This window comes from Gobius niger, assembly GCF_951799975.1.
Source record: "Gobius niger genome assembly, chromosome: 1".
NCBI classification, from domain to species: Eukaryota; Metazoa; Chordata; class Actinopteri; order Gobiiformes; family Gobiidae; genus Gobius; species Gobius niger.
In genome coordinates, this window is record NC_136852.1 from 48,287,728 (window position 1) to 48,409,623 (window position 121,896).

General features: G+C 41.2%; 6 protein-coding genes across 9 annotated transcripts in view; 2 read left to right on the top strand and 4 right to left on the bottom strand.

Annotated features, from left to right (window-relative positions):
- The window catches only part of LOC306962728 (uncharacterized protein), a 9,692-nt gene extending 2,446 nt beyond the window's left edge, over positions 1-7,246 (top strand). The window contains exons 2-5 of the mRNA XM_079555980.1: positions 1,488-1,652; positions 3,169-3,408; positions 3,876-4,002; positions 7,088-7,246. Of these exons, the coding sequence (XP_079412106.1) occupies positions 1,502-1,652; positions 3,169-3,408; positions 3,876-4,002; positions 7,088-7,148 (579 nt within the window). The 5' untranslated portion in view covers positions 1,488-1,501 and the 3' untranslated portion in view covers positions 7,149-7,246. The remainder of the gene's footprint in view (positions 1-1,487; positions 1,653-3,168; positions 3,409-3,875; positions 4,003-7,087) is intronic.
- A 983-nt stretch (positions 7,247-8,229) lies between these two features.
- LOC306972179 (uncharacterized protein) lies at positions 8,230-15,794 on the bottom strand. Its single transcript, XM_079568698.1, has 5 exons — positions 15,297-15,794; positions 11,566-11,663; positions 10,424-10,642; positions 8,861-9,001; positions 8,230-8,546 (listed from the first exon to the last, which is right to left on the bottom strand). Exons 1-4 carry the CDS (start codon positions 15,743-15,745, stop codon positions 8,865-8,867), a joined length of 903 nt encoding a protein of 300 aa, XP_079424824.1. The 5' UTR covers positions 15,746-15,794; the 3' UTR covers positions 8,230-8,546; positions 8,861-8,864.
- A 6,066-nt stretch (positions 15,795-21,860) lies between these two features.
- On the bottom strand, positions 21,861-23,872 carry rpl35 (ribosomal protein L35). Its single transcript, XM_079562718.1, has 4 exons — positions 23,767-23,872; positions 23,173-23,309; positions 22,593-22,674; positions 21,861-22,049 (listed from the first exon to the last, which is right to left on the bottom strand). The coding sequence occupies exons 1-4, from the start codon at positions 23,767-23,769 to the stop codon at positions 21,900-21,902; spliced, it is 372 nt and encodes a 123-aa protein (XP_079418844.1). The 5' UTR covers positions 23,770-23,872; the 3' UTR covers positions 21,861-21,899.
- A 1,984-nt stretch (positions 23,873-25,856) lies between these two features.
- golga1 (golgin A1) lies at positions 25,857-46,692 on the bottom strand. 4 transcript variants are annotated; one of them, XM_079567429.1, is made up of 24 exons: positions 46,550-46,692; positions 45,371-45,681; positions 40,658-40,748; positions 38,774-38,848; positions 37,580-37,677; positions 37,466-37,498; positions 36,545-36,610; positions 36,196-36,365; positions 35,461-35,572; positions 35,296-35,379; positions 35,012-35,137; positions 33,768-33,863; positions 32,290-32,385; positions 31,904-31,999; positions 31,569-31,709; positions 29,950-30,024; positions 29,756-29,845; positions 29,575-29,677; positions 29,325-29,485; positions 29,066-29,221; positions 28,911-28,970; positions 27,692-27,916; positions 27,456-27,542; positions 25,857-27,256 (listed from the first exon to the last, which is right to left on the bottom strand). In XM_079567429.1, exons 2-24 carry the CDS (start codon positions 45,497-45,499, stop codon positions 27,176-27,178), a joined length of 2,451 nt encoding a protein of 816 aa, XP_079423555.1. In that variant the 5' UTR covers positions 45,500-45,681; positions 46,550-46,692; the 3' UTR covers positions 25,857-27,175. The 4 variants fall into 4 exon arrangements, with proteins under 4 accessions (XP_079423555.1, XP_079423554.1, XP_079423556.1 ...); XM_079567428.1 differs by having other exon boundaries at positions 36,545-36,673; XM_079567430.1 differs by lacking the exon at positions 38,774-38,848 and having other exon boundaries at positions 36,545-36,673.
- Positions 46,693-47,427: 735 nt separating this feature from the next.
- Positions 47,428-51,611, bottom strand: LOC306975201 (serine/threonine-protein phosphatase 6 catalytic subunit-like). Its single transcript, XM_079572654.1, has 7 exons — positions 51,463-51,611; positions 50,041-50,136; positions 49,899-49,964; positions 49,677-49,818; positions 49,519-49,598; positions 48,980-49,189; positions 47,428-48,210 (listed from the first exon to the last, which is right to left on the bottom strand). Exons 1-7 carry the CDS (start codon positions 51,535-51,537, stop codon positions 47,962-47,964), a joined length of 918 nt encoding a protein of 305 aa, XP_079428780.1. The 5' UTR covers positions 51,538-51,611; the 3' UTR covers positions 47,428-47,961.
- A 1,704-nt stretch (positions 51,612-53,315) lies between these two features.
- Positions 53,316-109,187, top strand: LOC306959343 (multiple epidermal growth factor-like domains protein 9). The gene is made up of 6 exons (XM_079551431.1): positions 53,316-53,811; positions 62,642-62,846; positions 86,721-86,860; positions 95,594-95,743; positions 104,237-104,506; positions 107,198-109,187. Exons 1-6 carry the CDS (start codon positions 53,469-53,471, stop codon positions 107,722-107,724), a joined length of 1,635 nt encoding a protein of 544 aa, XP_079407557.1. The 5' UTR covers positions 53,316-53,468; the 3' UTR covers positions 107,725-109,187.
- Positions 109,188-121,896: the final 12,709 nt, after the last annotated feature.

The following is a 121,896-nucleotide window of genomic DNA, read 5'->3' on the forward strand; positions in this document are numbered from 1 at the left end:
GGGAAAGTCTTATTTTTTTATGAAAACATAAAATGGCAAAAAAAAAAAAAAAAATCTTATATCCTTAACAAAGTGTGTTTTAGGCGGCAAACTTAAAGGTCAATGAGGCAGGGGTAAATGTTATTGTAATTTGAAAAAAATATATCATGAGAGTTATGACTATTCGAACAAAATAAAGGGGATGAAGCTTAAAAAATAATCATTTGAAAATTTACATGGGATTAAGGACCACTGTTTTTCATTTACATTGTAGATTCTCACTGAAGGCATTTACTTATGAATGAGCACATTTGGAATTATGTTTTAAACACAAAAAGGTGATTCTTCTAAACAGCCACCTTTTGCTTCAATTACTCATTTGCACTTTTTGACATTTTCTCAACGGGCTTCGCGATGTTGTCACCAGAAATGGTGACAATATATATAAATATATAAAATATATAAAACATATTTGGAGTTGTTTCACCCTTTTTTGTTTCCTTCAGAATCTCCATAGTTTGTTCATCCATAGTTTAATGTTTTCCTTGAGATTCACACAATGCAAATAATGTGTAAAATTAAGAAATGCCAAAACATAAAAAAGTTTTTTCAAAAAACACTTCACAGTGTTTTCGGTACTGGGAATTATTAATCCATATAATGCTTAAAAACGAAAACAAATAACAGGAGGGGTTCTTCAACATTTCAGCTCAGACAATATTTCACCACCAGACGTAGCTCAAGATCAAATCATGAGTAAACGTTGTCAGAAGGGGGCTAAAATTTTGTCAAAACAGGGCTTGTCACATCCAAACAAAAACAATAAAACAAAAGCCTTAAACCAAATGACAGCTGATTAAAATGAATAAAATAAAAAAAACGGGTCCCTATGTAACACCAGTGCAGTAAAAACCACTGCAGTAGATGAAATGCCTGTGCTATTCTTCCCCACATTATGAACTGTATTGTGTCACTCATAAGTCCCAATAAATCACTGTATTTCACAAGTCAAATCTCTCCCACTGTGGTATATTTCCCCCCAACCATTATCAGGAAGTCACTCTAGTTCACTCAATATTTTCGTCTCCGGTCCTCTCTCTGCAAAAGTACATTTCTCACAAAGCCGTGGCCCTCCTAATTGCTGTGACCACAGTGTCAAAACAACAGCCAGTTTGAGGTTTCCCTGTTTTTACATGACGTATTTGTGCTTATTGGCTTCGAAAACGGGAGGAATTTATAGAGCTGTAAAATGTGGGAACAACATAATGACTAAATTAACAATATGTCGAGTCACAGGGTATTTGATTGGCACATTGTGAGCTCTGGTGTAAATAATGGTTTGGATTCAAGTGATTAAAGTATTTTTCTTCATTGAACAAATAATAATCACTGCATTACTATAGGGCACACCCTTTATAATGAAATATCCAGCATGCCTTTGATTGTTTTCGTTTTGAGTGAATGAAAAGTTGTGTGCTAGCTAATATCCTCAACTGTTTATTTTGTAGTGCGCCGCATAACAATGAATGACAGGAGCAAGGTGCAGGCCGCAGTGTTCATCCACAGGCCCACCAGCAGGGGTCGCCTGTCCAACCCATTAAACAGACAAAAATCGCAAAGGCATTATGAAGACTTGAGACCAGTTTCTGCATTCTGGGGACCCAACTTACAAGGTGATTATTTTATTTTACTCACAAGGCTGAGTCTGGAGCTTAAAGTAACAGGCCACCATTTTTACATACTGAGATATGTTCTTGCCTGAGCTTAGACGAGTTGATGCGTACCTGTCTGGTCTTTATGCGTGCCCTCAGTCACGCAAAACAACCAAAGATGTTGTTAGCATTTGGCCTCTCCCAATGTATTCCTATAGCTCCAAACTTGTCAGGGTGAAGTTGGAAGCTACCATGCTCTTCCACGGGCACAAAGACCAAACAGGTACGTATCAACTCGTCTAAGTTCAGGTAAGAACATATCTCAGTATGGAAAACCAGTGAGCGTCAGTACTATTGTAACGACCCTTATTTTACATCATGAAAAACATCACATGAGTGGATAAATCCTGACCAATGGGTGAGGAAAGTGTTTCTCTCTTTGGTCCTCATGCCAAGAGCGGACATTGCTGCAATACCACCCCCTGGAAGCCAGGGGTGAATCCAAAATATATTTTTTTCAAACAAACTGATTCCAATGGAGACTTTGCACTTCCCAAACACAAGTTTTATTTTTCCTAAAAATCACAGTGAACCATGTGACAAAGCTGGGCATGGTATGATATTTTTAATCACGCTGGTTTTTGTTCTGTGGAATTATAAAGTTTAAGCCTGGGGCTTTCATTGACAGGCCCTGGAGCATCGTGGAGGCTCGTGGTCCGCCCGACCATCTTTGCCCTTTTAGGAACATGCTCTGTAGGAGGAGTGAAGGGCGCCATGTTAATTTCACAGACCACATGGCCCCATTACTTAGCCTGGCTATCGCCAGACAAAATATCACAAGTGATATTTAGTCTGGGGACCACCAATTAATTTTCTCGTAGGAGAGGTGTGGCTTACAATTGTCATAGCCGTATACTGGGCACTACAAATGTCATCATATCTATCATGCGTCTGCACGTAGCCACAGCCAATTATATCATCGTATCAGATGATGTATGACGTACCCGCTGTAAACATTCGAGCTAAACTATTTAGAACATGGTCTAAAGCTTGAGAGTGGCTGTTCTATCTGTCTCCTAATGATTTGCACTCTCATGTTCACATTAATGATATGAATTTTATGTTGTGAGCATGCAATTGGAAACTTTATACATTTATGTAATTGAACAACAGGATGAAGCTCATGGTTAAAGGGGGAGCCATAGATTACGTGTTTCTACTAACAACTCTGCTATGTGCATCTTGACAAATTACCACACCCAAAAAATATATACTTTTGAATTGTATCAATAAAATCAGCACCGAATTTTGTCAAGACCTTCCTATTGGAGGACGTGCAGGGTTGCTCTCTCTCATCAAGTTTGTGAATTTTGTCTGGCTTCACAGGCAGACGGTCTGAATGTCTGACGGTTTGATTTCCAGACTGGTAGGTCCTTGAAGTCTGCAAAACCAATAAAATGCACCTTAAACTGAACCCCCAACAGTAAATGACGCTCTCTGCAGGGCTCCTAACTGATAAAATAACTCTCCTCCTCAGTGCAGGGCTTTGGTTGTCCTCTCCAGCAGAGACCAAGCACTGGACAGCCTTCACCTCATCGACCTGCAACCCAACCCATACCCAAACAGGACCAACCAAACCCCCCCAATCTGCTGCTCCAGACTACTCTGAAGGGCAAACTGGCGTCCCGAGTTCTCCCTGCACTGAGATCAAGAGCAGTGACTAAATCAGGGCTTTCCAAGATGCCTACGCCATGTGTCTCCAATATCGCTCCAACAGGTGCATTTTTTTTTTTTCTTTTTACAGTCAGTGCTTCTATCAGAACTTTGGGGTGGAGATTTTTTTGGCTGTCGTCCCTTATTTCTGCCTACTATTATAGACTGTACACTCCCCTCCCATCCCATGCATTTGCAGATGTGGCTCTAACCATATCCAGACTACATGCATTTCTCTGGGCCACATGTGCTTACTTGCGCTGACTCTTACAAATAATCAAATTTTATTGTCAATTGACATGAAAGCCGCTCCGCTGTGCATTCTTCTTGTATTATTTGGATTGAAAGCAGCATGTGTTATAGCTACAGCGTGGGTAATTGTCCCGCGGCCTGTGTTTTTAGTGATAACCAGCCTTTGTGGTTCGCATGTGGTTACGCGGCAAAGATTCAAACACTGTCCAAGATACACAATGGTGTTTGCGTTGTAGATGTGCTGTGAATGACATCTATACACTTGTGCATGTCGTGCAGGAACGGCTCCCACGAATCCGCGCAAAAGTCGGGTTCAGGTCGGGTCAGTCCCAGAGCTGCATTTGTACTTGCCTTCGTCAAAATGTAAGGAGGAGGAAGAAGAGGCTGACGATTCTCAGGAGATAAGGTGACGTTGCTCGTTACAGGTCAATAAGTTGGTAACTTTTTTCATGTACCGTATTTTCTGGAGGATAAGTCGCTCCGGAGCATAAGATGCACCAGCCAAAAAATGCCTAATGAAGAAAAAAACAACAGGCTCAATAGGCGTACGATATGCAAACGCAACACATTGATGGTTAGCTACATGAAGCATAAACAACGGACTAAATAGGTGTCTGGTATGTTAACGTCACATAAATATTTCAGATAACTATAGCATAAAAAAACATACCAAACTCTCGATCTCACTCCAAATCACTAAATCCATTGAAATTTTCATCCTCTGTGTCACTTCAGAACAATCACCTGGGCACGGAGGCTAAACTGCACTGTTGACAAGCCTCTCCCGGCAGCACGTTTTGTCAAGCTCTCATTTGTGAACTCGTTCCTCTCGCTGTGGCCATCTAGCTTTTAGCCCCTGATTAGCTTTGTTTTCTTTTCTTCTCTAAGAGTAACCTCCGCTTTCTCGCTCACTCCAAACTTTCTGCTCGATTAGCCTGCAGTGCCCTCTAGCGGCATGTGAAATTAGATTTTGAATTTCAAAAAAGGAAAAAAAAAAACACACATAACAAGTCGCTCCGGAATATAAGATGCACCCCCTACCAAACTATGAAAAAAGTGCGACTTATAGTCTTGAAAATACGGTGGGTTATGTGTTATTCCACAATGTATAAAACCTCACTTACACTCAAAACGCATACAGATACGCATGTCTGTCCGTTCCCTTTGTTGTTCTGTCCGTGCGCTCCATCAGATGCTTTCTTTATCCAGAGTCATAGCAACGGAGCAGTACACGAGCTAACCGCTTGGGACACTACTGCACACAGCTCCACAGCTGACGCAGAACAAACGGTGAAACTTCTAAAGAGTGACGTAAACCATTTGCAAACAAACCACCACTGTGTTACCTCTGTTTCCTGACTATACCTCAGTAAGTGTGGCATTAAAAAACAAATGGAGGCGCCATATTACTAATTTGTGAATGAACATTGTTCCCCGATTCTTTGCTTGTGCTTTGGCGAGAGTGTAATACTTTTACAAGCCTGCCTTTCTCTGACACTCAACACTTATCTCAAACCTCGGGGATATTATTAGGTTATTTGAGGTTTTAGAGTGTGCAGTGCAGTACCTGCCTGTCCAGCGATTATGATAAAATCCCATTCAAAGCCTGTTTGTAATCCAGTGTGTTCATTGTTGCGTCCTTGTCTGTGTTTTTATGAGTTTATTGAAGCACCTACTTAAAACCTACTTATTTCCAGATTTTTGTCTTTCGGTTATAGTCCATAGATGAGATATGAATGTATGAATGTAGATCAATCAATCAAGAGCTTCATTGTATTTTGTGCAGATTTACTGCTTCTGTTTTTGTCAGGGGTTTCCACGGTCGTATGGTGATTTGGAGGATTTGTGTTATTGTTTGAGCCAATGCTTTTTGGAGTCTGACACTGCTTCATCAACAGAAAGACCGCTGTAGACTGTCCTTGTTTCAGAGGCGGCTGCATCTTTTTTTTCTGGATTGCTCTGGGTCACAGCCCTTATGTCATATCTGCGGCTTTCACCCAAAAAACACAAGTCCACAAGTCAACACGCGTCGCGTCCAAAACCATGTTCCAGCTGTGAAGTCAAATAAAGGGTGTGGAGGCGCAAACTATTTTCTCAACCAATTAGAGCCGCGGTGCCCAGTGGTGAAGTGGGATTGTTATGCTCATGGAGAAGTTGTGTTACTAAACAGCAAAAGCCTTGAAGAGGATGAAGTTACAGGATTTTTCTGTGACACCGGGACTCTGTAAGACATCAATACAGAGCAGAGAGACAGGAATAACAAGGTTTACACGGGCCAAAGAGGCTCAGAGACAGATGACAGGATCTGGTGTTGAGAATCTGGTATGAAGTAATGGGAAGGATTTACGTAGTTTTGCACACAACAACTGCACTTGTAAACCAACTGTTCAGAAACACAACATCAGGGGAGCATGTGGGTATTCTCCTTGCGACTTTATTAATCAAAATGAATGACAGAAAACCACGATGTGTTATAATTTGAAGTACTCTGCGTATGTGATCATACGGTTTAGGTTTCTGTTTGCACATATAGACTGTACTTTAAGTTTACATACTATCCTACCCAATAAGAGCAGATGTACCAGTGATGCCACAGTTCAGACTGGTATCGTGTGGCACTGAATTTGAAGTTGGTCAAGCTCGTAATGCTCATATTTTCACCGTTGTTAAGCCGAGAAATATATCTGGACATCATTCCAAAGCGATGAGGATCACGACCATAGCAAGTCATTTGAATGGACAAAGTTCCTCGAAATGGGAAAACAGAAATAAGTCATGTCAATTACTCAGTCATTCACAACCTCAGACATAACATGCCGAAGGTTTATTGACGAAGTAGAATTATTACGATCAAATATGCAGTTATGGGGCTTCATAGAGGGGAAGCTGCGTCCCACGAAACAAAAATAACGACGAGAATAAGGGAAGGAGGGTGGGTGGTGCCAGAAAAGCAGGACTGCTCCCAAATATAAAATAACAATCGTAACTAGATTTAAGTTACTCTTGTCCAAACCCAGCGAAGGGTCAGTTGTTGGGTCCAAGTGCACTGAAAAGAATCGTTTCTATAACTAGTCAGGCTCAAGCGTTAACATTTCTTGTTTATAATATTATCATAGTAATAATAATCTAAAAAAAAATCTAAACATCTCTGCCTCTCTCTTCTTTGATGGTTTATTATGTCCAAAAATTAGCTATCAACATTAACAGTTATTTATTGACAAAGCTACAAGCGCTAAACATTTAACTGACTGACGGTAACTTTACTGGAGCGGTGATGGCTTTGTCTCGTCTCCATGGAGATGTTGACTAAAGGCAGTCAAATATGAGACTTAAATAAGTTCGAGTCCTCATCCAAATCCATTCTTTGATTACCCACCGCAAAAATACCCATCCTCTCTGGGAGCATGTTTTGTATAGTCGACATTATAATCCGAAATGTTACGCAGTGCGCCTTTAAATATTTGATGGCTTCACCTTTGTGCACTTTACAGGACGTGTGCAGAGGCTCTAGACCCACAGGAATCTGAGCTTAAGTCAGACAGGCCTGACTGATTAAATTCTCCTCTGTCAAACTCTTCACGCACCAGCTCGGACCAGGCCATCCCCGGACCCTCCACCACCACCTCAGTCACTCCCCCCACCCCGCACCCGCTGATGACATCACACTGGACATGGGCCCGCGTGACCTCACCCAACCCCAGATGGACCAATGAGAGCTGCAAAATAGCAACCCGGGGAACACAGGAAGTGCAACGGCATGTCCCGCTACGTTTGGTCTAAATATGTGCCCCTTCAACCCATCATCTCTCTAAATTCGAAACTATAAAAGAGGTCACTGCGGGGAATTAAGACCGAGCAGGGCCAAACCATGTGCTAAACAGGCGTCTGCGTGTGGGAAGACGGACGCGGCGTCCAAGTATCCAAATAACTGCGATGATTATAGAGAATGGACGTTACATAAACGACAGCGTGATGCCAATTCTCCCAGTGGTTACTCACAGACTGTAATGCACCACGGCCTGTGACGGAGTTCACTCAGACAGTTTCTGAAGTGGTTGAACACTGATGGGTCGAATCAAACTGGGGCAGTGGTTTTTCTACAGCGGGTGTGGATTCAAAAACGGGCCACGGAGAGATGTTTTTTTTTTCAAACTTAAATAAAGGTGGGCTATATATCGTCTACAAGCTGAAAAGGGGGAAAAATTGAAAAAACAAAAATCCAGAAAAATGTGGTAAAATTAGGTGAAACATTGAGGGAAAATTGTGGGGGGGAGGGGGGAAAAACATTTAAAAAGTGGGAAAAGTGGATACAAATTTGGGATAAAAATTGGGAAAAATGAAAAAAAAAAAAAAGTAGAAAAATGGGGAAATAAAGTGCGGAGTAATGGGGGGAAAATTGGAGAGCGGATAAGGAAAATGGAAACAAATGTGAAAAATGTTGTTTCTGCTCTTTTGTAATATGTTCAGGATAATCATCTTTTTAAGCAACAAAGTAATGTATATTAGGATGTTTGCACCACATTTCTCCATGTTATTGATAAAGTCCCCCAAAATATTGAGATACTAATTTTTGTCAACATCACCCAGTCCTATATGTAATTTTGTATTAGCCAAACTGGTTTAGGTGAAATAATTGTATTTCAGGACTTTTCGAGATAAGTGACTGATTAGTAGATGATGATTAGCAATAACTAAACAAAGCTCTTGAAAATAGACAAACCACGAATTACTTTCCATAATAATATAATTTGTTCGGATGTATTCCCATGCACAAATCCCTGTGTAATCACCAATTAAAGAGTGTTACTGTCTGATATTGTGTTGTGTCCAGTTGAACAGCCTCCACAGAACATCCCACCTCCGGGTCATTGTACTTGACACAGTGGGCGTCCAGCGGGGCCCTTGTTTCAGTTCACCCTCTCGTTGGCTCCGTCTGTGCAGTTTAAGGGCCTGTTTAGACAACAACGCTGAACAGAAAAATGTGATTCACACTGAACAAGGAAGAAAACGAGACAAAAACATGAGATAATGAGCGTGCGTTTTGTTACACACACACCCAGAGTGCAAAGATTTACACCGCACCACGATGGAAGCACTGTTCATGTACAACTATAATGCCAAATTAGACACATATCAATGTAAAAAGGGCATACGCTTTATTCTTAATAGAAAGATTTGTAATGAAAGTTATACACAGGGCATCACTTGTTAATCGATAAGTAGAAAACAGATCACTGCTCAACAAACATAAATTCCACTATCACCCCGTCACTGTCCCAGGTCGGAGTCGTGTTGCGTCTTGGGTCGGTTCTCGCTGCAGTGGTAGCAGATCATGCACCACACACTGGGCTCTGGGCTGATCTGGACTCCGCTGCTGCTGCGGAAAGGTCTGAGCGCACAGGAACCTGCCACAGAGAAACACAGAGGCCAGAGCTGTTATTTGTAAAGCTTAGTTTCAGATGACATTACATCACGCTCTTGGCCTGTAATGTTTAACAGAGAAATATCCTTTGTTGATTCAACCGACTGATGGTGTGTTGTTAATATGGCTACAGCTGCCCGCAAAAACATTTATTTAAAGCCGAACTATCTGAGTTACTAGCTTTCACAGACACTCTTTCACAGCCCCGGTTGTTCACTGGAGTTAATTAAGAGCTCGTCTTAGCCGGAGTTCAGCGTGAGTCAGAGTTGAGACGTGAACAAGTTGCACCAAGCTAACACTGTGCTAATTTAGCCTCTGACTTCCTGGTTCGCGCAGGAGGAAAATGCATTGTTTTGACCATTGAGAGAGGAAAGGTCTTCTCTTTGGTCCTCATGGCGGGGAGTTGATATTGCTGTCATACTACCCCCTGGTGGCCAAGGGTGACTCCAAAAGACACTTGGTAAACAGGATTCTTATGTGGCTTTTGGCCTCGTTTGTGCGGCTTAAAAGTCTTCTTCCAAAGAGTTTTTTCTTTTTCTAAAAATTGCTATGACCCATGTGACAACGCTGGGGTCATATTTTTTATCATCCTGGTTTTTGTATATTAGAAATAAAAAGTGGAAGCCTAAATCTATGACAGGCTCTGGAGCTCTGTAGAGGCTCGTAGCCAGACTTTTTGCCCTTTTAAGGAACAGGATTCGTAGGAGGACATTGAGCAGCCATGTTAATTTCACTGACCACATGGGATCATTAATATGAATGGGGCTGAATAGGACCCGCTGATCTCTATTATTTAGATCTATGGTTTTGACACATAGACAATGTGCGCTGTCATGGTCTGCTTTTCTTTCACAAATGCTGCGTCTACAATGTAGGTCTGTAGCAGCTTTAACCAAGAAAGTCCTTGAGCCACTAAAATCCAGAATTTCTATTTCAGGGGAATAGTGGCCCTTTCAAGATACATATTCGAGCAGACACAAGCAGAACATTGGAACTCCACAAAGGAAGGCCCCACCCAGTTCAGGAATCGAATCCGATAACCTCTTTGCTGTGAGGCGAGAGCTATTTAGTTTGACGTGAGAAATATTTTGAATGTTTATGTGTATTTGAACTTCACGGAGAGTTAGTAGTGCCTGTTCACTGAGAAACACCCAGCCAGGATGCGGGCAACAGATGGGGCCGACTTGTCGGGAGGGTCGGCGGTTCGAATCCCGCAAGTGCTCACTGTCGTGGGCCAGACACTTCACCCACCTTGCCTAATCCAGAAAGTACTTTCAATTACTTAAAGATTTCCCCATTAGGTCATATACAATGGACAACACTGGCATTTGTAGAAAGTGTCGCTTTACTTCGGGACGACTGGCCATTGGTGTTTTGACAAAGAAAAATCGGCCCTTGTTTTTACCCAGGACGAAGTATGCCACGGCGCTGACGCAGAGGATGATGAGGTAGATGGTGCCCAGGCCCAGGTCTCCGAAGGCGCAGGCGTTGGGACATGCACATGGGCTCTCCACCCAGATGTGCAGAGGCCCCTCCGTGGACAGCTGGGTGCTCTGGATGAAGGAGTCCGACTGGTTTGGACTGCAGTGATAATGGACGACTGTCAGGGGCTGCTCCTGCTCAGCTGAGAGACGAAACAAAAACATCACGATGTTTTGGAGTGTAACACCGGTCGACATAGGCCAGGAGTTGTCGGCAAATAACGTGTTACTGCTTAGCTTTATCAGTTTCATTATGCACAGTTAGTATGGGCAGTCTGAATATGTAAGTAGGTTAAAAAAAGAAATACGCGGCTCTAGTACTGCCAGCTATTAAATCCAAGGGTTCACTTACTTATTCCACGCTGTCCTGTGAATGTTTACATGTTATGGCCAATAAAAATATGACATGTAATTGTTTGGGTGGTATTAGTTCAAGCAGACACTGTTTGCTCATTCTTGTGATTTAAATAAAGCTCTGATCAGAGATTGTATGAACAATTTAGGTAGAAATGTGAAAAAATCCAAAGGGTTCTCATACTTTTATCTCCCACCGTAAACCATTTTAACACCTTTTCGTCCAATACATTGAAATAAACTTTGCAACTGCGTCAGAAGAAATACTAAATCAAGACCAAAACAAAGCGAAAATGAAACAAAATTAGGAAAATCAAGAGAAAAACTGAACCTTTGCACATTTGCCGCCGCCCACTGCTCCTTACGGATCGTCCCAGCGGCGTCGACGGATGGGTCAAATGCAGAGGACAGATTTCGTTGTACAGCTTTTGTATAGTAACAAAAAAAGCATCTTATTTGCCAGTGTAAATCTCAGTCAAATGGAAGATCCAATAAGGGATAAGATTTGACTTTATTGCTCATACAGTGGACAAATCCAACTAACATTATGATTTTTTTCTAAGAACGTCCAGCCAATTTCTCCCCAAATATTAGTGGTTAATAAATGTGTAACAATAGCACAGGGAGCAGAAAAGTGTGCGTCAGTCTCTAGAGCAGAAATACTGTGTGGACTGTTGTGCTGTAACGTGCATCTGTGCTGCTCTGGACTCACTGAAGTAGGAGACGGACAGCACTTTGAGGGTATCGTTATAGTGGAATTCGTTCCCGTCATGTCGGCCGTAATTCAAGAATCTGCTCACATCTGGAGACCTGCACACAGGGATGACAGAAAGTGCATACGTAAATACGGAATACTTTATCGGCAAAGATCAGTGTCACTATGTAATCTGTTATTATGTTGCAGATAAAATTACATAAAAAGCAACAGCTAGAAATGACTGTAGGCGAAATACTGGTCTAAAGTAATACATTTTAGCAAATAAACATGTCATATTTTATTTTTCAGTGTACGTGCCTCTGAAGCCCAGACCTTAGGAATGTATTATATACTGTAATTCAAATTGTAACAGTTAGTTACTTTAGTTTTCTGTCCCTTCTGGTCGAGATACTTACTGTAACAATGATAATTTACCAACTGGAGACAAATAAATCGGAAAAGCCTTTGCTCTTTTCTGTCACAACTGTAATTTTGCAAAATGTTTTATAAACTTGAGAGAAATCGTGAAGATGTTTGGTGTTTTGGCGCACCCTGGTGGATACTGTGACACAGATGAAACATTCACCCTGAAGTACTTTCAAAGCAATTCCATGACATTTGTTTTGCTGTTTGATACGCAAGGAAAATCTAATTAGTAAAATTTCCCTCAATTTGCATAGAAGCAATAATGTCCCTATTGTGAGTATTTCAATTATTACTACTTCTGCTACAACAGCAATTCAATATCCAAACAACATCCAAATCAAATGACTGTATTTAAATATATATACCGTGTAACTGCTTTCAGTGCATTTTCTCCATCATCCTTTTATCATGCAAGACGTTAACATATAAATGTGTTAATTTTAAGTACGGGGCATGAGAGACTGATTGTAAGTGAAGCTGTGACCTATCTATTGGTCTCGAGTGATAAAAACTGGTACTGTTGCCGTAGTCACTAAAGGCCCTGCTGTACCCAATTCTTCTCAAGTACAGAAATAAAATTAGTTTTGTCCATTTGTCTATTGTAAAAGCAGACATTTGAGGAAAAAAGACTGAGCCTCTAATCATAGAGTATTTTTGTCTATCCTATTGCAGGCTATTTGTTAGCATTGTTAGCATCCATAATAGAAGTGGATATTTAGCCAGGACAGGCTTTTAGTTTGCTTATGTGCCGTAACTTGCTCCTAAGTCATCAACTCGTATGACGTGGTGAAATCTTCTTGTTTTTGACATGATTAGTTTGCTCAGGAGGGACTGTCTGCTGTGAAAACTTCAGATTTCATGATACAAATTTGGGTTAAGGCCAGGGATATGGTTAGGGTTAGGATTAGGCTATAGTTAAACATTATTTATATTCTCTGACAAACCAGCTAGCACTAACCATAGTGGAGCATTTCAACATTGTGGGGAAGTAAAGTGATTGCTACCACATGATATGAATTGATGAACTTGGAGCAAGTCATGGCAAACTAGCATAAACCAGGGGGTACTTGAAACTGTTTCAGATTGAAGAAGGTGACACTGAACATTATTTTGAAAAGAAAAGCTATATTTTTGCAGTAGAATGTAGTTTTCGAATTATTTTAGGTTTATTTTACAAATTCAATTGTCTGTTGTCATATAAAATAACGCTTTTAAGTGATTGCTTTTTCTATTCTTATCATCTGTTCGATCATAAACGATAAAATAGGTGGACCTGAGGACTAAGAAAATGCTTGTAAATGTTTTTGTATTTCTTTCAACTTTTGTAATGTAAAATGTGTACGTTCATACACCAGGTAACAGTAATCAACTTTTGTTAAGTGAAAATGTATGTCACTGCAGCTTCATGTATGATAAGCCAGGGGTAGGTTTTACATAAGTTCTGTGAACTTCAGCCAACTCCTTTTGAGAGTGCAAATTCTCTCCTTTTCCTGTGAAAACATCTGTTGTCTGCCACCTTTGTTTGCTGCTCAAATAAACTAATAATAATATACACTGTGACAACTCCTGAATCAGGATGATATACAGTGCCTCTCGAAAGTATTCATACACCTTGAACTTTTGCACATTTTGTCATGTTTACAACCCTAAACATAAAGATTTTATTTGTATTTTTTTTACTGAACATTCACACACAAGTAACAGACAACTGTGAAGTGAAAGCAAAATGATACATGATTCTGTTATTTTTCAAAAAATAGAAAAGTGAAAAGTGGGACTTGCATAAGTATTCATACAGCATGCATGAATACTTTGTGGAACCCCCTTTTGCTCTAATAACAGCACAAGTCTTTTGGGGTTTGACTCTACAAGATTTGCACATGTAGAGACTGACATTTTCGCCCATTCATCTTTACAAAACAACTCAAGCTCTGTCACATTAGAATGAGAGCGTTTGTAAACAGCAGTTTTCAGACCTTTCCACAGATTTTCAATAGGATTTAGGTCAGGGCCATTCTAACACATTAATATGTTTTTATTGAACCATTCCATTGAAGATTTAGCTTTGTGTTTAGGGTCATTGTCCTGCTGAAGGTGAATCTCCGCCCCAGCCTCAGTTCTCTTGCTGACTCCAGCAGGTTTTCCTCCAAAATGTCTCTGTATTTGGCTCCATCCATCTTCAAAACTATTCTTACAATCTCCCCAGTCCCCGCTGAGGAAAAGCAGCCCCACAGCATGATGCTTCCCCCCCGTATATTTGACATTGGGGATGGTGCACTCAGGACGATGAGCAGTGTCAGATTTGCTCCATACATAACGTTTTGCATTTGGGCCAAAAAGTTCAATTTTTGTCTCATCTGACCAAAGCTCCTTCCTCCACATGGAGCTGTGTCCTCCATATGACTTCTAGCAAACTTCAAACAGGATTTTTTATGGCCTCCTTTCAATAATGACTTTCTTCTTCCACTCGTCCATGAAGGCCAGATTTGTGAAGAGTACGACTTATAGTTGTCCCATGTACAGATTCCCCCAGCTCAGCGGCAGGACTTCACAGCTCCTCCACAGTTATCTTGGGGCACTTGGTTGCATTTCTCACCAGTGTTCTCCTTGTTCAGTTTGTTAGTTTACGTGAACGGCCGTGTCTTGGTAAGTTGGCAGTGGTGCTTTACTCTTTCCATTTCTGAATGATGGATTGAACAGTGCCCCGTGAGATGTTTAAATCTTGGGAAATCTTTGTATAACTTAACGCTGCTTTAAACTTCTCCACAGCTTTATCCCTGACCTCTCTGGTGAGCTCCTTTACCTTCATGATGTTGTTTAGTGACCGATACACTCCGACCACAGCTCTGAGGGCCTAAAAGAACAGCTGAAATTATACTGAGAGTAGATTACACACAGGTGGCCTCTATTTAATGGTTAGGCCAAGGAGTGAACATTCTGACGTCATTAGGAATGTTATAAAGGCAATTTAATGCACTCAGAAAATGCTGTATGAATACTTATGCACGCCCCACTTTTCACTTTTCTATTTTTTGAAAAATAACGGAATTATGTATAATTTTGCTTTCACTTCACAGTTGTCTGTTACTTGTGTGTGAACATTCAGTAAAAAAATCAAAATAAAATCTTTATGTTTAGGGTTGTAAACATGACAAAATGTGCAAAAGTTCAAGGTGTATGAATACTTACGAGAGGCACTGTATGTGTTTGGACCACATCTAACAGTTTAAACTTTACACACTTGTTAAAGTAAAAAAGTTAGGTAGGCTTACAGGGACTCATAATTCAATAGAAAACACTATTTGAATTGTCCACAATACCTGACGTAGAGACACGCTGCTACGTTGATGCACTCGTTCCTCTCCACGATCTCTGGCTGACTGAAGGGTTGACACGGGCTGAACGACAGAAGCCTCTCCTCGTCCTCCTCCTCTTCCTCCTCTACTGCTGCTGCTTTCTGCTCCACGTGCAGCGGCACGAGGCGGCCCAGGAACCCCTCCGCATCCGCCATGGCTCTCAGACTGATCACCCCGCTCCCATCCTTCATGATGCACTTGCAGTTGTTGACTTTGAAACAGCCCGGTTTGCGCTGCGGGGTCGAGAGACAGCAGGCGGCTAGAAAAGTAAAATAAACTACAGCAGAGAGGAGAGCCTGGAGGCCCATAGTGACTGCGCCGACACGCTTGTGGACGACACATGGACGCAGCAGATGACAGCACGGTGCGGACAGGGAAGCAATTAGAAGAAAGGTGATTGGCATTCTCCACATTCCTCCTTTGGGACAGTGCACGCCTGTAAAGATACAAAACACTGCACAAGAAGATGACGTTTGTGTCATAGCTACACTGTATGAACAAATATTCAACAAATATGAATAAATGATCAAAAGGTAGAATAGAAAAGAAACTATTGAAACGCGCTATTCATTTCCACTCTATATTTGCATAAAGGTAATAAATGAACAGACAGAATGAAAAGTATATCAACAATTTATAAATTCTCTTGATGTTATAACTTCTTCTTCTTTTGAGGCGCATAACTCTCCAGAATGTCATGCAGCCGCCTCAGCTTCTGGAGATCCATGTTTGGCTCCTGAACACAGAGAAACAAAACCAACTTTAAAGAAAAGCCTTTCTGATTACTGCAATAAATTAGTTGATGATGTTGTATTTGTCAGGAAAGTTGGAACTTCAAGCTTTATGGAAAATCAAAAAGCAAGCTTATTGTTTTTAGATCCGAGAGACATTGGTAATGTTTTTGTTGGGGTTTGAATTCAGAAATACTGAATACTGTTCAACACTGTTCACACCAAAAAATATAATAAATTCAACCATTTATTTCAATGTGGGTGTTTTTGTTATAGAAAGAAGTATACTGAGAGCAGGCTCGCCTTTCCTCAGACATGAGGATACTGCCTGAGTAAATTTAATTTTCTGTGTCATGCTAGGCATTAAAAGCAAAAAATAAAATAAAACAAGTCGATGTATTTCTGTAAGGTGGCGTTACTTTGTGAAACGACTTGAGCGATCAATTAAAACAGTCAATTATTTCAAAAAGATGTATAGATCTACTAAAATTCAAAAAGATTTTTACTATATTATAAATATATATTATTCATTATTGAGACTCTGAGAGTCTCAATAAACAAGTTTCATTATGCTTGTGTGTAATGAAAAATAAAGCATTCTATTCTATTCTATTCTATTCTATTCTATTCTATAAGATCAGGATAAATAAAGTAAGCAAAAAATGAAAAGACTTTATGGTGTTTAGGAATTAAATAACATACAGCATAATGTAAATATTCATATATATTGGAATATTTAAATTCTTCTGTTGGACACTTGAAATTGTTTATCATAAATGTTTGTGTTTTTTTCTCGTGGAAGTAAACTGGGATAGGGTGTAATACGGGTGCTCGTCATATAATTAGAATATCATGAAAAAGTCAATTTATTTCTGTAATTCAACTTAAAATGTGAAACTTAACCTAACCAAAAACAGAAGAAAAAATATATATATATATATATATATATAATAATTATATCAAAACATCACCTTTGTAAATAGGATTGTATCGGTGTCCATATTTGCCAAAACATATCTTGTTTCTCATTCAACTCAAAAGTTAACTTTTCTAAAGGGATAATCGAGAATATCTGAGCCAACCACATGTCCATTGTAGGTATTTGAGATGATGACCAATTTAGAAGAACACATTTTCTTGCCAGTGACAAGATAATTATTAACAGAGATTCGGTAGCCCTATCAAAGAGATGATCGGTGTTCAAATTTAACAAATATAATGATGGTGACATGGCAAATGAGATTCTTGTGATTTCCTGGATTACATGGTGTACATCTTTCCAAAATCGGTTGATATGTTCGCATTCCCAGAACAGATGCAATAAAGTGCCTTTTTGTTTTTTACATTTATAGCAAAGGTCAGAATAATCGGGATACAAGGTTAGGTTTTCTGCTAATTATTATTTATTTATTTATTTATTCTTCTGTTTTTTTTTCTATTATTTTTTTTTTGTTCTTTTTGTTTCCCTTGACCTCTTGGCCCCCACCTTGGGCTAGTAACCCCCCCTTTTTTATTTTTATTTTTTGACATTTTTTTTATTGTCTATTTTTTCATCTTTTTCATCAAGAGAAAAAAAACCAAAACAAAAACCAAAACAAAAAACAAATAATAATATAAATTATATATATATATATATATTTTTTTCCCCGCACATTCTTTTTGACACGTGCTGTCGTTTTGTGGCCTTTTTTTTTTTTTTTTTGCCACTTAAAGAGGAAAAAGGGAAGGGAAAGAAAGGGAAAAAAGAAAAAAAAAAGAGAAAAGATGGAAACGAACTGGGGATGTTGCGCCTGCCTAAGGGGGAGGTTGAGAGGTTAATGTTCTGGTTTCCGTTTTTTTAATTTTTTAATTTTTTATTTTTTTTTATTTACCTTTTTTTATTCTTTTATTTTATTTATTTATTTTTTCCTTTTTGTATTGTTTCATCTTATTTATTTCATCTATCTCTGTTTTTTATCTTTGCAGCATCAATTGTATGAATGGGGGGAGGGAGGGGAGGGGGGAGGTTTGTTTTCGTTTTGTTTTTGTGTTCTGAACTTCAATTTGTGACTTGTATGACTTATGTGACGCCTCGATTGAATTTTGACCTCACGGTCATATTGGTATAAAGAAAAAATCAATAAAAATATAAATTACAAAATAAAATGTGAAACTAATATATGATATAGACTCATGACATGCAAAGTGAGTGAAGATATGTCAAGCATTTATTTCTTGTAATTCTGATGATTATGGCTCACAGTCCATTTTCAAAATATTTTAATAAGATTTAGATAAGATAAGATTATAAGATTTTTAATTTGGGGTTTTCACAAGCTGAGCCACAACAATCAAAATGATAACAAATAAAGTCTATACATATCTCCCCTTGCACGTAATGAATCTATATCATATACTATTAGTTTCACAGTTTAAGTTGAATCACAGAAGTGAATGCACTTTTTCATGATATTCTAATTATATGACGAGCACCTGTAAGTTTTCACTTCAGCCTAAACCCTTTTGGTTGTGTTGTACATGAAATAATGGAAATGTTTGTTTAATGTTTAAAGAAATTAAAGGACCGAATAAACTACTACTACTACTACTACTACATCAGGACCTTGAGTTTTACAACAGTTTAGTTTCTTTTGTAAGTTATTCAAGTCCCATTATTCAGTAAGTTAATAAAGTTCATCCATCATTTACACAAAATGTTGATCATATAGAGATACAGAAACATTACTTATTTTAATACCTCAATGATGTGTCTAAACATGATGTCCGCCTCCTTCATGGCCATCTTGAGCTCCGTGGTCCTGCTGCGTTCTGCCTCGACCGCTGCTTCCAGACGATCGATCTCCGCATTTTGTTTTTCACACGATGCAGTGATCTTGGCTATTCTCTGACTAAAGAGGCCATGACACAGTTACATCACAACATTCCTAAATTCCTATCTTATCACAAGACAGTAAAATCCTTTGAGTGTGCGGTACCGGAGACGCTTCTGCTCAATCTTCACGCGGGGCTTTGAGTCATCGAGAGAAACTGTTAAGTCTTGCACATCTTCCTCCAGCTCCTCCGTCCACTCCTGCAGCTGCTTGACTTTCTGCAAACACATACCGATTATAAGTTAAGTAATAGGCCTACTTATCTGAGATTATACATTGCAGTCTGTAGTGTCTTACGTGTTTGTACAGGGCTTTCCTGGATTTTGCCATCTCCAGCTTCGTCTCCATCTCCAGCAGGCTCTGCTTGTTGTTGTACAGCTGCCTGCTCAGGAGGTCCCTGTCTTGGCTAATTTGGGGCGCATTGCCTTTCAGAAACTTCAGTTTTTCCCTCCACATATGGTGGGACTCCCTGCCCCAGCTCACAAAGCTGACAAAGTCCTCCCTGACGCTCTTCTCCACCTTCTCCACTGTCTCCTCCAGGACGCTGCGATGGGAAGAAGAAGAATACTCTTGCTCAAGTTCAAGGCCATACAGATTTCACCCAATAAACGAAATAAAACACTGGCATTTATTTAATTCTGTCTTCAGATTATGACATTTCGTCTCTTGCAGCTGAATCAGATTTATGTAAACTATATGTCTAAAGTCAGCACTATGTCACCGGGGCGGACAGGGACTGAAAAACAGCCCTGGACTCTGACCGGCCTGGCCCAAATTAGCGTAATTGTGCACTTCCACAAATACATATTTTAACCTCTTACCACCCGCCTAAACCAAATGCATTCTGTCCTCTTTTGGCTGTGTAACACCTCATTTGAAAGCTAAGACCCACAAAACTGACCTTTTTCCTCGTGCTGTTGCTGTGTTGTGTCACCTTTTGTATGTTTATTTTTTTTCTTCTTTTTTGTCACATTTTTGTTGAGTTTTTGTTACATTTTTGTCGCATTTTTGTTGAATTTTTTGTCACATTTTTGTTGAATTTTTGTCACTCTTTGGTTGAGTTTTTGTCACATTTTTGTTTTTTCTATCATTTTTTGTTGTGTTTTTTTGTCCGTGTTTTTCCTCATGTTTTCATCCTCTTTTTCTCGCTATTTTGATGCTTTTCTTTTTAGCTTTTAGATATGGGTAAAGCTCAGTTGAGGCGGGACCGGTGGCCCTAGAGCCAGTGGCCCTTCTGTGCTCTTCCAGAATGGACATATGGCCAGTCCGCCCCTGCTATGTCAGAACAGGGCAAACTCAGGAAAACTAGGGCATGATTAGGTCCTATCAGGTCTAAACCAGGCTGATTTAGCTCAGTGTGTGAATACCGGGCCACCATCTCTGGATCCAGCTCCTCTTCCTGCATCTCTTTGATTTTGGCGTCATAGTCCTTCTTATTCTGGGCCAGTTGATGTTTGCGAGACTGGACTTGCTTTTGCAGGTCCTCCAGTATCTCTGCATGCTCCGCTTCTGATGTTAAGCGACAACATTACAGGCATGCCACATTAATTGCAGTTTGAATAGCGGTAAATTACCAAAACGGAAAGGCTGTTTCTCATTGTGTGTGCTGTACCGAGTTTGGGCAGGTTTGCGGTCAGTTCCTCCAGTTCGTCTTGAGGTTTCTGCAGACTTTGCACGTTTTTCTCATCGATCTCCTGCAGCTCTTGCCTGGACTCCTCTTTTTGCCGCTCATGTAGACCGTGGACCTCCTCCAGGCGCAGCTGCTTTTTGGATAATTCAAACTCCAGGTACTCAATGATGGCTTTGGTGTCTTGCTCAACGGCAGCACATTTGGCCCTGTTGAGTTTGATGGCTTTCTCTCTCTGCTGGATGGACTCCTCACACCTGTATTTGGAAATATAATAGGGTGCAAAAAATATTGTGTTTCACTGGAATCTGTCTGTGTTCAGATGTTTTGGGTTATAAGTCAAAAGCAGACAACAAATTGCTCTCGTCTACAAACAGTTGAACTCACCTCTTAACTTTGTCCAGCAGGTGGCGCATTTGTTTCTCGTACAGTTGCTCCTCTTTATTTGTAGACATGTTGTTTTCTGAATACTCAAATATTAGCCAAAGTAACGATAAATATCAAGATAGCAGGGCTGAATCGCTGGTGGCAAAAATTAAAAATGCCTCTGGAACATGTTGCCATGGTGATGGTTAGTTACAGCTGTAGCATCCACTAACATAATGTAGAGGTCTCTGTGCATATAAAAATGGTATCAAACCTTGTCTGCAAGCGATTTGTGTATTTGCTAAAAAATATACCGACAAAAACATCGCCCAACATTGTAATCAAGATCCTAGTCTTGTTAGAATTCCATCTTAAAATGTTGCCACAAAATCAATTTTGGCTTATTACTGTAGTGTTACTATACCACAGCAATCACACATTTAATACTTTTAAAGGCCAAATAATTTAACTCTAGAAAGGCAGAAAAAGTGCCGCAAATTAGTTCCAGATTTGCAAACATTTCAGAGGAAATAACTGGGGCACGATGAGCAAAAGTCAATTTCAGCCAAAAATCTGTTTCAATTATTTTAGATTTAATGCAAGTTTGAATCCAAATCGAATGCTTATGACACGGAAGGCATTGATTTTGTGCACAATTCATTGTTTTCCCTACAAATTGAGTTTATTCCATATTAGAGTAATATTACATGATGGAAGACGTAACTTCATGGCCTTTTACAAAAGTCATAACTGGCACAGGTCAATGGCTCGTCTCCTTTTTAACTTCCAACCCCTGTAAACTGGATAAAATACAGTTGTTCCCTAGACCAAGTAATTGGTTTAACTTATATGAATGAGGTCCTGAAAAATCTGAACACATTAATTCTTTATCAATGCTTCTTGCAACCACATAAAATATAATACAGAGTCAATGGTCTTTTCCAGAGTTTTATTTTAACATTACAAAAAGCCTCTAAGCTTTGACTGCAAATTTGCGTGTGGAGTAGAGGAGGTCTTTCCTCTGCTGCTTCTTGGTGCGCAGACTCTCCTCATGTTTGTTGAGCCGGCGACGCAGCGCTCTGGTCTTCTTCGGCCTCAGGTCCAGGGGCTTGTACTTCTTTCCCTGAAACATTATATGGGGGTTCAGTCACATTTTCATATATTGTAACAGGAAAATATCTCTAGCACCATGGAGATCGTTTAAGCCAAAAAGACCAAATTGAAAAACCAATAAAATTTCAGTTTTTGTAGCACAAAGCACTAGAATGTCAGCTATGTTTACTTTGACTGCCTTTTATCACTTCCATGTTCAATTTAAAAAAACATGCAACCTGCTCAGTTTTCCCGACACATGCAGGATAATCATGCCTTAAGTATCAACCCCGAACACCAAATTTTCACAAACCCCATAAGCTAAATGTTCAAGAGCAATCAGCATTTTCCACACCGATTTATATTCAAAGATTAGTTTGCAACTAGTGCAGTCAAGTAAACATGGCATCACCGAGGTCATCTCAAGTCTCAGTCTTTTGGTAAGCATTGTGAAAGCGTCAGTAACATCTGCCACAGAAGAATCATCCCCGACCAGAGACAGCCACGAGCAAGTGTTGAGTGCACGGAAAACTCCAGGGTTAGTAACAACACAAGTTTTTCACAAAGGGCTTACCTTGTAAAACTTCCTCAGATTCTCCTTCTGTGTCTGGTTGATTACAGTCAGCACTCTAGCGATGGATTTGCGCACGACACGGCTGAAGAGGACAAAAAGAAATGACGGTTATGCTGAAATTCCCTTGAACATCCATCACGCAGCCAAGTTCACAAATAAAATGGGAGCAAACAATGGCACTTGGCCAAACACTAATATTTAATAGACCAGGTCAAATATTTTGAAACCATTAACACTTGACAATGTATTGTATAGATGTACAAGTTAAACTTAAAAATCAAAATGAGTTATTCCAACAGTAGTGCTCCAAGATTAACTCAAGTATATGTGTGTGTAACTTATCAAATTGCTTTTTAATTGCAGTACTGTACAGTGTGGCTCATTAATGTTTTGCTTCTACTCAGATTAAGATGTTTCACAGCCATCCTCGGCCACAACTGGCACACAATAAGCTGCATTTGGAGATTAAGTCACACATAATACACATAATTAGAAAATATTTTAAACTCCAACATGTGTATAGGACGCCAAGCCCCCACAGTGAAGACTTTTATCGTTGGTCATAATTTCTCCAACTCACATCTTTGAGAGCTTGGAAGCAGCTCCTCCAGTCACTTTGGCCACACGGAGCTGGGACAGTTCATTTTTCAGATCGTCCAGCTGCTTGAGCAGTTCCTCCTTTTTCTTGCCCCGCAGATCTCTCGCCTTGATCTTGGCCTGAAAAAACAAGCAAATAAATTGAGATTTCCTTTCATTCCTCAGTTTATTAGCTAGGCTACGTGTCCGCCTGTTAGCCAAATGTCATACTACAACGTGTAGGCTACATATGCCAACGCATTACGCATCCATACATGGAGCTCTGGAAATATGAAATAACACGCAGCAGGTGTAGAGCATTTGCCATTTAGTTGTCTAGCACTGGCATAAAGCTATAAGAACGAACTAGCCGGACTGTTCACGCGTTCAGCTAGCCGATGCTAAGTGGCTAACCCCGGCTGTAAACGGGAGTAAATAATAATGCATTTTTCATGGCTTATATGGCACTTCACTCGACGGCAGACATATTGACGAGTAGCTAAATATCTTATATGCGTGTATTGGACAAGCTACGTGACCTAAAACAGGTTAAAACACGAAAATCGTAACATTTATGAAGCGCCCATCCGATCCTCACCATGTTCCTGTCACTGCGCTCGCGGAAAGGCCGAACGCACCGCGTGCTCACAGGAAGTACCTTCGGGAGAAACTCTTCCTCGAGACGATCTATGCAAACTATAACACAGAGCACCTCTAGTGGACAAATGAGGGACTCAAATATACTGCAGTGGAAAAATATATAAAAAATAATATATAAATATATATTGTCTAATCGACAGACTTCAGATATATAAAACCATGGATTGTAAACCTTTTATTCACATTATTTAGTTTGGACAGGCCTTTTATTTATAGAAATGCTACTATAATTTCTGCATCATTTTATTCTGGCGCTGTAAATACATTATAGAGATAACATACCGTAAGTTTGTACCTATAACCATGTAGTTGTAACAGTTTTAGAGTAGTGTAAGCTTCTTTATTTAATAGGTTTACTGATATGGGCTTTTATCATTGTAAAATGAAGATGAACAGACAATTTTATCTGCATATTATGAAGAATCCCAAAGGTGCAGTCAAACAGAATTTGGTTTATCTAGAAAGACTGAGGAAATAAAGCTATGGAAGTGGCATCATTTTGAAATCATGAAAAGGCAGGAAGTGATTGTTCTGTCGCTTAGAAGAGATAGTGAGGACCTAAATTAATTTACACTATAGAAAGAAAAAGTGCCTTGTTCCTTTACTCTGACACCATAGATATGATCGCTCATAAAAAAACACCAGGTTAGTAGTATTAATAGTGCTTTCAAACATCTATACAAGGAATTTTGTGCAACTAAAGGCAGATTTTTGGGAAAGAGTCAACAAGATCCTCATCATGTAAAGGAGAGGTTCAACATGCTCGCCACTCACTAGGTTCAGTGAGTGGCCTGTACCCAAAATGACTGCAGATAAATGATTTTTGATGATTGAAAACAAAACTTTATGAAGGAATGAAATTGTAAGTTGTTGTGACATAAACCGCAAAATGTTTTTTTATTATAAGTTAAATTTGAGCTGCACCTTGTCTTCATTGGTCCTGAAGCTGTACGAGTTTAGAACTACTGATGTTAAGACATGCAAATATAGAAAACAGACAAATATGTTTATGAGAAGTTCACAGTAGGTGTCCCATCAAAAAGTGAAATGCAGTATGCTCTAGATTTATTCATGAGTGAAAAAATAAATATACAGTGAAAACAGATGTTGTAAAATCTACTTCAAATAATAGCTCACCCAAACTCCCTAAATAATATCAAGATATGTAAACACAAAATAATCCCCCAAACATGTGCCAAGACTCTCACTCTTAAAGAACTGAAACACATCTGAAGAAACTGCAATTTAATTTGCTGGAAAAGGTTAAGGTTCCATGATTATTAAATACTGCAACCACTTTTGTCCAAAAATTAGTTACATCCTCCACACGCTTATAAAGATCTCAATGCATACAGTATGTACACTTTAGATTTATACATGGAATGTACATTTGCAGGTAAAGGTAGTTCCCAAGTCATTTACAAAGCATTCATATTCTACTCACAAAGTTGCCTTCATTCGGATTTGTGTTAAAAAAACATCGCCTACATTGAAAAGACTGTGCATATGTGTAGGTTAACGCTAAAACAACCATATTGCAGCAAACCAGTTCTGCTTCTTGGTACATGCACCAATCAGTCGCACTTGCAGCTCATTCCAGTTCCCAAATATCTACGGTAAACACCTTGCTGAGACAAAAGTCAGCTGGATGCAGCACTGACGCAGCGGTGACAGAAATACACTCACTTTAATCCATAAGCACCAGGTCCGACACTAGGGCTGGGTACCGTGAAACGATATCTCTGAAGTATCAAACAAGTGGCTAATGCTACTGATAGTACAGATGATGTTTTGGGTCAGATGGTAGAGCGGGTCATCTTATAACAAGATACTGATATGTGAACGTGCACTGTTCATTTATTTATTTTCATTTTCTGGTTTCTACCATTTAACTATAATTTGGTTTAGTCGCGCATCTCTGTTTCTGTCATTCCTTAATTAAGATTAAAATCAATAAGAAAAGGAAAATTGGCTGTTCAAATCCTACAGGTGCAAACTGTCATTTACTCCTAGGGCAAACAGAGTCTGTGCACACTGGTTCATGAGTGACATTGTTAAAGGGGAAATGGCCACTTGATGGAACGCGCTTTGAGTGGCCAACAGAGGGAGCCAAGCCCTATATAAAAGTATCCATTTCACAAGGTGAGAGCTTATGGTAAACAAGGCTGAACTAACTTTAGAAAGGAGGACACTAAGTGTTGATCTGAGGAAGCTCCTTAGAATAGTTTAAAAAACAGCCAAGTACAGTTGACATAAAACATTTTCTGCTTTTGATACCAACTTTCAACACCACATTTGTGGGTCCATATAAAAGGCCACTGGTGTCCAAACTTTTTTACTCGGCAAGCTACTTCTACGAAATAAAAGAGCTGCTTATGCTTCGATGCCATGTTGTAAATATGTGACTTAAGTGGAGTTCAGAGGATATTTCAACACATTTGAAGATAATAACTTGAGCTGATAGCTTTTTTGCAGTCTGTGTTCAGTATGTTCGAAACAAAAGAAAATTATTATTCATTATTATAATGGGTCTCCTGCAGCAAAAGTAGCTTTGGCGAACTACTGGTTGGAGATCTCTCGACTATGCACTAAAGAAAGTTACTAGAAGTCCCATCACAGATAAATTATCAACATTTCAACTTGACACGGCATTGTATTAGAAAAAGATATTAACTGGTATGGAATCGACTGGAATTAACTAATCTCTTAAATTATGGTTCTGAGATTGAAGCAGCTGAGAAGTGTAAAAAAAAGATCCCCATAAAATGAACGATACCCAGCCCTACCTACCAACACATGCATGGCAATAGTGTCTGAGAAGAAGAGGCCACATTAATATGGAGAAGACATGTGCAATTTTGTAATCTGTTGTCTCACCCTCAACCTACTTACAGGAGGGCTAACACCTCTGCCACCTCAATTAGAAATATTTGTCCCCATAATCGCTTAATTAAAACCATTTTACCTAGCGTCCCATTCACGAGATGTTTGACATATCCAAGGTCCTTTGCAAACCCAAGTCTGAGCCATTGTTCCAGGAATTAAAATGAATTGTCAACAGAAGCAGCACATCATTGACCGTCATTCCAAGGCAACAATCTTGCACGTTAATTTATGATTGGCCAAAAACACTGAGCCCATGCCACCACGGCGATTTAGCGCATCCATACCTAAAATCCTCTCACCAGACAATTAAAACATCATCTGAAACTAAGATTAGAAAACGTTTACAGAGTCCGTACAGCCCTTGTGCCTCCACTGCGGTGCCGGGGAGCGGAGCAGGAGGCTGTGGAGGCAGTAAGCGCTTGATAAAGCTACAGTCCGCTTCAGTGTTATGTGCGCCCTCATCAGCTCCAGTTCGTCGAGCTGCCTGAGATAGAAGGTCGAATGATGCCCTTGGGAGAAGGCTTGGATCCGAACCAGGACATCTAACAGGGAAAAACAGGTTGTATTGTGAGTATTATCCCAGGCGAGGGCTTCAAAAATGAGAAACTATGTCAAAACAAGATATAAAAAGACCAAATACAGGCTGAAATAAAATGAAATAAAGTCAATCATAACTACCAAACGAACTTGCTGAAATTATCTGATGCTAATGTATTTGAAAAGGTATTTGAGGCCCCTAACCTTGTATTCCAAAGTTTGCTTTAACAAATCCTCTTCTTCACGGGTAAAATTCAGCAGAACAGACACCGCTCGTATCAAGTGGAAGGCCTACAATGAGAAAACAATAATGCACAAGTTACACAAATCCTACAGTATAATGAATTAAAAAAGAGCTCCATGAACTCAATTCGGGAACTAAATCTGGCAAATAATAATCCTGGCCCTATCGATTTAAGCTGAACAGTAGGTCTTCTCACCTCTGCCTCCCTGCAGGACATGAACTTGAGTATGACGTGTTTAAGATACTCAAAGTTGATTTCTCGCGAGTCGTTGAGGTCGGATGTGTTGGTGACGGTGGTGTTGGAGCTCGGGGGACTCGGCCTCGAGGCGGGGGCTGGATCAGGGGCGATCCGCTCTGTTCTTTCTGCTCGAGTCTCCGTCGTCTTCTCCTTCACTTCAGGCTCTCCTTCTGGCTTCAGTTTCTAAACGAGTCAATAAAGATATGTCGGTATTTTAGACACAAGGGCTTAAAATTTGACTTTTAATTACAATCCAGGCGATTCAAACATTTTAAACAATCCAAAGGTGTGTACCAAGAGCAGAAAACTATTTTGTCTGTTTAACTTCTTATAAATTTAAACGTTGCAGAAAGGAGCAAACATTGTCTATTGAGCCATAACAAATTAAGTACCTGTGGGGTTATTATTATTATTAATGGGGCAGTAATCCCACAAATCTTAGCTGATGACAGAATCTAAAGTTCTATTGATAATTGATGCATGGGATTTTATCCGTAACCAAAAGGCCATGACATACAGATTGCATGAACAGTTGTTTTGCTGAATGAATGCTGGGCAACTTTTACATGATCTGAAATAGAAATACTTAAAGCGGACAAATCCTGCTTATGGGGCTGAAAAAAAGACGGAAAAAACATTGTTTCTGGAGAACTGAACTAATGCTGAGACCAAGTAAACACTAATTAATTATAAATGTATAAACTAGTACTGGAATAATTCTCTTCCTCCTGAGAGAGGAGGTTTGAAGCAGTTGGACCGCTTATCTCTCCTACGCAGTCAACACTTTCCCTTCAAGGCCAAGCCACGAAGCTAAACCAGGTAAGGACTGAGCTCTCTGGTCTCTCTCGTCCTTCCTGTCCCCAAGAAAAAATCTGCACGTGACCTTGTGTACTGTGTATTTCCAACGTCTTGCTGTTTTTATTTATGTGCTCGGAACTGATATAATGTTGGATTATGGGCGTTCAAAATGTGGAGGACAGTTTGGGGTTTTAACAATGTCACAATTGTATCAAAGAAGTACAGAACAAAGTGCTGACAAGGTAGAAGAAACTGCTAAATTTAACAGCTCTGCTATTCAAAACTGCGTGAAATTAGTGAAACACAACTCAAAGTCTGTCAGGGAACTGGTAACTCTTTAGATACTTTTCATCAACAATAAACTTGTACGAAGCCTCACCAGCTCTTTCTGCAGCGTCCTCTTCAGTTCTGCTAATCGTTGCTGCAACTGCTTTATCGTCTGCAAACAAACAGCAATACGGTCAGTGGACAATTTATGAGAACAGGAGGCAAAGTGAACCCCCGTTTTTTTTAGGTGAGTTAAAGGAGTCTGACCCTGTTTTTCTCAGACAGCTGCTGCTCCAGATCTTTGTTGACCTTCTGAAGGTGGTCAAGGTCGTCCACTGTGACCGAGCCGTTCTGTTCCTCCTCACAGACCTCCGGCTGCTGCTGCTCCGTCAGAGTCTCCACCTCCACCTCCAGGTACGACATCTAGACACAAGACAAGAAATTGTGAATGTATTGCTATATATTGTGCATACAGGATGACGCACATGGAGGAAGAGGAGGGCGTTGTTGAATGGGGAAACCGTACCCGTGCCTGACAGCTGTCTAACTGTCGAGTCTGACTGAGCAGCTCCTCCTTCAGAGACTCCAGCTTATTGTCTTTCTCCGCTTGTTTTTGTTGAAACTCTGCTCGATGCTTCTCTGACTCTTCTCTGAGCTGCTGTAGAGACTCCTGTCCAGCCTGTACCTCTGAAACAAGAATCCAAATCCAAATGAGTAAACCGTGGACGTTCCTTAACATTAAGGATGACGCTGATACAGACAATAAATGTGTTTACCTGTGTGAAGTGTTTTAATGCACTCTTCTTTCTGCTGTAGTGTCTCTGTGACTGTGGTGAGCTCATGCTGGTTTGTTACTAAGGATGCTGTCAGCTCGGCAACCTGGGAAAAAAAATAATTAAATGCACTTGTTGTTTGTTTTGAGTTGTTGAACAAAAATCACAAAGATAAGTTACTGACCCGTATCTGTAGCTCCTCTTTCTGTCGTCGAGTGTCCTCCAAAGCTTTTGTGATTTCTGTGCAAATTTTATGTTGGCTGCTCACATCGGCCTGAAGGCAAAAAAGTAGTTTAATGATATGATATCTAATGCAGTTTAATGATAATTATTATAAATAGTTTGAGAAGTTTCTCAGTAAATATAATCTTTTCTGACCTTGGACTTTTCAAGATCCTCTGTCGTTTGTTTCAAAGTGCATTCAGCTTCCTCGCTCTTCTTCTCTAAATCAACCTAGCAGAAAAAAAGTCGCAGATCTTAAGATAATGTAAGCACAATGTCAAAAAGTAGACAAGGATTTATATGAAAAACAGCACCATTTATTGGAGTCAGCCAGCATGAAAACAGAATAAATAATATTGTCTAACAGCAGCATTAGTGTTGTATCGACACACATGACAAAACAAAGTCACTAACTATGGGTAAACCATCTTGTAATTGTGTTAATGTAATTTGCCGTTTTCTTATGTTGGGCAGAAAAATTAATCGCAATTAAATCAAAAATGTACAATTTCAATTGTCATTTACCACATTGCAAAGGTTGTAACAATTCTTGTAGTATAATTCAAGATCACCTAAAGTTCTGTCTCCATATACACCTGTCACGATAATGACTATATCGACTTATAGTTCAATAAAAAAACAGATAAACAAATATAATTTTGGGCTTGATATTTATCCTCTGTACATTTATAAGCATTTCCCCCCTATTTCATCTTTGTAAAACTTTTTTTTAACTGAAGCAAATTGAGTTACATTATATTTCATGTTTATTGCAGCTTGTGTGGTATTTTTGGATATGATGATGCACTTTTAGAACAAAGGTTTATTGTCATATTTATGCCTGAGAGTTGACAGTATCCAGTATCGTTGGAGTCAATAATATTGTTTATCTTGATGCTTTCTTACCTCAATATATCCAACTTCAAATTTGTTATCGTGACAGGCCTGTCTCCTTAAGGCCGGAGTAGACAAGGTTGTTTGAAAGTGGGCATATATTTTACCCCCAAAAAACCTGCAGCTCCCTACTCAATTTGCTACAAATCCTGGGGTCGTACAGCATATATTTATGAAAGTTATTTCCACAGGATCATTGACAAACAAAATACCATATTTGCACTATTTTCGAGTTCTTAAATCCGTCTTCTCTGTTATGTGCAATGTATGTATGTCAAAGAAAAGAGGAAAACATCAGGGGTGCCTGAAGACAGACGCTGGCAATCCAGATTTGGCACAGGGGCCTGACGTTGCTTACCCCTGCAATAATAATTGACCAAACATACAAGCTCCTGCAAAACATGTTCTGGAAGAAATGTGATTGTTGTATTGTTTAGGAGTTCATCTTTAAGTTTGAAATGTTTATTTGTGTGAACCAGGCCTGTCACGATAACAAATGTGAAGTTTGATATATTGAGGCAGGAAAGTATCGCGATAAACAATATTATTGACTCTTATGATACTAGATACTGTCAACACTCAGGCATATAAATGAAAGAAAACCTTTGTTCTAAAAGTGCATGATCATACCCCAAAATACCACACAAGCTGCAATAAACATGAAATATAATGTAACTCAATTTGCTTCAGTTAAAAATGATATTGTTTATCTGTTATTTCTTGAATGATAAGTCGATACAGTAATTATTGTGACAGCCTGAACTGTGAAGAAACTCTTTTGCATCGAAAGAGAAATGGCAAATCTCGTCACAAAAATATTTGCAAATTGTTATTTTTATTCCAATATGGCGCGGCCCTATGTTGTCAAATTGTGGGCGTACCACCGTCTGCTGCAGTCTCTGGTTGTCCATCTCCAAAGCGCTGACGTTTTCCTCCAGTCGTCTGCATTTGTCCTGACTCTGCTGCTCCAACAAACGCAGCTGTTGGTCCAAAAAGGCTTTCTCTGCCACCCACTCTCCCCTCTGGAACACAAGTCACAAAACACTGATCATTTGGCAGCTCAAATGACACAAGACACTCTCATTTATTTCAGCCACAGTTAGCGCTAAATGTCCAGAGCCAAGTGGGTTTTTTATCATCATCATCATCAAAAACAATTCACAATTGGCCGAAGCAGCGTTTGTTATCAGGAACGATTTTTCAGGGTAAGAATCACCAGCTTTTCTGTGCACTGCTCCCTCTCTGTGATCTGTTGTTGAGCGCTCTTCAACCTCTCGTTGCCGTCCGACAACTGCAGCTCAAGACTCGAAATCTGGAAAGAAATGTACACAATAAGCACAACTTGAGAGTGCCATTATCACTGTAATATCTCCAAAAGCAATACATGTTCATCCATACATTTTCTTTTGTGTGGAAACAGAAAGATGTGAGTGGCAGTGGGTGCATTTAGAACAAAAGCCTACTCTTCATAGTATCATCATTTTAATGAGTAAAACCTGGTGTCGGCAGCTTGTCCGTTCCCATCCCATCTCCTCCCGAATCCCAGATCTAACTCGTGCTCTTAATAATCCCTGTCACTTCTGTTGCGTGAGCGTTTTTCACCTGCGCGTCTGTCCGCTCTCTGTAGGCCCTGGAGGAGTCGTCTTTGTGTCGGAGCAGAGTCTGCAGCTCGGTGATGGTGCTGCTCAGTCTAGACACCTGGAATTAAAATGGAAAACATGCTGCTGAAATGTGCACAGATTTATGAAATGTGTAAAAATGTTCACAATTAGCAAATCGCAAAGGTTGCTCTGATTTATGATACAGAAATGATGTGACTCTGGGACCAGGTGTGATTTCTTCAAGTTCACAATGGCCGTGATTGATGGGCAAATTAAAGACAAAGGACGGGAAATTCCATTACTCATTATGTTTTTGAACCATAAAACATGCATTTGAGTGATGTCACACCCCAGACCTGTACGAGTGTGCGGCTCCGCATTGTCAAAACATAAAACAACTTTCCTAAACCTAAATTCTGCTTAACCTCTTAACCCCGACCTGAACCACATTTTCTATGGTTTTGCTTTACTCAAATTTAAAAGCTTCTTGAAAAAAGTGTCAAAATAGCAAGAAAAATTACGAACGAAAACAAGGATGAAAATGCAACAAAAGAGTGAAAAAAGTGATTAAAAAGTGACAAAAATGTGTGACGAAAAGGCAACATTAAAACCTACAAAAGGGCAACAGAAAGATGACAAAAAGGAAACAAAGAAGCGATGAAAAGTGACAAAAAAGCAACAAGAGTAACAGAAAAGTGAGAAAAAACGGACAAAAATGCAACCAAAAAAGCCAAAACAAAGCAACGAAAAAGTGACAAAAATGTGACAAAAACGCAACTGTTAAGATGAGTTTTGTAGGTCTTGGCTTTCAAATGAGGCGTTGTACTGGCCTACAGGCTGTAAAATGTTATGCACTTGGTTAGGGTGGGGGTTAAGAGATTAGTTCTTCTTACTTAATTACAGTAAATCAATGTTTTGCTTCAGTTTATATCTGACTGTTAAGAAGCAACCTTCATTTGTGTTAATTCCCATTAATTCCCTTGAAAAATGTCCGACGTTGAAAATTCCCGGAATTTTGCTACCCAAACATCTGTTTCTTTTACATGTTTTTATGGACCTCTTGAGTCTGAAATATAGATTGATTTATTGAATAAAGCTGCCGGGAGAGCAGTGATGAAAGTGAATGATTTATCCTTGTCATTTTTGCCACAAAAATCTAATGACAAAACAACTTGGTTGAGATTTTTAATTGTAGGAGAATCCCAAAAGGTCAACACGACTGCGGTTGTTTCAATGTTTGCATGGTTGGAACGGGACAATAACAAAATATTCTTAGAGAAGATGAAGCATCAATAATAACGACCTGTTACGCAGGTGCATACTCGCGGTATATTTAAGAAAATGTTGGATTCATAAAAAAACTTTGAGGTATAATTGTTTCAGACAGTCACACAGAGGTCACCCTAAATCCAGCGCTATAGACACACTATTAAAACGTGAGAAAAACCAAAGCCCAGTGTTAAGTGGCAGTGGTGTTACCTGGGTCTCCAGAGAGCTCACTGTGTCGGCGTGGTCGGTCCGAGCTGTGACCAGCTCTGCTCTCGTGTCCTCCAGACTTTGCTCGAGACTCGATTTCTGAGGATTAAAAAGAAAATAAAGATAAGAAAGAAATAGATAAGAAAATATAAGAATTATGACTTCCTTTGTAATTCCAATAATTATGTATTACACAGTGGGTTAGGCTAACACAGAGCTTGGAAGTTAATATAAACTTGAGAATTATTGAGGCAAATAAGTCTTGTCTTAGTAGAAGAGGAAGAAGAAGAAGAAGAAGAAGAAGAAGTAGAAGAAGAAGTAGAAGAAGAAGTAGAAGTAGAAGTAGAAGAAAAAGTAGAAGTAGAAGAAAAAGTAGAAGTAGAAGAAGAAGTAGAAGAAGTAGAAGTAGAAGAAGTAGAAGAAGAAGAAGTAGAAGAAGTAGAAGTAGAAGAAGAAGTAGAAGAAGAAGTAGAAGAAGTAGAAGAAGTAGAAGTAGAAGAAGAAGAAGTAGAAGAAGTAGAAGAAGTAGTAGTAGAAGAGGTAGAAGTAGAAGAAAAAGAGGAAGAAGAAGAAGTAGAAGAAGTAGTAGTAGAAGAAGTAGAAGTAGAAGAAGAAGTAGAAGAAGAAGTAGAAGAAGAAGTAGCAGAAGTAGAAGAAGAAGTAGAAGTAGAAGAAGTAGAAGAAGCAGAAGAAGAAGTAGCAGAAGTAGAAGAAGAAGTAGAAGAAGAAGTAGAAGAAGAAGAAGTAGGAGAAGTAGAAGAAGAAGTAGAAGAAGAAGTAGAAGAAGAAGAGGTAGAAGAAGAAGTAGAAGTAGAAGAAGAAGAAGTAGCAGAAGTAGAAGAAGAAGTAGAAGACGAAGTAGAAGAAGTAGAAGAAGCAGAAGAAGAAGTAGCAGAAGTAGAAGAAGAAGTAGAAGAAGAAGAGGTAGAAGAAGCAGAAGAAGAAGAAGTGGCAGAAGTAGAAGTAGAAGAAGTAGAAGAAGAAGTAGAAGAAGAAGTAGAAGAATTAGCAGAAGAAGTAAAAGTAAAAGTATAAGAAAAAGAAGAAACTTTATACTTTACACTTAGATAAAGTGTGTGGTTTTGAATGGGTTTATAAATACTTTTAGTACAGCACCATGTCTTAGAGTCCCTGGTGAGTTTGTAAAAGTCAAATGGCCACAGAGCAAGACCACAAATTAAATAGAGTACAGTATAAAACAGTGAAAGTGAATGGGCGTGAATAATTGAACAAAGCCCAGTGCTGACCTCCTGAAGCAGCTCCTGCAGGTGCTCGTCCTGACTCAGGTTTCCTTGAAGTCTTCTTTCCAAAGACGCCACTTTCTTTTGCAACTCCAGCAACGTCCTCTCCTTCTCCTCGTCCGTTAAAGCCGCCTGTCGATAAGTCAGTAACATTTTAGCTCTTTACGAACGAACCAGTTATGAATATAAATGACAAGAGGCTTATATTAGGAAGCAGCAATCATATGCGGAAATATAAAAGTATGTGGTAAACTTCTGAGTTCTTGGAAAGCTCTGTTTATGTCAAAGACCTTTTGTTGTTGTAGCTTCACAGCGTTATGTTGAGCTTGTAGTTCTTCTAATGATTTCTCCAAAGATAAAGTTGTGTTCTGAGACTGAAAAACACAAACAGGTTTCACTTTTGACATGTACAAATACGGGGTGGGTTTAAAGGTAAAAATGTATTATGGTCCAACCTGCTGAAAGTCCTCGGACACCTGCTTGATAATGGCTTGAAGCTCCTCGCATCGAGACTCGAAATCCATGATCTTCTTATCAGACTCTTCTCTGAACAACAGCAGCTCCTCCCTGAAACAGAGGTGCAGTACACGGAAATAAAAAATATATACAAAATACTAACAACGACAGAAAGGCTCTTGTGGATGAACCAGCAGAGGCGTTGGACAGAACTCAAATGTGCAAATTTAACAAATAAAAAGGGTTTAATTGATCAGAAACTGTGACTTTGCCTGTGAAGAAGTAGCAGAGTTATGCTGTAGTTACAGGGAAACTGTATTGGAACAGTTGAACTACACTTGCAGGACTCTTGAAGGGGCTGAATGAATGAAAGATTGCTTTGCACCTCGTTTGTGAAATGTGCTTCAATCTTGGATTTTGGACTGAGCTGTACATGAGGATCAGCAATGCAACAAGGAAACATAAGACTTATTACGATGACTGCCGCTTCTGCTCTCTTCATTCATCAGGAGGAAGACGCAGCACAGTGGCACTGACACTAATACAGCCTTTTCTCACTTTTATACCGCAGCCTAACAAATGCAGCCGAAGCAACAGGCTACAAGGTTGCTACAAGGAGCTCAAGGTTGTGTTTGCACAGGATCGCAGCTGCGGCAACGACCAATCGGGCCCGTATTGTGTAACGAGTAATACAGAGCATCATTATCCCCACAGTCCTTGGTTTCTCCTCTAACCTCTCGATCTCCAGCTCTGCGTTGAGGCGGCAGCTCTCCTCGTGCTGCTGCTCCAGTCGCTGCAGTCGTCCTCGGGCTTCGCTCAGACCTCGCGTCATGGACTGGACCTCGGACTCTTTCAGCTGTAGCTCACGCTCCTGTTGGCCCAACTTCTCCTCTTTCTTCAGCAGCTGATCGGACATTGGAGAAATTTAGATACTGTAGTTACCTAAAGCAATGACTTGAAAGGCAAAATGATGTGCTCCTACATTTAAAAAGACCTACTGTGTGACATTCGAGATGTTTGTAAATGTGCTATATATAAACGCATCTGAATCAAACCGGCTGACGCTCTGTGTCTGTTCTGTACCATGTGTTTGACTTTGGCGAGCTCCTGCTGCTGGAATCCCTCCAGTTCATCGCGATCGTCTCGTTTCTGAAAAAGAGCCAGACTCTGCTCACTCATTTCATTGAGCTGAGCAGACAGCGAGGCCTTCTCCTGAAAGGGACAGACAAAATATACATCTAATGTATATCTAATATATATCTATATATATTTTTTACATGAAAGACGTCATTTCTGTGACATGGACATGTTTTCCAACTTCTGACCTTATTTATTCAGATTATTTTGGCTTTGCTGTAAACCAGACATTCCCAAACTCTGGGACATCACGGCCCCTTATCATTCCAAAAACTCTCATGGGGCCCCCAATAATAATTATTTACTCCATTCAAAGGAATTTGATATTCTTTTACAGCTAAAACTACATATAAAACAACATGAACCAATTAAACAAGAGTTTAAAGTGGTACATTTCAGCTAATAAATGTACATTTCATTTTAAAATACAGTTTTCTTCCATGTACTTGTTTTGTAGACAAGCTTTGGGGGCCAACCTGTAGTGCCTCTTATTGACAAGCTCCCCCTAAAGTACCTTCTAAATATGACAGTCCTGAATAAATCAACCCTATACCCTTCATACAGCGCCTAATGACACGTTTAGAAGCATCATACACGGGATTATAGGACACATCGGCACACTGGCATTGGCCTCTATTTGATGTATTTCTATACATTTTTATGATTGAACTGGTGGATAATTTGTCATTCTTCTTCTATGTAAATCTAACTTTATTGAAAAAGTGACCCATTATCAAAATATGGGATCGGGACAAAGGAAGAAATGGCTGTGTAGTGCAAACAAAAGAAGGAACGGTTGATTGATTGATTATACCTGACAAGATTTTATTATTTCAGCTAAAAAGGACTATATGTGATGGCACTTACCGTTTCTACTGCTTCCAACTTCTCCATCCATTCCTGTAAAGCAATCATATCATATATGACATATTTAGACACAACCACCTGATATTTGTTTCTGCACGTTCTGTAGTGGTTTACCTGGTCCTTCTTCTCCAGAGCCAGAGCCATGCCTTCCGCCATTTTGACTCGACTGGCAACATGGGTCTCATTCTGGTCCTGCAGTTTCTTAATCGAAGCTGCGAAAGTGGCAGAGGAGGGACAGACGGGAAGACAAAAAAACGAGAGGGGCAAGTTTTTATGCAGCCAAGAGGTGGATTTTATCAAATGAAATTATGCAAAGACATTCAGCCAGTGTTAGTAGCTGTAAAGTTAGAAAAGTCAGGATTTGTGAGCCGCTTATTAAAAGCAAAGAAGTGACGCATGAACTCAAACTGTGCGCAAATATATAGCTAATCACGTCATTTTAAAAGGAAAATATTACGTAATATTCAATAAATAACAGTCGAAAGAAAGAGGTCAAAAAGATACTGGCAAAAGCGCATGAAGTGTGAATTATAACAAGCCACTGGTTCAACCTGCGACTAACACGATATACTCTGTACATTCGACACTTTGCTGCTGTGGAATCAGGAGGAAAACGGTGGTACGGTGGTACAGCGGTTAGTGCTCGTGACTCACAGCTAGAACTTCCTCCGGGTACTCCAGTTTCCCCTACCACTAAAACATCTATAATGGGCCAAAATGAATGTAAGTCATCTACAGTACATCCTGAACGCTGCTGCTCAAGTCCTGACAAGAACCAGTAAATACGACCATATTAGTCTAGTGCTCAGGTCTCTGCACTGGCTTCCTGTCACTCAGAGGATAGACTTGCTCTGCTTGTGTACAAGTCACATGGTCAAGCACCAAAGTATGAACCATCTCATAAACCGTCTCCTGCTGGTCCCAGAGCATGGACTAAACACGGTGTGATTTTGTCTGCCTTCTTGTAATTTTATGTAACTGCGAACCACTTTGAATTGCTTTGTGTACTAATTGAGCTCTACAAATAAACTTGCCTTGGCTGCACTAGGTTCAACATTACGAAGGAGCATCTGCACAACTACAAACCCTGATGAAATTTTAACTTCACACAGGGTCGCATCAGCAATGCTGATGCACAAACGCTTTGATCGAAGGAGGAGGAAGCAAACAGGAAATGCCTACAATGCTTTGATGAAAGAGAAAGCCTCAAACTTCAGGAAAAGCCTTTGATGCAAAAGAAAAGTTTATTGTAAAGAGTGAAGCAACAATGAGCGGCCGATAGGAAGCGAGGAGGAGGGAGGTACGTACAATCCTGATGCTTTTCTAATGCAATTTCAAGCTTGTCCTTGGTCTTCTGCATAAGCCTCAGCTGCTCAGCGTAGTCTAGTGTCGGGAGGAGGAGGATGGAGGGATGGAGAGCACAGACACAAACGAGAGGAACCACCACGAGGAGCGAACGAGGACAGGGAGAAAACAAAAGGGAAAATATGGGTGAGAAATAATGAAATAGGTTCAAAACTAACAATGAACTTTCGACAGCAGAAGACTGTGGGAAAAGGCTTTATTATTAACAGAGCACACCCAAATCAAACAACAGTCAGAATAATGAATAAGACACAGTGTTTCCCACAAATTTCACGGTGGCACACACATTTATTTGAATCATTAAAAAAATAAACAGGAAGCTCTTTAAATGAAACATCAGTTTCAATTCATGCAAGTCCAGTTGTTTCGTTTTAGTGTTAGAAGGTTGAATTCAATTCAACATTTTTAGAATCGCAATGTCACTTATACAATCTTTTTATTACAATAGTATAGTTGATATGCATTTGTGAGACCAAAACAAAATGTATAAATTGTACTGCTTGTTTTTAGACTATAGAGGGCCACCACCATTGCACACAGTCTATTCGATTAATGGGAAACACTGAGCCAGGTTTACCCACATATAAATTAGTTCCCGTCAAAAGTTTGGAAATGCTTTTATGATGTATGTATTGTTTTTCACTTTATTTTCAATCAAGACTATTTACATTGTAGATTCTCAGTGAAGTCATTCATTTATGAATGAACACATATGGAATTATGTTTTCAACAACAAAAGTTTGTTTCATTACTGCTGTGACGGCCCTGGTGTTAAAAGCCTGAATACCTAGTGGGAAGGGGGGTAAGTTTGTCCCCACAGTAGCTCCTCCTTCTCCCTTTTTTGTCCAGGTGCTGACGGGTTCCATCTCCGATTGGCTTCTCGTTGGGCATTTGTGTGCGCCTGTGCGGGTGCTGCTCTGTGCCATTCCGTCTGCGACGTGCCACCCTGTTGGACTCTCCCTCACAAAACTGTTCTACATTTGTAAATAAACGGCGTATGTGCGGCCTTTAACCTTCCTGTGCCTTGCGTCCTTGTCACTTCGTTGAGCCGGTCGTGACAGATTGGGGAGACATTTTCTAAACGGGCCTCATGATGTCGTCAACAGAAATGGCTTTCTCTTCACAGACTGTTGAAAACCATTTCAGGTGACAACTTTATGAAGCTCATTGAGAAAATGAAGGGTGGTAATTTTGAACAATTTAAAATATATATATTTCTAGTTATTTGATCCTTTGTTTTTTCCAACATAATTCCAAGTGTTCATTCATCGTTTAATGCCTTCAATGAGAGCCACACAAAGTAAAGAGTGTTGAAAATATAGAAAATCCAATACATAAGAAGCGTTTCCAAACGTAAGCAACATGCACTTGAAGTATATACTTGTTATTTAATCACTTTCAGATGTATGGGGAAAAACTAGTAACACAAACGATGCATAACGCACTAAACTAACAATTTCATGCAATGAGTTTGCTATTTTTGGCGTAACTCCTCATCCAATGTATGTTTCTAATTCGATAAAACCAAAGTCATCCTAAACTGGCAAAAGTCCTGATTTAATTACTTTGAAATATAGTGGAGCGGCAAAAGCCATTTCAAGGACCGGCTTTGAACCGCCTGCAGTGAATTAATGCACTGAACGATTACAAAGCCGTTTTTGATGACTCACACACTTTGGCTGTGGGTATTGGGCTTTTAACATTAATTTTACGTCAAGCAGCTTACCCATTTATGAACTGCCGGTCTCAAATAAATGTTTGCTAAAATTCTGTGGGTGGCACAAAGACTGCATCCATCATGTAAAATCCAGTTTGGTGGAGACTCACCTGAAAGCTTGGCCTCGAGTCTTCGGATCTGGTCGTTTCTTCGAAGGAGTTGAGCGGGAAGATCGTCTCTGGAGCTGCTGCCGTCAGACGCCTAGAAAACATGAAAGACTTCAGTTTACAAAAGACACAGTTTCAACCAGAGATATCCTTCCACAGACAAAATCGACAGCAAAATTGGGATCATGTAAAATTCTGCTTGTCACAGAATCCACATTGTCAGTGATGCGGTCACTGTATTGGACTATTGTCGTAAAGAGAGAGTTGTCAAATCTCTCGATTTACCGGTCAATCTACAGCACGTTCCCACCCTCACATATGGTCATGAGATCTGGGTAGTGATCGGAGGGACAAGATCGTCGATACCAGCGGCCGAAATTAGTTTCCTTCGCAGAGTCACTGGGCGCACCCTTAGAGATCGGGTGAGGAGCTCAGTCACCCGGGAGGTAGCCTGGCATCCAGACTAATCTCCGATGTTTATTAATTAATAAACAGGAGACTAGTCTGGCGACCCTGTCGTAGAAAAGCTACTGCTTGAGGCGGGACTAATGTGGGACAACCGAAGCGCATAGCAGCCAATGAGAACATAGCGGATGTGACGACAGAAACAGAGACAAGAAAGTTGTAGTAATTCGGACATTAACAATGGCGCTCCTGCCACACGGAGTTCAGTAAATGACTTCTGTCGTTTATGTCAGAAAAACTTAAGAATACAAGCATACCGGAGCATTACATGAAGTGGTTGCTTGTGTTGAAAAACTACAAAACAAAGGTGCAACAATGTGACGCCCGTTCAGGGAGCTGCTCTGATTGGTCGGTAGGCTCCATATCGCTGCGTCACTTTCTTTGAAAGCGCGCAATGGAGTGTTGCCAGACCCTCTTCTGTAAAGAAGCGGAGTCTGGTTGACGAGACTACCCGGGAGGAGCTCGGAGTAGAGCTGCTGCCTTCCCAGAACATATGATAGATAAGCCTGGGCATCTCTGCTCAAACTGCTGCCTGTCCCGACCCCGGATACTGCGGAAGAAAATGGATGGACAAGATCGTGGATTCAAGCGGTCAAAATGAGTTTCCTTAACATCGAAAGGGCATCTGATTCGGATGCCTCCTGTTCGCCTCCCTCAGGAAGCTGCGTTTTGTCTCGTACGGCAACGAAACGCATATGATGCACCTCCTTCCAAATGTGACTTCACGTCCATGTGCTTTATCAATACGCAACGCAAGGAAAGAGACAAACACCTTCAGTCTCCAAGGTATTTTCAATTAATCTATTGTTCCAATGTTTTAGTGCTTTTGTCTGTTTCACTTGTTATGTTCTTACATTTAAAAAAAAAGACAATATATCACAACATGAATGCAGAGGAGCAACACAGAGGTTTTGAGGGATTTTCCTTGCGTCAGAGAGACGGCCTAAAGGTGGGCGGGGCTGGGCACTGGACTTTCAGACTTAAAGCAGAAGAAAATGAATGGATGGATGGCTATTCCTTTTTGTGGACATATGTATAACCACCGATCGCACCAATCGCATGCTATGGATGGATGCGTGATTAAGCCAATAAACCATCACTTTATTGGCTTTAAAAAATGCAGAGGACACATTTGGACACACATGCAAAATAATCCAGGGAACAGATTACAGCACTTCATTAGTGACCAGAAAGAACAGGACTACTCAAAACTATGTGAAATACTACAATTCTGATTCTGAAGATATTGTGCACAAACAAAACCCCACACAAACCTGATAATGTAAACACAATATGAATTTATTACGGCAAACCATTTACAATTCCCCTCTCAGCCTCCTAAAGGGCCTGCACTCGGCAAAACACTCCTCCATTGCAGCAGCATTATCAGCATATCGTCTGACAGCACTGATTCTCCAAGAGTCAACGCTCACTAAATAATTTAGACAAGTGCAACTGAGACTCTGGAGCGCGGCTGTTCCTGAGGGGCATCCAAATGAGCTGCTCCAGTGAGATTATGTATTTACTCAGGGATGATGGATCAGACCAGATCAGATCAATGAGCACAACTTCAAATTGTTTACAAAACAGTGTTGACGCCGGGACACAAGCACTTCAGCTGAATGGTTCTGGACAAACAGGTAATCCTGTGAAGGAGTGGGAAATGTTGACCATAAAAAATATATATATATTTTTTGTGGTTTGTCTGGATAAATGGATTCTTTTGCAAACGATCAGAAATGTAAAAAAAAATATTAAAAGTGACGTTCGAAGGGCTGAACAATATATCTTAAAAATATTGTATTGCGATATTAGATATTGCAAAATCTGTATATCGCAACATCACTAAAGTCTTCATCTGACTGAGATTGGCAATATTTTTGCAAACTCTGCCAAAAACAAACAATGTATTGACCTTATAAATGTGTAAAAGCTCAGTTTTAGTTAAACATTTACTAACTTATAGGGCTGCTTGATTATTGAAAAAATAATAATCACAATTATTTTAGTCATAACTGAAATCACAATTATTCCGGAGGAACGATTTATTTGTTGCCTTTAAAAAATAAATAAATAAATAAATAAATAAATAAATAAATAAATAAATAAATAAATAAATAAATAAATAAATAAATAAATATATATAATATATATATATATATATATATATAATATATTTGTTAATCAAAAAACTATGCTGAATATGTTCTGTTTTCTGAATAGTCTTAAAAGTACAAATGATTTAAAGTTTGCCTCGATTGAGGAGAGGTCTCCATTTCACACCTGCCCCCTGCTGGCCAGCCCTCACACCTGCACAAGTAAACTGAGCAGTGCGGCCTGATGACATCATCACACAACGCAGTTTGTGTTCATGTCAGGCAAAAGCATGAGCCATGGCACGTGAAATGCGAAGGGAAAATATTCCCAGAGGCATGAAATAATGCAAGTTTGCTTTGCTTTGTGAGATCACTTAGGATGGACAAGCGGGAGGGCATCCTTAATAATTGTTTTTTTCTATAATAAGTTAAAAAGATGAACATCCTCATCATCATCAACCAAACATTCAGTAAGTACAACTTTTTTTGTTTTCCCTTTTTGGAATGCATTGTGCTGAAGTGCTGTCTAGTCAAGACTTGTCTACTGTATTGCGATTCTGTCTTGGTGTTACCTATGGTTTGTTCGTCTTTATTTGGGTTTTTTAATAACTACATTAAAAAAAAAGTCAAAAAACATTTTTTCTAAAAAAATAGATTTATCGATTATGCTGATTTTACACGAATTGCACAGCCCTACTAACTTAATTCAAATGTAGTCTTGCATCCCGATCTAGTGTTTTTTAAAGTCTTCTTTTGACAAAATGTTTACTGAAAAACTAGTTACTTATGATCTGTGTTTAATTTGGATGGAACATATCACGTTGAAATGGTTTACTGAAATATCGCAATAATATCGTTATCGCAATATTGCACAGTCGCACACTGCATGGTACTTTACTTTCAGCCTTGATTCGTGTACATATTCTTTATATATTTATATATTTTTTTGCTACTTTTTTTGTTCAGGGTTTCTGCACGTAAAGTTTAAGGCATTAACTGCTTAAACCCCCCTGAACCGAGCACATTTTTTCCTGGAGAACTCGGGTTAAGGTTAAGGTGGGGTTTAAGAGGTTAAAAATCACTGAAAAGCATTAAATCAATTTGACACAATATTTGGCTCATCTCCAGATGACGCTGATGGCCATAATCAAATTTACCTATGTGCATGTTTTCGGTTAATGGGGGAAACACGGTACACCTTCTTGCTGTGAGGCAAAGCGCTAACCACTCAGAATTTTGTTTGTTGATTCCACTGAAATATAACTTCTAAAAATAGGAATCAATGCAAGTTTGTAGAGTTCAACACTACACTATCCTACTAGCACGGAGACAAGTGGTATTTGTACTACGTTACTTCATTTTTGAATGACGTGTTGCAAAAGCTGCGCAATTTATTATCCTTTATAAACAAAGCCACGTCACACCCTGCCCCAGAGACCTGAAGGACCTGAAATGTGACACCATTTCCTCTCGCATTAGCTCTCCATAAAATCATTATGCAATCGTAATCTGATGAAGACGGTCATGAACGAGAAAGTATACAACAAGCAGGACATTTCTGAATCAGGGCAGAAACAAAATAAGGCTACAACAGCGCACTATGAATGCTGCTAATTCTCCTCCAAGCAGGCACACACAACTACAGTCCACTTTACATAACCTATTTCAATCTACAATATAAGACTTGAGTAGCACTTATGCTTTCAAAACTGACATGAAGTGAGTTGGATTTGATTAATAAAACAGGATCATCGTTTGCTACTTCACTCGAAGCATAATCTTGAATCAGGTGAGAGTTCACATTCATTATCTCCTCCTGGTGTCATTTATTATGCTCGGAGCATCACGGGGAGGACACACGATCCCATTCATCGATGCATTTAGGGCCACGCGGCAGTTTGGGACGGTCCTGGGGGCGCAATTACCAAGGACGTAAAAGCCTGTTGGCGGGACGTGAGAGGGGGGTTGGGGGGGGGGGGGGCACTAATGCAGCTGGACCGGAGCCGGCATCAGGGGCTGCAGGAGGAGAGCCAGCTGAGTGGGTTCAATCATTCCATAGAGCAAAAAAAACGACTTTAGATTGAAATACATACAGAAAAGCCAAAATGTACTTGGATCATGCGCTGTAGTAATTATTGATGCAGCAGCTACTCACAAAGTCATCCCCAGAGTCGGCGCCGACCGACGTGATGGACTCCTTGCTGATGGTGCGGGGGATCCTCACCCCCGTCCGAGGAGCAGTGGCCGCCTCCTCCGCGATCTTCTTCTTGAGTTTAGCAAACATCTCCGAGCCCTTTCACCGTCCCTCCGTCTGTAAGTGCTGTGAGCGGCTTCTGGCGAGTTCGTTTTTGCCACAGAATTCATGGAGCGCACTGCCCCTCCGTCCAAGAGCCGAGGAGACAGAGGAGTAGATTTCTGTCGTGTAGGTCCAATGGAACTGCAAGCGTGGCATCCATGTTGTTACAACTGTAAAAGAGAGGCATGGCGAGTACTTTGTATTAAAAGTAAAACCACATGAAATTGGTTACAGCGGAGTGGTAATACTGAGCATCTGGAGTCCAGCAACATTTTTAAAAATGTTCTTTTAAATTAGTGTTATTTGGTGACAAGACTAGAGGCACTGAATATTACTACTTTTTGATTAGGCCATTTTTTGGAGTACAGTGTCCCTACCTGGTCCCTCATATAAAGCTCTACATAGTTGTTTTGATCAATATAGTACAGTAGCCTATAGATGTCACCGTTTGTGATGAATAAAGATATAAAGAAATCATAATTTGTCAGGCCAATTCTTAGTTTAAGTCAATGGGAGGTCACCATAGTCTTCTCTATTAACCCATTAGACATTGTATATAGAAATCACTCAGTCTGGCAGAGAATCAGTAATGCACCAATGCACACAAGACTTTTTCCTGCATTTGCAATACACCTTGCAACTCAAATTGCTAAATGCTTGTTTATGAGTTAACAACATATAATTTAACATTGACTAGTCATAAGGTTTTTTGTAGCAGAGGAGCCTTTTCTACAAGTGGCTTGCTGCTTCTCAGGCTTGAACATCTGAAAGTGAAGGCATTTTATTGGCAGCTTGTTGATAGATCTTGGCATTTGACACAAGATAAACGCGCACCTGTGAGGCTAAATTGCAATCGTTGCCTGTTCGCATACATATCACCCTTTCTGTCAACACAAACCTTGGTCATAACACGTAGAAAACCAGCTTTACGGAGCCTGTTAGCCCCTCTGGCCACAACAATAAGCGACAACGATACCATTTCAACCGGGGTAACATTAGCTTCATGCAGCTAGTTCACCAAAATCGCTTTCCTCTTACCATTTTAGACGTGAATAAACACTCGTCCGTTGTGTTTCTAGGTGATGATAATCCGTTTGATCGCTGTTAAATCAAAAGGGAGCAATCGTGTTGACAGTTCTCCGACTGACAAGCTGCTGCTGTTAGCCGCTGATGCTACTGAGCTACACGTAATCAGAAAGAGGCACGTGACCGCGTACGTCAGGGAGAGGGCGGGGCTGGCAGGCTATTTTATTTACATTTTATTTAATGCGTAATTACTATTATTTTAATGTATACTGTGGTTGCCAGGGAGGCTACGCAATAAGAAAGAAAAGCTTTGTAGTGGAGGCAATTTGAGTGTGTGAAAGGATCAGATATGCCTCACAGTAAGAAGGTCAAGAGTTCGATCCCCACCTATGCTGGGCTTTATGTTCTCCCTTTGTCTGCCTAGGTTTCCTCCAGTTTCCCATTCCACTAAAAATATGTACAAAAGGTTCTCCTCTGGGACCAGGACTCCCCTGGAAAAAACCCTAATCTCACTGGAACTTTCCTGGTTTAATAAACGCCAAATAAAGTTTAAAATATCAAATGAGTGAAATGATCCAACAGAGTCCTAAAGCAAGGACTTCATAATAAGTCAAATTAAATATGAAAAATATATTTTTCCTGTCACTGAGGCCTAGTCCAAGTCAAGTCTCCGACCTGCACATCCAAGTCTAATCCCAAATCTTGAGTGTGAGTCAAAGTCAAGTCATAAAATGTACTCAATAGTTTATCCACTAACTTGAAATTAAAGTGTAAGAAAACTTGATGAGTTGACAACTACACCTAGAATTTAAGAATCAAAAAGCCTAAAATAAAGTATGAAATGGGAATGTTCACACTGCTGTAATAACCACCTAATTCAAGAACCATTCACACAGTTGTTTATTGATAGGATTGCATTATAACACTGTTTACTCCACCGGATCAGCAGTTGTGTCAAAACCCACATTTTTGGTGCAGTGCTTTACACAGGATATAATACATTGAAATGGCAAAAATAAAAAATATTCCATTTTACACAACATTCTTTGTGGAATGTTTTTTTTTTTTTTTTTTCATTTAGTTGTTTTTTGGGGGAGCAAAAATAAAAACAATATCTACAATTATTTTAACTTTTTACAACAGAACGACAGCTTCATTTATGAACCCTTCTTTTATAAAACAACTTAACAATAGATGGCGCTTTGGAGCGAAATAACCATGTTTGATGTGTCAGTGGGTAATATTGTGCAGAGCTATGGCATATATCAGCAGACAGTTGGCACCGAGAAGAGCATTGAATATACATACTATACAGAATTCATACCTTTTCACAAGTGCTAGTGAAATTCAAAGACTATTTCATCCCATCATAGAGTTCGAATGGCTGTTGTGCTTTAAGGAACACAGCAGTCTCTCTCCTCTGTCTAAAGGAAGTACGGGGTCGTCGTTCTTGGCGGGATGACCCTCTCCGAATCGGGCACGGCTCTGAACAGTTTGGGTTCCCGGGTGTCGGCGTTTTTGAACACCATGATGGAGGCGATGTTGCCGCAGCGGTAGCAGTAGTTCGGCGCCGACCAAACCGTGACAAGCTTCTCGTCGAACATGAACTTGTATCCCTCGTGCACGAGCTGGTGAGCGCGGCAGATCAGCTTCAGGTTGTTGATGTGGACAAACTGGGGACAGAGGGTTTTATGTTTTAATCAACTACAACGTTACTATAAGGCTGATTAATGAACATGGAGAGAAGAGAGAAGATGATGACATTCCCCAGCATGATTTAGAAAAAATTACAAATATGAACAAATGTATAAAATAAAATAATTTCCTTAAAAGGCACGATACCTATTTTTTAACCCTTTTAGTCAAAATGTGACGAAATTGGTATTTTTTCCAATCACAGCCGTCCTTTGGAGTCAATATGTGACGACAAAGGCAAAATCCCTTTAAGCTACATATTGACTATTTGAGTTGAGCATGCACAACATCAATAACTCATAATATAATGCACACTTCACATATCAGGGTTATTTTTTCACAAATCACAACTTTTAAAACATACTTTTATGGGGCAAAAATAATGTCTCCCTACAATAGGGAAAAAATATCAGGTATAGGTTCATTTAAGTTGTTCCAGTACTACAACAACCTAAACAGAAACCTAGGTGAAATACTAGTAGTATATGTATGGTTGTTAATATACCAGTATCTGATTAGTCAATATCGACTTATTGCATAAAAAAACTACACTATTTCCAATACCCTTTACATTTCACCGGTACAGCTTTCAGTCTCATTATATTCCTATGGGGGATTAGCAGAGTCTTGCTATTAAATAAATATTCCAAAATGACAGTGTGGTGGACAGTCACTTATGTCAAGAACGACACAAACAGGGGTCAAAGTTACTGGAAGTAGCGGAGCACTTTTATGAGCCTGCTGTACCTCATTTGTGACTTTGGCTCCGAACAGCCAGCCTGCTCCTCTGGGACTGATGGCCCAAGTGTCCACGTCTTCAGGGTCGGACCAGACCAGGTCACAGAACGCGCCTTTGTGGGGGATCTCCTGGTTCCGCTCAATCGTCCGAATCTGATCCAAGGTTTTGATGTCGGGGGACAGGCCTCCGTGGACGCACAGGATCTGCTCATCCATCAGCTGATAAGAAAGTATTATATTAAATAATGTTACAGGAGCTTATATTAGAGCTGCTCCACAAACTACAAGTAACCAAGACTAATTTGTCAAAACGTGCCAATCTGAACATTTATAAAGCAATGCAACACCTATATAGCTATGCTAAGAATTGTTTTTATCATTAGCCAAAGACTGCACTGTAACAAATAAGAATAAATGCTCTAAGGGCAAAACACATTAAGAGGTTAATATGTTTTCAACTTCATATCGCTGAATAATGATCATATTAACAAATAAACATATTATTAAATTGCTGCAGTTATGGTAAACATAATGGCTCCATTACTTACAGCTGCGACTGTTAACATATCAAACACTTTGGTGCAATAACGCCAGGCATTTGCATTTCCATATTTAGTCTGACATTCATCTGAAAAACATAGAGAAAAGTTGAGTTATTTTAAATAGACTTTAATAGCAATGATTAACTGAAGTCAGTGAGCCCCACCGTAAAACCCATAAACTTGTGTGATTTGTCTGCTCTCGTGGTTTCCTCTCAGGAGTGTGATGCGGTCGGGCCACTTGGCTTTGAGCACGAGCAGATACGTGAAAGTTTCCAAACTGTAATAGCCACGATCCACAAAGTCGCCCTGGATACAAAAACATTTATGGTTGATGAAAAGACATCATAAATAATTCATAAATGTTTGCGCTCTAAATATTTCCACACCATGAAGATGTAGTTTGTGTCAGGAACTTGGCCGCCAGTCCGAAAGAGTTCACACAGATCATAAAACTAGGACAGAGATATAAACACATTGTTGATTAGATGTGCATGTTTTGATGATATTTCTCTCTAGACATTATTCTACCTGTCCATGTATGTCTCCACAGACTGTCACAGGGGTCGAAACAGGCTGAACATTGGACTCCTCCAAAAGAAGATCGCACACGTAGTCACATAATCTCTGTGTAGGGATACAAAGAACAAAGCAAACGTTTATCATAGTGTCAACACACAACATTTCATTAAGGTACTTGAGTGGTCAATAGAGTTCGGGACTGTGACGTCATATCCCTAAGCATTATGGGATTAGCAGCCATTGTAAACTTATGGAGATTTTAAAAGCTAAAATACTGGAGTTATTGTTCACATTAAAACACTTGGAGACCACAGTGTGTTAGATGTATTTACCAGCAGTAACTCAGCAATTAACGGAGTCGCTCCACTGCTTTTTTCTCCACTTTTTATAGTACTGTTTTTAGCTAATGTTAGTCTATGGAAATGTATGCTAACAGCTGCAAAGATGGCGGATCTCCATGGTAACTGTGGACATTCCCGAACTCTATACTTTTAAAGCAGGGGTACCTGATTTTTCCTGTTCAGACTGTGAAATGTTTAGTTTTGGCCCATACTCGTTTCTAGCTGTCACAATCCCTCATGCACAGCCGAATCGTTCAGGCAAATTAATTATATTTCAATCACGCCTGTGTGCAGCTTTGAGCAGTGTCAAAATGAAGCACCCCCATATATCGTGAAAAAAGTGCAACCAAGTCTGTTAAGCGCACACGCTGAGGCGGCGAAAATAAAATTACTCTTTGAACAAAAAGGCAGGAACCTCAGTTTTAACCGGAAGAAAAAACAAACAAAAAACAAAAGAGTAAATGAATAAATGGGAAGAAGAGGAAACATCATTTATTTATAAATGAATAAAAATAAATAGAAACCATCGTAAGCCTTTATCAACTAAAAACTGCACCAGTATAACGCGGATGCTGGTTGATATGATTTATTTATTTATTTATTTTTTCATTTATTTACTGCTGACTTAGCTTTAACATTGCAGAAGACTTCGAGAAAAAAAGGGAATAATTATTAATTATTTATTAAATATGTGGTAAGCAACTTCATTAAATTCTGCTAGGCTAAAGAAACAGGAGTATGTCTTATGACAGTCACCAATCACAAACTGTGCCATGACAGCATCCTCCATCTGTCAAAACATCCTCCCTCTTGTCTCACAACAACACTGCCCGAAGATCGACGTTTACAACATTGCCCACAGAACTGCAGACACACGCGAAATAACGAAGCACAAAATAATCCATGTCAAGTGCTTCCTAAATTTAGCCTTTAATGACTTCCTTGGCAAAGATGTGAAGTCAGCATGCTATGTTGCTAACTACGGCTAGCTAATTACGCCATAACAACACAACCAGCTCCGGCCACACAACTGCCGCTAAATCGCAACTATTCACGCAAAGTGGGGTTTGATTCAAAGATGAAATATTACCTTGAGGTCATTTTCTGGGAGATATTTACACTGCTTTGCTATCTCCGCGTATTTATCCAGATCTAAAGGCGCCATGGTGTGTTTTTCTGCCGCTAGCACAACTTCCTGAAAGTCCACACAGCGGTTTCACTTTACCGCCCCCTGCTGCCCCTTTTTGGCATTTTGCACCACGATGCATCCCGTGGAACTATTATTAATTGCATTTAGTAAGTATGTTGTTAAGTGATACTGTAGCTATTGTCAAAAATAAAATACAATAAAATAAATAAGTATATATTCCCCCATGCAAGTGAAAAAAAGTTTTGATTAACTGAGAAGGATAGAAAATTAATGAAAAAAGGCTACCACCAGGTGTCAGTCCTCACTCACATGGCACAGGGTCTGTGAATGGGTATGGGCTCCTCTACTTTTAATTTGTGATCTTTTAATCTTGTTACTGTTGGGTGTCTTCACTTAGGTTATGTATTTGCAGAGATAAAAATACATGATGTTTATGTAGGTTGTCCCTTATACATTATTGGGGCTCCAGCATAACGTCAATTAGACTTGTATATTTTCCACTTTTCAGATGTGGCATTTTGTTTACAAGCATTGACCAACGATGTCATTTATTATTATTATTATTATTATTATTATTATTATTATTATTATTATTTGTAATCTATTTCAGGCTATAGGCTATTATACCTAACTCATGATGGGTATCTAAGCTATTGAGAGATGGAGAACAAATCTTCAATTCAGTCAGTCAGTCAGTTAATGAATCAATCAATCAATCAATCAAATCAATCAATCAATTAGTTGTTTTGTATTGCCCAATATCACAACAGGAGTTGCCTCACAGTAGTGCACAAACATTAAGACAATGAAACAAAACAATAAACAAGGCAATCTAAAGTCCAGGCAAATGTGGTGTCCAGGCAAACATAATGTCCAAATAACTCAGTGGGAGAAAAGAGAAACCTCAGGGAGAACCACAGAAGGAGAGATTCACTCCCATGGACAGACAAGACAGTCCCTCCAGGTCTTTGCATTCATATGTTTCTATAGGCTAAATGTATGCCGAGAGAGAGATCTGTTTCAAATTATAAACAGTACAAATAAAAATACAAAAGCTTCACAAATAACATGGCTTAAAGTGTCTCATTAAAGCCACAGTCATTTCTTATAGACACATTTTCCAGACTTTCTAATAAAACTTCTCCAAAGCATAAACATAGACCTATACAAATAGGTTCATAATTCCATTTAAAAAAACGGTTATATTATAGAGCATAACAGGTAGTGGTTACTTTTAGGCGTCATTTTATGATTGATAAGCTTTATTATTGTCTGAGGGGAACCCAGTTATGGAAGCAGTGACAAATCAAATCTTAAAACAGAAAGCATGCGGTTCCCGTTTCTGTTTACACTGTTTTACATTTGTAGGCTGGACAGGCACGTAAATAACCCTAGGGCATTTCTCTGCGTGCCTATACACAGAAATACCCACAACCAGCTTAGAACGCCCTTATGTTGCCTATTCATAATTTATAGACGGTTTATAGCCTGCTTAAAAATCAGCCATCCAGTTCCCTAATTTCAACCGATTGCCACACAACAGAAAGTAATACTGCCTTTAAATCACACATCCTGATCATATTTTGTGGCCAAAATTATGAATGAAATACATTACGTGCCCCCCATTTTCTTCACTGCCTGATCATTTGGCCTACAATGTAATATATAGGCTAGTGGAGCTGTAGCATGATTAACGACTGTGCGCGCAGCCAATCGGGGCGCGCCTTGGGAATCCCTCGCGCGGCTCCGATTGGCTCTCCCCCGCGCAGGGCGCCTCCCCTCCTCTGCACAGGTTCGGTTGTGCAGCAGGTGAAGTGTTGCTTGCGGTTCATAGGGCAACAAACGGCAGCCAGAGCCACCGGGGGGACATCGATGGTGGCGCAAATTCAGGGACAGGTCTGAGAGGGACCGCTGCTACGGCGTTCATGGAGAGCTGAGGGCCCACCATGAGGCGAACCTCCTTAATGATGTACATATCTGCCGCTCTGCTGGTTATTTTACACGTCTATAGCGGATTTTCCGAAGCAGCGCCTCCTCGCATCAATCAATACGATGCGTCGCCGTCTACTACTATCGCCTCTTCCCCCCCGGCATCTCCACCTCCGCAGACTGGGATTATTTCCTCCGGCGCCGGCGTCCAAAAGCGATCCACGGATGCACAAAGCACTCTTTTCGCCCCGGAGAAAACGCTGCAGACCATGGTGTCGCCTATGGTCTCCCAGCGCTCCGCCAACGATGCCTGGTCTGCGTATAGCACGGGCTCCGCCGCCGCTATAGACACTAACCAAGGTGAGTGTGCGCGAAATGGAGAAAGTGCTTTCGATCTATGGTATATTCCTGTGACAAATGCATTGATTCCCGACGTCTATTAGGTTGCGCTGCACAAAAGGGGCTCGTCTGTGAGGTTGTCCTGGCTTGATTTTATTGAAGTGGTTGTGCATTTTTGACGCAGAATTAACCACTGTGCAACAATGGACAGGCACTTGACGTTTGCCTTTTACGCACACACACACAAGCGCGCACACAAAACCCCTGATGCAATTTTAGGCAAATCACGCGGCGATGTGTCCCCTGCGGTTCCGTGAAGTGTGGCCTATATATTGCGCTCCACACTAGCCTCTTTATTAGATTGGAGGATGCCACATTATATTGCATTGGGCTGACGAGAAGGGGAGGGGGAGGATGAGGAGGGGGGGCTTGTGCTATGGGGGTGTAAGATTGATCCTGTTTTTGTTTGAAGGAGCCTCCTTTCACGCGGACGCACCATCGCGTTATTATTGCTTGCACGTTATCAGGGGAGAGGGGGGGGGGGGGGGGGGGGGAAAGAGAGCAATGTCCTTATCCTTGGTGGAGCAGCCTCCCTTGTTGTTGTTGTTGTGGTGTGCAAGGCATCAATAAAGACACAAGGCCATCCCGAGCAAAAAATGGCCAAGGAACGCAAAGGAGCGCGACCATGAATGAGAAATGACACGGTAAAGCCCCTCCTCTTTACACCTCTCGCATCCTGGCAGCCTCCATGTGCGAGTGTTGTTCTCCAGAGAGCATCCTCAATCACCTTGGCTAGAAATCATATTTGCTAATTACTTTCAATTTTAATTAAACAGGAGGAAATATAGTCACGATTTATCTAAAAAAAGAGTATGTTGTAGTCTTTAAGAATCAACATTACAAATTGGCAGTGATCAGGCGTAATTACACGCTTATAATCACACCTTTTGTTATTGTTTTTTAATGTCGAAACTATAATGGCCATCCTGTAGTTTGTGATGATTCCAAAACATCTTACAGCCAACTCTAAGATTCAATAGCCATGCCCTCCTTACATGGAACTAGGCTATTCCGCTATACACTTTGATATTATGGCTCCTCACAACAGGAGGCCCAAGCCTGTAACCATCATCTTGCACATGCTTTGTTCGCCTATCTTCCAGTCAGCACTAATAGCAGCCAAGACCATTGAAATGTAAACCAAAATGGCTGATTTCGGGTTCCGCTGTCGCCCGAGAAAGAACGGTTACGCCTCACAAAACTGGTGGAAGTGGGTATTAGGGTTAAAATAAACACACAAAAAAACAAAAAGAAACAAGATGCAGGACTAGGGTTGTTGTGTTTGGGGCAGGTAGAGACAGAACATTTGCTTACTGTCTGCTTCGTATTGGAAAGACTGATTTGTTTTGCCGCCAGAACGATAGAAGTGGATTAAGTGAGCAGTTTTGTTCACTTCTCAAACACATCTACTTTATTAGTTGTTGAAATGAATTGTCCATTTAAAGAAGTATTTAAGTAGCTCGTGAAATATTTTTGCTAGAGGCTTAGGTGCGCTTCAGACATCCGCCGTTACTACATGTGCCAATACAAACGTTTAAATATTCATGTGCACGTTTATTTTTGTGGAGAGACGTTTCGACCGGTAGGCCGTCCATTGTCCATGTGCCGGGGGGGGAAAACATTCTTGTTGATACTAAATATTTCAGGGTGGGTCCCGCTACACAATGGTCCAGCTTTGATAATTATCCATCCACACATGAAGCAAAATGGCGCCTTCAGTTTTTTTTCGTCTCCCAAAGCAAGATGTTGGTTGACACTTTCATGCAACTTAAATTCCTTAAAACGTGCACTATGGTTTTGGAATTTCACACATGCAATGGTGCAATTTTGACGATCTTTTGTTGCCCTAAAGGGAAATCCAAAAGTCTTTCAGAAACCATCATGGAGAGACATTCAGATCTCCCAATGTCCCTGAATGCACTTTTTTCTTTCGCCTACTCCTTCATGCAATTAAATTCTCAACATCTCCCCCGTGCTTTGTGTCTCTCAAACAAACTGAGGTACGAGCAAAAGCCTCACTAACTGTACGTTCTCTTTTTTTTGTGTTAGCATTTTACAAATCAGTTTTTGCATGGTTAATTGTGCCCTTTAGCTTCCCTCTTGCGGGTGAAAAAGACAAATGTATCTTATGCTTAAACAGGACTTGACATCTGTATCGCTCAAAACCGCTGTAACGTGTTGTGCTGTGGCAATAATTCAACAACAACTTCATAGTTTCTTTTGCGGTTTGAGTGAAAAACGCGAGTGGTTGTTAAACTGTGGGGGTGCATCTGAAAAAGTTGGAGAACCTTTTCTCTATAGGGCAGCGGTTCCAAACCTTTTTTGTCTCACGTACCCCTTGAGTCCTTCATTTCTACTCAAACTCTAAACTCTATGCTGCGGCCAATTATTTAGAAAATGATCATTATAAACTCAAATGTATAGGTATTTAGTTGTGTATTGTGTTCAAATTAAAGTGAAAAACACCATCAACTTCAAACCTTTTACCACTTACTTGACCTGCTTTTGTCCCATTAGTTCTGCTTTAGTCTTGGATTTGACCAATTCTATCAAATTAAAGATATATCACGTGGAACAGCCATTTCTCTATCCCGGCAGTGGCTCAATGACGGAGTGTTTGGCTGTTCAGTCCCAGCTCACACTAGTGTTGTGTCCTAAGACAAGACCGTTCAGCTGCCTTTACTCCACCGCTTGTGTACACTTGCGCATTTGTGATTGCGAATGCCAGACAACATGCAAATTAGCCAACGGCCAGAACAATATAAAGAACAATATACCTGTGCTTTATTTGACTGACTCCACAAAGCTTTTCCCGCCGACTACATCGATGTGTCAGATTGCAGCTTGCCCCGGGGGCTCTATGGGGATGCGCTCTCTCCAAACCAGAGCAGCACCTCTCTTTGTTGCTCCACAATGGCCACTCACCTGATAATATCACGTCAACAGAGGCGTGACCCAGCCCCGCCCTGGTCCAAATATACACGCTCTGATTGATACAGGGCAGGTTCTGGCACATAGCTCTGAGCTACAATGATGTCAATGATAAGATACTGACGTCTGCTGGCTCTGTCTATTCTGGGAAGTGAATTTCTGATGCTGTATGTGATTCACGTGATTCTATTTGAGGAACTAAAGTGAAGTGATATTCTGGAGTTATTGAAGAGAAACTATAATGTGGAAGTTTTTTTGCTCTAAATGTTTTGCTTTACAATAATTCTAAACAATAAGAGATTTTTCCTGTTTATTCTAGTTAATGGGAAAACTCCCAGCTGGTAGGTTAACAACTGACTGCAACAGATTTGACTTGTATCAACATCACCATTGCACTGGGAAATGTGAAAAATATTATTAAGGTAGGAGGTATTACCAGTCTAATATCAGTCTATTACCAAACACGATGAAGGAAATACTGTTATATTATATTATATTATGATATATTTTTCTTATTATATGCCTGATGAGCCAGAACTGAGGGAAGGTTAAAGATCAGGTCAAAAGAAAATGTATTTTATTATATTGATGAACATTGTTTTATTGCTAATGAATAATGTAATGCACTGCTTGACCCAAAATAAAGTTGCCACCTGAATTCAACTCCCTGCAGTTGGTCAGGTTTAGGTTCAGTAACACTATGTGCTCAAAGAAAGACATCAGCTCATCCTGAATGACCAGGTTATTTCATGAATGGATTCCTTCTTCCCTGACGGCACAGGCATATTCCAAGATGACAAAGCCAGGATTCATTGGGCTCACATTGTGAACGGTGGTTCAGGGAGCACCACACATCATTTTCACACATGGATCAGCCGCCACAGAGTCCAGATCTTAACCCTATTGACAATCTTTGGGATGTGCTGCAGAAGGCTTTGCACAGTGGTCACACTCTCCCATCATCAATAGAAGATTTTGGTGAAAGTTAACGCAACACTGGATCTTCTGACAATGCAGAAGCTTATTGAAACAATGCTACGAATGTGAGATGTAATCAAATTTAAAGACGTGTGATCTTTTTTCAGCAACTTTTTTTTTTTTTTTTGGTCAAGCAATGTTTAAGGTATAAGTATCTTTCAAATACTAGAACCGTTAAAGTACTTGACTGGTACCAAACAATTGAGTACTTTAAAGGCCTAATCTGTTACAGTTTAAGAACAGCTTTACTCTGCTTTGTAGATGATACAAGACATTCAACTTCATATGTGCCTCTTATGTAACTCTTTTTCATGAGAGAACAACAACAAAGTTCTTGACATATTTTACTGATATGATGGCCAAAGATAGAAGTGTTGTCAAGAATACTTGTTATGAGATATGATACACCTTCTTAAATCAGTTCAGTTTGTGTGCATGTCTATGGACCTTTAACCTAGGCCTGAATTCTGACAAAGCATTTTTAGCCCACACAATCCTCCGGTGGTGGCCTCTACTTCCTCTCTCTCCCTCTGCCCTAATCTCTAGTCCTCTCCAATCAGCATCAACCCTGTCCCGCACAAAAACACTTCAGTGCCCCGTCCCAAACCTGCGCTTGCGAGATACCGATGCCACTGTAAGCGACACACTCTCGACTCTCCTGTATTTTCCGTTCGAGTTGTGGAGGACACTGATCGGAGCAGAAAGCATGACCGAGCAGCAGTGCGCACCGCCTTGCATAACCCACACAACCCCTTTTCTTTCGTTACATAAAGGGAAACGACAAGCCCATTCGAATCCAAACGTCCGGTCCGCTTAAGGCGCAGCACACCTCGGCCACATTAATAATGCATGTCCCTCTCTGCTGCAGGTCTCTGTCATTGTAACCCACCGTTTCACTGCTCTCAGAGTCCCCAGTGGCAAATCTGTTTGTGTCGAAAATTACGATGTTTTTCAAATTCTTGGGGCGGGTGATAAGGTATAAAAAACTAAAATAGATTCCACTCGTTTTTTATTGCTTCGCACTCAGTCGCCCCCAAAGGACATTTTCCAAGCCAGCTGTGAATGGTTGGAAAGTTAAAGCTTACTGAGCAAGTTTTAGGAGGAAAATGAATTGAACATATTACAGTATAGGATGTAATGGACTGGCTTTCACCAATGATGTATAGGCAAGTTGTCAACAAGCATGTGACGAAGACGCGCAGAGAAAACAAAAAGCTCTGTCCAGACCTCTTTTTTTGAGTCTTAAAGGAACAGGACACCATATATATTCCATATATGTTCTTACCTGAGCTTACACAAGTTGATACCTACCTGTTTGGTCTTTGTGCGCGCCTGTGGAAGAGCAACATTTTTGGTCATTTTGCAAGACTGAGAGCACGCACAAAGACCAGACAGGTGCGCATCAACTCGTCTAAGCTTAGGTAAGAACATATCTCAATATGAAAAAACGGTGGCCTGTTCCTTTAAAGCCCTATATCTGTTTTTTCAATAACAAACAATGACGGAGGAGGCTAATATAATAAAATGTTAGTTGCGGCCCAAACAAATTCCTAACTTTCTTAAGAACTGTGATGATACAAATATGTTAAAGAGGGGGTATTATGTGTTTTTCAATCACATAGCACCAGTCTATAGCACACTACAATGATGACGAAACCTTCTGTTGGTCTGTAAATGCAGTAAATTAGAATAGCTGCCTTGTATAAAATTGCTCTCTCAAAATGGCTGTAGCGAATGTCTTGAAATAGGCCTCTGTCTCTTTAAGAACCTCTGACCCTTTCCGACACGCCCCCTCCACACGCTGTCTGTGGCATCAGTGGGGAGGGGGTTCTGCTGAGGAGCAGTGATTGGTTACTCGGCTGGTGACGAAAGGTCGGAGGTGTCTCCAGGAGGTGGGGGCGTTCCTAGGAGGACTCAGGCAAACTTATCTCTAAAATGGCTGCCATCAGAGTTTTTACAGATTACTCAAAAATACGTGAACGTGCCAAGGCAACACTTCAGGCATGTTTTTAATGAGGGAATGACATAATAACATGTTGTAAAGCTTGAAAAAGTCGATTTTGCATAATACCCCCCCTTTAACAGTTACAAGTTTACCTGAAACTTCATGAAATTGATACATATGCTTTATGATTAGATGGACAGTGATTTTTCCACAAATGTCTGAGTTTACAATATACTAAACTAGGACAAAACAAATTGCCCCCCAAGAAATACATTTGGTATCGTGCCTTTTAACTCTAGTGGTGTCACAAAAAATACAAATGTAAAACTCGATACAAAGGAAAACCCTTGATACCAACTTCAGTGAGCGCACCAGATGAAGTAAAAACAAATATATCAAGTGCTCTTTGAGAACAAAACCTGCGAAAACAAATACGATATTGATAATTTGGTTGACCCTACTTCCCTTCAAAATATATTGCAATGACAGTGAAACACCCAGGAGGAAATGATACCAACCACTTTTACTAGACATTAGGATCTGAGCGTCACCAAACCGTCCGACTTTTTTTAGAAAGGTGTTGAAGTACACTCTCCACCTGCGTATATGGGACTGCCTGAGCCGCATGTCTGTTATTGGGGTTTTCTTCCAGAACATGAAAGAATCTAAGGTTAATAAAAGTGGCTTACTCTGAGGCAGTCATTGAAGATGCAATGACGGACCTTTGAATCACATTGTCCCATATGTGTGTCCTCACCTCAGTATGACGGACAGGGTGTAGGATGAGCCTGTCCATAATGTTCTCTGTTTATGGACAAATCAATTGCAATTTACAGGTAGTGGCAGAGTGGCATTAATCAGTGGTGATCTCAACACTATATGAACGACACTGTGAGTCACACTTGGTCCAACGGTTGGGCGCCCTTCCTAACGGAAACCCATAACTCAAAGCATCATGGGAGATGGACCAATACGGAGGCTCGCCCATGAGCTCTTCCATAATGTGAACAATAAGGAAATGAAGCGTCAATCTGGCAATAGGAAAACGGATGACTGTGATTCTCAAAGCCGCTCAACAAAAACAGGCATTTCTCAAGCGACTTTACAAGCATTAGGGATATTGTGTTGTTCAAGCTGGGAAATGTAGAAGAGATGTCTGTGGTTTCAAAATAGTAAAAAATACACTGATAATTTTCCCCCATGACATTGTTATGTAAACTATGCATTTTGTTATTCCATAATTTACCAAAAAAAAGCCTCTTTTCATCCTCTTTTCCACTACAACTAATGTTGTAGAAATTCTTTTGATTCTTGGGATTTGCATACATCTCATCATCAGAAGGTCTACGGTCAACAAAGAAATGCTTGTAATTTCAGCCAAAACCGCAACTGTACATGTTTTAGACCACAATGTTTTGTATTTGTTGTTAACTTTCACAGTAAAAACCTTTGAGCAATTATGTCATAATTTTCCAATAAATTTAGATATAATGCCAGGCCTTAATTTTAGCACAATTAATTGCTCCACGGAAACCCTGGGAAATGATCTTAATTTGATCTTTTATTGCCAAGTCAGAGCACAAACTTCAATTTTAGGTTTTGATTCAGAATAAGTAAAAAAAATCTAAATAATGATAATAATAATATATCTTTGATTCACATCTGACTAACGGAAGCAAACATAGTTATCAACTAACATAATGATTGTTGCAGTCCCATAAAGATACTATCATATGTACATTTCCTCCTGATTTGATTACCTGATTTCAAGAAATCTGTTCATGAGGCAAGTTTTTCACACTCTCATTAAGAAAAAATATCGCATACCCCTCAAAATTAGATACAAAAATCTTAGTTTACTTGAAATAAGATTGTTGTTGATGCCTCAAATGTAAAAATCTACTTTTTGCAGTGCCCTCAGTGACACACTTTATACAGTATCAAACGTATTTCCCGGTGCACAACATTTGTTATTGAGCCAAGAGGGAAAACTGTGTTGTGCTTATCTCGCCTCCACGTCACTTCTCTGTTGTCGGCTCAGACAGGAGCAGATATTTCAGAGGTTTGACTTATGTAACAGGACGCTCTTCAGACAAGTACACAGCTGCAGAAACATGAGGTCAGGTACAGACAGGTCAGCCACACAGCAGGGAGACGGGGCTTAAACTTGATTTCAAAATTGTATAAAGTAAAAGAAAAGCTGCTTTTTTGCTCCTCTTTTGTTGTTTTTGCAATGAGCTTTAGGCATTTTTCCGACTTGATAAAGAGTCATGGAATGGGATTAGCTCTGTTTGGTAACTCATGATGGTAATAACATTTTGATTGGAGATAATTTGATCTGTATCTAGGTCTGGTAGTACTTGGATGATCAAACATTATATGAGCTTGTACTTTGTGCGAAAAATTTGAGAACCACAGTTAAAGAGTAAGGGCTAGAACAGCATTGGTCCAAACAAAATTGTCATCTTGCATATGCGCAACTGTTGAACTATGGTAGCGCCTTGTGACTGCGGCCAGTGGCCAAAGGGCGTCGCTTATGAAAGAAAGAGGTCGGCTGAGGTGTTTTTTTCTGCTTTCCCTTCGCAGCTTTATCATCTTTTCCTTCCTTAAGCATTTAGGCTCCATCCCTTTTCAGCTCTCACAGGACAAAACATAACATAAACGTTATTTATCCCACTGTGAGTTAAACACTGCCCGTGTCCCGAGAGAGAGAGAATATATAAATTTGAAGTTATTGAAGTTAACATTTCTTTAATCTGCCTCAAATGCTGTTGTTTCGTAAATGAAAGTCCATTGGTGCCGGCGTTCAACATGAAAGAGTTGTATTTTGAATTGCAAGTTAAGCTTCTTGTTAGATGTGCTTCATATGGAGAACATGTCAAATACAGCACTAACATTGTTTTGTAAAATAACCTATGCTGGTCTTTCTCTCTTCAGAGCTGGTGTGTAACTGCAGCACGGGGGCGGAGGGCATCCTGTACCCGGACGACTGCGATCCTAAAACAGGACAGTGCACGTGTGACATGGGCTACACCGGCCTGCAGTGCGACGACTGCGAGGAGAGCTACTTCACCAACGGGACGAGCGGCTGCCTGCCTTGTGCCTGCGACTCGTACGGGGCAATCAGCCAGCTCTGTGACAGGTCAGGACACTCGGGCTGTATATTTACTGAGGCAATAAGATGGGAATGTGTGGAGCTATTGAAGTGGGGTGGTTAAAATGGGAGTGGAATCATACAACGTTTTTGGCTTAATCCGCCATGTTTGTTGACAGCAGATAGCAACCAAGAGTGTCATTAGCAAAAATAGGTGAATAAAAGGTGAAGGTAAAAGATAAGAGTGAGAGTGAGAGTGTCGCTACTTGTATATAACACTAACATTTAGTTGAATTAAGAGTTAAAATCTGAAGTATCTGCTGATATCGCATGAAATACAAACACGCCCTCTCAAAGTAGTGGCTGTTTTATTTAATTAGGTGATTTATTTCATTAGCTGACATTAGCATTAGCTTGCTGCCGCTAGCATTAGCATATTGTTGCTAGCCGCAGCATTTTACACGCCGATCAAAAATACGTGTGTGGAGGTTAAAACTAACTCAGCGATTGAATCCTCCAGGTTGTGCCCTTCAAAATTAGGTTACATGCCCATATTCACTGAGGTTCAGGTGAAAGTTGGGTTTTAAAACGGTGAGAATCAAAACGGGTGTCGGTTCAGCATTGGATATTTGTAGCCGATACCCAATATTGTATTTTTCCAGTATCGGCTCCGATAACAGTATTATCGGATCGGTGCATCCCTAGTCTTAGATAATATAAAAATCTCGTATTGCCAATCACTTTCTTTATCATGTGGATCGAGTGCTGCAGCTCTATCCACTGATAAGCCTCTCTGTTATTCTGCGTGTTCACTGCATTGTATTAAACCAAGTAACAATCGTCATAACAGAACACAAAGAAACTGATTTACTGTTAGGGCTTTTGCAACAAAGAAATTCTTGTTTGGGTCAGTTTTTCAGCTGAGAAAGGAGGGGAAAATTTTAGTCTTTCGCCACCAAAATTCCCAGATATTCCCGGACAAAAGAGTTGATTATACTGTGCTGGAGCCTTGGCATCTCTACTTTGAGAAATGGCCAAAGCTGAATTATAATTACGTACATTTCAATGCAATTGTCTGGACAAAGATCAGGCAAACGTACTGCAATAAAAAAGTACTTATGCCAAGTTGCTTTAGGCCGTTCCTGTTGTGTAAATAGTGTTCTGAATGGGATATTTATCGTAGTAGTTCAGAGGGCTACAACGAATAAGCAACAAGACGTTTCAGGAATATTGGTGCTTGAGCTCAGCATTATAAACATTTCGCCTCGACTCAACACGGTCTGTTTGATTTGAGTGCAAACTCTTGGTCTTATTGCCGGTTCAAGCATCCCCCAACTAAATTATTTACCAGTGCTTACAGTATTTATATCGAGCTAGACGCACTATGTAGACTGCTCAATTAAGCCGTTTAAGTGAAACTGTGGTTTGATGAGGTAATAGCATATAGTAATTACCGACTGAAAGAAAAAATAAGAAGAGATCTGATTACATTGTGGTGCTAGATGCGAACGCAGTACAGTCAGATAAATCAAACTATAGTTTTTTCGCCTTTTCCAGTGTGGGATCTTCTAAGAAAATCATCTGCAACCCATCCAGCTAGAACTTTGAGTACATTGGCTAATGACCCTGGCTATGTGGTTGCATTGAAGCGCAAAATCCAAACAATTTCAGATATAATGTGGAAACACGATAAGCTCGTTTTAACACAACAAAGAAAGAACAGGAAGTATGAAGCTTGTTCTATTGCCTGCAGATATTGAATCAACTTCAATTTTCTAAACATATAGCACCCAAATCAAAGTAATTTCAGCCCTCATTGAGTTTGTATTAGTCTGTTAGTGTATTCAGCCTGGCTTGAAACAGCGTTGTATGAGCGTGACAAAGTGGACTCTGGGAATGTACCTTTTTAAAGAGCTCTATCTTTAGCCGCAGCACAGCGTCGCTCTGTTGAGCTGATAGGAGGCGCGTGCTGTGAATTAATGTCTTTTATCTCATGTTATTGAGACGGAGACAGGATCAACCTGATTATGCTCTGGACATTGTAAAACACTGCATCCAGAACTAGTAGCCTCATAGTAGAGATTCAAATATCCTTGAGTGGCCTTATTGAGTTGACGACTTCTATCCCTTCAGTAGCTTCTTCTCGCTTATAGTCAAATAGTCAAATGTAAGACACAAGGTGAACAGAATCCAGCTCTAAAATCCATAAGTCGGCACCAATCTTTTAAAGAGGGAGTGTTCTGCTTTTTGCTGGTAGTTGGTAATAATGTGAAATACAGAGGTTAGAAATTGCAATATTGATCTAAAACAGAAATATCCAGTAATTTCACTTACTGGTTTTCACACAATCTCCCCATAAGCCACTCCCACCCTCTCCTTGTGCTTCCTATTGCCGTGCAGCTTCAGTTTCAATAAAGAGAAGAAAAGAAGGAAAATATAGGCCGCTCTGTGGCTGTAGTGAAGCTATGGTGAGTGTTTTCAGATAGCAATGAGAGGATTAAGCTTAACAAGAAATTGAGAGGTGAGGAAAGCATTCTCTGGATACCTAGGACCTCAGGAGGAGCTTTTTGGGAAGTGTCACCGGAGTGTCACTGGAGTTGTGTCGAAACACAACTCCAGGTAACATGGCAAATAGTTTCTTCTTGTCTCTACTTTTTTGTGCTGATTAAAACTTCAGTCACAAGACATCCACATAAAAGGTCTAGCACAGCCTATAGCCTAGAGCAAAGTGGGGGTCTGGACCCCCTGGGGAGTCGCTGGACACTGAAATGGGGGTTCGCAAGATGATTTTGAGACAATATTTCTGACATTTTTGAGGTACATGCCCATATTCACTGAGATTCAGGTGAAGGTTGGGTTTTAAAACAGTGAGAACCAAAACGGGTGTCGGTTCAGTATTTCATATTTGTAGCCGAGACCCGGTATTGTATTTTTCCAGTATCGGTTCCGATATCGGATACCAGTATTATCGGATCGGTGCATCCCTAGTCTTAGATAATATAAAAACCTCGTATTGCCAATTTCTAAATTCAGTCATTTTGTATCATTTCAAGAAATTGCTGCAGGCTCCTTTGTTACTTTCTTTATCATGTGGATCGAGTGTTGCAGCTTTATCCACTCATAAGCCTCTCTGCATTGTATGAAACCAAGTAACAATCGTCTTAACAGAACACAAAGAAACTGATTTACTGCTAGGGCTTTTGCAACAAAGAAATTCTTGTTCGGGTCAGTTTTGTAGCTGAGAAATGTGGGAATTATAATAGTCTTTCTGACACTGAATTTGATGTTGTTGTTTTTTATTTGAAAACATGATATTTTAGTGAAATTAAGCCAAATATCAAAATACAGTATCCAAACCAACATAATGCATAATTACGTTTTACAAAAGGGGGTCCCGAGTTGTTGGTTGCCTTTGGGGTTCGCAGCCTGTAAAGTTCGCCTCAGGTCTAGAAAGGGGAACTCTGTATCCCCTACCTTTTCACCCCCTGCTGTCCAATCCAGTAAAGCTTGGATAAGATAAGAAAGAAATAAGATGTAATTGAAATGGTGTTGGCAATGCATGCATCTGTTACCCTGTGTGTGTGTTCGTACCTATTGTCCTTGACCCATACGTGGCTCTCATTTTAAAGTTCCATAGTTTGTTTATTGTTGCAGCCTGTTAACTCTTTTTTTTTCTTAGCCCGGTTAAAATATTAATAAGCAATGTGTGTCTCACTCAAGATACCGGCTATAATCCTGTATTACTAGAAAATGCTGTCTTCCACAAGCTTTTTGAATTCATAAATAACCTGCCGTCATGTTTAATCAGGCGTTAAATTGCGGTATAATATGGCTTTCATGGCTCTAGGCAGTTGTTTTAATTATTTAGTATAAGCAATCATAAGTGTGGAAGTCTTTCAAATTGTGCAAAAACAAAGTAGGAGAAGTATTTGTAACTGAGATACTAAGCCTGTTGGTTCCTGGTTCTTTTCTTTTCGTTCTTTAGCGTCAAATTGTGGCAAAACAACTTAAAAATACTAAATCGGGACCCCGTGCACATTCTTTAAGTTTTGTTTTAGGTTTTGTTTGCAAAAAAGTGTGTAAGACCTCAGTCATCTCGCAAAATATTGTCTCCGAATATTGTCAAAACCTTTATCTAGCTTGACTCTAGCTTGGATCTACATGTCATGTACTCCGGGTCTATAGCTGCAGCCGTAGCTGGAGAAACTGCGTGGGTTTTTGAGCCTTTTTAAAAATAGCGTCTGCACTTTCTGTCCCTAAATGAGGAGAGAGGGAGCTCACTGCAGAGGATTGTGGCGAATTCTGGCTTTACGTAACCATCTGCAGTCGGCGTCTCGACAGTAATGGGCTCTTCAAAGGAGACGTGTCCGGAGTGCGGTCCACGGGCCAGATGTGGCACGGGCCGGGATTTTGTGTGGTCTTCAAATTTATTATCTTTAATGTATTATCTGCGTCCCACAACTATCAAATCCTGACCTCAATCGCCTTGACTTCATCCCAGCATATGTGAACGTCCCATACATCATTTTAATATTTATGTATTACTTCAGTACTGGTGTCAGCCATAGCGTCTGGTTTTAATTTGATCACTTTTAATTACCCTTGCTCTCTGTTCGGGCTGAACGATATGGACAAAATTTAATATCTCGATATTCATGCCGGATACCTCGATATTGATACGATATACGATATAAGGACAGGTTGGGTGAAAACCGAGCATTTTTCAGAAAAATAAAAACATCATACAATAGAGTGCAGTTTTATTGATGAAAATGTATATAGTTTACATCTCGCTTTTTCGATATTAATATCTTGAATGTTCGTATCTCAATATTGATAGCGATATATCTTTCAGCCCTTACTCTCTGTTACCACTGTCCTTAATGCTACTTAGCTTGACAAATGGATGGCTGCAGTGTCTTGCTTGTTATCGAGTTTTTTTAAAATACTTTTATGCTGTGTTTTCCTCCTCAGTATGAGAGCAAGTAGTCTGAACCATAGAAATAAAAAAGAGAAGAGGCGGCAAGTAGGCTAGTCTGGGAGACGGTGTCCGTTAGCCTTCTTAATGTATTTATCCCATAGCCGTTAGCATTAGCCATCAATCATCGCAAAATTATGAGTGATCCAGATGTTTTTGTGGGGTTGGATCTTATATTTCTATGGGTTGGACACACATCCCGTGGCTACTAAAGATCACCTTATGAGATGTTAAAGAAATCTTAGAAATTATATAAATGCCATAAAAAGGACAAAACATGCGCCTGTCTTTCCGTTTCATTTGTATGGGGATAGAACGTTCAATGTGTGCTTTTGTAGCAACAGTCTCAGATAGCTAAAGGCATTTCTGTGATTTCATGGTCTGAACCCTTTTGGTATGTGTAATAAAAAAAACATTCTCAACTCTTTGCACTACCTACTGTATATAGAACTAAAAGCTAAGCAAGCAATTTTCTTTCTACTTTCCTCATGTTTGCAGTCATACTAAGGGTCTGTCCGGGGCTAAAGCGTTTTCACACATAATTCTCAGACCGTCTGGACCATGCTAACCCCACTAACCTTGCTAACCTCGCTAATGTTGCTAACACCCGGCTATGGCTTGAGCCGGCAGCCCCCCTGAGGAGCTGATTACTATGAGTTACACAGATTACCAGTGTCTCCCCCTGAACTTAGCCCACTCATTAAGGAAAAAGCCGTTTGACCGACTCTGTGAATTAGAGCCTCTTTATACCCCGTTACAGACCTCGGCTCGTCGCTGCGTGGCAACTCCCTACCAATGACATTGAGACCACCTTGAAAATGAACATAAATGTGATTGATAGGTTTTTTATGAAGAATTTACAGGCTTTTTTATGCGCGGATGACACATTTACATTTGGCAAAGCGAGAAATTTAGCATCGTTCAATATGAGAAATATTAGGCAATTAATTAGTCCTATGTGTATTGATTGTAAATCTGTCTTGAAAATGTTTAACCTTGGTTGCAGTAATATTTAAGTGGGTTTAGCTTTCAACTAATTCAGTTATTGATTATTAATCTGTCAAGCCAGTAAAAAACAATAGTTGGTTGCAGTCTGATGATAATGATGATGCTGCTGCTGCATTAACTATTAATTCGTTCAACAGAACATTTAAATTGAATGACATTCAAGTCTTTGGAAAATCGTGGACATTATAGAAAAAAGACCATTGTGTGCTGTGCATCAAATTATACAAGATTGTTGTTGTTATTATTATTATTAGTAGTAGTAGTAGCAGGGATTTCAGTAATTCATTTGAAGAGAGTAAAAATATACACAAAGCCAACATTCTCCACAACAAGTACAATCATCACACGTCTATATCTTAATTGTAAAACTTGTGGCACAAATGATTGCCTGGTGCTGTTTTTTGGACAGGGCTGGGCACCTGTAACTCCGACCTGAAGGGAACAGCTCAGACTCTCTAAACAGAGGATGTTTTCTTCTCTTGCAATATAGGTTCTGTGTTTGCACAATAAATGTTGGCTACATTGTTGTGAAATGTGCCAGCTCCAGTCGACTGAAGAACAGTTTCATACACCAGGCCATCAGAAAGCTGAACTACCTACCCTCCCTGTGCTCCCAACCTCCACCACCCGCTCCACAATAAAGGATGAGAGAAATAGAATTTCAATCATTCACAAATGGTTTGACAAATAAAAATTCTTTGAATCTTTGAAAAGAGGGAACAGCAACAGGAGCAGTATCATATACAGGTGCTTGTCATATAATTAGAATATCATGAAAAAGTGCATTCACTTCTGTTATTCAACTTTAACTGTGAAACTAATATATGATAGACTTATTACATGCAAAGTGAAATATGTATAGCCTGTATTTGTTATCATTTTGACCCCAAATTAAAAATCTAAAAAATCTGAATATTTTGAAAATGGACTGTGAGCCATAATCATCAAAATTCTAAAAGCTTGACATATACTTTGCATGTAATGAGCCTATATCATATTAGTTTCACGTTTTAAGTTCAGTAACAGAAATAAATGAACTTTTTCACGATATTCCAAGTCTTACTAAAATGAAAAGTAGCATGCAGGTCCTATATTGTCTTCATGTAACTTTGGGTTCTGTCAGTGAGTTTTCCGCAATGATGTAATTGACAGGCTTCTACTAAATAAATACATGATTCTTATTGTATTGTTGACTCCTAACTTAAACTCTTCCCAAGTGAGAGTTGCTTTTTGCTTTTCTTGTGAGGAAACTTCCACCATCTGTTGCACCAAACCTTCGCTGACTCGCCCTGGCTCGGAGCATTAGGCGTCCCCCTCATTTCACTCACTTCGCCCTGCCCTGATCCCTGATGTCCCGGGACGGCGGCGAGGCCAGGACTCGCGTCTATAATCCAGATTTAAAGAGGGGCCAGTCCACCCCCCCAGCCAATCGGAGGTCAAAGTGCTCGGACCACAATAGCGTCTGCATAGTTTGGGCTTACAGGGATCATCTGAGGCGTTCAGAGCTAGTTATTAGTGGTTTACAAATGCCATATTGAAGCATTAATTTATGCTGTCAGAGGCGCTGAGTCGGCAGTGCTGTGTTTTCTCTTTTGCGGCTTAGAGGCTGGAGAGAGGCACACCTGCACTCTGAACGTCCTGTGTGGCTTTGGGTTAGATGTAACATGAATCAAGAATTGGCAAGGACATTTCTTAATACATGTTCAGATGAAGATAGTCAAACAAACAGACTTGAAGTTTGAAGCTTATCCCATTTATAGACTGAGGCACAGTTTGCGCTAAATTCCCATTAATTCTGGCAAGAAACCACTAGCTACTTTTGTGTGTAGTAGCCTTCATTGTCAGAATAACACATCCGGAGTTGTCTATTTTTGATCGAATGCTATTTAGATGGAGACGGGAACAACCTGGTCATGCTCTGGACATCGTATATCACTGCATCCAGAAGGAGTAGCCTTGTGATGAAATCAAAATAGAGGGTGTTTATTATTCCATCTTCAGTGGCTTTAGGTACTGTTATAAAAAAAATTGCCATGACCTCAGGGGTCAATCTTGGGACCCCTCTTATTTAACTTCTACATGCTTCCAACAGCAATAATGTGTCATACCACAACTACGCAGATGGCACTCAGATCTACGTGTCACTGACGGCTGGTGAACATGGGCGTGTAGATACTCTCTGTCACTGCATCGGACAGATCAGTTCGTGGATGCAAAACAACTTTCTTCAACTAAACTCAGACAAAACGGAGATAATTGTTTTTGGCCCACAGGCACAAAGACAAAGTGTTATCAGTCACCTTGAGTCTCTCTCTCTAAAACCAAAAAATCAGGTTCAAAATCTAGGCGTAATCATAGACCTGAACTTAAACAGCCACGTCAAATCAAAGCAATAACATCATCAGCTTTTTACCATCTGAAAAACATTGCTAAGATCAGAGGAATAGTGTCAAAACCAGACTTAGAGAGGCTTATCCATGCATTTGTCTCCAGCAGGTTAGACGACTGTAACGGCTGCTCACTGGCCTCTCGAAACGAGCTTTCAGAGCTGCAATACATCCAGAACGCTGCTGCTCGAGTCCTGACAAGAACCAGGAAATACATCAATATTAGTCCAGTGCTCTGGTCTCTGGACTGGCTTCCTGTCACTCAGAGAATATAATTTAAAACAGCTCTGCTTCTGCACAAGTCTTTTCATGGTTTAGCACCAAAGTAGTTATGACATGTTAGAGCCGTATGAACCATCTCGGGCCCTGAGAACTTCAGGGAGGGGTCTCCTGGTGTTTCCCAGAGTAAGGACTGAACACGGTGAGGCTGTGTTCAAGTTTCACGCAGCAAAAATCTGGAACAGTCTTCATGAGGATGTGAGAAAGGCAAAGTTTTAACCAGAGAGAAACTCATTGGCATTACCTGTACTACATTACCTCTTCAACTAATACATCTTTTTGTAGCTTTTTGTGGCTAAATGTTTTTTCTCTCACACGTCATTATCACCAGAATACTGGATCACTGCCTCACAATAGTTGAAAAGAAATTGTGATAATTTGACATGCAGACAGTCAATCTCATGGACTTTGAACTTACACGTTTTAGTCTGTCGTATGTTGATTAACTTTTACTGTATTCCATGGGAACATCTGATATTTACACAGTTTGTGTTGTTTGCTGCCATGCCGACGACGTGGAAGTGCTCCTCCAGGGCTTGTCTGTAAAAGGAACCGAATTATCGTGACGTGAAAGGACATCTCTGTTTGAATAAGCCTCTCTTATAAAACCGGATTTTGAATGTAGCGCTGGTTTTGTGAATGTCTTACGTGTTGGATTAAAATCCATTATTCAGTGTGACATTCAGGACGCTGCAGTATTTCAGCAAATGACATCAGCTGCACGTAAACAAAATGTGGAGGTGCAGGAAGCAGTGATGGATATTTTCAGGATTTGAGTCTGTTTTATAGAAGAAGGCCTGGTGTTATTCCCTATTCTGTGTGGTGTTGTCTTTTGCCAGTATACGTTTTGTGTCAGTAGGCTGTTTTGTTGGGAATCATGTGGCAAAAATGTATTCAAAGTTTGTGCTGGAACCACACAGGCCCGAGCCAAAGCATGGTACTGGCATTTCTATACGCTATATACTGACAACAGAACAGACACCTACGGTCAAGCCTTACTAAATCGTTCCCTTCGTTTGCATGAACATGAACTTTGCCTGATTTCATGGAAAGGGTCTGTTGCTTTGCTATGTTTTAGTTTGCCCTTTGGGGTGCTATACTTCTCAGCAAACACGTTGTGCTTTATCCAGTCCACTTCCCAGTTGAAACACCTACACTGTGTAGTAAAAATGTGTTGTATACGTAAAATGTTAAAATTAGGTCTGGCCCGGTACCATTCAACAATACCATTATAGTATCAACATTTTGATGTCATTTGATCCAGGGACAGAATTAAAAGAAGTTACTTGGTTGTTTCAGCTCTATGACAAATATTTTAGTATAAGTATCAGAAAAAGTATTGCTCAGATATCTTTTTTATTTGTATTTATTATAGTTTACGGTGCTCAGCCTTAGTTTATATTGCTGTACTAGACACTCAAAGACTGTTCACTATAAGTGCAAGAATAAAATCAGTCCATGCCTCCTCAACCCGCCACCTTATTGTGGAGGAGGGGTTTGATCACATGATCCTAAGAGCTTTGTCATCGAGGGCTTTGTGCCCCTGGTTGGGTCTCCTAAGCAAACAGGTCATAGACGACAGGTAACACAGGTTAGACGAAAGGCGTTTCAGAACCATTATGATGAGAGACCATCATAACGGGCTGCCAACGCCCAGTGCTGAACCTGGAGGAGTGTCCTAAGGCCGCCCTGGCTTGGACCCCCCACCTGCCAGAGGAGGCATAAGGGGCTTGTGCAGTTTGATCCAGGCAGCTTAGGTTGCTGCCCCACAACCCAGTGTTGGATAAGCGGAAGAAGATGGATGGATCTATATGACACATGTAGAAGATGCTTCAATTTTGTTTTATTCCCATGTCTGTGTGTATTTGATCAATGCTAACTGTTTCACTCTCCCAAGACCCTCAATGGATTTGTTGAATGATTGATTTTTTTTTAAGTATACCTAACTTAATAAGGGCTTTAACAGATGGAAGTGAAACTCTCCTTCCAAAGCTCTTTGCATTAGAAACAAACCTTGCACTGTGCCTTGCTCAGTTCAGCTTGGTCAAAACACTGAAACTCTCTGACCCTATCTGAACCAATGGATTATTGTGGCAATTGCTAATTCTTGTTTTGAACTCATCTAGAACAAACCACTATCATTCGATAATTCCAGGATTCACCCAGTCTCACACATCACCTGACTGTAACCCTCTCAAATCAAATTCCTTGAGGCCTATAACAACAACTCCTTCGGCTGACATCTATAACGTCCTTATTCAATGTTCCCGAGGGCCATAATGGGATTTACTCATCTCTGCTGCCTCCTGTAAACCATGTCATAGGACTTGAATGCACTGTTATTGAATTTGTCAACTCAATATGTGTCAAAAGAGCTGTACGGGCCACTTGTATCTGTCACTACAAGCCGCATTTGGGTCACCTCCTCTGGGCTCGGCTCTCGTCTGCGAAGCCTGTTTTCTCCTTATGTGCTGTACAGTGGTCGGGGTCTGTCGGGGGGGCGCCTCAGTGTGTAATGAAATATTGATCGCGCCTGCAGATGTTTCCGCCCCTGCGTCGTCTGTCTGTCACCAGCTCATGGCACTTCTTAATATTACAGGGCTAACGGCTTAATGTGATACAATGTTGTGGCGCAAGGTCAGGTCAGACGATGGAAAGGAGACATCATAAGCCTCCCTGAGAGAAAGAAAATATGTTAATATTGATATTTGAGATTAGATAAGCATTTTATTGGTTAGAAGGACATGGAGCTGCTTTCAAATAACTGCCTTCAATATTGCAGTATCAAAGCTCTCAGTCGTTCAGGAAGCAGTGAAGAAATTAGATGCAAAACATCCTTAACTTTGGGTGGCACAGTAGCGCAGTGGTTAGCGCTCATGCTTCACAGTCAGAAGGTCCCGGGTTTGATTCCCACCTGGACGGGGTCTTTCTGCGTGGAGTTTGCATGTTCTCCACGTGTCTGCGTAGGCTTCCTCCAAATACTCCGGTTTCCCCGCCATAAAAAAACAACAACAGGCACTAGGAACCGCTCTGGGGCCAGGACTTAATCTATTATTTCAGTGGGACTTTCCTGGTTAAATAAAGGTCAAAAGATTACAAAGCTTAATCAACTCTGTTTCAATATGATGCATTTCAATGAATTTGATTGCAGACAGTTATTTTTTGTTTTTATCTGATCGTGTCAATAGAAGCATACAACTTCTAAATCAGGACCGTAATGAAACAAGCTAAATTGACAAAAACTACAATTTTAAAATTTTTCTTTTTATTCATTTTTGTTCATGTCATAGTTAGCCATAACAAGAGTTTTGCCATCTATTGTGCAGCCCTAATTTACGGTATATTCCAAATTAATTGGATTTGGTCGCTCTTCGCTGCACAATCTGCATGTTAAATTTATGTGCAATGACGTAAAAGAACAGGTATAACCTTGATTACACAATGTCTTTACAAGTGTCAGACGCCAAGCCCTTTTACAATGAGCACAGGCGACAGGGATGCGAGCACATAATCTTGCCAATGATCCTCATCCATGAAGCCTGACCTTGTACTGTTGTCTAATCAGCTTTGAGCAGGAAGCGCCGCTGTTATAATTAGTGTTACTCCAGGACGCATTTCTCTAATTACATTACAATGTTGCAAATTTGAAACTTTTTTTCCATGAGACTAAATGACTAATGTATCGGCCATGAAATATCTGTGAGTTCCTATATTTATGAGCTACCTATGTATTTTTTCCTCTCCATCATGTTGCATTGATTGACTTTGCAAATCCTCCATGCTGCATCTGACTCAGCAGGACTCACGTTACTCCTATTTTTGCACATTTAGTATTTTGTTTCAGATCAGGCCGAGTCAGGAGGACATCAATAGCCTCGACTGAAAGATAATCTAAAAATATGATGGATTCTTGAACCCGCTCTTTATTTAATGTATCCCCCCATGACATTGAACAAACTCTTATGACTTATACTGCATGCACAGAGATGTTTTGTAATGAGTGCAGAATTATTATGGAGCTTTTTTCCTCCTCACACAAAATGGGAGGGAAAAAACTCTAAAAAAGTCACAATTCATGAATAGCTGGTCAGAGGGATACAGATTTCATCAGTCCATAAAACCTTTGAATTGTTCTATAGTGGTTGGGTTAATACTTTCTCTAACTCACTTTCTCACAACACTTTGTACTTCTGGACACTTCGGTTCGTTTACAGCTGCAGAAAATGACAGCATTGTTTGATAATGGATTCCTGCCGGCTTGATTTTTCTTCAGTCTTTGACCGTTACTTTGCTTCCTCTCTTGTCATCTCACTTCTCACGACCCAGTTCTCTATTAGCAACAAAACATTTGGTTCTGTGTAGAGATGCACCAATCCATACCGATACTGGGGTTTGAGTATCTGCCAATATCCGATATTTACCGATACCAAGAGACTTTCTTAAAAGTGGCTTTCTCTGAGTGAAAATTTAATTGACTCTTCTCTCCATTTTAAGATCAATGAAGTCATATTTTATTGTCATGATATTACAGATCAATGATCAATTATATATATTGATAAACTAATAGATAAACATTAAACAAGGATCACTGGACTTTTCTGCACTAAATATCCTTGGGTATATGGCAGGCTTTAGGTTACATTCACATGAAATGATCTGATCATTACAAATATGTTAGATCAGTTATTTCTTAAACTAAAATACAAACACTTGGCTTTAGCAGTGGTTATTTTATTTTACTAGGCTTCTTTAGGTATTTCTATCATAGTTTCTGACCCATCCTCGATTAGTTTTTGTTAGCATTAGCATGCACCCGCTAGCTTTAGCATGCTATTGCTAGTGCAGCATTTTGTGCGGTGATCAAAAATACATTATATACATTGACATTGCCCATATTCACTTAGATTTAGGTGGTAAAAGTTGTGTTTTTAAGAATTTTTTGAGAGCCAAAACTGGTATCGGATATTTGTAGCCGATTCCCGGTATCGTATTTTTTCCAGTATCGGCTCCGATATCCAATACCAGTATCAGTGCATCCCTAGTTCTGTGTCCCGTCCCAATATTTTTTTTAATTTCAAGAGGGCTGCATCCCTTTGACCAGCTTTTAACAATTTGTGACTTTTCAGGGTTTTAAGATGTTTTTTCCTTCCCATTTTGTATGAGGAGGAAAATAGCTGCACAATCATTCTGCACACTTGATTCAGAGCGTGGAACTACTTTGACCACACTTCCTCTCACAATGCCATAGTTATTTTTTAACACAGTTATTCGTCTTAACAACAATTCTGTATGCACTTTGGGGAGCCCGTATCATTGTTCAGTCATGTTCAGTTGTTCACACTTGTGCACTGAGGCAGATGGCGCCCCTGGGGTCTTCCTCTCTAGACCCCACAGATGTTGGCAATCACTATACTGTACATTTTGGTTCTCTCCCAAAACAAGAGTCTCTGGAGATTTACAGTTGCAGCTGCACCTCTCTGTACTGGGCCAATGAGGACATACAGTGTGGTGTGGCTCTTCTCTCTGATTGTTCAGCACTTTGGTAAGCTTTGGCTTCTTGGGTTCATTTATTCATGAAAATCTGCCACTGTGTCATTGCTTTTGAGAACATAATGAAAGCTTTTGAACTGAAAAGTGATCCATTATGTGTTTAAACGAAATTGCCTCCTCCGTCATATTTGCTGGCAATTTGGCAGAGCTGTGGCTAAGGTTTAAACACAGCTAAAATTCAGTTCTGTCCATGATTTTCCTTAACTTTCTTTGATTTGATCTTGATCTCTGTTTCTTCGCCGAAATTTGATGACATTTTGATTTAACACAATGGTAAACTATTGCTGTAAATTATCGTTAACTAATTTTTCAAAGGCTTTTCATGCTCACCTGTGTTTCATATCACACCGTACATTTAATCTTTCCTCGATGCTTTGGTATGTGCTAAAGGAATTTACAAGCATTTTCATATCCCTCGTCTCAATTCTCACGGATGGTGCCGGGTTGAACTCTGGCGCACCTCGCCGTGAGAGCGCTGAGTGACGGTTGGTTTTGAAGACGTCCAGACTTGCCCCGCGCTTTCGAACAGTTATGCCTCAAGGACATTTACTGAACTCTTCCCATTTTGTCGCAACCTGCGTTTCTAGTGCTGATAAGGGTTTGTGTTGGCTAGCACAACAAATGGTACAGTGTTACTTTGCTTTGAGAGATTGTCAAGTCAAGTGTTACCAGTCCTTGAAATTCTTGCCATTTTCCAATTTTTCCCCCCAGTCAAACTACAACTGTTTTAATGTTGTTGTTTTTTAATGGAATTGACAATATTTCAGTATTCAGTACATGTGTGTGTTTAGATCACTATTAGGTGTAATTATATCTGTGGACTTGTGGATATGAGTTTCCTCTGAGATGTATTATTGATGAGGAACAAAATAGACCAGTGTTTATGAGATTAAGTTACAAAACCACGCCAAAAGTCAGTTGAAATGACTATGTTAACAGCCACAACAAGCTACTGTACACAATAGACTCTCATCTCACCAAACCAGTCTTAAAACCAGTTTAAAGGTCACTGTGTCTTTTATTAGCAATTGCGTTAATGAAATGATTATTTTTAATCATTGGGGCAACAGTGGCTCAGTGGCACTTCCTACCCAGCCCAATGCCAGGTGTGCCTGTGTTGTCGAGTGTTTCCACCGGTCAAACCAGGGTCAGCCAGGTATACGTTTTGGGACCGTGCTCAACACTACAGGTCTAAGTGCTGAACTGTTACTAACGTGACGTGTACGGACTGTTGGCCTCTGATCGGCCAGAAGGGAGGGGATAGCCTTCACTAAAACATGGCATACATACAGGATTTTATATTTCACAATGTCATACTGCTGTTGAGAAAGGTGATTTTGTCAATGGTAGCCTTTAGCCGCTGTTAGTACAACTTAAGACGGTGTTAGCACAACTTTAGCTGGTGTTTGCATAACTTCTGCATGTAGCTTTCCTGCATAGCTCGTCTTTTAGCAGCTTCTTTCCTATAGTTCTTGCCTTGGCACCTCTGAATAAATCCATAAACTCCATCCAAAGGGATTATTTGGCCATATTATTCTCATCATGACTCACATAATGTTTCATCTGTGTTCTGTTGTAATGTGTATTCTAGCGTGAGCATCCGTGGGAGCGCCACCCACAACCACTGCGGTCCATTTGTAGCGTATATGCTAAACGTGAAAAACCATGCTGCACTGCAAACAAACAGTGCTTGGTTGAAGCCTGCTACATACATGCAACGTAAAACACTTTTTGTGACTTGTTTGTGGAAGCCATATAAATTAAATTCTTGTATGTATCCTTCTCTTTGATACATTTTAGATGATTCTCAGTTGATCTCGTCTCTGCATCTATGTAATGTATGTTTCCCATCTACATTACAACATTAACATGCTTTTACCATTTGGAACATTTATTTTCACTCATAAGCTAATTCAGTAACAACAAATGCCCGATCCACAACAACAATTGCACTTTCACAACAACAATACCGAGTTAGCAACTTTTAACTGCTTCATTAGCCGTTAGAAGCTCATGTTTTGGCTTGTCTCTCCTCATAATTAACAGGGGTCAGGTCCGGGCATGTGTTTGCGTGATGTCAGAGTTAGTCATGTAGTCATGTGACACTCCAGACCAAGGTAAAAAGGTCATGTGACTCAAGCGCTGGTGGATCTCTTCAACTTCCCTTTTTCTAAGGATCTGGGCTGCACATTTTTTTCATATTCTTACTTGCCTCGTTGGACGAACCCTGAGCGGAAAGGTGTACTCTAGCTGGTAAGACGAGTAGTTTACAGTTCCTGATTCATAATTCAACAGGACAACAAAATACTGCACATGGCCCCTATTGACCCTTCCTTATTGCAACGAGTGTGTTTTTTTTCCTCAGTCTGTTGAAGTCTTGTTGAATGGCGGCCTCTGAATGAGGTTAAGCTTCGTCGCGCGTGTGATACTGACCTACTTAACACGCAGCGGCCCGTGCAGTGAAACCTCTCAAAAAACAATAACATCAGACCCCCCTCACCCCGGTCAGAAGGCTGTACGGATTACACCGACTGTCCCATTGCAGCAACTGACTTGGCGATGCATGATTTTGTAAAATATCTAAATACATTTCCTCTGCTGAACTACTGTATGTGATTGTGATTTAATATAATTCAGGATTCAGTCGTACATTTCTAACATGGCCATTCTGGTTTAAGAGAGCCCTGTTTATGAACTGCTAACACTAATGCAAGAAATGCATTGTGTCTCTCAAACCACTGATAAAAAAAAAGACAATAGTTAACTGCGATATCAATGAAATCTGTACACAATAGGGGGCATCAGGGGGAGGGAAGAGGAGAGTTCAGCTTCCTCATAGCCTGGTGGATGAAGCTGTCCTTCAGTCATTTGGACCTGCCACAGATCGAGATTGGTTTCTTACATAGATTTACTAATTGCAACATTTAGAGTTTGCCGAATGTACACCCTCTTCCCTAACCCCTGATTCACTGCACTTTTTTCTCTCCGGACATTCGGACACCAATATAAAATGCCGTGACCACTATAGTGCACTATGTAAAATAGTTTTCAATTAAACCGTGATTCTTTGTGCTGCCCAGGTATACCACATAAAACAAGCAGCTTTAGGGATTTCTTAATTGTGACCGTTCAAATTGCTGCGTAGAATAATTTCTAAGCCCTTGTGCCAACCAGGTCTCATACGGCAGCCACCAAGGGACAAAAAGCAAAGAGCAGAAAGTGCATATTAAGTCGCCTGTGTTTGAACCGTGTCCAGTGGCATATGACAGATTGCAGCTCTCTGGTGCAGGTCAATGCTTGATCTCTGTCTACCAATCAGATCGCAGCGTGGCCCGTGCGCCGCATTAAAGGCGGTTTGATTTATTTAGGCGTTAAGGCTATTATTAGCATATTATCGAACCGTGTTGTGCGTGACCAGGAACCCTTAACTAATGCAAAAGAAACAGCACGATTTATGTAACAAAGATGGATGCTTTAACACTTAATGGAAATCACACCAAGAGGCTTTTACAAATACGCTTGATTAGGAAATACATTTTTGTTGAATGTGATTTGCATTGCACTGGCAGTAAATCCTACCGTAATTCATCCATCGTTGATTTATTTTACACTTTTTAGAATTTTAAACATGGCCAAAAATGCTAGTTTGGAGTAAAAGTGAATACGCCATACTAATTTTAAATGCTTTTGTTCGTACATGCATGCGTTATACCAAGATAAAGTAGTCATTTTAGCAGTCATTACAGCTGCATACACTATTGCCAAGGTTGAATAATATTGCATAATGAATTTCATGGCAATTTCCTTATTGTGGTTAAGACTAGGAGTTCAGTTCAGTTTTCACAAAAGTAACAAATACGATGATCATACTTACTTCATACTTAAATACACTGACTGGTATTTTTACCACAACGACACTCATAAGACGAATAAAACATGCACAATATGCTAGATATAGCAACAATCCGACAAAAGGTAATTTTTGTGATGAGAGATGACAATCACCGTTTCTTCTATCATGAATAAATTGCGCTCCGTTGCTCTGAAATGCTCACTGGACCGCGCCATGTAATAATCCCCTAACTGGTTTTAATGGGCGTGTGCCAGGGCCTGGTATTATACTGTAGCGTCTGTGCCACATGCCACAGAGCTCTTTGTGTGACGCTCGTGGGCCGTGTTTGTTTAATGCACACTCGCATACGGGGCAGGTCGAAGCAGGTCGGCACAAGCAGCGCGTGGAGGCAGAGAGGGTCACGAGCCCTTTGCCCTCTGACGTGCCCCGGGACAGACAGCGACTGGACTGGACAGAGGCCAAAAGATACAGGGTGCCGCTACACCAGCTGCAACATAGACCTGAGTAATTAATCCATAACAAAAATGTTACGGTTTTAGTAGAAGTTACTGTAATAGATAACAGAATATATGTTTATATTCTTCCTAAAAATAGCTAAATACAAGAACCAAAGACTTTCCAGAACATGTTTGTCGAGGCCTAAACCTCAGTGTCAGCACTTTTAATACGAGATGAGACTCCTTTTGTTATTTTGTTTTAATGCAAATGACATTATCGTGCCTAATCATATTGCAATTTCAATTTGATTGTGATTAATCGTGCAGCCCAAAGTAAAAAATATTGATTGTGTCTTGGGTTATTCATTACCTATTACAAAATGCATACTGACACAGAGCAATTGATTAAAGACTGTATTTGAAAAAGCACACATTGACAACAAAAGGGAGGCGTAGAGGTCTTTTTGTATCCTTTGAACCCATGTTTGTGCACAAATATCAGAATCACAATAGATTTTATTGCCATTGTCAGTGAACGGGTTCACAGACTAGGAATTTTCTTCGTTTCACACACCGAATTTGTGGAAGAGATAAATAGTAAACTGTAAAACTATAAGAACGTGAACATAGATGATAAAATAAAAATTTTACACAGAACAACAAGTGATTGCAGTCATTATTAACAGACAAAATAACAGAACTGATGTGAAGTGATTATAAAGTATCTCCTGATTGCTCTTCTTTCTTTTGAACGCAGTGAATTTAATAAATAAAATGAAATGCACATCTAGTCACAGTCACATGTTAAAAAATGTAAATGGATAAGTTGTCCATAATTGGCCAGCCCTACACCTGAATGAGATGAAGAGCGTGACTTTTGACCCACTGTCACTGACCCTTACTTTGCCAACCGGTTGATTAGCGTGTAACATCGGATATTTAGCCTGGCATCCAGAATTCTAAAATATGATAAAATTATTATATTTGTTTATTTGTGGTCACGTGTTGTTCTTGAGCACTATCACTCTCGGGATACGGAAGTCAACCTCAATAACAATATACAGACGAGGCACGGGAGAGAGAGAGAGAGAGTTTTTTTTCTAATCTGTGGTAAATGACCAAAAACACATCGACAGTAGATGAGTTTTGTTCTTTGGTTTACTCCGCTTCCTGTTTGCTTCCATATGTTTCACTGTGGAGGAAGTTGATGCTGATTCTTACCAGACTGAATCGCATGGTCAGCAGTGAGTCTGGATTCTCTAGGCAATGGGATATTACATCCAATAAGTATATCCTTGGATTATATCTTGATATAGTTGAAGTACATTGCCCTTGTACACTATCCCTTGCCATCAGATTAGATAAACCGCCAGCTCTGTGCCAGCTCTTCTTTTCCAATCGACTTCCCTATTAAGTGCACTGCCTGTTTTCTCACTTTCTCCCTCAGTTGTTGTGAGGTCCTAAAGTGTTTTGTTTCTCTTTTGAAAGCGCTCCTAATACCCCCCTCTCTGTCCCTCTGTGAGCGCCGCCGGGGGCCCCTTCATTTGCATTAAGGGCAGTTGTCCAAACAAAGCTCTGTTTGTGGCCGGACCCTGCGCACGCTTCCCCAAAGTGCTCCCCTGTCACTCCTCGTTCGCTTGAGCCGGTTTGAAGTCTTTGTCAGATTTTGGGTCCAAGTCCATTGTCTGGGATCGAAGACTAATCAGGACTGACTCGTTATTGTTCTCCATAAGAATGACACTGTTTATGAGAAGGGCGCTCTGTGGGAAACAATCACATCTCACTGTACGTCCACTCTCACTGTGCCAAGTAATCAACTTTTAATCCAGTCGTGCTTAAAATTATGGCTGATCGTAATAATATCGGCGTGGAGCGGTTTACTCGACATGTCTACAGCCTCCTGTGACATTGAGAGTTTGCAACCTTTGTTTAATGGTGCTACAGCGGAAAGCGTTTATTTGTGGTTTAAGGCGAGACACTTGAATAGGGGAAAAATGTAGATTTACAGATATCAATTTGAAACTTTTTCTGTAGATGACTGGCATAAATGTGAGAAAAACATACATTGCAAGTTTTCTGTCATTTTATCTTTTCATATAAGAACAAGGTGTTTTATGCCTAAAAATGCCCCAAATTTCCCATCTTTTCGGCGACAAAATCTGAATAATGGATAGAGCTACATTCAAATTTATGGTTTCATTTTATTGATAAATGAGTTACCAAGACTTTCTCAGAGGGGATTTTGGATTTCTTGTTTAATTTTAAAATAAGCTGTTTTTTAGTGGAAAAATTTGTAAAAATGTAATTTTCGCCTTATTTTTTGACATTCAAAACTCAATAAATGGGGCTAGGGATTAAATAATAAAAAATCCCTCTGAAAAAAATCTTCCAAATATTGTTCAGTCCAAGGCTGGAAAATTTGAAGTCTTTAGGTCCTACTGACGTGGACATAGTGTCGCCACAATGACAGAAAAATGTGTTTTGAGAAAAAGACCCTTGAAATTGCATTGTCCCATATAAGTCTATGGGCAAACATTGAATCAGCGCAATATTTAAACATGTTTTTGTGAAGATTGAGATTGACCAATTTGGTCCAAAACCTGAAAATTGAAAAAAAAAAATAGTTTTGCCTGTAGTGTCTCCCCTTAAGCCCCTTGTGTGATCTTTTTACTTTTCAATTACTTGGGTTGCCACGTGAAGCAGCTCTTCAGGTTCTTTGTGACATGAACATACGCTGGGCTCTGATTGGCAACGAGAGAGTGGACAGCCCTCACTATTGACATGCGGGTCATACAGATTTAGTATTTCACATCATACTGCTGTACTAAAAGGGGATTTTGCCGATATTAGCATTTAGTCGCTGTTAGAGCAGGTTTTGCTGGTGTTAGCATAACATTAGCATGTAGCTTACCTTCATAGTTCATATTTTAGCTGCTTCTTTCCTCTGGTATTTGCCTTGGCACCTCTGAATGATTCCATAAATCCCACCAGATGGCAGTATTTGTCCACATTTGTTCTCATTGCGGCTTACAAAACTTTTAATGACGGTCTGTACAGCGTGCTCCTCCGTGGGGGTTCTGCCCACAACAACTGCAGGTGTGTGTGTGGTGGAAACAGAAAGGTGTGCGGGACAGGGTCGATACGTGACCAGACTAGACACAACAGCAGTAACTACATATGCGCTTGGGTGAAATTCGAACCTCTGACCATGCAGTTGTTGAGCTGATTCTTACCCTGCTTTCGACCGTTGCTCTTTTCTGAAAACATTACTTACTGTACGTGTGGTATGAAATATCGCTAACACTTGATTTTGTTGAACGAAAGTAAAGAATAATAAACTACATGTTTTAGGAGTTCAGCTGTTTTTCTCTTTGGGCATGAGTTGCTGCTTTGCTTTGACTACAGGAAGCCAAATATAATGCTGTTGTCATGTGAACTGGGGGGCATGATATCCCAAGAGGGAGCGTGATTTTTCCCAGTTGGTTTGTGTTCATGGGCTTTTCATATCGAAAAGTAGGGATTTTGACTTGACTTTCATCATTGACTAGAGTTCGGCCATTTGAATTTGGTGTTGGCGTCTTGAAAGCTAAGTGTTTTTCTTTTTACAAGCCTAAATTTCGCTCACAATTATGTTTCTCCGAGGACAATGGGCCAAAAAGCTCAGATTAAACAACAAATGAGCAAATCAGCTTTCCAGTCAAATGTGGAGGTCGGGAATCGTCTTTTATCCCGAGTTCCCAAGTTGTTTTCCTCAGTTAAGCGAGCTATCATGTGCATTTTCTCGAATTCACGAACATCACATGAACTCGACATAAGATAGCTGGGCAGTTTAGTTGCTCATGGGCTCAGCATCACCTGGTTTGCTCCAAGGCTGATCTGTGTCTTATTAAACTTCAAACTCATTATGCGGCAATCACTCTTGGTTCTGATATTGTGCTGTGTTTTTAATTCCCTGTTTTTAATTATCAATATGGTAATACAACACAAAGCCGCATCATCTTTAACCTCTGAAATGAAGCGAACTGTGTGTTATTGCCAATGGGATCAAACATAATGGGATTTCTATTTTCCACTCTGATTTTCTTATGTAAAACACAGCGGGGCACTGAGGCAGATACACTCCAGGCTTTTTCAAATGGGGCACTGGCTGAGCTTGATACAGGCTTATGCAACCAAACCAGCGTCCCGTTATTGTGTGTAGGAACAGAGTAGTAGAACAACATTTGCTCATTATAAAGTGGCCATTTTAGTGAAGTATACCTCAGATGTATGCGTAGAGATGTGGTTGTGGTTTGTATTTTACACTGATTTGTAAATCTGATGCTATTTAATTCAAGCACATTGTATAATATTTTTGCAATACTAAGCTCCTAGTTGATTTGACGCTAGTCACGGAGATGTCTCCGAGACATCCTCTGGCAATAATGCGAGTCTCCAAGTAGTCTTAAATTTCAGCGGAGTCCAGTGTCCATGTGGTCTCTGAGAGGTCTCTGAGACGTCACTGAGACCTGAGACCAAGGAAATCTCATCCAACAAATCTAAAACCCCCAGATTTTATTTGTTTGCACAGGGGATATTGCACAACCTAAATAATTGCAGACTTTGTGATTATTTTGTTTTGCAAATTGCTTTGTTTTCTTGCAGTGAAAAAAAAAAACTAGTAGAAAACTATAGAGATAGTTCCTTTGCTCCTCTTTTGATCTTTTGAAATATGACACATTTAAACACTGATGTAGCACCTTAGAGTCGCTAATCGCTAAATGAACTGTTATTGAATAAAATCGTTGCATGAAATGGCTTAACGTTCTCTCTGATGCTGTGCAGACATTCACAGTGCAGTTATTTGGAGCAGATGGAGGGATGGTCAGACTGTGGGGAGTGCAGTCTGTACATCAGCTGTCACTGCTGAGTTCCAAAACACGGCTACACCCGTCTCTAAAACAAAATCTAACTGAACATATACCCAACTCTTCTGTTTAAATTATCCTCATGAATTATATATTAGTAACTACTACATATATTAGCTTTTACCGTGTAATAAGGCAATTTGTCAGCCTCATAGTGGCCAAACTGAGATTCTTGTTTCATTCTTGACTTGTATTGTAAGCAATTTGTTTTTTCATCAAATACAAAATGACCAAATGAAGGCTAGAAAGAAATGAGGAAAAATCACGACAAAACCTTGTACACATTTTTAAGTGTAAGTCATGCTTTTCTGTTTGTGTAAATGTCAATCAGATGGAAAAGCACAGTGATTTTGCAAAATATTATTTCTGTTACTGTGCTGGCGATAATTTGATAATATATAATGCTGCCCTGCAAAAGATGTGTCTATATATTTGCTGAAATGTGTTTTTCCTTTTATAGTACCCTGAATAGCAATGACTTCAGATGTTCACTAACGTGTTGTTGTGTTTTGTGTTTCCGCAGCTCAGGGACTTGTGTGTGTAAATCCGGCGTGTACGGGCCCAAATGTGACGACTGCCACCCGGGGTTCTTCCACTTCAGCAGCACGGGCTGCAGACCCTGTCAGTGCAACAACCACACCAGCAACTGCCACCCCCAGTCCGGTCAGTCCACCATACTCTACTGTCTTCCATTTACAAAATGTGTAGTCAAATCCTGGAGTGTAGTTTGTATACCACAACAATCTTCATTGTCCATCCCAGTGCTGTAGAGACAGAGATTCATCTTGGTTGTCTGGCGACTAATGGGCGTGTGTGAAAGTGAGAGTGTTGTTTTGGTTGAAGAACAAAAGAGGAACAGAAGCCGGGTGATGTCTGTGGAAAGCAGAGCACTCCCAGCCGCTCCATACACACCTGGGAATACAGGCCAGGTGCGCCCAGATGCTGCCAGGCTCCTCCCTCTGGGCCTGATATACAAAGCCACAAAGCGCCCCAAACACAACCCAAACACGGAGGCATGACATGAGCCGCTACTACAACTCCCCAGGTTTAAATCCAGCTTCATCTTTCTCTTGACTGCAGTGCTAGATGGCCTGGTAAAAGGTAGCAGTAGGGAAGGGAAGGGAATCATATTTGTATAGTGCTTTTCATATGACAAAAATCACACCCAAAGCGCTTCACACATGAAAGGGGGGTTCATTCACTCCATGCAGATGGTGGTAAGCTTCATTTGTAGCCACAGTTTCCCCTGGGGTAGACTGACAGTAGCAAGGCTGCTCACATCTGCGCCAACGGTCCCATCTACCACCACCAACCACTCACACATAGGCATTGGGTGAAGTGTCTTGCCCAAGGACACAACGACAGTCTGCACCTGCAGGAGCCGGGGATTTGAATCCCCGACCTTCCGCTCTACCATCTGCGCCTCTAAATATCCTCTTATCTTTGCATGTTACTAATCATGCCCATTAAAACTGTGATTTTGATTCCAGGGTAATTTATAGTGCAGCCTTAGGCATAGGGATGGGAATCGAGAACCAGTTCTACTTGAGCAATCCATCGGAAACGCACGTCTCCTTTATTAATGATGCTTTTTATCGATGCCACTTTGCACCGCAGCCTCTTAATATTAAACCTACAGGCACGGAGCTGCTGCAGATCCAAGACAGCATGCACCACTTTCACTTCATGTCTATGTCATGTTCAACTAAAGTCTTGGCTGTTTTTGGATCGGCGCTACAAATCTGTCGTCTTTATGAGAGCTCATAAACTGCAGCTACTACGTAAGCACAGAAACAATGAGCACGTGCTGAAACATGTGCTTCTGTGCACTGGCTTGGCATCATTCAGAAACAACTGCGCCGACACTGAGAGTTGCAACTTGACTTAGTCAAACGAGTGTTTTGGCTTTTTAAAAATGCTTTGTATGATGTGATTTTATGTCAGAATATGTCAAATATATGTATTTACTCTCCTGTTTAAATAAAAGCTACAAGAAACATGCACATATTATAATTTATAGCCGATTTTTAAATTAGTTGGAATCAATGATAGAATTGATAAAGTACCACATCCATATGAGAAATGATTAGGCAACCACTCGCACAGTCATGCCTCTGCACGTAACTGACACAAATATCTGGATTATCATTTATTCTTCTTCTGGTGCAACAGGCATTGATATCAATAAAAACGCATCAATTCCCATCCCTACTTACGCAGGAACGATCAAATTAAATGTATTGATGAATGACAAAAGCAATAAGAAGCCAGTGTCCCTCAGTCGGAAAACCACTGTTTGTACATCATTGTTGATCAATAAATAGTCCTTTAGCTTGATCAGCACATGCAGAGAAACTGGTATCATGACCGCATGCTCTTGCGCTTCATTAAGCTAATATCATCAAAATGCAAGTCTGTCTGTGTTTGCTTTTCCTTTCACGTTGTCACAAAATGGCAACATCCTTTTCATTAGACATAAGACGCCAGCATCTGCGCTTGCCTATCTCCAATTCAAAGGGATTTCTCCATAACAAAAGCCAAATTACATCTTTAATTAAATTCTCCGCTTGGTTCCTCATAACTCTAAGCTTTTATGGCCCCCTTCCCTCTGAAACAGGCATTACATTAGGACCCCTGGTAAACGGAGCAGCTGTCTGTGTGAATGGACGACTCTTCGTTTCGACGGAGCCTGTGACATTCTCATTATATCGACCATAAACGTATCCTCAGTCTTTACGGCTCTTATCACCCCTGTGTTATTTACCCGCAGTAACGTGTCTGATTTGGGTCTTCGGCAGCACACAAACTGCCTCGCTTCATTAGAGGCGATATTGACTCTGGGAAAGTAAAGAAAAACTGCCACTTTCGCTTCCCGTTGTTTGTCTTTTCCCATAACTTCAGCGGCGGTGCTGCTTTCTCTTCAGTCTCTTCAGTCCCTCTTCTTTTTCAGCCTGGATTTAGTCGAAGAAGTGTCAAGCTAATTTGTCGTTCATATGTAGCTGTGTGCTGGGTCATCAGAGGGTGTTGAATATGTTGCGATGAACTGTATTTTTGAGGACCGTTTTGTGCCACAGTGACCGTGGTGGAGACAGTGGCGTGTCTACAATAACACATTTGTTTTTTTGTTGTTGTTTTTTTTCTTGTGAAGGCACAAGGGCTAAAACATGTATTGTTTATTTCCTGTCATGGATTTTGTTTTTGTGTTGTGCCCCTGTCTTCTGCGGCGCTGTTGTTGCATTGCACTCCCATAGTCTCTTAATAAAAACATTCAAAGTAAAACACACTGCCTGACCAAAAATAAAGAAAGGTCACATGCTCTAATACTTAATTCGACCTCCTTTGGCTTTGATTACAGCACACATTCGCTGTGGCATTGTTTCGATAAACTTCCGCAATGCCAAAACATTCATTGTTGCATTAACTTTTCACCAAGATCTTGCATTGATGATGGGAGAGTGTGACCACTGTACAAAGCCTTCTCCAGCACATCCCAAAGATTCTCAATGGGGTTAAGATCTGGACTCATGATTACTGAACCACTCTTTCATAATGTGAGCCAGATGAGTCCTGGCATTGTCATCAGGGAAGAATAACCTGGTCACTCAGGATGTTCAGCTGATCTCAATATTTGGGCACGTGTTGTTAGGGCTGTCACGTATTTACTGTATCGACTTATCGTTCATTAAATAACAGATAAACGATACATTTTTGAGCTCGATATTTCTTTTTCTTTACATTATATTTCATGTTTATTGCAGCTTGTGTGGTATTTGAATTTGTTATCGTGACAGGCCTACGGTGTGTTGCTGAACCCAGACCTGACCAACTGCAGTGACCCCAGATCATCACAGTTAGTCAAACTGTGGTGGCAATGTTTATTTTCTTTGGTCATGTAGTACTTTTTTGGCGTTAGGCATCTGCAACAGGGGGAAACCAGTTTGACGTTAAACACCCCCCACAGGCAAGAGAGTGCACAAACACAGGGAAATTTCAATTTCAGTTATAGACCAAAATTGCGGTATTTTCATTAAAATTGTTGAGCAATGACATCATTTTCCTATACATTTAGATTTCATGCTAGTTTGATAATAATTTTTAATGACATTTCAGGCCTTGATTTTGGCTAAATTAATATAATGACTTTTAATTCCCCACAGAAACCTTAAAGCAAGAAAGGCATGAGTCACCTTTGTGTAAAATCTGGACAAATATTTATTACTTAGTGTTGACTACTAGATGTGGCAGGCAGCCCTGCTGTAGCTTCATAATGTGATAAGAAAATGTGCCCTTGCACTGCTGCGACGTTTTGTAGTTTCTTCCATAGTCTGGAAGAACAGGTGACTCTTACTTTTCCTATTTACGTTGGGACTGCACAATAGTTCATCAAATTATTGCTATTGCAGTATCACAAGAAGCCACGTCTCGCAACATCACTGCAGGTCTTCAATCTGACGAATTTAAAAATGTGCAAAAGTTCAGTTTTTTTAGTTATATGTTTAACTTGTGTTGGTCTCGATTTTTTTCCTGGTTTTGACTGGCGTTTGATGACGAAACCAATTCCTTTAGATATTTTTAATGGTCGTAATCGTTTAGTAATGATTGCAATAATATTCAAGACTGATAAATATCAGTAGGTTGTGGCTGCAGGTCTATTTTCAGAGGAGAACAATGGCTGTATCGGTTTACCACTTTGATTACTAGCGTCATGAGGGAGCACCTGTTCAAAGCAAAGCCCGGTCTCTTTCTTACAGTGTGTCTTTCAGATTAAAGGGAGTGGGGCAGATCGGTGCTAATGTTGAGGGGGGGGGGGGCGTTGGTAGTGGCCATATGTCCTGCCATTATAAAGCAGGGCAGATGGACTCTGTGGCCTTCTGTGAGTAGATTACCTTCGCCGAGGACAGTAAAGGCCGCCCCTGTGTGCTCTCCCCCGGGCCAAGAACACAATGGAAGTAAATGCAAATATCAACGCCCCCCACCCCACGCGCATAAAGGTGACAGAGACGCGCCATTTTCAGCAGAAAGAAGCCAAAATGTCCACATCAATAGACTAAACAAATGAACACACAGGCTAAACAAAATCGCAGTCTACGCTGAAAGAGAACACAGGTGCGTCATTGAGTGAAAAAAAAAGCGGGATAAGCTAATAAGATAATTCATATTGAGCACCTAACAAGGAAAAATGATGTGCACTGTAAATTAGGTTAACACAAACCCCTGGTGATCACTAACTGGGTTTTCAGTCGAGGGTGGGAGTCTCAGTAGCAGAGTGGTTAGCGCAAAAAACAACTGTAGCTGCATGTACTCCAATCCAATCCACTTTATTTATCATTTATCATTATTAACATTTAAACAACAACATTTGCTGCACATGAGGTCATAAAAACAATGAAACCTAAACAATATAAATTAGCTCCACCACTAAATGAGTATAAAACAATACACAGAAATAAAAACAGAAACAATAAATAAGAACTAAACTAACTTATCACTAAAACGAATAAATGATGAAGGATCACTTAATTCATCATGAACAATTCATTAGCTATAGTGTGACTAACACTACTACAGTTAATCATAATGAGTAGTTCGTCACATACTTCACTTATTCACTGTTCAGTAGTCATTAAGCGAAAAAACTGCAGTTGTGGCTAGTGTTAGTATGTAGCATGACGCTAACATGAATCATCATGTTAGCATTCTCTGTTATTTATGTAATTATGGGCTGTTGAATCACTTTCCTCCTCTCCATGTCTTTGTATCTGTATTGAGTAGAAAACTATATTCATGATTCAGCATTTGTTAAAGTAGTTTTGGAGTAATTATGGAAAGTTTAGATTTTTCTCCTCTTTGTTTTCCCCCCCAGCTGCTTCAAACATGACCATATATGGGCGATTCCAGCGGCGCCGTCTGTTTAGTCGCAAATTGTTATGCCCTATGTTACACTGGGGTGAAAAGACTCACACAGTCATGCCTCTGCATGTCTTTATGCCAATTAACCAACACAAATATCTGGATTACCATTTTTTATTCTTCTTCTGGTGCAACAGGTCGAACTAGTCACATGACTCTACAACTGTTTTCAAAGCAAACATTGCGGATTGTGTCAAATTGAAGCTGGCTCAACAAGAAGCATGTATTAAATCTGTAATAGCTGTAACCAAGTGCTTTCCTTTCGAGAGCAACTTGTTTTGGTGTCAACACTGGCAGACAGGACAGGCCTCCACCATCGACGTGTTTGTTAAACTTGTTATGCCTCTATCCTCACTGTCAACAGCCCGAGACATGACCAGCTCTGTCCTCATGCGTTACACTGCCAAAATGAACCACGGCCGGCCTAATCTACATGAGGGAATTCTGAAACCCAATCTGAATTTGAGGAGTTTTGACAAGGTTAAGTGTATTTACTTGCGAGCGGTTTCTCAGATGGAGTGTCAGGAAGCCTATAAGGTGTTGCGAGACTTTCCCAGTGAACATTTCTTTCTGTATCTGCAGAAAAAAAGTCTGGAAACAAGTCTGGAGTTGTTTTGATAATGATCTTTTATTTTGTGTTTCGCCTGGTGGGCCCCAATGCCACACAAGACTCACTGCTTCAGAGATATTCATTGATAGTGGTTTATTATATATTTTAAAGGTGCATTATGGAACTTAAAATAGAAAAGAAAAAAAAAAGGGAAAAAAAGTCATTTGTGTGTGTTTGGCCTTTTAGTAACCCAGTGGATGTATTTTAGCAGAGCGGCTTTACTTTCCATCACAGTGGCCTCTATGATGCTCCAAGATCAAATGTTTATTACATCAGCAGAGAAAACCAACCAAAAACCCTCAAAACAATTGATCGAGTCGCCACTGTGATGGAAAGTAAAGGCCACATGCTAACCAGTTACACAGCTACTGGGTCACTACAAGGCAAGGCAGGCAAGGCAAGTTTAATTGTAGAGCACAATTCATACACAAGGCAATTCAAAGTGCTTCACAGTTGCATAAATATAAGAAAACAAATACAATCAATAAAAACATCAACATAGAATTAATCAATTACAGTAAGAGGCAAGAGTGTAGATCAAATGCTTTCAGTTATATGCATTTTTAAGTCTTGTCTTGACTCGCTCTGTCTTGAGCAAGGTCAAAGGTCAAATACACATTCATATCCAGGTTTGTACTCCTAAAAACCTCCATAACGCGCCTTTAACACAACTTGCACTTGTGTTGTGCTCTACAAAGCTGGCAAGCTTCTTAAAGTGCAACACTATTCAGCAAGAGCAGATTCACGATGGCCCGCTACTGTTGCCCCAATACTGAAATTAATGTTCTGCCAGTACGGACATAATGTTGTGATTTCAAGTAATTTCTTTTGTGCTATATTGTCTTTTTTTTCATTTAAGTGTTCCAAATCTAGAATGGAGGCAAAAATTACGACCATAATTTCTTTCCTGAGCAACATGTAGGTCTTTACGTAAAGCACTTACTTGCGTAAACATGATGTTTTTCACCAACCAATAAATTATATTCTACAGTCAGCAACAGACCTGGGCTAAGGCTAACAGCCTGTCAGAGCACAGTGAATCACTCCAGGGTTTATGACTTTTACAGCTTAAATAGTAGGTCTGAAAGAGGTCAGGCTTAAGGAACAGCACCGTAATGGTACATTACTGGAGAGCTAAGTAACGTTTATGCTCTCAGCAGTGCTCTAAAGCTCTAATGGAAATATTACTAGACGTTTAGGGTGATTCAATTAACACTTGACAGTGCTTGATGTAATGCCTTTTTTGAGGCATATTGTTTTCGCTAGTCTGGGATAACAAAGTAGCGCCGGTCAAAAGCACTTAAGTTTGATTCAGATATTATAACGGCACATGTTACGACATAATAAACTTTTTTGAGCTTTTAACCACGTAGCATTAACATAATGCTGTTTCCTTGTCAAAAACATACTTTTGACTTTTACACACTGTTTTGAGTAATTGTGTTGTCTTTGGTCATTACTCATTTTTTCTTCAACTTCTGTAGCACATTAACTTCCACAAAAAGGTATCTGAGGTGGATTTATTGACTCTCAAGGCTTTGTGTTAATCTTTTACACTGCACACATCAGATATGACAAATGACCTTCATGTACTTAAGTGTACTTTTTGTGTGATCACTTTACCTTGACCGTCTTGTTCAGCTCCAATCATCACACAAATGAAATGCATGACTCTTCCCTCTCTTCCTCTGAGAACGCTGTTATCTCAAAGGCATTTTCGGCGGAAACTAAACTTTCCTTTGTTGTGTCTCTGACTGAAAAATGACCCTGTAATTCAACAGCTTTAAACATGCCCAGTTTGCCCACCCCGTTCTCATCCGTAGTAATTATCTAGTGAGAAGTCCAGAAGTCCAAAGTAGGCCTGCACGTTTTTGAAAAAAGAACCTAACAAATATTATGATTCGATTTGTGATTTTTATATTTGAAACATTTAAATGCATAAACTGCTAAAATAATGAGTGAAAGACTTTAGACTTTAGTCAAACAACATATTCTTGCTCTAATGTCCCCACATGGGAACAATACACAAATAATCTACTTTCCAAAATATTTGGTTTTATATGGACAGCGCCCTCTTCTGGAGGAGTTACCCCGACATTCATAGTACCTCTGGGGGACAGCCACGTGACTAAAATTACAACGCTTCTATCTAAATACTGCTTTATGGAAATGCAGACCTTTTATCTGATTCAGCTGAACTTGAGATGAGAGATTCGACAATTCTGATCGGTGAACTATCACTAAAATGAGACAGAAGAAAAGAAAAATTATCCACCTCTTGAGGTTATTGCAGGAGTCCAAACCTCGATTGCGATTCGATATTGATAAACCTTGCAGCCTTTTGAAATATTAATTGAAGATTATACAAAATGACTTGGACACTGATGTTAGCAGCCTAAAGACGTGAACCTATTTCCAACCATTTCATTACCACAGTAGCCTATATATTGGGTCATTGTCAGTAAATAGTTCATAGTTCATAGTTCATCCCCGTCTTGTTTAGTTCAGTAAGTAGACCAAACACATACAGTTCAAAATGCAAAGTATTTTTTCCCCACCCACTCATGCATGCAAATAAGTGACAGAAATAGGATGAAAAAACAAAACTGCCATGTATAGGCTCTAGGAAAATCAGGATTAAAATAACAATTTCAATGACAAAATCTCAAAAGCAATTCAATCAGATCAAATCAGTTTTTTTCTGTGTGTGAGAGACGAGAAGGTGGTCCCACATCGTCGCATCAAGTAGACTAGTAAATTAGGGATACCAGATGCGCTTGAGGATGTTTGGCCACTGCCGCTGATGCCTGACAGCCCCCTCACGCACCCTTAACCCTACATCTGATCTAAATGTCTTCTTCTCTCTCTTGCTTTAGGTGTCTGTCTGAACTGCGAAGGGAACACCCAGGGATCCAACTGTGAGGAGTGCAGGCCTGGGTTTTACCGCAGACCCAGCAGCGGCCCTGGTGAAGCCTGTGCCCCCTGTCCTTGCTCCAACACCACCTCCAACGGGACCTGCCACACTGGTCAGTGCTGCTCTGTCACCCTGCAACATAAGGGCAGTAGCTTAATGCATTAGTAGTAAACCTGATAGACTACATTTCCATTAAGACCAGACACGGCAGGTGAAGATGTACATTAGTCATCTTGGTTTAACTCATCCTCTGGCATGTTTATTTATGACTCGAGTGTCAGGAAGTCAATATTCACAACTCTGTAATCCAAATATAGTAATTCGACACGAGCTGCAAAAGTCTCCTTGGATATACACACACATGTGCATACGCTACAAAACTTTAGGGCCGTTTTTATAACACTCCACTGAAGTAACATTGACGAACCCAATCTTGCACAATAGTTGGAAGGACTATTGCTTTTTTGAGTTCTAATACCTAGCCTGACCCAAACAACAAAGCAAAATTATTATTTTTTTCTCTCTTATTCAAAAGCTGAACAAGATACCTCCAATGCCTTTTGCGAAAGTAAAAGCATTACTAAAGCATAACTAAAGCAACTTCTTTTTATATGATCAAATTACAAAAAACTTGCTATATATGTTATGATATTTACGTCAGTAATCTACAGCAAAGGTATCAAATTGAATCTATTCTTTCCCTATTCACCAGCAGTGCCTCACCTTAGTTGCACAGCCCTACATACATTAACCAGCATCATCTGGCAATAAAGCCAGTTCTATGGTAAAGGTCCCACTAAAATCAATGCATTGATCTCTACATACATGATCCTGGTGGTAAAGCGGATGCATTTTCCAGACAGTCTGGGATTAACTCGACCTACAGTATGTGATTGTGACCCCACGGCTCTCATCTGTTTCTGCAAATGACCTACATTCCCCACAATCAAAACCTCTCCGCTGCGGGGTGAACCGGGATTTGCATCAGGGCCCTAAAGGATGTCAGATCTGAGAACGAAATGGTGTTTAAAGACGCACCTGGTGTCGATGATGTTTTGGAAAGGAACAATTTTGACATGGAGACATTTTTTCCCACGTCTTCTTTAGTTGAGACAAATTTAGCCTCTGCGCTTGCACACATAGGGCTTGTTTCTAACTCGGAGCGCGGCCCATGTTCACTGTACTACATCTTTTCTGCTGAATAATTCACTTTGTAACCTAGTTGTGGAGTAACCCGCTTCTCCCTCTCTCCGTGGGGCCATCTGAGCTTGATTTGTGGATGGACTTTGTGTTGGTCAATGCAAATGTCCCACTATATTTAAAATCATTAAAATTGCAACCCTTTCATGCATTTTTTACTACTCTTCATCATCACGTCCGACGGCTACTACTACTATTATTACTACTATAGCTGCTTTTTTTGGATCCTTGCCCCAGAGTATCCAAACAAGTGAAAAAAAATACTATTATTGTTATTATTATTATTATTATTATATTATAAGGACAACACAGAAAATAAATAATGAAAACCACTAAAACTAAATACAACCAATTAGAGAACAGAAAAGAAATAAATAATCGGTACACCAAGCGGTTGACTAATAGTACGCATTCATTGAAGTCGCTGACAACGCAAAGGGGAAGGAATGTTGTTATGGAAATTATTATAATCGCACTCTTTTCCTAAGCTTCCCGTTGGACTGTAAGCCTGTTTAGCACCCACAAGTAAAGTCAAGTTAAAATCAGGTCATTGTGAATGGTCTTACTGAGCAGATGATCTAGTAGAAGTAAAAAAAAAAAAAGAATGGCACTCTAAGTTAGCCATTAGCTTGGAGCATGAAGCTAACGTTAGCATTATGGTTAGAATTCTATGTTATTTATGTATTTATGGGCTGTTGAACCACTTTTCACCCCCTCATGTGTCTGTGTCTTTATTTGCTTGAACTTTCAACTTAGTTTCCCCCTTCGACTGTAGCCATTTTAACCAGAGACAGACTGCATTAGAAAGGTTTTATTTGACGTGAATTGGGATTGGGGCTCAGACCCCGGCAGAAGATTGCATTAATGATATGGAATACATGGCGTCTATGGATGATGGCCAGAATCTTCCCCCGGAGCCCGGACACTGGTGGTGGTAGGACGAGCCCGATGAGCAGGCCTGAGTAGACGCCAGGCGGAGGAGGGGCGGAGGAGGGTTACACCACAGCTGGGAAATGGCCGAGTGATGGACCGGGGGGCGTACGAAGGGGATCCTGGGCGATGAATGGCTGAAGCAGAGCAAAGGTGCGGCTTGAGCTGGGGCCGTGATTGGATGATTAGTGAAGGCTGCCGTTGATGAGGCGATGAATGAAGGCTGCAGGTACGTCTTCCAGGTTTAATTTGCGCTGAAGCTTCATTTGTGGGAGTTCCATAAGATTCTGTCTGCATAGCAATCTTCAATTTCTCTTATTTGTCATTAAATTGCAACTACATGATCTCAAAATTGTTCTGTCCCCCAACCAAAAAGTGTACAAACGAACAGATTAAAAACGTACTAATCTTTGAAATATCCCAGACGATGTCACTAGAAAGCTCTGTTCAGCTGTACGTTAGCAGCGTGTTGTGGTTTGTTTGCGGCCCCGCGTGATCAATGTTAAACTTGTTAACTCCAGTAACATGACCTTAATTGCAGTTTGGCTCAGACCCAGCGTTTAGCCTCCTGGACAGTTTTCACAGAGCGTCCGCGCAGCTCTGCTTTATCTGTAAACTGTAATTGATCTACGTGCGCTGCCTGATTAGTAGCACTATTTATCATTGAGCTTTATTACTTCCTCATTCTCAATCAGGGTGTATTGCAAAGAGACTGTTCTAGTCTGCTGGCAGTGACCTACTGGGATAAACTTTGCCAATTGTTCACCCAAAAGTCTGTTTTATAGGTTTGACAATTGGCATTACAAAAAGTTAATTGGTGACAGTCGATTAATACACACTACAAAGCGGTAAAAAAACATGTAAAAGTTAAAGCTGTGTGTGTTGCCATAGTAACGTCTGAGTAGAAAAAGGCTTGAGAACATTTGTCTCGGTGTTTTGCTGTAGATTCTGCGTAGTGCGTTAAAACAGTGTAACGCACGGCTCCTCGTTGCTACAACCCAAAGAAAAACTACACTTGATTCTGCAAAAGAAAGAAAAATCAACTGCGCTAATCTGCATGGCAACAGCAGCGTTGTGTACACGTGCGTTTGTATGCACTTGCGCTGTCAGGTCACATTTGGTCTGATTCGAGGCACTGCGGAGAACAAGGTTCATGCTTCACGGGAAGGAAAGGGACATAAACCAGGCTGAGGTGGAACGGAGAGGGTCACAGCCGGGACACATCAGCGGCTTCAGATTCTCCTACACAACTGGCCGTGCGGTCTGAGCTACTGCTGCCCCGTCAACTACAATGTGTCCAGACAAGCAAAGAAAATGAAATAGCCTAATATAAAGCGCAGTATAGAAGTCGAGGAGTCATTATAGTATAGTGTTAACAATGTAGAGCTGGACTTTTGCATGAAAATGAATTGAAATGAAGGGAAATCCTATGTTAATCACTGAGAGACAATAAGGACATGGAATTCCAGTGAACGTAGCGCTGTCTAGCGTTCTCTTTACAATATTTAAGACACTTAGGACAAAATCCCCGTTTCCTTGCTCCAGCTAGATTTTGGGAATTGTGTGTGACTGATCAATCCAAATATGACTTTTTACGGACTCTGCTGGCTCTGATCATCATCTTGACCAGTGGTTCTCAACCTTTTCTGTCTCACGTACCCCTTGAGTCATGCATTTATACTCTGAGTACCCCCACCTCAAGGATGTTGTCAATATTATTACAAAGTAGCCAAATAAACCAAGATTATTCAGTATTTAATAGATGCAGACTTTTGGAATTGCCTATATGGTCATGTTTGAGCAGTCACAGGGGGAAAACAAAGAAAAGAAAAAACTGAACTTTCTCCTATTTCTCCAAATGCTGAATTATGAATATACTTTTCTACTAAACATTAATACAAACTCATAGTGGGGAACAAAATGGTTCAACAGCCCATAAATACGAACAATGTTAACCAGAAAGCTAGCAAAGCTAACATTAGCTTCACGCTACATTAGCTAACGAGTGCGGATTTTCGCTTCTACCGAACAATTTGCTGTGAAAAAACCTCCCCGTGGACCCGATTTTGGCTTGACTGTATTGGTGTGTGATATATAGTAGAATTAATATATTTTCTGCCAGAAAACGGCTCATAAGAATAAAATATTTTTATTTCTATGAGAGGTTTTCTTCCCCCTCGGCTAGGCCACACCCCCTTGTATGATGCGTTGCCGTCTATATCTATAGCGTGTTGTGTTCAAAATGTGGAAAAAAAGAAAAAAAATTGTGTTCAAAATGTGTTCAAATCTTTTACTGAAGAAAAAAAAAAAACTTTCCTTGGAAATTTATTTTGAAATTCTGCTGTTTCACTTCACTACACATTTTTAAATCTGAAATTATTCCAAGCACCCACTGCTAAATGCTCAAGTACTCATAACCCGTACCCCTGTTTTGGAAATTGATCAGGTTTGATTGTATTTTGGGTTCATGAAGAATATTTTCCAAGATTGAATTTATTTAGCGTTTTTATCATCATGTTTGTAGTTATCCGTATAGCCTTTTTATCCACTTTTAGTCTTGTTTTCCATGATGATGCCCAAAAATTAAGCAGTTTAAACCATACTGAGTCTATCTCTTGTGCATCGGTGTGTGGTGTATCTACTAAATTGTCTGGGCACGTGTAAATCCGCTGATAAAGGTCTATCCGGTGAACGCTGCTCTGTTATGACACAGGGGTGAACCGGAGCTGCCGCCGCCTGAATGTGGGTCACACACGTCAAATCATCCGTGCATTCACTCACTCGCACTGGCCTCATCTGCGCCGCGCGTCATGAAATATTTGTTCAAATCTGCACTCGGGTTTAGGAGGTCACCGCGTGGGACATTCGACTGTAAAGCATGTGCTGAAAGTGATGAGCTGGAATATTAGTCCATGATATTACTCTGAGACGTTTGATATTGGAATAACCCAATATTGACATTACTGCTTTTCAGTTTTGGAAAATGGAGATGTAGCTTTCATGGTCTTGAGTGGTCACAGTGTAGTGGGAACAGATTTTAATGTGGAGATACAGCAGACAAAACTCTTTTTTCTCTTAATGCACAAACTTTCAACTGGAAATCAATAAATTGCCCACTCTTCGCAATAAGATGTTAACTGATTGAACAGTGCTTTATATTTATTTGGGAAAATGCAACTTCAACTCCAGTGACTCAAGATGGAATTTGAGTTTTCCACATTTTTTCCAGTCATAAAACTAATCCATTTATCCATAATCCCATCTGGAAAAATCTTAGTACTTTGTCAACAAAAAAGTCCCATACATTTAAACCTGGCTCTTATATCATTGCAAAATATATATATACAGTATAATCAGCTTTGTATCATCAGTATCTCCAGCAAAACTTTCAAAGTGATCTCTCTCTGTTTTTTTCCCCTATTCACCCACAATAATCCAAATGTATGCTACAAAGTGTTCACAAGGCAAAACAACTTACATCGCGGCATGCATTTTCCTTATTCATTGCTGAACACTATCCGCTAATTAAGTTCCTGCTTTACAGGAATTCGGGGGTAAAACCATTTTGAAACTCGGCTGGGGAAGTCAGAATCAGAATTGATTTTATTACCATGGTTATGAACAGGTTCACAACTAGGAATTTTTTTTCGGTGGATCATGCAACAAGAAACATAAGACACCATCCATCCATCCATCCATCCATCCATCCATCCATCCATCCATCCATCCATCTTCTCCCGTTTCCACAGGCTCCTCCTGCAGGTGGTGGGTCCACAGGCAGACGGCCTCATGATTAAACGGGCCTCCTGGTCTCTCATAAGGGGCTTCTGAATCATAAACTAGAAAAACGTTAAACTATAAGACTATGAGGGCAGGCGTGAGAAGATTAAATTATGATAAAGACAACAACAAACTATGATAAAGACAACAACAATTTGACATAGAACAAAAGCGTGAGTCTATACAGATGTACAGGTGCATTGAGTGTTAGTCTACTTGAACTCTGGAAAATATTGTGACGTGAATCTTCTCAATAATACATAAATGCAGGGGTCAGAAGCAATGTAGATAGCATCAGTCGTTCCCGTTTGTGTTTGGTTATATAACCCTCTATCCGCCCCAGGACCCCCGCTGAGGGCAAATCAAGCTTATCAGCAGCAGGTCACATGACTTCACTGGAGAGACCCACAACTAGGCCACAGTCTGAGTGGAAATGGCTCAGTGGTACAGTGCTAGTCATTTAAGTGGTATTTTGGGGGCAACTACTTGCAGCAGCTCCATTTCTACCCCTTTCGACCTGGGTGCCACTGTCTCTACAGTAGGGAGGCAGGCGGTTTTGTACAAATTACAGAAAAATAAAAGAGCAGAGAGTCCTGGTCTATGCAGTACCCCTGTTTTCCACTAGAGTTTACATTTTAGACCTTCCAACCTGCCTACTGCTCTCCCAAGAGCCACAGCACAACACAGAATCATCAATGAAGCCATTTGAGTTTTTATTTGTTTAGTTTTGTGTGTGTGTGTGTGTGTGTGTGTGTGTGTGTGTGTGTGTGTGCGTGTGCGTGTGCGTGTGCGCGTGCGCGTGTGCGTGTGCGCGTGTGCGCGTGTGTGGTAGCCTTTGGTGTGTATTTGGTGATTGGATGAAAATAAACGACTGCACATTTCGTTTACAACCCAGGCCTTGCGTGGCTTAAAGTGTCTAATTCACGTCATTCATGATTTGTTTCGCTACAGTTTTGCACATGATCTCTGGAATATGCATTGGTCTGTTTGTGCCATCTAGTGGCGTACTTGATTATTACCTCAAGCATTTATCCACACCATATATTCATATTCTCGATTCCTTAACCATTTTGTCACCCTCCACCCCCCAATTTTAAAAATAGTCTGATGCAGATTTAGCGGGAACAAACTCGGCTGTCAAGTGTCATTGCTCAATTTTTACTTAAATATACTGTCAAGCAAAAATACATCAAACTAAATGTTATGAAATTAAAAATTATTGTCTTGCAATCATCCCCACCTCAGTGTCCTGCGATCCATGTAGACCAGGGGTGTCAAACATACGGCCCGCGGGCCTGATCCGGCCCTGCCCTGTAGGGCATACATTTCAGAGCATGTAAAAAAAAAAGTACGTCTCTTGCCCTTTCCTGTGCGAAGTTATGATTTTTTAAAGAATAACCAGAATGCTCATTCTAGCCACTAGGGGGCATTAAATTTGAAAAAAAGGAAAGAGTGGACTTTTATGTGGACTTCTCCAGTCCCATGTTAACAGATAGGAGAAAAGGGGCGGGCACAATTCATGGCAGCGCCCAACCCACGCGAACCTCCGGAATAAGGTGAATAGTACTTTGAGGAACTTGTGACACAGGCTTGTAAAGCGCAATGCAAGTGTTATTAATGAAGCTACAGGCAAGTTGGGGCTTTGACCAAATCACAGCTTATTATTATTCATTTATTGGAAAAAATGTCTCTATTATATGCGGCCCGCGACCCGCTGTGGGAGCTGAATTTTGGCCTGGGACCCAAAATGAGTTTGACACCCCTGATGTAGACACTGGAGGCAATGATGAAGTGCCCTGCCAAGAACAACCATGTGCGATTCTGCTCCAGTTACAAGAAGCCCTTACCACGGGGAAGCTCTTGGACTAGCCTTCCGCCAAAAAACCAGTGGAAGCCAACAAAAAGCAAAAAGCCAACATAAAGCCAGTTGAAGCCAATGGCAAGCCATTTCAGGAGCCAAAAGCCTATTCACGGTCTCGGCCCTGCTGCTTTTTCATCACATTTTTGTTGCATCTTTTCTGCTTTGTCATCCTTGTTTACATCGTGTTTTCACCACTATTTTTTTTTTTAAGCTTTTTGATTTGGGTAATGCCAAACTAGAGAAAATGTGCTCACTCCAGGTGGGGGTTAAGAGGTTTTGGTATAGACTATTAAGTATACTATTAGTATTATCTTAAACAAACACTGAGGCATGGGGTTGATGGCCCCTGATCTAAATTTCTTTCTCGAGAAAAAGCTTTTTACTGTTTTTTGATCATCTGAAACATGAACTCTTAAACTAGACTATCTATCCATCCATCCATCCATCCATCCATCCATCCATCCATTTTCTTCCACTTTTCCGTTGCCGGGTCGCAGGTGGTGGGTCCACAGAAGGACGGCCTCGTGGTTCTAAACGGGCCCGTTGGTCTCTCATAAGGGGCTTCTGAGCCGCTCTTCATCTGACCCGTCACCTAGGACCTGGGAGAGACCCTACCAGGGGTGCTCAAACCCCTCCACCACATTAAGGTGGCGGTTGCAGGAGGGGTAAACTAGACTAATACAATAATTACATGCCTTTTACCACTTGATTGTGGATGTTGACAGCAAAAAATGGCATCGTGGACAATAAAGTACACCTCACCCTAATCGTTTGCCATTTATACAACCATTTATTCTGCTATTGTGATAACTGTATCCATCCCCCTCTCTCCAGACGCCGGTGGGTCTCCAGTTTGCGACCGCTGCTTGGCTCCGTACTCGGGGCCTCGGTGTGACCAGTGCAGCGCGGGCTTCTTCAAACGGGACAACATCTGCGTACCGTGTGACTGCAGCGGCAACTCTGACCCCCAGGGGGCGCCCCAGATCTGCAATCCGCAAACGGGACACTGTCTCAGCTGCACCAACAACACCACGGGTCCACACTGCCAGCTCTGTGCTCAGGGATACGCGGGAGACGCCCGGGCGCACAACTGCACGCGGTCAGGTGAGGGCTGGCAACAAATCCAAATGCACTTAAGATTACGGCCCGCAAGATCCACGTGTAGGTCAGGTAACAAGAAAGTAATAACACATGTAAGTACAAAGAGTAATGAGGGTGTAGGACATGTAGCAAAGGGGTACAAGGTGTAATAAAGGTGTAATAAAGGTGTTGCAGCCTGCGCTCACGTGGAGTTACACAACACAGGGTTTGCACACGGCATTAAAAGTCAGTAAATTAACTGTGCCAAAATCAAGGTCAAAAGGTTCATGAGGCATTGTTTTGGATTGGTATTAAATTTTGATTTCTTTGAAAATTATGATATTACTTTTACTGCATAAGTTCACCGAAAACACAGATTTTTTTTTTTTCGTAGCATACAAATTTGCTATTTGGACATAAAAAGGCATTCAATTTGACTTGCTTCTGCCTGTACACACCCTGCATTAACAGTGTATTTAAACATGCAGTGATTTCCCCCTTTATCTATAAAACAATATGATGACGCAGCTACACGTTTACATGTTTACAGTTGTTACACTTTGGACACCTTTATTAAATCTTGCATTTTCATTTGTAATTACCTGTACTTACATGTGTACTTACTTTCTTGTTCCCTGTCCCTGCACATGGAACTCGTGTTACCCATATTGTAATTTAGTTTTAGTCTTTTGGCAAAAATTGAACACAGATTTAGTCAACTTTGCATTTCTAATATTTATTATTATCATATTTGATCAAGGTCCTCTGCTTCGTGTTTGTTCTCCACATAAACAAAACACAGAGCTGCTCCTTTGGCAGTGAACTGAAATGATCTGTAGCTCTTTCAAACTGTGGGTGGAAGTTTGGATGATTTTAGTCTCTTCTTTTCATTTTTATATAGTCATATTTTAGGCGACAGAAATATCTGGGGGGAAAAAATGAAATTTTTAAATTGTGATGAAGCATTCTCAACGACAAAATGAACTTGACTGAAACTTAATGATTGAACATTGCTCAGTTTATATATGTTTTACTAATGTAGGAATAGTTCTTAAGTAGTCACCTGTACTTGTGCTAGATTCATCGTTGCATATTTCAGGTTTTCTTAAGTTGAAGTTTCATGATTAATTAGTGTTAAGGTTATGTAATGTATTTTTTATTTATTTTTTGCCTGGAAACAAACGCTTCATCGACGCCAGACGCATGGCTCATTTGTTTCATCACAGTTGCCGGTGATGCCAGTAACACACTTCAGTCATAATGCCGGGAACAGGAACTAAGACGTCCCCGTGACGAAATATTATTAGTTATTTCTCTACCATGCAGTTTACCTGATATGCAGTTGATTTAGGGGTTGAGGGAAAAATTCAAATGAGAAAATGAGTGAGACCAGACTCTGACGTGGCTCGTCAAGCCAAATCCGGCCTGACAAAATTGTTTTACAAATACCACTCTGTCAGTATTTCCAGACTTTCCAGTTTCTAGTTCATTTATTTGCTTTTTTACTTGCTCTCGGTGATCAGGAAAGAACTGAGATCTAGGTGGTGCCTATAGTGGGAGGAAAAAGTATGTGAACGCTTTGGAATATCTTACATTTCTGCCTAAATTGGTCCAAAAATGTGGTCTGATCTTCATCAAAATCCAGACAAAATCCAGACGTTCCATGTCTGTATTGACCATTTGCTTTTCATTCATTATTCCTCAGAAACCCACTTCACCAAACTAACATATAACTATTTTGTGGTTGTGGCGTCCTCTGGTACTCCTCAAATGTTGTTTGTACCCTCTTCCTTTACTGATGACACAGACCTCTGTAGTCATGATCAGTCACCACTGCTTTAATTGCTATACAACTGATGTGGTTTTGAGGTTTAAATCTTCAAGTGAAACATTTTTCACAAAAATGATATCTGCCGTTTTGGTTTGATTGTTTTGGCTGACAATCCATAAAAATATTATTATATGCACTGTCTGGCTAAAAAGAAGTCACCATTTGGTATTGCTGCAGTGGCAGAAGACTCTGGGATTAAAACGCGTTCTGAAACAAATAGGTTTTCAGTTTGCTCTTAAAAACATCAACAGAATCAAGCAAGTGTAAGGAAGGCGGAAAATCCTTCCATAGCATTGGCGCGACTGCCTGGAAGGAGCGATCACCTCTGATCCTGAAATGAGTACTAGGGACCATGAGATGGTTCTGATCCAGAAACCTCAGCCTCCGAGAGTGGGTATAAGGACAACACAAGTCTCTACTGTAGGAGGGAGCCTGACCATGCAAAGGCTCTAAAGGTCAGGACCAGGATTTTAAAATGGCAAGGAAAAGTGACTGGGAGCCAATGAAGTGTTTCAGAATCAGAGTAATATGAGCCGTTCTATTGGTGCGAGTCAGTAACCTCGCTGGAGAGTTCTGAACCTGCTGAAGACGAGACAGAGTAGACATTTGTTTTGACAAGAAACTGTGACAGTAGTCTAAACGAGAAGGTGTGGATAATCATTTCAAGATCATTGATAAAAAACAAATGACATCTATTGAAGTGCTAAGACTGAAAAGTGCTGTGTAACTGTTACTAGAAAGCAAAGACGTGGATGATAAAAATGCAAGTATTGAAAGTATTACGATACTTTAAAGCATCGATTCTTGGTATTGCAGCAAAAAGTATTGCGATCCGATCCTTTCCCCCAGTATCTAATATTTCCTAACACGTTGTCTCTCTCCAGTGCTCAGGCTTGTCCCGACATCAGCCCAGACCACCAGCACCACCAGCTCCACAGAAGCACCCACATCTCCCCCGACCCGCTCCACCCCTCTCTCCCTCCCCTCCTCCCCTACTGCTGCCCCCAAAGCGCTGCCCCCCTCCACCTCCAACGCCTCCTCCGCCCTCGGCCCGACCACCACGCAGGCCCTGCTGACCAGCCTGGGCAGCCCCACGGACAACACCACGGCCGCGCTCACCGAAGTCTCCTGGACCCAGTTCAACATCATCATATTGGCGGTCATCATCTTAGTGGTGCTGCTGCTGCTCGGGTTCGTCGGGGGGGTTTACACCTACCGCGAGTACCAAAACCGCAAACTCAACGCGCCGTTTTGGACCATTGAGTTGAAGGAGGACAACATTAGCTTTAGCAGTTATCACGACAGCATCCCCAACGCGGACGTATCGGGTTTGCTGGAGGATGAAGCCAACGAAGTAGCGCCGAATGGTCAGCTAGCTCTCACAACGCAAGGCAACTGCTATAAAGCTTGATAAAAAGACACCCATTCAAACTGTATATTATTACTGCTATTATTATTATCACTCAAAGCTGCTGGAAAAAAAAAGGTTACCAAATCCAAGATGGACTCCCAAATAAAAAGGCTGGTTTGCGGACTTTTCTCAACACAAACTCTGAAAGAAGAAATAGGTATAATAATGAAATTTCCAGTGGGGAGGTTTCGAAGAGAAAGGCATTGTGTTGCCCCAGGTGGTGCTGTTGCGCGCTTGAGCAGGTGCACAGTAAAAACTGAACCACTAAGGACTGGGGAGAAGCTAAGCATTTCACTGTTTTTTTTAAAAACGTGACTGTTTTAGGTTATGATTTTTGATCACTTGAAGACAAGTGATTATGAGACGATGATTGTTATTTAAGAAATTTTTATTATTTATTGGTTTTGAGTGAAATGCTGCACACGTACGTTAATTCATGGTGTTTTCTCTTGTCTGAAACTGGCCAATGTGTTTTCTTGTAAAGTATGCTTGTCATTTTTTGAGAATCGGTCTTATGCAGACACGTGATTCGCGGCTGCTGCTAGGGGTTGCCATACTGATGCAGAGTCATGTGATACCCATCAATCGCACAGTGATTGGTGATTGATACAGCGGCACCAGTATGGCGTCGCCCTGACGTTCCAATATGACCAGGAAGTGATGCTAGTCGACTTTAAGCGATGCGGGGGGAGAACTTGCATTTGGCCGCTGGTATAGACATTTTGAACTTTTTTTTTTGTTCATAGCTTCCATGTTGTCAATTTTGAGGAGTGTTTTATACCATTTCAAAATACAGACACAATTCGGCTGCGTGACTCATCCAACCCTTACATTATAGGTTATCTAATCTAATCTGCTGCCTACCTCAGCACCCGACCATATTGAAACGCAAAGGAACTGTGACTCAACATGTGGACTGATAAGGCCTAAAAACATAAACACTACACTGTTGTTATGGAGCTGGTCCCATGTGCTTTCAAAGTCCCCCACGTGGTTTTATCAATCAATAATCCAGTGATTTACAGGCCAGCAATGCACTGCAGAGCTGCTCCTCGCCGGCTTGTGGACATGTTTACTGCGTCATTCAGGCCACCACGCCTTCGAGCGGAAGTTGATAACCTCCTCAGGTCTGGCTTTGTTCCCAATGTGACCACTGTAAATACTTTGGCTATTGTACATACGTTTGTGAATAGCACTATTACTATTGTTATTATTAATATTATTGTACAGGTAGATTGAACGTGTGTCCACACTGTCCCAAAACAAGCATCTCTACTATTGCTCACGGCTTTTCTATTTTTTACTCCTCAGTTGTTGCTGTTATTTTCTTCCCTTCCACTTTGACTTTGCCATATACTGTACCACTTGCAAGATTTGAATGCACCATGATCCAGAAATGCTCAAAATGACGTGTGAAATGATGTAAATAAAGCCCAAAAATCACAGAGCAACTCCAATAAAAATGGATTCAAAATATTTTCTTGTGTGCTTTTATATAAGATTCAAAAGAAGATATTAATGTTTGTTTATATTTGTACACAATCACTATCAACATTTAGTCTTCAGCAGCAGCTCTCCAACTGTGGTTCAGTAGGTGTATGAATGTTCTTTAGGTGGTACTCAGGGTCATCTTATATCATATTATATATTGCTATTGCTATTGGTGGCACGGTGGTGCAGCAGTTAGAGCTTACGATTCACAGCAAGAAGGTCCTGGGTTTGATCCCCCATTCTCATACTGCAATTTTACACTTTATATTAGAATTTGAAATTATTTAATTCGGTTTACACCCAGTTTAGACCTAATATAGTACAATCTTCTATTCTGGATCCTTTATCATGGCCCCTGTGGTTTAAACAAATGAAGAACAGAGACGCGAAAGGGAAGGGAGAGCCAAGAACTATAAAACAAGAAACTGTTTGATTAAGGAATGTTGCGTGGGATTCAGTCCTGTCAGGACTTACCATTTTGAAGCATTTCAAAAGACAGTATACTTGGGTTTCCAATTGCTAGTAGGCCTTGTGTACGGGATATTGGGTGAAACTTCCTGAAGGCCAGTGTTAAAGGTAACCAAAAAGACCAAAGACTGAACCATGTTTAAAAAGAGTATGAGGATTTAAATTAAACATGGGTGGTCATCAGTGTGTCAGTTAAAAAAAAGTAAATGTCTGACCTGCCCTGGGAAAAATGCCGTGGGATGCAATGGATTGGTAGGGTGGTGTTCCGATCAGACTGAGTCATGTATAGTTTGAAGTTTGGAGCATCCAATTTACAGAGTTCAGAATTTAATGTTATTCACTGTTCCCATAACAACAGTACAAAAAGTGGAGAGAAAAGCTGTCCGTGATACGCAAACATACTCCATCATTTTTAAATCTCCATTGGTTGTGTTAATTGATATCAGGTGGAGGAAGAGGTGGGAGAGATACAGTTTTTGTAAGAAATCTCCAAGAAAATGGACAAATATTGTGCCTCATCAGTATTTGGCAGTGATTGGATTCACCAGACAGACTGGGCTGTCACGATAATCACTATATCATCTTTTTGTTCAATAAATATCAGCTTAACGATACATTTTTGGGCTCAAAATTTATGTACATTTATCAACCTTTTTCTTTCTTTTTTTTTCTTTGTAAAACTTCGATTTTTAACCAAAGCAAATTGGGTCACATATATCATATTTCATGTTTGTTGTGCTTGTGTGGTATTTTAGGATATGATGATGCATTTTTAGAACACAGGTTTTACTGTTATTTCTGCTTTAGAGTTGAAAGTATAGTATTTTTAAAGTCAATGTCATTTATCGCAATATTTTCCTGCCTCAATATATCGAACTTCAAAATGTGCAACTGTGACACGCTCGGCCTGGGCGGCGAAAAAAAAGGTCTGAAAATAAAATTCACAGAAGTCAAAGATCCAAAAAATGTATTCTTTTACAAAATCAAAAGTGCTCAATGCACTAAAATTGTTAACATTTAAATAGGTAAAAATGACATAAAATGCATTTGTTAATATAATAATTTCATCATCAGAGTGCATTTTAACAACAGCAAAAAATGCATAATATTGGAAGTCTGTGAAGGCTCTCAGTCGTACAGGAGTTGTCCATCTGAAGGTTCTTGAGTCATCTTCTGTACTCTGTAGTTGAAGTGTAGGATGTTTCGCCTTTCATCCAAAAAGCTTAGTCAGCAACACATAAGTTTAAGCTCAGCCCGCAGACTTACACTTCCGTTTTACACTTCAACTTCAAAGTACAGAAGATGACTCAAGAACCTTCATTGAACATTATTTTCAATGGTTCTTGAGTCATTGGAATATATCTATGAAAAAACAGTAATGGCAGTGCCTTATGTCTGTAAGCTTCCTCAAATGTGGTACAAAGGATGTTGTGGTAGACAAAGGGACTGATCTATACATTACTCAGACAGCTGCACAGTCACCTTGATTGTTGTTATACAAAATAACTTTTTCTTCATATGTCCGTTTCGATTTAGCCAGGTCACCGCTATCATATGTACAGTATGTACTTCCCTACTTACCAATGACAAAAAAAATGCTGATCACTATCTTTCATGTCTCCAACACCAACACCATGTAAAGTTGTATATTAATAGTTACAGCTCTGTGATCACTTAAAGGAACAGGCCACCGTTTTTCCATACTGAGATATGTTTTTACCTGAGCTTAGACGAGTTGATGCGTAATTGTCTTTGTGCTCAGTCATGCAAATAGACCAAAGATGTTGTTAGCATTTAGCCTCTCCCAGCATATTCCAATAGCTACAAATTGGAGTGAAGTTAGAAGCGACCAAGCTCTTCGACATGTTTAATTTTGTGTAGCTAGACTTGGATCGTGTAACATTTCATGTAACTGTATTTAAATAGGGAAAACTTGGAAGAGCTTGGTCGCTTCTAACTTCACCCCAGTTTGGAGCCACAAGAATATGCTGGGGGAGGCTAAATGCTAACAACATCTTTGGTCTTTTTGTGTGACTGAGCGCACGCACAAAAACCAGACAGGTACGCATCAACTCGTCTAAGCTCAGGTAAGAACATATCTCAGTATGGAAAAACGGCGTCCTGTTCCGTTAAGGGTGTATCTTTATTCAATGATTTTTTGATAGCGCTGGCCCCAACAGGCGGCAACTGCACAACAAGCTCTGCTAACTGCTATGGCAATAAAATGTGACCAAATGACCTTGAGATCCGCACCTGAGTCTGAAACAGTACAAAAAGTAGAGAAAAGAGCCGTCAAACAACTCAGTTCACTGCGTAGTCATTGGTACATAAATCTAACACACTGTTGTGGAGGGAGGGATGCCGTTTTTGCAAGAAATATTGTACTTCATCATTATTTTCATTAATATGCTTTTGAAATGTATATCTAGTGTTGAGCCCAAGGACAGGCCAGATTTGTGGGCCAACTCTACCATGGAGCCACTTGACTTTTTGTTCAATAAATATCAGCTAAACGATACAGTTTTGGGCTCAATATTTATGATCTGTACATACTGTATTCCTTTTTTTGTTGTTGTTGTTTTTAACAAAAGTAAATTGGGTTACATCGAAGGTGCGCTGGGGAGAGTCAGGACGTCAGCTCAAACGGTAACAAATGCTCAAAAGCAGCAAACCCAGACACGAGGAAGTAGGTAAAAGGCCTTTATTTGGATGACAACATGTTTCCGTCATCTGGTCTTCATGATGTTTGATGAATAAACCCTGATGAAGACTGGGTGGTCAAAACATGTTGGCTTGGCTATCTACATAAAGTAGAAGAAGAAGATCTTTATTTATATAGCGCCTTTCACAGACATATAGTCACAAAGCGCTTTACATGAGACATGAGACATACATAAAGTATGAGCAAAAATGGCTGTTTCTCTCATTTAACACACAAGCTCCAAACTCCAAGACGGTGCAGTTTCTGGCTGTAAACTTGTTGATTATAAACTGATTTAGATTTGTGATTTAGATTAAATCTTCATTAATTTCCCTGCCCTCTGACAGGACTAGGTGCCATTGTGATCAGAAGGATACAGTCAGTGTTTGTGACTGTATCTCAATGCCTAGTCATAATGTTAACCAACACTCATGTCTGTAATATTCAGTGTTTGGTTTGAACCAGTCAACCTGGCTGTAGCTTAGGGAAGCCATACAAATAGCTACTAGACAGCAAGGCAACGATTTAGTCAGTTAATGATTCACAAGAGAAATGCTTTGCCGGAATGTGTAAACGTGCTGTCCTCTGAATAAAGGCCATACCGCCTTTGCTCTGTAGCCTGGCTAACACCAGACTAAAATCACAAGTGATATTTAGTCTGGGGACCACCAATTCATTTTCTCGTAGGAGAGGTGTGGTTTACGATCGTCCATAGTCGTTTATTGGGCGATACGGAAAAAAAAAAAAAAAAGAGTCTCATGCGTCTGCACGTAGCCCCAGCCAATCATATTGTAACGTTGGCTGCACTGGTGCATGCCGGGAAGTGGTATGTTGTTCAGGTGGTAGTAGTACCATGAGGGAGGTACATGTTCCGAAAAACAAGCCTGTTCTGTGCACTTGACTGGTTGTTCAAAATAAAAAGCAGTCGAAACTACGCTTGCCTCCTTGACATTCGTCACACTGGTGTCAGAAGTGGGATTGACGAAATGTCAAGTGAAAACTTTAAAACCATGATTTCTCAGTTGGAAGCGCTGATGAAAGAAGAACCCGAAGAGTATTTCAAGAGCGAAGGAGAAAGTGTACCCCTCCACGCCTTACAACAGCGGGAAGACAGGCAGCTGTTTGCTAACCAAGACCGAGGAGAGAGACGTGGCGCCTTCGCGGAGAATGCCGCGCTGAGGCGTGAGCAGTTCACGGAGGAAGCCGCCGGAGCCAGGGCCCGACCTTCACAGCGAGAAATGCAACAAGCTAACCCGTCAAAACCGCCCCAAATGGACCGGACAGAGAGAACCCGACTCCACGTAGAAGACACTCTGGAGCGTCACGCGCAGCGAATGTTAGCTGCTAGAGGAGTGGCGGACAACTTACCAGCAGAGCGGCCTCAGCAGCAGCGGCAGTCCATGATTAAACTCCACCGCTACAACGGGGAGGAACCGGCCGACACCTACTTACTGCAGGTCCAACTAGCGGCGCAAATTAATGGGTGGTCCGCTGTCGAAACAGCGGGACATGTTGCGCTTTCGTTGGAGGGCCGAGCTTTACAGATCCTGACTGATCTACGGCCTGCGGAGCTCCGTGATTGGCCGAAGCTGAAGGGTGCTATCCAGCGCCGATTTGACCGTCACCTCTTCGTGGATGATGCCAGAGATCGGCTTGCAAAGCGCCGTAGAGAGCTGGGAGAAAGCCTGGGGACCTACGCCGCCGACCTCCGCAGTTATACACGTCGCGGTCATCCCGATTTCAACGAGAGTGTCCAGGAAGAGCTTACGGTCCAGGCATTTCTCCGCGGGCTACAACCAGGACGCCTGCGGGAGCACATGCGTTTGTTCTCTCCCGCCACACTTGAGGCAGCACTGATCGAGGCGGAGCGGGTGGAGCATGTCCTTTGTCCGGAGGTTTATCGTCGCAGTGACCACATTCGTGTCAATCAGGCGAAAGATGAGGATAGCGATGATGCTGATAAGGAGACAAGGCGCACGACAACCACCCCACAACGACGCCGATCAAGGAGAGGTGACGGTGAGTGTTACAGATGCGGAGCTCCTGGCCATATTGCTCGCTATTGTCCGGCACCAACGCCTCGAAGTGAGCAGCCAGATTTAAACTAACACGGGATGGCAACGAGGGGGAGCTACCATCCAATGAAGTCACTATTGCCCCCAGCACATCAATGATGCGTCTCGGTCGCTTGGGGCGCGCGCACGGACTTTATTTGGACTGCGTCATGGAAGGAACCGCATGTCGTGCTCTGGTGGACACTGGTTCTACCATCTCCCTAATCAAACCAGGAACCCTACCAAGCTCCAGTGGTGGCAGGAGTCCCAAAGAGTGGACCCCCACCAAGCAGAACATTACAACTGTCACAGGGGAGCGGGCCAAGATGTTGGGAACTAGAACTCTGCAGGTTTCCGTGGGCCGCCGGCAGGTACAGCACCAGTTTTGGCTAGCTAACATCCAAGATCCCTGTATTGTTGGACTTGACCTGTTGTCCAACTGGGGCGCTGTGGTGGATGTGTCCAAAGCAAGGCTACACCTGGGTACAGAAAGTATAACTCTGCATCAGTCTTGTGATGCCGGGGCATGCAGAGTTTTGAAGCCCAGGAGAGCGCTTCCGTCGGGGGTGCAGCCGTCGCCAGCGCCGCAGAGAGAGCCGCCGTCGGGGGTGCAGCCAGCGCCAGCGCCGCAGAGAGAGCCACTGTCGGGGGTGCAGCCAGCGCCGCAGAGAGAACCGCCATCGGGGGTGCAGCCGTCGCCAGCGCCGCAGAGAGAGCCACCGTCGGGGGTGCAGCCGTCGCCAGCGCCGCAGAGAGAACCGCCATCGGGGGTGCAGCCGTCGCCAGCGCCGCAGAGAGAGCCACCGTCGGGGGTGCAGCCGTCGCCAGCGCCGCAGAGAGAACCGCCATCGGGGGTGCAGCCGTCGCCAGCGCCGCAGAGAGAGCCACCGTCGGGGGTGCAGCCAGCGCCGCAGAGAGAACCGCCATCGGGGGTGCAGCCGTCGCCAGCGCCGCAGAGAGAGCCGCCGTTGGGGGTGCAGCTGTCGCCAGCGCCGCAGAGAGAGCCGCCGTCGGGGGTGCAGCCGTCGCCAGCGCCGCAGAGAGAGCCGCCGTCGGGGGTGCAGCCGTCGCCAGCGCCGCAGAGAGAGCCGCCGTCGGGGGTGCAGCCGTCGCCAGCGCCGCAGAGAGAGCCGCCGTCGGGGGTGCAGCCGTCGCCAGCGCCGGAGAGAGAGCCGCCGTCGGGGGTGCAACCAGCGCCACAGAGGAAGCCACCGTCGCCAGAGACCAGCGAAGCCATTGCTGACCTCTTTACACGGAGCTGCCAAGGCCTGGATTCTGAACAGCAGCATCAACTAAAATCGCTGTTAGACTTGTTTGCTGATGTTTTTGCTGCCAAAGATGAGGACTGCACCCACACCAACCTTGTCCTTCATGACATAGACACCGGCGAGGCCCGTCCCATACGCCTTCGCCCACGCCGCCTACCCCTCGCCAAACGGTTGGAAGCACAGGAAAAGATCGAAGAGATGGTGCGGGCGGGCATCATTGAGCCCTCCAACAGCCCTTGGGCAGCTCCTGTGGTGCTCGTTCGGAAGAAAGATGGCACATGGCGTTTCTGTGTGGACTTCCGCCGACTTAATGACATTACCCGCAAAGATTCGTACCCCCTGCCCCGCATCGATGATGCCCTGGACTACATCTCAGGCTCATCTTGGTTCAGCTCCCTGGACCTTCGCAGCGGCTATTGGCAGGTTGAGCTGACCCCAGAGGCCCGTCCTAAAACTGCGTTCTCCATCGGCCAAGGGTTGTGGCAGTTCAAGGTCATGCCCTTTGGCCTCTGCAATGCTCCGGCAACCTTTGAGCGCTTAATGGAGAGAGTCCTTGCTGACATCCCCCGAAACCGGTGTGTGGTCTATCTTGACGACCTACTTGCCCATGCTGCAGACTTTGAGAGCGCCCTAAAGAACTTGCAGGATGTTCTCCTAGCTATACGCCAAGCTGGGCTCCGCCTCAACCCCAAGAAGTGCCATCTGTTAAAGAAACAGACGTCCTTCCTTGGCCACGTTGTCAGCGGGGAAGGAGTGTCAACCGATCCGGCTAAGGTGACAGCTGTTCGGGAGTGGCCGACCCCCAAGGACATTGCAGAGCTGCGCAGTTTCCTTGGCTTGGCCTCTTACTACCGAAGGTTCATCAAGGGCTTTGCCACCATTGCAAGCCCGCTCCACAAGTTGACCCAGAAAGGCCATGTTTTCCAGTGGACGGATGCCTGTAATACAGCCTTCAACCATCTGCGCGGTGCCCTGGTGGAAGCCCCAGTTCTGGCCTACCCAGACCCAAAGAAGACCTTTATTGTGGACACTGATGCCAGCAATGTGGGCCTGGGTGCGGTGCTTTGCCAGGAAGGGGAGCATGGAGAACAGGTCATCTCCTACTACAGTCGCTCCCTCAGCAAACCGGAGAGGAATTATTGTGTTACCCGCCGTGAGCTGCTAGCAGTTGTCCTGGGCCTCCGTCACTTCCGCCCTTACCTGTATGGCCAGCGGTTTGTTCTGCGGACTGACCATGCCTCTCTCACCTGGCTGCTGAACTTCAAGGAACCTGAAGGGCAGTTAGCCAGGTGGATTGAGATTCTGCAGGACTATGACTTTGACATCCAACATCGAGCTGGTCGTCTACATGGGAATGCTGATGCGTTGTCTCGGAGGCCATGTGAAAGCAGATGCCGTTTTTGCCGACAAGTGGATGACAGCCATCTTGGTGCTAAGGTGGCGGCGCTGCAGTGTGCGGTAGTGCCTGACAGCCAAGAGATCATCGACCCTCAGCAGCTCCAACAGGACCAGCGACAGGACCCTGTTCTCTCTCTAGTCCACTCCTGGATGGAGGCAGGCCAACGCCCAGAGTGGTCAACCGTGTCAGCGCTGGCCCCTGAGACCAAGGCTCTATATTCTCAGTGGATCAACATCCGTCTCCAGAATGGGCTACTCTACCGCCGGTGGAGTTTCCCTGACGGACAGCGAGAAATCTTACAGCTTCTCGTTCCACACTCCCTGCGATCCACAGTCCTATATTGGGTCCATGGTTCGGTGGGAGCGGGGCACTTCGGTGTCACCAAGACTCTGTCACGGCTGCGGCAAAGATTCTACTGGCCGGGATGCAGACGTGATGTGGAGATGTTTGTACACCGGTGCGATGCCTGCACTGCTCGGAAAGGCCCCAATCGTCGCTCCCACGCCCCGCTACAACAATACCAGGTAGGAGCTCCCATGGAGAGAGTGGGCGTTGACATCCTCGGCCCATTCCCCACCTCCGACCAGGGGAACCGATACGTACTCGTGGCAATGGATTACTTCACTAAGTGGCCTGAGGCGTATGCAGTTCCGGACCAAAGCGCTGCCACAACTGCCCAGAAGCTGGTGGATGAGTTTTTCTGCCGCTTTGGAGTTCCGGAGGAACTCCATAGTGATCAGGGGCGGAACTTTGAAGCCAGAGTGTTCCAGGAGGTGTGCCAGCGGATGGGGGTGAAGAAGACGAGAACCACCCCATTGCATCCCCAAAGTGACGGGTTAGTGGAACGCTTCAACCGTACCCTGGCCATACAGCTCGCCATTCTCACCAGCCACCGGCAGCGGGACTGGGACAGTCACCTCCCCCTGGTCCTGTGGGCTTACAGGACCGCTGTGCAGGAGTCTACACGGTGTACGCCTGCTGCTCTGATGTTCGGCCATGAACTGCGCACCCCAGTTGACTTAGTCTTTGGGTCCCCCCCGGAGCCGGAAGTACGAGGGGAACCGGGCCTGGACTATTTCTTCAACCTGGTAGAGCGCCTGCAGGCAGTACACGAGCTATGTCGGGAACACCTCAGCAAGGCGGGCGCTGTACAGAAAAGGGCGTACGACCTCCGAAGTAAGGGGCAGGATTTTGAACCTGGCTCCAAAGTATGGGTCTATAGCCCCATCAGGAAGAAGGGACAGTCTCCCAAACTCTCCAGTCACTGGATGGGACCTTGTACTGTACTGGAAAGATTGTCAGATGTGGTGTACCGTGTACAGCTGCTCCGGAGGGTGGTAGTTCTCCACAGAGATCGATTGGCCCCTTACCAACCCATGGCTCCTTCTGGAGAGCCTTCAGGGGATGTGAGTCAGCCCTCAACAAGTTCCCCAACTGGGACCACCTGTGGTGGCCCGCAGCGTGGGTCTCAAAGACAGCGGAGACTCCCTCAGCACTTGAGAGACTTTGTGGTGGACAATTGGATTGCTGGGGACAGCTAATCATGCTAGGTGGGGGCAATGTAACGTTGGCTGCACTGGTGCATGCCGGGAAGTGGTATGTTGTTCAGGTGGTAGTAGTACCATGAGGGAGGTACATGTTCCGAAAAACAAGCCTGTTCTGTGCACTTGACTGGTTGTTCAAAATAAAAAGCAGTCGAAACTACGCTTGCCTCCTTGACATTCGTCACAATATCATCGTATGAGATGACGTATGACGTACCCGCTGTAAACTTTTGAGCTAAATTATTTAGAACAAGGTCTAAAGCTTGATCAAAAAATACCATCGTGTCTGCTGCTGTCATGTTGGATCCGTAAATACACTTTTTTTTAAATTATCCGTAAATAAACTACAAGCTTCCATATATCGAATAGCGCGTCATCGTCTTGCCGTCCCTCCTCGCTCTGTGATTGGTTCCCAAATCCACCGGAGATTTGGCCATGGTCCCCAGGCTGTTGTGCAGTTCGAAATAATTCGAGCGCACACAGCAGCCTGGTGTTAGCCAGGTTATTTGCTCTGCCCAATCCCGTCAGACCTTGGAAGCTAAGCAGGGAAGGGCCTGGTCGGTACTTGGATGGGAGACCGTTTAGTAACACCAGGAAGCCTAGCGAATGTAGTGAGTGAGTGAGTGGTTGGTGGTGGTCGGAAGGGCCGATGGCGCAGACTGGTTGCCTCGCTTCCGTCAGTCTACCCCAGGGCAGCTGTGGCTACAATAGTAGCTTATTACCACTAAGTATGGAGTGAATGAATAGTGCAATGTAAAGCGTCTTTGAGTGTCCAGAAAAGCGCTATATAAAACCACATTATTCGTATTATTATTAGGTAAGATACAGTATGTCACTAAAGCTGAATCATTTTAAAACAACACTTACAAACAATACAAAACAGAAAACAATGTACAAGCCACAAAAACGTGGAACTGAACTGGGCACCACAGGATGACGGACTCTTCCCGAAATGCACTCTCGTATTGTGTCAATGCCAGTTCAATTCCTGTCAGTGCGAGCGCAGGTTTTATTTGGTTTAGATAACCTTTATTTCCAGACAGATAGTTTGCCAACCAGCACTTTCTCTCTCCCTCTATTTCTTTCTTTCTTTTTAAAATATTTCTTCAAAATAAATTGTTGCAAAATATAGAATTGTATTTGTACATCGCTACTCACAAGACACAAGTTAATTAATTCAAGAAAATCATATTCGTTGGAGGATAGCTTTGTATATGTAGCATCTGAAACACCACCAACCACTTCTTACTGATGAGAATATGTAAAGACAAAGCCCAGACTCTTTTTTTTTTTTTGCTTTAGGAAGAAGAAACTTTATTGATATAGCACCTTTCGGCAGAGAAAATCACACTATGAAAAAGTTAATTAATAAAGAACTTGTTATTGTACAAATTAAAATAGAAACAATCGTAAGCCATTGTCAACTAAAAGCACATATTTTTAACCCGGCTTGAACCAAGCACATTTTCTAGTTTGGCATTAATAATAATAATAATAATAATAATAATAATAATAATCGGTTTTATATAGCGCTTTTCTGGACACTCAAAGACGCTTTACATTGCACTATTCATTCACTCCATACTCGGTTGTGGTAAGCTACTATTGTAGCCACAGCTGCCCTGGGGTAGACTGACCGAAGCGAGGCAACCAGTCTGCGCCATCGGCCCTTTCCGACCACCACCAACCACTCACTCACTCACTACATTGGCTAGGCTCCCATCCAAGTACCGACCAGGCCCTTCCCTGCTTAGCTTCCAAGGTCTGACGGGATTGGGCAGAGCGAAGGCGGTGTGGCCACAGCATTACCCCCAGGCACAGAGAAAAATGAGAATAAAATGGAAACAAAAAAGTGTAAAAAAAAACAAAAAACAAACACAAAAATGCAACAAAAGCGATGGCAAAAGTGGCAAAAAACTAAGCCTAGGCGTTAAGTCAACCTGGGAGACTAATTTCCTCATCACCTACCTCCAGCCAATGATCTCTTCCTCAATCCATCTGCATAAGAGTCGCACCTCCGCGGCAGCCAATCATCGCCCTCGGTCCCGTTTTTAAGCCTCCAGCAATCATGGATCGTTAGTCTATCCAGGTTGAAATATGACGAAGACGCAACAAAAAAGTGACAAAAAAGCAATGAAAAATAACGTCAAAAAGTGAGATCACACGGCAACAACGCATGGAAAAAGATCCGGTCGTATCAGTTTTGTAGGCTTTCAAATAAGGTGTTGCACTGGTCCAGGTATAGGCTGTAAGCTCTGCAGTCAAGAAGATTTGGGCAAAGTCAAACTGGAGAAAATGTGCTCGATTAAGGTGGGGGTTAAGAGATTAAAGACCACGCAAGGCTCTAAAACCCAAACCCTCACCAACATTTGATGGGGAGCCAGTGCCGGGAGTATAAATGGGAGTAATGTGTGACCATCTGCTAGATCCCGTTACGCCTTGCTGCAGCATTTTCAACCATTTGAAGGCGATCTAAAGCAGATTTTTTAACCTCTTCACCCCCGCCATAACGGGGCGCATTTTCTCCAGCTCAGCTTTATCCAAATCTGAAATCTTCTCAGCTGGAGCTTACAGCATATAGGCCAGTGATCTAAGATTTTCCGCACGTTGTCATTCCTTTTTTGCTGCGTTTTTGTCGCTTTAAAAAAAAAAAAAAAATGTTTTGTTGCGTTGTTGTCGTTTGGTTTGTTGCTTTTTCATCCTCATTTACTTCTCATTTTTTTGTCGCTATATTTGCTTTATTTCAACAAGCTTTTAGATTTGGGTAAAGTCGAACTGGAGAAAATGTGCTCTGCTAAGGTGGGGGTTAAAAGGTTAAAACAAGTTTAAAAAGGGAAACATAAACAGCGCTCCAGTGGGTGCATTATCCTGCTAGCTTTCGAAACAAGCACCGCCACCTACACTTCAACTACAGAGTACAGATGATGACATCAAAAAAGCATCGCCATGGTGTTTCCTAGTGGGGTGCTGGTGCAAATTCCCATGCCATCTGTGGTAAGTATCTTCATAAGAGCTGTCGCACTTAAAAACCACTATATCTCTCGGATCCCCTCTGCGATTAACTGACTATCGTCTCGAAAGTGATGACTGCTGCCATTTGGAAAATACTTACGCAACACCAAGAAACTCACGGTTCATTTGCGATGTGTGTGCGTCACGGCCACGGTCGCTTTTTTGCACACAGCCATAACAATAGAAAAACGATCAAATGAATCTGGTGGCTTCTCGTGTTTCGGGTGCTACACCG

Excerpts from the sequence above, each read along its gene's own strand:
- LOC306972179 (XM_079568698.1), bottom strand. The coding sequence starts at position 15,745 with ATGTGGAGAATGCCAATCACCTTTCTTCTAATTGCTTCCCTGTCCGCA. Across the intron at positions 11,664-15,296 it reads GCAGCGTGTCTCTACGTCAG|GTCTCCAGATGTGAGCAGAT; the intron begins GTATTGTGGACA and ends CCCTGTGTGCAG. Across the intron at positions 9,002-10,423 it reads CGTGGCATACTTCGTCCTGG|GTTCCTGTGCGCTCAGACCT; the intron begins GTAAAAACAAGG and ends TCTCTGTGGCAG.
- rpl35 (XM_079562718.1), bottom strand. Across the intron at positions 22,675-23,172 it reads GCTTCCAAGCTCTCAAAGAT|CCGTGTCGTGCGCAAATCCA; the intron begins GTGAGTTGGAGA and ends TGTCCTCTTCAG. Across the intron at positions 22,050-22,592 it reads ATCTGAGGAAGTTTTACAAG|GGAAAGAAGTACAAGCCCCT; the intron begins GTAAGCCCTTTG and ends ATAATGTTTCAG.
- golga1 (XM_079567428.1), bottom strand. The coding sequence starts at position 45,499 with ATGTTTGCTAAACTCAAGAAGAAGATCGCGGAGGAGGCGGCCACTGCT. Across the intron at positions 31,710-31,903 it reads AGCAGTGCACAGAAAAGCTG|AGGGGAGAGTGGGTGGCAGA; the intron begins GTGATTCTTACC and ends CTTGTGTTCCAG. Across the intron at positions 28,971-29,065 it reads AGCTGTCTGAGAAAAACAGG|ACGATAAAGCAGTTGCAGCA; the intron begins GTCAGACTCCTT and ends GTTTGTTTGCAG.
- LOC306975201 (XM_079572654.1), bottom strand. The coding sequence starts at position 51,537 with ATGGCGCCTTTAGATCTGGATAAATACGCGGAGATAGCAAAGCAGTGT. Across the intron at positions 49,965-50,040 it reads GTGGAGACATACATGGACAG|TTTTATGATCTGTGTGAACT; the intron begins GTAGAATAATGT and ends TCTCTGTCCTAG. Across the intron at positions 49,819-49,898 it reads ACACAAACTACATCTTCATG|GGCGACTTTGTGGATCGTGG; the intron begins GTGTGGAAATAT and ends TTTTGTATCCAG.
- LOC306959343 (XM_079551431.1), top strand. The coding sequence starts at position 53,469 with ATGAGGCGAACCTCCTTAATGATGTACATATCTGCCGCTCTGCTGGTT. Across the intron at positions 53,812-62,641 it reads CGCTATAGACACTAACCAAG|AGCTGGTGTGTAACTGCAGC; the intron begins GTGAGTGTGCGC and ends TTCTCTCTTCAG. Across the intron at positions 104,507-107,197 it reads GCACAACTGCACGCGGTCAG|TGCTCAGGCTTGTCCCGACA; the intron begins GTGAGGGCTGGC and ends GTCTCTCTCCAG.